The 116,945-nt window shown below is 50.8% G+C and overlaps 2 protein-coding genes across 12 annotated transcripts; one reads left to right on the forward strand and one right to left on the reverse strand.

Moving 5' to 3' along the window:
• The first annotated feature begins 10,810 nt into the window (after nucleotides 1–10,810).
• On the forward strand, nucleotides 10,811–14,302 carry DBX1 (developing brain homeobox 1). Its single transcript, XM_053449122.1, has 4 exons — nucleotides 10,811–11,335; nucleotides 11,886–11,987; nucleotides 13,362–13,564; nucleotides 13,667–14,302. Exons 1-4 carry the CDS (start codon nucleotides 10,990–10,992, stop codon nucleotides 13,976–13,978), a joined length of 963 nt encoding a protein of 320 aa, XP_053305097.1. The 5' UTR covers nucleotides 10,811–10,989; the 3' UTR covers nucleotides 13,979–14,302.
• A 5,870-nt stretch (nucleotides 14,303–20,172) lies between these two features.
• NAV2 (neuron navigator 2) lies at nucleotides 20,173–113,547 on the reverse strand. Of its 11 annotated transcripts, XM_053448894.1 has the most exons (39): nucleotides 113,280–113,547; nucleotides 112,410–112,874; nucleotides 63,857–63,974; nucleotides 62,222–62,274; nucleotides 59,430–59,502; nucleotides 58,777–59,014; nucleotides 57,019–57,158; nucleotides 49,320–50,307; nucleotides 48,888–49,003; nucleotides 48,262–48,370; nucleotides 47,678–48,067; nucleotides 44,835–44,957; nucleotides 39,410–39,548; nucleotides 38,680–38,971; nucleotides 37,307–37,967; nucleotides 36,720–37,151; nucleotides 36,299–36,364; nucleotides 35,192–35,266; nucleotides 34,329–34,486; nucleotides 33,372–33,560; nucleotides 33,105–33,157; nucleotides 32,227–32,250; nucleotides 31,953–32,027; nucleotides 31,360–31,443; nucleotides 31,113–31,227; nucleotides 30,794–30,939; nucleotides 29,012–29,184; nucleotides 28,496–28,649; nucleotides 28,169–28,313; nucleotides 27,609–27,706; nucleotides 26,394–26,489; nucleotides 26,144–26,312; nucleotides 23,088–23,323; nucleotides 22,807–22,961; nucleotides 22,655–22,726; nucleotides 22,362–22,558; nucleotides 22,107–22,225; nucleotides 21,113–21,316; nucleotides 20,173–20,764 (listed from the first exon to the last, which is right to left on the reverse strand). In XM_053448894.1, the coding sequence occupies exons 2-39, from the start codon at nucleotides 112,476–112,478 to the stop codon at nucleotides 20,639–20,641; spliced, it is 6,870 nt and encodes a 2,289-aa protein (XP_053304869.1). In that variant the 5' UTR covers nucleotides 112,479–112,874; nucleotides 113,280–113,547; the 3' UTR covers nucleotides 20,173–20,638. The 11 variants fall into 11 exon arrangements, with proteins under 11 accessions (XP_053304869.1, XP_053304864.1, XP_053304861.1 ...); XM_053448889.1 differs by lacking the exons at nucleotides 112,410–112,874; nucleotides 113,280–113,547 and adding an exon at nucleotides 79,979–80,233 and having other exon boundaries at nucleotides 35,192–35,236; nucleotides 48,888–49,000; XM_053448886.1 differs by lacking the exons at nucleotides 112,410–112,874; nucleotides 113,280–113,547 and adding an exon at nucleotides 79,979–80,233 and having other exon boundaries at nucleotides 48,888–49,000.
• Nucleotides 113,548–116,945: the final 3,398 nt, after the last annotated feature.

Genomic DNA, 116,945 nt, shown 5'->3' on the forward strand with positions numbered 1-116,945 from the left:
TTACCTTTCTCACCTTCCATCCTCCATCCAATTTTGGGAGCGCTGGGTCTGTCACTCCAGGCCTCTGCTTTACTGCTCCCTCATCACTACGCGCCGGCTATTGATGCAGAGCGCAGGGATGATGTCATATCTCGCGGTCTCCATCATCATTTGCCGGCGCGTAGTGATTAGGGAGCTCGGAAGCCGGGGTCTGAAGTCCTGGAGGCTGCAGCTACTGATTGGACGCCCACCCTGGGCTGGGCTCCGAGCCTTTTGGGTTTAGGGACTGCTGATGGACCTGCTTGAACTGAGGCCCGGATTGGCCTTTGGGCAGAGGGGTAAATAACCGGTGGACGTCTGCCACATCCCGGCCCCGGTTGGACCCCAATGGCTGCCGGAAACACCGACGTTACGTTATCCCCCGGCAGCAGAGTGGGAGAGAACGTCTAAACCCCGCGGCCAACGAGCTGATTCGCTGAGCGAGACGCCCATCTTTAAACGACGAATCGCTGAGAGATCCCAAAAAACTGACGGCAAGAATCACAATGCTAGAAATCCCAATGTGTTTGGGGATCCCCGCTGGGGACCAGAGCACTGTACGGACTACACTCTCTTCTGTAATCTGTACTGGTTGTTGTGGGCAGGCATTTGCTGCTCTGTAACTAGTTACCCCCTTTAACCGAGCTGCAGGGAGGGGGCAGATTGAGGGCCGCTACATTCTATCCTTTGCTTTTGTTATCAGGAATGACCCCGGGGCCTCGGGGCAGAGGGGAAGCTTAACCAAATCTCACATCAAGGAAGGATTTTCAATTTATTCCGAGGATTTGTGCCGCGCAGGCTGCCGGCGCCGAGTGAGACGAAACAAAGCCTCGGCTATCTCCCTACAATAATTATCTCCAGCCTCCGCGTGCCGGTGAGGCAAATACACCCCTACTGCCCCGTTACCCCAAAACTCACAGGAGTATTAAAGAGATAATTATCTCCAAACTTGTGAATATACGAGATGCTGATAATTATCTCCAAATCAATAAATATACGAGATCCTGATAATTATCTCCAAACTTATAAATATATGAGATCCAGATAATTATCTCCAAATCTATAAATATACGAGATCCTGATAATTATCTCCAAATCTATAAATATATGAGATCCTGATAATTATCTCCAAACGTATAAATATATGAGATCCTGATAATTATCTCCAAACTTATAAATATATGAGATCCAGATAATTATCTCCAAATCTATAAATATATGAGATCCAGATAATTAAATCCAAATCTATAAATATATGAGATCCTGATAATTATCTCCAAATCTATAAATATATGAGATCCAGATAATTATCTCCAAATCTATAAATATATGAGATCCAGATAATTATCTCCAAATCTATAAATATATGAGATCCTGATAATTATCTCCAAACTTATAAATATATGAGATCCAGATAATTATCTCCAAATCTATAAATATATGAGATCCAGATAATTATCTCCAAATCTATAAATATATGAGATCCTGATAATTATCTCCAAATCTATAAATATATGAGATCCTGATAATTATCTCCAAATCTATAAATATATGAGATCCTGATAATTATCTCCAAATCTATAAATATATGAGATCCTGATAATTATCTCCAAACTTATAAATATATGAGATCCTGATAATTATCTCCAAATCAATAAATATACGAGATCCTGATAATTATCTCCAAACGTATAAATATATGAGATCCAGATAATTATCTCCAAATCTATAAATATATGAGATCCAGATAATTATCTCCAAATCTATAAATATATGAGATCCAGATAATTATCTCCAAATCTATAAATATATGAGATCCTGATAATTATCTCCAAATCTATAAATATATGAGATCCAGATAATTATCTCCAAATCTATAAATATATGAGATCCTGATAATTATCTCCAAATCTATAAATATATGAGATCCTGATAATTATCTCCAAATCTATAAATATATGAGATCCTGATAATTATCTCCAAATCTATAAATATATGAGATCCTGATAATTATCTCCAAATCTATAAATATATGAGATCCTGATAATTATCTCCAAATCTATAAAAATATGAGATCCTGATAATTATCTCCAAATCTATAAATATATGAGATCCAGATAATTATCTCCAAATCTATAAATATATGAGATCCTGATAATTATCTCCAAAGTTATAAATATATGAGAGCCTGATAATTATCTCCAAACTTGTGAATATACGAGATGCTGATAATTATCTCCAAATCTATAAATATATGAGATCCTGATAATTATCTCCAAACTTATAAATATATGAGATCCTGATAATTATCTCCAAATCAATAAATATACGAGATCCTGATAATTATCTCCAAACGTATAAATATATGAGATCCAGATAATTATCTCCAAATCTATAAATATACGAGATCCTGATAATTATCTCCAAACGTATAAATATATGAGATCCAGATAATTATCTCCAAATCTATAAATATATGAGATCCTGATAATTATCTCCAAATCTATAAATATATGAGATCCAGATAATTATCTCCAAATCTATAAATATATGAGATCCTGATAATTATCTCCAAATCTATAAATATATGAGATCCTGATAATTATCTCCAAACTTATAAATATATGAGATCCTGATAATTATCTCCAAATCTATAAATATATGAGATCCTGATAATTATCTCCAAATCTATAAATATATGAGATCCTGATAATTATCTCCAAATCTATAAATATATGAGATCCTGATAATTATCTCCAAATCTATAAAAATATGAGATCCTGATAATTATCTCCAAATCTATAAATATATGAGATCCAGATAATTATCTCCAAATCTATAAATATATGAGATCCTGATAATTATCTCCAAAGTTATAAATATATGAGAGCCTGATAATTATCTCCAAACTTGTGAATATACGAGATGCTGATAATCTCCAAATCTATAAATATATGAGATCCTGATAATTATCTCCAAATCTATAAATATATGAGATCCTGATAATTATCTCCAAAGTTATAAATGTATGAGATCCTGATAATTATCTCCAAACGTATAAATATATGAGAGACCCTAATAATTATATAAAGTTTTTATAGGAAAGAAATGGGTGGGGCATAGACAAAGGGTGGGTGGAGCCAATATTGGGAGGGACACCCATGCCCTTACAATAATACATCAAACCCGCTCCGCCCCGCAGTCATTATTTACTAAATGCCGGGGGGCCATCGCACTGGGACCCGGGACCCCCCCACACGACTTCGGGGTTAATGAGCGGGGGGCGCGGAGGCGAATGTCGTCTGTCAGGAGCCCACGTTCCCCGTTTTCAAGTGCAAAGCAACCTGCGTATGAATATTTGAGAGACAATAAAAGGACGCGCAGCACCGCAGCGACCCCCCCGGCCCCCGCCGGCCCCCACTCACAGCCTCGCAGCCATGAATACCTCCAAATCCCAAACGAAACTTTTAATCTGCTCCCTGCATTCAGCACAAAGCGGGGGGGGGGGGGGTTGGCGCTCGGGGGGCTCTCCTTCCACCCCCCCAAAGCCTTTGTGGGGTTTGTGGTGCGGAGACCGGGGGTCTCGCTCTGTGAAAAGCAGCACTGGGGGTCCTCACTCCCGGAGCCGCTGATGGCGCCCGATTTATCTGCTTTTCAGGTTTTTCCCTATTTCTAGCTTTTCCGTTAGTTCTCGGAATCCAACCGGTTAGTAGACGCGTCACCAGTACCGCTGGGTTTTTAGTCCAGTACCGCTGGGTTTTTAGTCCAGTACCGCTGGGTTTTTGTCCCAGTACCGCTGGGTTTTTAGTCCAGTACCGCTGGGTTTTTTAGGCCAGTACCGCTGGGTTTTTAGCCCAGTACCGCTGGGTTTTTGTCCCAGTACCGCTGGGTTTTTGTCCCAGTACCGCTGGGTTTTTGGTCCAGTACCGCTGGGTTTTTTAGGCCAGTACCGCTGGGTTTTTAGCCCAGTACCGCTGGGTTTTTGTCCCAGTACCGCTGGGTTTTTGTCCCAGTACCGCTGGGTTTTTAGTCCAGTACCGCTGGGTTTTTAGTCCAGTACCGCTGGGTTTTTAGTCCAGTACCGCTGGGTTTTTAGTCCAGTACCGCTGGGTTTTTTAGGCCAGTACCGCTGGGTTTTTAGCCCAGTACCGCTGGGTTTTTGTCCCAGTACCGCTGGGTTTTTGTCCCAGTACCGCTGGGTTTTTGGTCCAGTACCGCTGGGTTTTTTAGGCCAGTACCGCTGGGTTTTTAGCCCAGTACCGCTGGGTTTTTGTCCCAGTACCGCTGGGTTTTTGTCCCAGTACCGCTGGGTTTTTAGTCCAGTACCGCTGGGTTTTTAGTCCAGTACCGCTGGGTTTTTAGTCCAGTACCGCTGGGTTTTTAGTCCAGTACCGCTGGGTTTTTGTCCCAGTACCGCTGGGTTTTTAGTCCAGTACCGCTGGGTTTTTTAGGCCAGTACCGCTGGGTTTTTAGCCCAGTACCGCTGGGTTTTTGTCCCAGTACCGCTGGGTTTTTGTCCCAGTACCGCTGGGTTTTTGGTCCAGTACCGCTGGGTTTTTTAGGCCAGTACCGCTGGGTTTTTAGCCCAGTACCGCTGGGTTTTTGTCCCAGTACCGCTGGGTTTTTGTCCCAGTACCGCTGGGTTTTTGGTCCAGTACCGCTGGGTTTTTGTCCCAGTACCACTGGGTTTTTAGTCCAGTACCGCTGGGTTTTTAGTCCAGTACCGCTGGGTTTTTGTCCCAGTACCGCTGGGTTTTTAGTCCAGTACCGCTGGGTTTTTTAGGCCAGTACCGCTGGGTTTTTAGCCCAGTACCGCTGGGTTTTTGTCCCAGTACCGCTGGGTTTTTGTCCCAGTACCGCTGGGTTTTTGGTCCAGTACCGCTGGGTTTTTAGTCCAGTACCGCTGGGTTTTTGTCCCAGTACAGCTGGGTTTTAAGTCCAGTACCGCTGGGTTTTTAGTCCAGTACCACTGGGTTTTTGTCCCAGTACCACTGGGTTTTTGTCCCAGTACCGCTGGGTTTTTGTCCCAGTACCGCTGGGTTTTTAGTCCAGTACCGCTGGGTTTTTGTCCCAGTACTGCTGGGTTTTTGGTCCAGTACCGCTGGGTTTCTAGTCCAGTACCGCTGGGTTTCTAGTCCAGTACCGCTGGGTTTTTGTCCCAGTACCGCTGGGTTTTTGGTCCAGTACCGCTGGGTTTTTAGTCCAGTACCGCTGGGTTTTTAGTCCAGTACCGCTGGGTTTTTAGTCCAGTACCGCTGGGTTTTTGTCCCAGTACCGCTGGGTTTTTGTCCCAGTACCGCTGGGTTTTTGGTCCAGTACCGCTGGGTTTTTGTCCCAGTACCACTGGGTTTTTAGTCCAGTACCGCTGGGTTTTTAGTCCAGTACCGCTGGGTTTTTGTCCCAGTACCGCTGGGTTTTTAGTCCAGTACCGCTGGGTTTTTTAGGCCAGTACCGCTGGGTTTTTAGCCCAGTACCGCTGGGTTTTTGTCCCAGTACCGCTGGGTTTTTGTCCCAGTACCGCTGGGTTTTTGGTCCAGTACCGCTGGGTTTTTAGTCCAGTACCGCTGGGTTTTTGTCCCAGTACAGCTGGGTTTTAAGTCCAGTACCGCTGGGTTTTTAGTCCAGTACCACTGGGTTTTTGTCCCAGTACCACTGGGTTTTTGTCCCAGTACCGCTGGGTTTTTGTCCCAGTACCGCTGGGTTTTTGTCCCAGTACTGCTGGGTTTTTGGTCCAGTACCGCTGGGTTTCTAGTCCAGTACCGCTGGGTTTCTAGTCCAGTACCGCTGGGTTTTTGTCCCAGTACCGCTGGGTTTTTGGTCCAGTACCGCTGGGTTTTTAGTCCAGTACCGCTGGGTTTTTAGTCCAGTACCGCTGGGTTTTTGTCCCAGTACCGCTGGGTTTTTGGCCGAGTCGTGACGTTTCTGTTGCGGGGAAGGACGGGGTTCTGAGTCTCCGTCTCTCTGTTATTTGCCCGGGATGGTGGCTGAGAAGTCCTTCTGTCTGAGATACGCGACGATCCCAACAGAGACAGCGGAGCGGTACAAGCTTCCCGGGCCGGGACTCCTGTCTTATTTTCACAAACCATGGGGCAGGGCCGCCACTTCATTCTGCAGGGGCCCCAGCATCCGGCTTCATTGCTCTAGGTCACTTCCAGTGATAAATGTGGCCCCCAAAGGGTATCCCACCAGAGCTGCCCACCACAAGGAATTCCCTGATGGAGCATAGAACAGATCCACCAGTGGAGTAAAAGATCCCTGCGAGCCTGGCGTTGCCGCCGAGTGGCTTTTATCCAACAGCACAGCTGCCCCCCAGCGTGTATTTTACCCCCACCGTGTATTTTACCCCCAGCGTGTATTTTACCCCCCGGCAGGTTTTTGGAACTTTCCTTGTAAGCGGGGGCTGGAGTTCGTTCTGCGGGGTCTCTCTCTTTTTCGGGGTTCCGTTGGGGTTTCTCGTCTTGGCCGCCACCCGGTTTCTGGTTCTTGTTGCCCCTGTGCGGGGCTTTCTCAGTGAGGGGAAGCGCGGTTGCCCCCACACAGCCCGTCCGGCTCTCTCTGTCATGCAAATGGCTCCTCGGCTGAGAGAGAAAATAGATTTCGGTGAGAATTAAATGTGAATCGAATGAGGCGAAGACGCCGTCCGGATCCGGCCCGCCTGACGAGATCCGAGGTGACATAAATACCGTGACTAAGTTCCAATCCAATTAGTCCGTCCCGTCACATGAATACGAGCCGAAGCCCAGCGGTCCGCGGCGTCCCTCCCGACAGACACAAGCCGGCCCCTCGCGGCCCACGCTTCGCCCAGCAGCCCGGCTCAAAGGGCCATTCGATGAGGTGATTTTCCTCTTTGTTTCCGGGGATTCAGGTCCCACAGATGAAAACCAAGCTTTTCTGCCTGCGATCCAAATCCTTCTATTTCCTCCCCAAATTTGGGCGGCTTAAGTCCATCGCACGACAATTAAAGAATATTAAACGCTGCGATTTATATGGAAATGGGGAGGGTTTGGGTGTTTTTTGGTTAACAGACCCCATATTGTTTGTTAAACGCGGCGTTTCTCTGCAAAGCCTTTCTTTGGGTCAGGATTTTGTAATTCGATTAACCAGCGCGAGCTCAACAAGCACAGATGAAGCCGCGGTTGCCGGATCGGTCGCCGGATCGCTCACGGCGCTGACGCCGCGTTCTCGCTGTAATTAGCCGCATTCCCGCAAATAAACTTTTCATTGTTAAAATAAGTGTTTTTGGTTATAGCGAAAAAAATGTCAACTTTAAAAACCAGCTTTTCCGGGCCCGATCCTCACGCTCCGGCCCCGGCCGCATATCCACGCCTTCCAAGCTGAAACTGAAGGGGTTAACGGGCGAGCGAAGTGACGGAGGGTTTCCGGCTGCCGCCATTGGCCGTGGCTTCACTTCTTGTTGAAGAAGCTCTTGGCCCCCAAATTGCTGAAGGGTCTCACTGTCTGAGCATCTCGGCCCGCGGTGGCCGGACCCCCGGAGATCCCCCCAGGAGAAGGGATGAACCGCGTCTCACGGACGGGAAACTTATTTTATCCCAAAAACCCAGAGCCGCCCGTAAATAAATAAAAAAAACATAAAAGTAGACTTTTTTTATAATTTTTTCTGATCATTTCTCAATAAGTGGAATTTCACAAATTACTTTACAGGAAAAATCGGAAGTTTCATAAATTCACTATTTGGTCGAATGAAATATGAGCCGCCGAAAAGGATGAAAATGACAATTCCGGAGATTTTCCGTTTCTTGTCTGTTTTTGGGAAAGTTCCTGATGTCCCTCGGCTTGGATTTATACCCGGAGTCTCCGCCGCCATCTTGTCTCTATAAGAGCCGCCCCCTCGCTCTCCCTCACAAGCTCCCCACGTGTAGATCCTGATTGGTTCAGTTGATTATATAGGAAATAGCTCTATTTATCGTGTATGTTTACTGCTGCCTGAGAGTGATGGGGTTTTATCAGGTGGAAACCGTCAGACTAAACGGCGAGTCCCGTCCGAGCCGCGGCTTCATGGAGCGCAGCCAGGGGGCCGTTACGGACCTAACTGAGGACGAGAGACCCCTCTGCCCCGGGGGGGGGGATTTACCTTAAAAGCCACTTCAGCGCAGAGCGGATCATAGACAGTAAATCAATGAGATGTCCCGGCGGACAAAGAGCCGCAATGTCCTCCTCGGCAAATCAAAGAGCAACATGAATGACGAGGGGGCCGCTCCGGTGGGCGTCATCGCTTTATATTCTCCACAAGCTCATTGATTTCTTGACTCAGAGACAAAGAAAAGGTTCATTTAACCAAAAAGCCCTGAAAACAATAAACATTCCTGCCCCCAAAACCAATTTGCTGGATTTAGCGGCTCTTTTCTACGGGCAGAAAACGCTCGATTTGCAATCCCCCCCCAGAAAGTCGGGGCGAGCGTCGCGAAACGTTCCGGAATATTGGGAACCGGATTCTTTGGGAACCGGATTCTGCTGTAAAGCGTCAGCTTGCGCGCCGGGTCGGCCGTCAGACACGGGGGAGATTATGGCCGCCGGCGGCGCTCCGTAAATGGCTTCTTCATGCTCGGGGGGATAATAGCGTTTGAATGAGGAGCGAATACGGGGGTCGCCGTGTAAAAAACGCCACTTGGTCGGCGGCCGGTGAGCGCCTCGTCCTTTCTCTGCGGAAAACCAGTTAACCACCTGTCAGACCGGGGCACAAAGAGGCAGCCCCAGAAAGGGCCTTTTCATGCGCGCCTAATATATTTGTTCAGCCATTCACTTAATGAAGCAGATAAATGTGAGCCGAGACAATGGGCAAGTTAATCTATTTAGTAAAATGTGGGGGGACTCGGAGGGGACGTTAAAAAGCTACATTTTCATCTCAATGGCTGCGCTCCTCTGTTGGACTCACAAGCCCCGTGAATATCATTTGGGGTAAATGTGGCTTTAATGGCTTTAATTCACCCGCCAGCTGTTTTAGGAATTTCCTGAGAGCAAAACAAATGTGCCCGGCTCGGAAAACTGGTAATAATTCGTCTCAGTCACCCGGGCCAATCCGGCTCCCCGGCACGCCATCTGCGAGACTGGCACAAAAGAGGGATTTTCCACAAAAACACACCCGCAGTCCCAATGGCCGGGAGCCCCGGTAGCCCCGGTAGCCCTGGTAGCCCCAGTAGCCCCGGTAGCCCCGGTAGCCCCAGTAGCCCCAGTAGCCCCGGTAGCCCTGGTAGCCCCAGTAGCCCCGGTAGCCCCGGTAGCCCCAGTAGCCCCGGTAGCCCTGGTAGCCCCAGTAGCCCCGGTAGCCCCGGTAGCCCCAGTAGCCCCGGTAGCCCTGGTAGCCCCAGTAGCCCCGGTAGCCCCGGTAGCCCCAGTAGCCCCGGTAGTCCCAGTAGCCCCGGTAGCCCCAGTAGCCCCGGGGTAACAAGCTCTGCCTCTCCTCGCGTTTGTGGTCGTTGAAAATGAGTTTGTAATCAGTTCTTTTCAGGATCATCGTTTTAATGACAAAGAAGGAAATCATTCAGTAAAGTTTATTTACACAGAGGTGTCGGACCCAGTGACATGCTGGAGAGTTACTGAGAGGGTAGTGGATAAGTGGAACAGCCTCCCAGCAGAAGTGGTAGAGGGTAATACAGTGAGGGTATTAAACATGCAAGGGATAGACCGACGACTGATTAAATGCAACCTGCCTATTATTTAAACAGAGTATTAATACGAGTTGTCGGGGGCCGATCTGCCGGAGGGTTCCGGGTTGGTGGGGGGATGGGACGCACCCTTTACACTCCCTAAAACTCTGGAAGGGGATCAGGTCGCTGATGTTTTGGGATTTGCCCTTTTTTTTACAGATTGTCCTCATTTCTCTCTCTCTATAGAGGGACCCCCAGGAAATAGGGCCACGAATGTCACAGCGGGAGCCAAAGGAGGCATGCGGCGTCCCAACAACTGCCCCCAACACACATCAGGCGGGAAGCTGCCTGGCACGTCCACTCACACTCGGCGTGCATCTGGCAGACCATTACATCCACTCACACTCAGCATGCATCTCACAGACCCTGTTACATCCACTCACACTCAGCGTGCATCTCACAGCCTGTTACGTTCACTCACACTCAGCGTGCATCTCACAGCCTGTTACATCCACTCACACTCAGCGTGCATCTCACAGCCTGTTACGTTCACTCACATTGGGTATAAAATCTCTCACTTTTCGTGATTTTCTCCCAGATCCATAACTTTATAACAATTACGTTCAAAATAATTTCCTGATTAACTCTTTAATCCCTGAAGCCAGGATATTGGGACAAAAATCCAGACAAACTTCCCAAATCCCCCGAGCCAATCAAATCCAGCCTAGAAACTGCCCTTTGATGTAATTAGATGGAAAGGGTTAACTGCCTAATGTTATGATGGGCAATTTGTACAATTACCCCCGACTATTGCCGGCCGTCGTGGAATTGTATGAATATTTATTGATTTCTTTTCTGACCCCATAGCGGGGGGGGGGGGAGTTGGTGTGTGTGGCTGGGGGGGTATTGGTTTGGGGGGGGTAGTTATTACATCCCAAGCTCTCATTGCATTAATTCCCTTTCTTCGCTGGAAACTTTTAAATGGGCATTTAATGAGCCCGTGTGCTGCGTGTGAAGCGGCCCCGCGGGGACCCTCGGCAGGGACCCTCGGCAGGGACGTGTTCAGGAAGGCGGTCGGGATGCACAATTGATGAGCCTTTTGTGTATTGTCCGGAGTGCATAGAGCGCTGCCTCTCTATAAAGTCTAATCCCAGCCAGCCAATCACAGGGGCCGGAGGGCCATCAATGAACTCCACTGAAGAACTTTGCCGGGGCTCATTGTCTGAGCTGTCAGCGCTGAAAGGCCTTTGGGGAGCGTTTGCTATAAAACCCCAGCTCCGGGGTCCGGGGCAGACACAGCTCAGCCTGGATCCGGCAGGAGAGACCCCTTTCCTGCACTCTAGGGTAGTGACCGCAGCCGCTAAAGATGATGTTCCCGAGCCTCATAGCCCCCCCGGCCGTGTACCCCAACCTCCTGCGACCTACCCCCACCCTGAGTCTGCCGCAGTCCCTGCGCTCCGCGCTCACCAACCACTCCAGCTTTTTGGTGGAAGATCTCATCAGGATCAGCCGCCCGGCAGCATTCGTACCTCGGGCTGTGCCGCCGCCGAGCATGTCGCCGCCAACACCGGACAGCCCCAGCAACATCGCAGACGGCGTCCCCCCGGAGCTGGCGTCCTCCGGCAGGGGGGGAGCGGCCGCCAACTCTTCCAACAGCCCAACTTACCTAAAGTTTGGAGTCAACGCCATCCTCTCGTCGAACCCGAGGACAGGTGAGAGGGAAGCTTTAGGTCCGTTTCCCCCCCAAGCGATGGGGGAGACATCTCACCAAAAGTCCGGCACAGGACACCCCGGCGGGGGGGGGGTTAATGCGTAATTAGAGATATTTAATGATTTAAATATTATATTCCATAGATAGCTTTATACAGCCCTGGGGTCACTAAATCCCCCGCAGCTCACCCCCGGGGCAGTTTTCTAGATTCGATTTCTAAAGGTGGGTAGAAGCCAATGAGAGTCTAAAAGCTCTGAATTATAACCCAATTATCTCTTTTGTTATCGTCTATTAACTCGGCTATTGGGGGGGCTTTAAGTTAATGGTGGAATTGACTTAATTTAATTAGCAAGGAAATGGTGCGCTGATGAAAATGGGACCTCACAGTTTGGGTAAAATGATGCCGCTTTTTAATAAACATTTGGGAAAGTGCGGTGGCCGGGGTTTTGGGTTGTTTCGAGCCGTTTTTGTTAAATGACAGTGTTTTGGGCTGATTTGCAGAGTTTTGGGTCCGCAGACTCACGCGCTTCTTTCTGTTTTCTGGTTTTCAGAGTCGTCGCCGTTGCTGATTTCCAACGTCCCCCCGAAGACGTTCCCCTTCCCGTACTTTGAAGGATCCCTGCAGCCGTTCCTGCGCTCCTCCTATTACCCAGGTAGGTGTCCCCGCCGGTCGCCGCGCTCCCGGGGGTCTCCTTTGCGGGATCCATCTCGCCGATTGGTCGCACCGTTTAGTTCGGGCTCTGGCTGCTGGCACCGCATCGAGTCCCTGATCGGCTAATTAGCAGGAATTGTCCTCCTGAACACTCGAGGCGTTCCCCTCTCAGAGGAAATCTCGCCGGCTCTTCATGGCTGTTTCGTTCCCACAGAGTCCGTGAATTCTGCCACTGATTGCCAACAAAGCTTTCAGCGCCGTGACCAATTGTTTCAGCCACACACAGCCAGCGACCAGCAGCCGCTAATTCCCCATTAAGGGTCACATTCACAGGACCACATGGCCAGTTCCCTTTGGGCAGCACCGTAGAAATCGCCGCTTTCACAGCAAACGCCACATTTTTAACCAATTACAAGGAAACGTTTTAAAAACCCTTAGAGAAACGCCCCGATTCCGGGTCTGATTCCGGGTCTGATTCCGGGTCTGATTCCGGGTCTGATTCCGGGTCCGATTCCGGGTCTGATTCCCGGTCCAATTCCGGGTCCGATACCGGGTCTGATTCTGCGTCCGATACCGGGTCTGATTCCGGGTCTGATTCCGGGTCTGATTCCGGGTCTGATTCCGGGTCTGATTCTGCGTCCGATACCGGGTCTGATTCCCGGTCTGATTCCAGGTCCGATTCCCGGTCCGATTCCGGGTCCAATTCCGGGTCTGATACCGGGTCTGATTCCAGGTCCGATACCGGGTCTGATTCCGGGTCTGATTCCAGGTCCAGAGTGAAACTTTCACAAACCCAAAAGATCACAAATAAAAAAAAAAAGAAAAAATAGGAAAAGCGAAGTAAAAGCAGCCGTTCCCTTCCTGCTAACGGAATCCGATTCTATTCCAAATCCTATGAATTCCCCCCAAAGCCGAGCGAAGCGTCAGTGAATTTGTTTCGGTGTCCTTTTAGTGGGATGATTGAAGGGAAGGGTCCGCGGGCTGTGTCGGGGGTCTCCCACTGCCTGCCCCGCACTACTCTTGTGTTTAGTTTCAAAGTGTAAGCTCCTTTGTCCCCGTAACGTATGGCTTTAGCTGTCATGCCGGCCTTTTTCTGCTAGTTCATTACTAGACAATTACCGCTCGCGCTTCATTAGCCGCTCTGTTTCCTTCGGCTTTCGCTTTTCCTTTTCATCCTGCGAATGGCGTTGAGCGCTGGATGTGCTAATTAGCTGCAAACAGCATTCCTCGGGGGAGCGAAGAGACCCCCGGCGTCACACGAGATCCCCGCCGGCGCTCTTCGGGAATAAACCGGTTAAGACGGCGGATGAGCCGCGGGGGCCGAGGGCCGCACGCTTGCTTCTTTTTCTAAATGCTCATAACTTGTTTTTTGCAGCTTCCTCGTCGGTGGTCCCCATCCCCGGCACCTTCTCGTGGCCGCTGGCCGCCCGAGGAAAGCCGCGCAGGGGCATGCTGCGCCGGGCCGTGTTTTCCGACGTTCAGCGCAAGGCCCTGGAAAAGATGTTTCAGAAGCAGAAATACATCAGCAAACCCGACCGCAAGAAACTGGCCGGGAAACTGGGGCTCAAGGACTCTCAGGTGAGTCTCGAGACACACGGCGGCTTTACTATCAGATTAGGGGGTATCAGGGGCTGCGCACTGGACGCGGTTTTGCTTGATTTTGGTGGATTTTGGTTTCAGGTGAAGATCTGGTTCCAGAACCGGAGAATGAAGTGGAGGAACTGCAAGGAGCGCGAGCTGCTGTCCTCCGGGGGCTGCCGGGAACAGACTCTGCCCAACAAGTTTAACCCTCACCCGGATCTCAGCGACGTCGGAAAGGGGGGGGAAGATGCCCCGAGTCGGGGTAACAGCCCTGGACACAGAGCGTCCTACCGGTGCCCCGATCTCCACCTGCCCCCCTCTCCATGCGCGTCCAGCAGCCCCAGCAAACCCTCAGACTTCTCCGACTCCGAGGATGAGGACGGGGCCGGCGAGGAGATCACCGTGTCGTAGCCTCCCCACTCACACTCACAAGAACTCTGCAAACGTGTAAAAAACACTGACTTTAACCTGGAGAGATGTCTCCTCGGGGAGCCCGGGCTGTCCGGCGCGGCCCCCCACCTACCCGCCTGTCTGCTTTCTATACGACGGACACGCTTGCACGGATCTGCCAGGCGGGGACGGACGGACCGGCCTCTGATATTTCTTTTGTGAATTATAACTTATAAAGAAGCATTTATTTTGTATTGTATAAATGTACAGATTTTTAAATATGTATATAAATCGGGCAATTGGGGGCCAAATAAAGAGTAGAGATTTTCATTTTTTATCACTACATTTCGTGGTCTAATCGGTCATTTAACTAATTACACGTAAATCGTACTTTATGTTAAAGAGATTTTGTATCAATGATACATTTCCAGATATAAAGAGGATCATGGGAAAAATAAAAAGTAAAAAATATTTACATTGATGGAAAATTCCGTAAATTGCTGAAATCTTTACATTTTTTCTGTTTCGCCTGCTGTATAAATTCCCGGCCGGAGACAGCGGGCAGATTTAGAAAAGACTTTGGGATCCCCGACCCACGTACATAGAAACCCAGACCCCGCCGGCAGAACGGCCCCCGACGGCCCTCGTCTAGTCGCCCGTTTCTCCTGCTGTAAAAACCTTAATCAGTCGTTGGTCTCGTCTTAGATTCAGGAGCCGTATGTCTATCGCATGCATGTTTAATCCCCTCACTGTATTACCCTCTACCACTTCTGCTGGGAAGCTGTTCCACTTATCTACCACCCTCTCAGTATGGTAAAACCTCCTCATATTACACGTGAGCCCCTGGTTTTAGATTAAGTGCTTTTGTTCCGACGTCTCTCACAGGCGCCGGGCCGTAGCTCTCCTTCATTCGATTTATATACGTTCCCTCATTCAGAGAGGAGTGCGACTGGACGATGGTCGGTGGCCGCGGTTCTCCGTGGCCAGCTGGGCCAGTAAGTGGCCGTCTTTACTGTATAGATTATTCGCTGAGATCAGATTTAAGTTTCCCGGCCCGGGAAAAAAAAGCGGAAACAATTTACAGATTTTAACGCAACAAGAAGACAAACAAATCCAAGCAAACAAAGAACCGGATACACTCCGCATACACTCCGCATACACTCCGGATACACTCCCCATACACTCCGCATACACTCTGCAAACACTCCGGATACACTCCGCATACACTCCGGATACACTCCCCATACACTCCGCATCCACTCCACATACACTCCCCATACACTCCACATACACTCCCGATACACTCCGCATACACTCCCGATACACTCCGGATACACTCCCCATACACTCCACATACACTCCCGATACACTCCGCATACACTCCCGATACACTCCGGATACACTCCCCATACACTCCCCATACATTCCCGATACACTCCGCATACACTTCGCATACACTCCGCAAACACTCCCCATACACTCCGCATACACTCTGCAAACACTCCGGATACACTCCGCATACACTCCACATACACTCCCGATACACTCCGCATACACTCCCCATACATTCCCGATACACTCCGCATACACTTCGCATACACTTCGCATACACTCCGCAAACACTCCCCATACACTCCGCATACACTCTGCAAACACTCCGGATACACTCCGCATACACTCCCCAAACACTCCCCATACATTCCCGATACACTCCGCATCCACTCCCCATACACTCCGCATACACTCCGCATCTACTCCCCATACACTCCGCATCCACTCCCCATACACTCCGCATACACTCCGCATACACTCCGCATCCACTCCCCATACACTCCGCATCCACTCCACATACACTCCCGATACACTCCGGATACACTCCCCATACACTCCCGATACACTCCGCATACACTCCCCATACACTCCGCATACACTCCCCATACACTCCCCATACACTCCGCATACACTCCGCATACACTCCCCATACACTCCCGATACACTCCGCATACACTCCACATACACTCCCGATACACTCCGGATACACTCCCCATACACTCCACATACACTCCGCAAACACTCCCGATACACTCCCGATACACTCCCCATACACTCCCGATACACTCCCCATACACTCCCGATACACTCCCGATACACTCCGCATACACTCCGCATACACTCCGCATACACTCCCGATACACTCCGCATACACTCCGGATACACTCCCCATACACTCCACATACACTCCGGATACACTCCGCATACACTCCCCATACACTCTGCATACACTCCGGATACACTCCCCATTCACTCCGCAAACACTCCCCATACACTCCCCATACACTCCCGATACACTCCGCATACACTCCGCATACACTCCCCATACACTCCGCATACACTCCCGATACACTCCGCATACACTCCGCAAACACTCCCCATACACTCCGCATACACTCCCCATACACTCCGCATACACTCCCGATACACTCCGCATACACTCCCGATACACTCCCCATACATTCCCGATACACTCCGCATACACTTCGGATATACTCCGCATACACTCCACATACACTCCGGGTACATTAAGCATACACTCGGGATACATTCTGGATACACTCCGCATACACTCCGCATACACTCTGGATACATTCCGCATACACTCCGGATATATTGTGGATACGTTCCGGATACATTATGGATACACTCCGGCTATATTGTGGATACGTTCCGGATACATTATGGATACATTCCGCATACACTCCGGATATATTGTGGATACGTTCCGGATACATTGTGGATACGTTCCGGATACATTATGGATACTTTCCGGATACATTGTGTATAATCTCTCCAGAAGCTGCGGTTTAAGCCAATTGTTCCTTTCCCATTTGTTTTTGCGACCATTAAAAGCAGTTCCGCCCCTAACCCTTTAACAATGTGTCTTTAGGTGATAAATAAAATTAATATGATGTCATAATGATTTGTATTTACCTGGGCAGAGGTAAACAGGACCCCATTTAACGAGGACTGTGCTGCCCCCTGGTGGTCGCATTAATAATGACTCCAGCAGGAACGCTCAGTGTTTCTCATCACGTTGGTCTGTGTTTTACAGAGCAGTTTATTGGTTTCCATGGTAACTGCCCCACATTTCACACTAGGTCTCAGGATGACTCTGCAAGTCACTCTCATTTTTATCGTGCTCACAGATTATGGATGTGAAGACCCTTTTAGAATCATTACAGGGACCGGTGTGGGAAATAAACCAAATTCCTCTTCTTTACACCATTTCCCATCCATGAATTAAAATCCCCGATTCTCTGCCTCGTACCGTCCCATCTCCAAAACACGGGGAAAACCTCTGAAAAAGATATGTTGGATGCGACCTGCTGCAGATCCTCGCCCAGATGCGTTCTGCTGCAGATCCTCGCCCAGATACGTTGGATGCGACCTCCTTAAGATCCTCACCCAGATGCGTTCTGCTGCAGATCCTCACCCAGATACGTTGGATGCGACCTGCTGCAAAACCTCGCCAAGATACGTTGGATGCGACCTGCAGCAGATCCTCGCCCAGATACTTTGGATGCGACCTGCTGCAAAACCTCACCCAGATACGTTGGATGCGACCTGCAACAGATCCTCGCCCAGATACTTTGGATGCGACCTGCTGCAGATCCTCACCCAGATGCGTTGGATGCGACCTGCTGCAGATCCTCACCCAGATGCGTTGGATGCGACCTGCTGCAGATCCTCACCCAGATACGTTAGATGCGACCTGCTGCAGATCCTCACCCAGATACTTTGGATGCGACCTGCAGCAGATCCTCGCCGAGATACTTTGGATGCGACCTGCTGCAAAACCTCACCCAGATACGTTGGATGCAACCTGCAACAGATCCTCGCCCAGATACTTTGGATGCGACCTGCTGCAGATCCTCACCCAGATGCGTTGGATGCGACCTGCTGCAGATCCTCACCCAGATGCGTTGGATGCGACCTGCTGCAGATCCTCGCCCAGATACTTTGGATGCAACCTGCTGCAGATCCTCGCCCAGATACTTTGGATGCGTTCTGCTGCAGATCCTCGCCCAGATACTTTGGATGCGACCTGCTGCAGATCCTCGCCCAGATACTTTGGATGCGTTCTGCAGCAGATCCTCGCCCAGATACGTTGGATGCGTTCTGCTGCAGATCCTCGCCCAGATGCGTTGGATGCGACCTGCTGCAGATCCTCGCCCAGATACGTTGGATGCGACCTGCTGCAGATACTCAGTTTACTGAAACCATCCGTTGCCGCGCCGACCTCCTGACATGACTATGCAGATTATTATTATGATTATTAGTCCATAAACGCCCCATTACATCCATTCCCCCATCCTGTCTCCCGTCTCGCTTCCTCCAGGAGGACACCGGCCGTGGCCCCGGGTCACCCCGCATCAAACGCTTCCTCTCTCCTTACCTTTCAGCGGATGCAGTCTAATCTACCCGCGTGTGGGGTCTCGGAGAGAGCGTTAGGAGACGCCCCGGCACCAGACCCTGAGATCTGCTTCTCGGCCACGAGCGTTACTCGTCCAGATCTATCAGCCGGCGGCGACCGGACGGAAACTTCGGTTTCACAAAACGCAATTATCGGATTTCCCAAGAATTTAATTCCTTGATTAACGGCAACGTAGCGGCTTACGGCGCTTGGAGGCGATAAAACGAGAGGCGGCGGCGTGTGAATAAATAAGAGGCGATTTTATTGGTAATAATTTAAGACGATACAATCATCCGTTCTTTGTGACACGCGACATGATCTGATGCGACCACGCCAGAAATCAGAGCAACAAAATAATCATCAGGAATAACCCGGGTGAAAAACACACCGTTACACAAAATACCCCCAATTCTTTCTTAAAAAAAGACTAGAAAATGTCATCAAAAATGCAGCAGTATAACCAAATATTTACACTTTTATGTTACAGAGAAAAATGTACATCCGGTGATAAACCCGACGCGGCCGCACCAAGCACCCGCGGGACGCCGCCGGCAGATCGGGCGCCACGAACCCCACAGAACCGGCTGACGGCCGGCGCTTGCTTTCTGGAATAACCACCCGGAGGTTGCATAGAATGTGGCTGAATTCCAGTGCGACGGATCCAGGACCGGTGGAAAGATTCGTCGCTCTGTTCCCGATCGTCACCGTCCGGGTTTCACTTTACCGTGATAATCTAATATTACGCACCAAAACATGACACGCGTGTTCCCAGCACGGAACATATTGCGGGAAATGGCTGTTTTATAGCAATTATCTGCGCTCGGCTCATTAAACATTCAGCTGAACGCAATAAGCTCCATCCCGGGAGTGGCGCCAGCGCTGGCCGCTACCGTCTGAGCTCAATAACCAGATCAAGCCCTTCCGTGTTTTTTAACCCAAATAGCCAGAAAAGGCGAATGTTGGCGAGTGCCGGCAGACATCCCCCCCCCCCCGACCGCCGCCGTCCCAGCGAGTCCTAAAAAAGTCATTTGAATAAGAACATGAGGTATCTGTGAAACGGGGGATCCCAGCGGCCGGCACCAGCGGGGGATTCCGGGGCATCACGCGAGTCGCGGTACGGATCCAGCGACATAAGCTGCGGCCGGCCAGAACCGCGATCCACTTTCCCCGGGTCGGGGATCTCACTCAGGCAGTGCTTCCGAAACCGGATTTCTAGCCCTCGACGGAAATGAAGAGCCGTTACGCAGCGGTAACAGAACCAGGCGGCGGTAACGGAACCAGTCGCCGGTAACGGAACCAGGCGGCGGTAACGGAACCAGGCGGCGGTAACAGAACCAGTCGCCGGTAACGGAACCAGTCGGCGGTAACGGAACCAGTCGGCGGTAACGGAACCAGTCGGCGGTAACGGAACCAGTCGGCGGTAAGGCATGGCTTGGAGAATCAGCACCATAGGATGGGTCACGGAACGCGTGACGGACGGGGGCTCTCGAGCTTTTACCTGAGGGGCGGCTGCACGTAGAACCTTAATATTAAAGCGGTCAGCGCTGCGCAAAGAGCAACGCAACGAGGAGAGGAGAGCGCGGATCGGAGCCCCGAAACCCGCCGTCCGCACGCGGTGATATTCCGCCCCGACTCTCTGTTCAGCAGTTCATAAAACGATGACGACGACGAGTGACGAGTTCAGTGCAGATCGCAGACAAAACTTTCTTTAACTGGAAAAGTCAACCCGTCATGCGAGGAGAAATTTTTGGTATTTAGATGATATTTTTTATCGTTCGCTGTGATGTAAGAAGTTACAGAAATGGTTAAATCTCGGGGAGGAGAATGTCACATTAGACGAGGTCAGTAGTATCGTTGGCGCCGTTAGCAGCCAGTGCCCAGCATGCCGCTCCAAGCAACGTGGCACCTCCGTCCCGGGTGAGCGTGGCCGTCCCGATTAGATCCCTCACCCCTCGGAGTGCCCGTCTCTGCCGGACCCCTCACCCCATTTCAGATTCTTTCTGTTCCTTTTTTTTTCATCTACAGAACTAAAGTCTTCAGTGTTTGCGACAAAGTCTGACGGCGAATAAACCTTGCAGTGCATAATGTGACGTGGCATAAAACCCAGAATGCTTCACGCGGCGCCTGCGCCTGCTTTAAATAGACTCAAAGTGTCTTATGGTGGAGGTCCCGCTCCGGCCTCTCGGTACGGGGGGCTTCGCTCCTCCGGCTCACAGCGTGGACTCCAGCGACGAGTCCAAGATGTCGTCTTGGTGGCTGTTGCTGTTCGAGTCGCTGTCGTAACTCTGAGGGCTGGAATAGTTGGCAGCTTCCTGAAGCCTCATCAGCATATTCATCTGCAAGAAACAGCGAGATCCGCCAGCTTGAACACGGAAACGCAATCTGCCTGGACGCCCTGCAAGGCGATGCCGGGACGCCCCCAGCAAGGCGATGCCGGGACGCCCCCAGCAAGGCGATGCCGGGACGCCCAGCAAGGCTATGCCGGGACGCCCCCAGCAAGGCGATGCCGGGACGCCCAGCAAGGCGATGTCGGGACGCCCCCAGCAAGGCGATGCCGGGACAACCCCAGCAAGACGATGCCGGGACAACCCCAGCAAGGCGATGCCAGGACGCGTTCCCTCCACCATCCCCTTCATGCGGGAGAAACAAAGTAACCGAGGGGAAGGGAAACGCGTTGCACTCACCAGCGGATCGCCCTCCGCACTCCCGGATGGAACGTGTTTACTGGACGCTCCCTCCCTCTGTACCGAATACCCGTCGAAGCCCACGTCTTCGGGTCGCAGCTGCAGTAAGGTGGGCCACTCGTGCTGCTGTGGGACCGCCGTCCACGGATATGTGTCCATTACCCACCTGGCAGGGTCTTCCCACGGGGCTCGTCTTCCATACAGCTGGTGAGAAGAAACAGTAAGACGGGCGCATCGGGGGCAAAGCATTCTCTGAATCATTCTGAAATAATTGCTCTGAAGCAAAGATGGAGATCTCGCATCCATGAGATGAAGAACTACTAGAGTGCAATAAATGTAACCGCCATGTGTGATCTTATATCGGAAACAATTAAGTGGCCACCATCAGTTCCCACACAACTAAATATTCATATTATTATATATAACTATATTACATATATTTTATACATTAATTATATTATATTTTATACTTATTACATTATATAAAATATAATTACATATAATATACTATAATATATAAAATATATTATAATATATAAAATATAATAATGTATAAAGTATAATATATCATATATAAAATATATCTTATATAAAATAAATAATATATATTATACATTATATATTTTATATTATTGTATTTTGTATATTATACATTATTTTATTATACATTATTATATTCTGTATATTATACATTATTATATTTTATATATTAGATATTATACTTTATACATTATTATATTTTATATATTATACATGATATATTATTGTATTTTGTATATTATACATTATATTTTATATATTATTATATTATTAGATATTATACTTTATACATTATTATATTTTATATATTATACATGATATATTATTGTATTTTGTATATTATACATTATATTTTATATATTATTATATTATTAGATATTATACTTTATACATTATTATATTTTATATATTATACATTATACAGTATTGTATTTTAGCTTGTGGGGGATCTCACCTGCAGACCCTCCCTGACCGCCTCCAGCAGGTACGGAATAATGGAATAGTTCCACAGGTCTGTAAACCAAACTCGTGAGCCGTCCACATCTATCGGGCAGGAGAGGAACAGCCGAGGCCCTGAAGGGAAGATTAAGAGATCGTCATAAATCACGCTGTGGTAGTAGTTGCACCAACTACAGGTGGGGTCGGTTCTGGAAACCAGGTCTATTAGCGAAGCACACGCTGCAAGATACGGAAGGGAATGAAATCTCACCGATGGTCACGTCCGAGGAGCTGTGCGCTTCCAGGAACTTGTTGAGATGTTGCCAAACCTTGGGGATCCAGTCTATGATTTTAACCAATTCAGGGTTTCTCGTTCTGGAGCTGATTTCTGTCTCGATGAGTTTTCTCCGAAGGAATCGTCCAAGGAAGCCCTTTATCGGCTCGGTGTGATTAGCACACAGAACCCACCTGTGCAGCAAACAGACAACTCGCGTTATATTCCTGTTTAGCCCATTGCACCAGCGGCCCCCGAATATCTGGGCAGCAGTTCTTCTCCCGGCCTACCTGAAATTGTGGTGGAGCTGGAGGTTGGGTGTGGATGACGTGGCCTGATTCATGGTGCCGATGATATACGGACTGAGAACAAAAACACAACGTTACTTTCTAGTCCGACAGAGCCGCTCCGGCGCAGCCGACCGAGGAGACGCTTTACGCACCATCTGTGGTATTTGCAGTTTAAGAGGCCGTTGAAGATCTCGGCCAGGGAGCTGACGTGATGCAGATTGTCCAGGATGACCACCAGAGGTAAGTCGGCCGCGTTGTTCTTGCTGTTACACTGATCGGCCAGGTTGGACAGGTACTGCCGCAGCTCCTGCGCGTACAAAGCACGTCACACATTATATATATATATAGATATATATATATATATAATATATAGAAAATCGCCGGGTTCTAGATCCCCGGTTATTAGATCGCAATATATTCTAGATTTCTTTACCTTGCTGGATTTGTGGTCTACGTTGAACGTAGCGATTGCCCCGTCGCCGAGCTCTCTGCCCTCTCGCAGGACCATGTACTCGGACAGACGGCTGGCCAGGTAGGTTTTTCCAGTCCCGCTCGGCCCGGACAGGATAATTCTCCTGTGTTCCGCTAACAGCGAGACATATCTCTGAAGGATCGGTCTCGGGATCAGAGTCTCGAACACCAAGGCGTCCAAACTGTTCTCCGAGAGGCCTGGAAAATCAGGAACATTAATCATTAGAAACCAGTTCAAACCGCTGCTATTCCGTAACAGGTCTACATGTCTACTTAAATGTATATACACACAGTATACCCACACAGTATACCCTATATACACACACAATATACCCTATATACACACACACACCTTCACACAGTATATATACAGTATACCTTATATACCCACACAGTACACCCTATATACACACACAATATACCCTATATACACACAGTATACCTATATACACACACACAATATACCCTATACACACACACACACACCTTCACACAGTATATATACAGTATACCTTATATACCCACACAGTATACCCTATATACACACACAATATACCCTATACACACACACAATATACCCTATACACACACACCTTCACACAGTATACCTTATATACCCACACAGTATACCCTATATACACACACAATATACCCTATATACACACAGTATACCCACACAGTATACCTGTATACACACACAATATACCCTATATACACACAGTATACCCACACGATATACCCTATATACACAGACACACCTTCACACAGTATATATACAGTATACCCTATATACACACACACAGTATACCCTATATACACACACACACACCTTCACACAGTATATATACAGTATACCTTATATACACACACACAGTATACCCTATATACACACACACACCTTCACACAGTATATATATATACAGTATACCTTATATACACACACACAGTATACCCTATATGCACACACACACACACACCTTCACACAGTATATATACAGTATACCTTATATACACACACAGTATACCCTATATACACACAGTATACCCACACAATATACCCTATATACACACACAATATACCCTATATACATACAGTATACCCACACAATATACCCTATATACACACACACCTTCACATAGTATATACACAGTATACCCTATATACACACACAACATACCCTATATGCACACACACACACCTTCACACAGTATATATACAGTATACCTTATATACACACACAGTATACCCTATATACACACAGTATACCCACACAATATACACACACACACACACACACACCTTCACACAGTACATATACAGTATACCTTATATACACACACAGTATACCCTATATACACACACAGTATACCCTATCTACGGTATATACACACAGTATACCCTATGTACATACAGTATACCCACACAATATACCCTATATACACACACACACCTTCACACAGTATATATACAGTATACCCTATATACACACAGTATACCCACACAATACACCCTATATATACACACACACACCTTCACACAGTATATATACAGTATACCTTATATACACACACAGAGTATACCCTATATACACACACAATATACCCTATATACACACAGTATACCCTATGTACATACAGTATACCCACACAATATACCCTATATACACACACACACACCTTCACACAGTATATATACAGTATACCCTATATACACACAGTATACACACACAATATACCCTATATACATACAGTATACCCACACAATATACCCTATATACACACACACAACCTTCACACAGTATATATACAGTATACCTTATATACCCACACAGTATACCCTATATACACACACAATATACCCTATATACACACACACAGAATATACCCTATACACACACACACCTTCACACAGTATACCTTATATACCCACACAGTATACCCTATATACACACACAATATACCCTATATACACACAGTATACCCACACAGTATACCCTATATACACACACAATATACCCTATATACACACAGTATACCCACACAATATACCCTATATACACAGACACACCTTCACACAGTATATATACAGTATACCTTATATACACACACACAGTATACCCTATATGCACACACACACACCTTCACACAGTATATATACAGTATACCTTATATACACACACAGTATACCCTATATACACACAGTATACCCACACAATATACCCTATATACACACACAATATACCCTATATACATACAGTATACCCACACAATATACCCTATATACACACACACACCTTCACATAGTATATATACAGTATACCCTATATACACACACAATATACCCTATATACACACACACCTTCACACAGTATATATACAGTATACCTTATATACACACACAGTATACCCTATATACACACAGTATACCCACACAATATACCCTCTATATACACACACACACACACCTTCACACAGTACATATACAGTATACCTTATATACACACACAGTATACCCTATATACACACACAGTATACCCTATATACACACACAGTATACCCTATGTACATACAGTATACCCACACAATATACCCTATATACACACACACACCTTCACACAGTATATATACAGTATACCCTATATACATACAGTATACCCACACAATATACCCTATATACACACACACAACCTTCACACAGTATATATACAGTATACCTTATATACCCACACAGTACACCCTATATACACACACAATATACCCTATATACACACACACACACAGTATACACACACACAGTATATGCACACACAGTATATACAGACGCGAGTGCTGCCCCCTGCAGTATACGGGATGCACGGCTGACTAAGTGACTCCCTTTTATGAGTTCATACATATCACATACTGCAGGGGCCACTACCTCTCCTGGTCAGCAATATAATAAAATTAAATGCGTCATGAAGACACGCGACACGCGACACGCAACACGCGGCACGCCCCAGGACAATAACCCCGACACACCTTTCAGCGAGACGGAGATCGTGTTATTCTCTCCCACAAGATACCCGCAGGGAAGCAGCTCCGGCGCCCCCGCGCTCCCGGACCGCTTTATTTCACCGATGCTGTAAGCAGTAACGCTGTCGGAGTTCAAACCCAACTGACTCACGGGGTCAACGTGAACGACGTATTCCTGCAAGACAGCCCGGAAAACTTAAGCATTTACCCGCGATGCATGAAATGCACATGAAACGTGCCACATGCGACACCTCACCTTAAACAATCTCTTTATAACGCCGTCCAGCACATCCCACTTTGTCTTTCCTCCAACGCCAATACATCCAATAAGGAACATGCGCGGCCGGCAATCCTACAAAAAAAGAGAACCGATGGTGGCTTATTCCATTCAAACGATTCGCGCAATACACTGACCGCTGGCCTATCGAGAAGCCTGTACCCCTGTACCCCGTCTCCCGATCCCCGTAAAGCCCCGTCTGCCGCTCTGCTCCCCCGTAAAGCCCCGTCTCCCGCTCTACTCCCCCGTAAAGCCCCGTCTCCCGCTCTGCTCCCCCGTAAAGCCCCGTCTCCCGCTCTGCTCCCCCGTAAAGCCCCGTCTCCCGCTCTACTCCCCCGTAAAGCCCCGTCTCCCGCTCTGCTCCCCCGTAAAGCCCCGTCTCCCACTCTGCTCCTCCATCTCCCGCTCTGCTCCCCCGTAAAGCCCCGTCTCCCGCTCTGCTCCCCCGTAAAGCCCTGTCTCCCGCTCCCCGTAAAGCCCCGTCTGCCGCTCTGCTCCCCCGTAAAGCCCCGTCTCCCACTCTGCTCCTCCATCTCCCGCTCTGCTCCCCCGTAAAGCCCCGTCTCCCGCTCTGCTCCCCCGTAAAGCCCTGTCTCCCGCTCCCCGTAAAGCCCCGTCTCCCGCTCTGCTCCCCCGTAAAGCCCCGTCTCCCGCTCTGCTCCCCCGTAAAGCCCCGTCTCCCGCTCTGCTCCCCCGTAAAGCCCCGTCTCCCGCTATGCTCCTCCGTAAAGCCCTGTCTCCCGCTCTGCTCCCCCGTAAAGCCCCGTCTCCCGCTCTGCTCCCCGTAAAGCCCCGTCTCCCGCTCTGCTCCCCCGTAAAGCCCCGTCTCCCGCTCTGCTCCCCGTAAAGCCCCGTCTCCCGCTCTGCTCCCCGTAAAGCCCCGTCTCCCGCTCTGCTCCCCGTAAAGCTCCGTCTCCCGCTCTGCTCCTCCGTCTCCCGCTCTGCTCCCCCGTAAAGCCCCGTCTCCCGCCCTGCTCCTCCGTAAAAGCCCCGTCTCCCGCTCTGCTCCCCCGTAAAGCCCCGTCTCCCGCCCTGCTCCCCCGTAAAGCCCCGTCTCCCGCTCTGCTCCTCCGTCTCCCGCTCTGCTCCCCCGTAAAGCCCCGTCTCCCGCTCTCCTCTAGCTCTGTGTACCTCAGACCCCATAATCTCGCCCCGCACACCCCTCGTGCCGCTCAATAAATGACAGACATTCACCTCTCTCCATTTAACTTCCTCTTGAAAGCTGACGACAATCTTCACGCGTCGGGCTTCCTTCCTCAGGGTCCCGTCGGCTGCATCTTCCAGGAGCATATCTGCAAAAGGAGAGCGAATCAGGAACCGAAGCTCAGACAGAAAGCAGAGGCTCTAGAACATTCCGCCTCCTCTGGACCGGTTTTAAGATTTCGGTAATTCTGCGTAATTAGTAACGAGTTAAATCACTGAACGTCCGCGGCTCTCGGGGTTCCGGAGATCAAACAGAAAGCTCTTCCCAGAAATGAACGACTAGAACTTTCTCTCATAAACAATAAAAAGTAACCCGTTTAATGTAACAGCTGATAATGTGCTGCTCGTTATTACCCAGAATCCCTCTGGACCAGGACCGGTTTCTGACCCGAGAAGGGTCGTTCTGCTGCATTTAGACCCCAGGAAGCCGCTGATAGATTCCATGTAGCGCGGGAAGAGCGTCGGCCGTCAGACGAGGAGTAAATCCTTAATAACCCCAATCTATTAACGAGGAACCCCCCCACCCCCACGCGCTCTCTCCGGGGACTCACCCAGACTGGAGGACTCGGTCAGGCCCACGCTGGGCTGCGCAGGGACCACCGACTGCCTTGGAGACGATGAAATAGGAATCTGAGATCGGCCTGAATTTTCTGCCTTTAAACGGTCGTTTTCAGCTTTGAGTTTTTCGACCTCACTCTGAAAAAAGCAATGAAAAGGATTAAAGACGCCGGCGAGGCTTCCTCGGTTTGTAACGCCGGGGAGCGACCGTCGGCGATCGGGACCAGCGTGCTGCGCAGATCTCACGGTCCTGAGACGTCTATACGACCCCCGGGCACCGAGCCAGCAATCCGCCCCCCCCACAGCCATCGGCGGGGTACCTGCATCCGGTTCATGGCCTCCCTGAGCTGGTCCAGCTGATGAGCGGAGCTCAGAGCCTCCAGCCGGATGTCCGTCAGCTTCATCTCCTTGTCCCGGAGCTCGTTGCGGAGCTGGAGGACGCTCTCCGCCTCGTTCTCCACGCAGTCCGGAACGCTAGAGGAAAAGTCACATCGATTAAAAACCAGCAGCGCTCGGCGTCACCGGCGAAGAGAACACCCCGGGCTCTTAGTAGGACCTCCCGGCAGGAGAGGCTGCACGCTTCCTCCTCGCACACGGATCTAACACGTCGATTTATCACGTGGCGCTAGACACACGGTACGAGGACAGACAATAAAAGAGATGACACGGCAGCCGGCACAGAAAACACTAAAAACCACTAAAACCATTAAAACCAATAAACACAAAAACGCTTCCCGGGAACCCAGGAACCCAGGAACGAGTCCACCTGGAGACATCTCTCCATCCAGAAAACACGGAACGTTCCCGCATCACACGCCGGTAAATAACGCACTCACAGGGAGGTGGAGAGCGAGCCACGCATGAGCGGCGTGGAAAGGGCCGACCCGTTGTGGGGTAACTTCGGGGAAGACGGGAGGGACGAGTCGGTCATCTCCTCGATGTCGGAATGAGAAGAAGCCGATTTGGGAGATTTCTTTTTGCCGAACGCTTGTTTGAAGGAACTTCTCAGCTGAAAGAGAAGCGAAAAAAATACAACAACCGCTGGAAAACCCAAAACGACAGCAAACTGCAACGACACGAATGGATGGAAACGTGTGTGGCCCCCATAGGTGGGGCCCGAGGATGCGCATGCACACAGACAATCAGGGACGGATGGAGGGGCAGCGGTGACTTTGGGTGGGAATGGTGGCGCTTGGAATCGGCAGTAATTGGCTGGCTTACCTCGTTAACCTGTCAGAGGCCACGCAAGCGAAACAAACGGGGAGAAAAACAGAAAACAAGCATTTTAGCAAACAGATCCGTGGACACACAACGCGCAGGTTCAAACACACAGAGACACGGGTCCTGGCCACGGACGGACACTTATTAACGGGACACACAGAGCAAACGACCCCCCCCCGTACTAACACCATCGCGTGAGCAGCCGGCCGGTACTAACAGCATCACACGAGCCCCGGCCGGTACTAACAGCATCACACGAGCCCCGGCCGGTACTAACAGCATCACAAGAGCCCCGGCCGGTACTAATAGCATCACACGAGCCCCGGCCGGTACTAACAGCATCACACGAGCCCCGGCCGGTACTAGCAGCATCACACGAGCCACGGCCGACCGGTACTAACAGCATCACACGAGCCACGGCCCACCGGTACTAAAAGCATCACACGAGCCCCGGCCGGTACTAGCAGCATCACACGAGCCCCGGCCGGTACTAACAGCATCACACGAGCCCTGGCCGGTACTAGCAGCATCACACGAGCCACGGCCGGCCGGTACTAACAGTATCACACGAGCCACGGCCGGTACTAGCAGCATCACACGAGCCACGGCCGACCGGTACTAACATCCTCACACGAGCCACGGCCGACCGGTACTAACAGCATCACATGAGCCACGGCCAACCGGTACTAACAGCATCACACGAGCCCCGGCCGGTACTAACAGCATCACACGAGCCCCGGCCGGTACTAACAGCATCACACGAGCCCCGGCCGGTACTAACAGCATCACACGAGCCATGGCCGACCGGTACTAACATCCTCACACGAGCCACGGCCGACCGGTACTAACACCATCACACGAGCCATGGCTGACCAGTACTAAAAGCATCACACGAGCCACGGCCGGCCGGTACTAACAGCATCACACGAGCCCCGGCCGGTACTAACAGCATCACACGAGCCATGGCCGACCGGTACTAACATCCTCACACGAGCCACGGCCGACCGGTACTAACATCCTCACACGAGCCACGGCCGACCGGTACTAACAGCATCACATGAGCCACGGCTGACCAGTACTAAAAGCATCACACGAGCCACGGCCGGCCGGTACTAACAGCATCACACGAGCCACGGCCGGCCGGTACTAACAGCATCACACGAGCCACGGCCGGCCGGTACTAACAGCATCACACGAGCCACGGCCGACCGGTACTAACAGCATCACACGAGCCACGGCCGACCGGTACTAACACCATCACATGAGCCACGGCCGGCCGGTAATAACATCCTCACACGAGCCACGGCCGGCCGGTACTAACACCATCACATGAGCCACGGCCGGTGTTCGTTCGGTTGCCCCCCAGCGGACCTGGATTAACCCCCTGTCTTCCGTACCCAGTTTTTGCGTTTCTTCCTCTTGCAGTCGCTGTCCACGTTGCTGCCGACGCTCGAGTGGCTGGTTCCGCTGTTGATGCTGGAGACGCTGTCTGACGAATGCTGTCTCCGGATCCGCAGGTCAGCAGACTGGGGCGTCCCGTTCCCTGCAACATTCACTGTAATTACCCCCCGCGCGTGGACTGCCCCGTGGCAACACCTGGGGTAACGCCGCTGTATCAGGAACGCTGCGTTCACACTGATTATTATTGATTGATCTGTACAGCGGCGTCATATTCCGTGGCGCACTCCGGAGGGCCCCCTGAGGCTGGTTACTCACCTTTGCAGCTCAGTTCCGGGGGGGCGTTGATGACGCCGTTGATGGCCGCCTGCGCCGCCGCGTTCTGCTTCTTCAGCAGCTCGATGGTTTTCCGGAGCTCGTTCAGCTCTGAATCCTGCAGAAAACGGGAAACGTTCAACGCGACAAAGAGGGCCATTTAAAAAGTTAGGGGCCGTGGTCAAGGTTACAGTTTAGGGCCCACGTCCCGGCACTGCTGATCTGCCCAGGGGCGGAATAACGTTCTCACCTTCTGCTCCGCAGACATGGTCAGACTCTGCAGCCGGATGGTCATGTTACTCAGACTCTGTTCGAAAGCGGCCACAAGATGAGCCTGAAACGAGAAGCCCGTTAACCTGCGATCGCCCGAAGCAGCGGACAGTGGCCCCGGGGGGGGGGGGGGTGGCGGCGATGGGTGTTAGCCGGGGGCCCCGTCTTCATGCCGGACCGAAGTGGATTTGAGTTCTTTCAGCGGTTTGTGAGCCTGAGTATCGTTACCGTTAATCAGACGGATACTCGGGGTTTCTGGATTAACCCCGTCCGTCGGGGGCCACCATCTCTGCGTTTGTGGAGAGGCTTCGGCGAGCTCCCCGGCATTACGGATTATCTTTCCACGGAACGCGAGCCGCCGAATGTTTGCTTAACCAGACAAAGCGCTGAGCGGGGCGGACGAGGCACGGATCTGCGATCAAACGTTCACAGAGGAGCTAAAAAACCCAAACCGAACCCCAAAAAAATCCCACTAAAGCAGGACGGCCAGAAATACTCTGCGTGAAATAAAACGGCACAGGAACACATGTATGACGTGACACACGCGTGTGCGTGTATATATATATGACTTACATTAGCGCTGAGCTGGGTGGTCAGCGCAGACACTTTCTCCTGAGACGCGTCCAGCTCCCGGCGTAACTTCCGGATCTAAACATTCAGAAAGGGGAAAAAGGCTTAAAATCCCCCGAAGGGTCTGTGGAGCTGAATGTGCCCCCCCTGCGCATGCAACACTGCCCCCCCACGCATGCGACACTGTCCCCGCCCCCTGCGCATGCGACAATGCCCCCCCCACGTGCGCATGCGACATCCCCATCACCCCCCCCCCCCGCGTGCATGCGATACGTACCTCCGAGTGACATTTCTCCTCGGGCTAAAAAACACAAAACAAGAGGGTTACTAAGAAACACCAAATCCGCGGGTAACGCTTAACCCCCGAGATCCCACACACTGCACAGCGGGAGACCCCGGTAACCGGCGTACCCCACAATCCCACGGCCACGCACATTGGGACCCATACGTCTCTGGTTCCGCTAGTCTCTACTGTATTGTATAAAAAGAGACAGACGGACAGACAGACAGACGGATAGACAGACGGATAGACAGACAGACAGACAGACAGACAGACAGACGGATAGACAGACAGACAGACAGACAGACAGACGGACAAACAGACGGATAGACAGATGGATAGACAGACAGACGGACAAACAGACGGATAGACAGATGGATAGACAGACAGACGGACAGACAGACGGACAGATGGATAGACAGACAGATGGATAGACAGACGAATAGACGGACAGATGGATAGACAGACAGATGGATAGACAGACGAATAGACAGACAGACGGATAGACAGACAGACGGACAGATGGATAGACAGACAGATGGATAGACAGACGAATAGACGGAAAGATGGATAGACAGACAGATGGATAGACAGACGAATAGACAGACAGACGGATAGACAGACGGATAGACAGACGGATAGACAGACGGATAGACAGACGGATAGACAGACGGACAGATGGATAGACAGACGGATAGACAGACGGATAGACAGACGGATAGACAGACAGACAGACGGATAGACAGACAGACAGACGGACAGACAGACGGATAGACCGACATAAGCATCTGCTGGACAGAGAGGGCTCTCATCCCGAGAGGCTGGCGGCCGTCTCCCCCGACCCAGCGAAGCGCCTCGTGCCTGTCGGTACGTACCGTGGAATATACCGAGGACGTGCTGGACACCAAAGACAAGGATGATCCATGAACTGGAAGGAGGACAAAACACATGCATGTTACCTGCAGAACACGGTCAGCTCCACGAGTCGTTACTATAAACACGCGTGTGCTGCGCACGGAATGTATGGCAGCAGCTGCCGTGGAGACTTTTAAGGGTCACGCCAGGACTCATCCGGACCCGAATGCTGACGACAGCCGCGCAGTCCCTGCTTCCGAACATCAACCGTAACTCTCGGCACTCACCCTCCTCGAAGCCGTCACGGAACGAGCCCGAGCGGCTCATGGTCCGCGTCTTCTCGTCCAATGACATGGAGCTGTTCCGGAAGCGCGCGTCGCCGTAGGCGTCACATGATCCGTCCGTGTTGGACATGCTGTGAGTTCGCAGGATGGTCGGGTTCGACAAACTCATCTGCGACGACGTCGTGGGACTTGCTGGAAGACAGGAGTAATCCGTTAACCCTTCGCGTTACACGCTGACCCAACAGCAGGAGGAATCCGTTAACCCTTCGCGTTACATCGCTAGAGCGCTGACCCAACAGCAGGAGGAATCCGTTAACCCTTCGCGTTACATCGCTAGAGTGCTGACCCAACAGCAGGAGGAATCCGTTAACCCTTCGCGTTACATCGCTAGAGCGCTGACCCAACAGCAGGAGGAATCCGTTAACCCTTCGCGTTACATCGCTAGAGCGCTGACCCAACAGCAGGAGGAATCCGTTAACCCTTCGCGTTACATCGCTAGAGCGCTGACCCAACAGCAGGAGGAATCCGTTAACCCTTCGCGTTACATCGCTAGAGCGCTGACCCAACAGCAGGAGGAATCCGTTAACCCTTCGCGTTACATCGCTAGAGCGCTGACCCAACAGCAGGTGTAATCCGTTAACCCTTCGCGTTACATCGCTAGAGTGCTGACCCAACAGCAGGAGGAATCCGTTAACCCTTCGCGTTACATCGCTAGAGCGCTGACCCAACAGCAGGAGTAATCCGTTAACCCTTCGTGTTACATCGCTAGAGCGCTGACCCAACAGCAGGAGGAATCCGTTAACCCTTCGCGTTACATCGCTAGAGCGCTGACCCAACAGCAGGAGGAATCCGTTAACCCTTCGCGTTACATCGCTAGAGCGCTGACCCAACAAAGAAAATCTTTAATCAGAGCCGTTGACCAGACGGTGGGAATAATCCTGGGAAGACGCGATTCCTCACCCAGCTGGGAGAAGTTGAATCTCGTCCCGGAGGGCGACGTTACGCTGGATCCCGGTGAGAACGGAGAGTTACCGGCAGAGTCCTGCAGCCCGCTGGTGGAATGAGACCGGAGCCACTCCTTGGCTTCTTCCTGACTGCGGAGCTGAGACGGAGCGCACCTGCGGCAAAGAGAGAACACGAGACACTACGTCAGAGAGACAGCGCGTTACAGCGGCAACCATGCGTATTCCTTACCAGAAAGCCACGGGCCAATAACACTGCAAGCCGCGGGCCGACGGCACCGAAAGCCACCGGCCAATAACACCGCAAGCCATGGGCCAATAACTCTTCAAGCCGCGGGCCAACATCGCAATACACAGCTTTGTTTTCAGGATTATAGGAAAGCCGATTATCGTTTCACTGAATGTGATTTTCAACCACAAAAGCGAACTGCGTTTCCACAAATGAATCACCGTCAGTCCGATTTTATTATTACAGAACGATTATTATGGATTAATAAGAAGGTGGAAACATTTTTGCCGGCCCATCCAGACGCCTCTTCTGCTGGAAGGCTGTTCCACTTATGTACCACCCCCTCAGTAAAGAGAATTTTATTCACATTTAGCTGTAAATGTAGCAGGCGGGATCCTCAGAGGTTAAGCAGCTCTTACCACGAAAAAAATGTCCCAAACTACTAACAACCCCCATGTGCTCCATTTCTCCGCATGCGCAGCAGAGAGGGCCACGGATCATCCACATGCAGCAAACGACAGCAAAAGGGGGGCCGACGGCAGCCGAGCGTCCACCGTATCGACAAACAACAACCACAACAAAAGCAACGCTCAAAACCACAACACAGTCCACGTGCCGCGGAGCGCCGGTACCTGAGGCCTTTTCTAGGCAAAGTGTTCCTATCTACGTGGGGGTCGCTGAGGCAGCGGTGGGAGAGAAGACAAGAACTTCAGAGGACGGTCGAGAAGAAGCGAATGAAAAAAGGAGACGAGGTGAAAACGGGTGCAGGGCGGTGAGAGCGGGCGCATGGCGGTGAGAGTGGGCGCATGTCGGTGAGAGTGGGCGCAGGGCGGTGAGAGCGGGCGGCGAGAGAGGACACAGAGCGGTGAGAGTGGGCGCCGGGCGGTGAGAGTGGGCGCCGGGCGGTGAGAGTGGGCACAGGGCGGTGAGAGCGGGCGCATGGCGGTAAGAGCGGGCGGCGAGAGAGGACACAGAGCGGTGAGAGTGGGCGCCGGGCGGTGAGAGTGATGAAAGCGGGCGCAGGGCGGTGAGAGTGGGCGCCGGGCGGTGAGAGTGGGCACAGGGCGGTGAGAGCGGGCGCATGGCGGTAAGAGCGGGCGGCGAGAGAGGACACAGAGCGGTGAGAGTGGGCGCCGGGCGGTGAGAGCGGGCGCAGGGTGGTGAGCGAGGACACAGGACCAGGTAGACGCGGACAACAGACACACAAAAGCCCACGTTCTGGGAACAACATGTGACCCCCCCCCGCACAAGTTTCGCTGAATGACATCACGGCTTCCCACACGTGGCTTCATGAGAACGTCTGCATGAGGATGTGACACGGGACCACACGGGACCAATGACAACGACGGGAACGGCCCCCACCTGGGCTCATTTCAGCAAGCAAAGCTCAATTGCCACAAGAGGACCGGTACAAGTATGGGCAGGGAGTGAGAGGGCAGAGTGTGAGCAGGGAGTGGGAGGGCAGAGTGTGAGCAGGGAGTGAGAGCGCAGAGTGTGAGCAGGGAGTGAGAGGGCAGAGTGTGAGCAGGGAGTGGGAGGGCACAGTGTGAGCAGGGAGTAATAGGGCAGCATGTGAGCGCAGGGAGTGTGAGTACAGAGTGAGCGCAGGGAGTGATAGGGCAGGGAGTGTGAGCGCAGGGAGTGATAGGGCAGGGAGTGATAGGGCAGCGTGTGAGCGCGTGGAGTGTGAGTACAGACTGTGCGCAGGGAGTGTGAGTACGGCTGACAGACTGTATTACCTGTCCTGCTTCCGTGGTAAAGTGTTCCTGCTGAATTTGGGGCTAGGAGCGGGAGAAGACAGGGGGCTGGAGGGACAGGTGAACAAAACAGTCAGTGTGTAAGAATAAACCGGAAGGGGTTAAATCAAAGACATCACCTCTAAGGGGAACAAATTCATTAACCCTTTATAGCCGGGGGTGTTAACATCATGGAGGATGAGATTAATGGCAGCCTGTGGCAGAGCCAGCATCATCTGATCGAATTCCAGTTCTCACCACCTCGTGAAAATTAACACAAAAAGGGATTCTGTGCAAAGTTTGCAAAGCAGACTCATCGCCACGGCGACCGACGGGTGGTGGCCATAAGACCATTTTTTCAAACTTTGCACCAGAATCACTGTTTGTGTGTAACGCCCCCCAAAGACGAGACCCCCCCGCTCACCTCTCAGATGCCGCGGTCTTGATACTGTTCGTCCTCACGAAGGGGGCGCCGGCTTCGTCCCGGGCGGACGCGGTGAGCGCGCCGGGGGAGTTGTTGCTGCTCAGCGAGATATCGATGGACTCGCAGCTGGTCTGCAGGCTGCCGACCGACTGAAATCCCCAGCCGTCCTTGCTGACGGCCGACGAGCTGCTGGCGTTGGTTCCCCAGAGGGCCGAATGAGCCGAGCCGGGGCTGGAGGCCAGAGGAGAGGCGTTCGGATCCAGGCTTCTCCCGTAAAGGGGGCTGCTGCCTCCGCTGCTCAGAGCCGCGCTACCGGAGGGGGACTCGGGCTGCGCCGTCATGGTGGCGTGAGGGTTGGAGATAATCACAGAGTTCTTCATATTTTCGGCGGTGGTTAGAGGGACCTGTTTATTTGGTTTTCCTCCAAACAGCCTGCGGCACAGAAATCAGACAGATTGGTCACTTTTAGCCAATTATTATTATAATTAATTCATATTATTTGCATTTCTAGAATAGCTTATTTGCAGTTTATTTTGTGGCCACGGCCCCCCAGCCTGGCACTGGTCTACATGCCATGCAGTCCTTACCTGCGCAGGGTCGGCGAGGACACGTCCGGGTACTTGTTGGCCTGCTGACGAGCCCCTCCGCCGCCGGACTGCGATGCCGGCTTCATTTTCACGGAGCCGCAGGAGGCGGCGCTCTCGTTGTCGGACGAGATTCCCTTCTCCCTGTCAGTCTGGTTGATTAGCCGGCAGGGCTCTCGGAGTGCCGGGATGGACAGCCCCGCCGACTTGCTGCTGATGTTGGAGTCTATGCTGCTGGTGCTGGAGCGGTTTCCGGTTCCGCTGCGGGATTTGCTGGGTCGGGGTAGGCTGCGGTACTGCAGGTTGCTCCTGGCGCTCAGATGCAAGTAGCCATCATCCTGGTTTTGCGGGGCCTCGGCACTGGGCTTGCGGTTGGCAGACCGGCCCATCAGGCCAGACGATTTGGGCATTTTGCCCAAGGTAGCCGAGCCGCTGGTTATTGTGGCCCCGCTGGCCGTGATGATCGGCATTCCCAGCGCCGCCCCTCCGTGCTTCTTAAAACCGAAGGTGTTGGTGTTGGCTGGTATAGTCCTAGAGGTATTAGACGGAGGCTTCTTGGCTTCATCTCCACTGCTGCGGCCGGCATCTGATGGGGAGCGATTCACCTGCGTGGATTTGGGTGCCAGGCCGCCTTTCTCCGACACCTTCGCATCGTCCGTTTTCCCTAAAAGCACAAAAATAAAAAAATTAAATCTCCTCCACCCCGGATATTTCCTGCCCCCGACCCTCGTTAACGACAGCGCACCCCCGATCCTCGTTAACGACAGCACACCCCCGATCCTTGTTAACGACAGCGCACCCCCGATCCTCGTTAACGACAGCGCACCCCCGATTCTCGTTAACGACAGCGCACCCCCGATTCTCGTTAACGACAGCGCACCCCCGATTCTCGTTAACGACAGCGCACCCCCGATTCTCATTAACGACAGCGCACCCCCGATTCTCGTTAACGACAGCGCACCCCCGATTCTCGTTAACGACAGCGCACCCCCGATTCTCGTTAACGACAGCGCACCCCCGATGCTCGTTAACGACAGCGCACCCCCGACCATTATTAACGACAGCGCACCCCCGACCCTCGTTAACGACAGCGCACCCCCGACCCTCGTTAACAACAGCGCACCCCCGACCCTCGTTAACGAAAGCACACCCCCGATCCTCGTTAACGAAAGCGCACCCCCGATCCTCGTTAACGAAAGCGCAGCCCCGATCCTCGTTAACGAAAGCGCACCCCAACCCTCGTTAACTACGCAGTGTACCCCAGATTCCCATGTTCAATGCACCTCACGGCCCCCCTTCTAACCCCCCCACACCCTGCCTATCTCATCATCGGTGATGCGCGACTTATCCCAACGCCGCCGTCGGTAAATCATTACCTGTCCCGGGTGTCTTCGTCGCGCCCGCCGCAGTCGATGACTTGGTCCGCGGGTTTGAGATGCCGACCTGAGCCGTCATGCCCCGTCTCCACGAGCCGGTCTGCGAGATGACGGTGTTCTTCCTCCCCGACGTGCTTTTATCGGACTCATCGGACACGTCGGAGGCATTTTTCCTCCACTTGCAGGCGGGATCCATCTTTACGCCGCCGTCTGATCCACCATCCGCTCTTCTCACTTCGTCTCCAGACCACAGAGACGTGCGGTCGGCGGCTCGTTGCCTCTCCCCATCAGCCTGCGCCATGGATTATAGCGGTTATAATCTCAGAACTGCCCCACGTGGGGTATCGGACAAACAAGCTACTAATTTTATGTATCCTACGCTGGTCACCCCCCGCCCCATATCCCACGCCAGTCACCCCCCCATATCCCACGCCAGTCACCCCCCATATCCTACGCCGGTCACACACACCCCGTATCCTACGCCGGTCACACACACCCCGTATCCTACGCCGGTCACACACACCCCGTATCCTACGCCGGTCACACACACCCCGTATCCCACGCCAGTCACCCCCCATATCCTACGCCGGTCACACACACCCCGTATCCTACGCCGGTCACACACAACTGTAAATGATGTTTAGATATATGGATCCACATTCAGTACATGCGCAGGATGCAGCTGTCACTGGGACAACGTCACGCAGAGAGCCTGTGATGTGCGTGTTACCTGCGTGTCCAGGTTTTTGCGTGATGAGGCCGGCGTGTTGGCGTAGGAGCTGATGGACGAGCTTGTGTTTATATCATCGGTGCTGAGGTTATCGATGGTGTCGCTGATCCCGCTGCTCACCGAGCTGCTGTCATCCCAGCTACAAGGGGAGGAAAAACACGTGAGCCCAAGAGCTAGATGAGCGCGCATGCACTGCATACATAGAGCAGCCGGTGAGAGAAAGCGAAGCAGTTTGAATGAACGGCTGCTTTCAGCCAATCAGAACACAGAGCCGAAATCTTGGTGAGTGACAGAAAAACATACAGATGAAAACCGTCCAATGGCGGCTCGCCGCGAGATTTCAAACAGTACGTTTCCGTGGAAATGACAATAATAAAAAGCTATTTCTGCCACGTTTACACCGCAACTCGTCTGCATACGCAACCATCTGACGCAGGGTTAAAAAAGGTCAGATGGTCGCTCTGCTAGAGGTAGAGCCGCACCACAGAACCCGGCCCCCTCCGTGGAACCCCGCCCCCCCGCTGGTGGAACCCCGCCCCCTCCCGCCGCGCAACCCTGACCCCCCGCCGCAAAACTAGCCCTGCCACATTAATATTATTATTTTAATAAAATGTTAAACCCAGTGTCGGGGGGGGGTTAAACCCAGTGTCAGGGGGGGGAATGGGTTAAACCCAGTGTCAGGGTGCGGGGAGGGGAATGGGGTCTAAACATTATTATTCTGACTGACCAGTAAACCCAGTGTCAGAAGGCGGGGGGGAAATGGGGCCGTGTCAGGCTGTGGGGGTAAACCCCGTGTCAGGGTGCGCGGGGGGGGTAAACCCCGTGTCAGGGTGCGGGGGGTAAACCCCGTGTCAGGCTGTGGGGGTAAACCCCGTGTCAGGGTGCGGGGGCTAAACCCCGTGTCAGGCTGTGGGGGTAAACCCCGTGTCAGGGTGCGGGGGGTAAACCCTGTGTCAGGGTACGGGGGGTAAACTCCGTGTCAGGGTGCGGTAAACCCCGTGTCAGGGTGCGGGGGGGGTAAACCCCGTGTCAGGGTGTGGGGGTAAACCCCGTGTCAGGGTGTGGGGGTAAACCCCGTGTCAGGGTGCGGGGGGTAAACCCCGTGTCAGGCTGTGGGGGTAAACCCCATGTCAGGGTGCGGGGGGTAAACCCCGTGTCAGGGTGCGGGGGGGTAAACCCCGTGTCAGGGTGCGGGGGGTAAACCCCATGTCAGGGTGCGGGGGGTAAACCCCGTGTCAGGGTGCGGGGGGTAAACCCCGTGTCAGGGTGCGGGGGGTAAACTCCGTGTCAGGGTGCGGTAAACCCCGTGTCAGGGTGCGGGGGGTAAACCCCGTGTCAGGGTGCGGGGGGTAAACCCCGTGTCAGGGTGCGGGGGGTAAACCCCGTGTCAGGGTGCGGGGGGGGTAAACTCCGTGTCAGGGTGCGGTAAACCCCGTGTCAGGGTGCGGGGGGTAAACCCCGTGTCAGGGTGCGGGGGGTAAACCCCGTGTCAGGGTGCGGGGGCTTAACCCCATGTGTGACGCGCTGCGGGAGGACGCGACTAACCCGTTTCGCTTCACTAGAAGGAGCCGGGACTCGGTAAGAGTCAGTAAGGGGGCCTTGCGCCCGAGACGGCAGCCGGGACGGTCACCCCAGAGACGGGCCAAGGTCGCAGGGAATGCGTGAACGGCGGCGGCGCAGGCTGGCGGAGGGTCCTGCGGGGAGCCGACTAGAACCTGGTACGAGCCGCACGATAATTAGAGCCCCAGGCGGGTCACAAACTGGTAGAACTGGTTTTTGGCAGACAATGGTGAGACAGCAGCCGTGGAATGTGATAAGGTGGGCGGCGGGGGAAGGGGGTCTCTAACCCACAGAAAGGCAGGCTGGCCGCCGGGGCCGGGAGACAGCGGGGGCTATAATATAATAATAATCCACGTTACTCCGGAGCGAGGGATCCCACTTTATAAAGTGACTTTTACCCCCGTTCTGCACCAGGAGGGGCATTTAATCGCCGCTCCTTCCGGCTCCCGTTCAGATAAAGGAAATATTTTCCATGGAGCCAAATTCCATTAAACGAGATTACAAATCGCTCAGAAGGTCACTAAAACTGGCTTACGAAATCCACGCGGAACGCGGGGGGCGCGACGGGCGAGACTACGGGTCACCCCGCTTCATAATCTGTCCAGAAGCAGAAACCTCGAGGTGATTCCGGCTCAGACGTTCCCACAAACTCACCTTGTCCACTTGTGTCCCGGCGCGCGTCCCTCTGTCTGTCCGTGGGAGACCCCCGACGAAGGCTCGGCGCCCACCCCATACAGCGGCAGCGTCACCCACGGCCAAGCCCCCGAAAGCCCATCTATTTTGGGTGAAAAGCGCCGGTTTAGGAGCACATGGAGGAGCCGCGGGATCACACAAAGTACTGATCTTCACAAGATTCCCCGGCAGGAAACCTGATCCCGGCCGCGTTAACCCACGAGCTGCTGGCGGCCCCGGGCTCACTCGGCAGGGTCATTAGTACAGATACAGTAAACACAAGATGGGTGTGTGCGTGTAACACGCAATACATGCGTGTTATACGGAATTAAAAGATGGTATTTAAACACGGACCTGCCACAGGTTTATATTTATGGCTGTGAGAGAGCAAGACGCATATAATGCACTGATACTTATTCACTAATAATAATGCACTAATACTAATGCACTAATCACAAGGGAGTAATAATAACGCATGGATACTAATGCACTAATAATAATGCACTAATACTAATGCACTAATCACAAGGGAGTAATAATAATGCACTGATACTTATTCACTAATAATAATGCACTAATCACAAGGGAGTAATAATGCATGGATACTTAGTCACTAATAAACTAATAATAATGCACTGATACTTATTCACTAATACTAATGCACTAATACTAATGCACTAATACTAATGCACTAATCACAAGGGAGTAATAATGCATGGATACTAAGTCACTAATACTAATACACTAATATTAATGCACTAATACTAATACACTAATACTAATACTCTAATAATAATGCACTAATACTAATGCACTAATAATAATGCACTGATACTTATTCACTAATAATAATGCACTAATACATTAATACTAATGCACTAATACTAATACTCTAATAATAATACACTAATACTGATGCACTAATAATAATGCACTGATCACAGGGAAGTAATAATAATGCACTGATACTTATTCACTAATAATAATGCACTAATACACTAATACTAATGCACTAATCACAAGGGAGTAATAATACTGTAGTAATAGCGTAATATTAAGGCACTAGTGATAATGGTGCAGCCGTTTCTAACGGGAAGGTGAATGCTGGCCCCGCGGGGCCCTCGGTTCCTCCGTTTAGAAAGTTACTCCGTATGGGTATATCTGCGGGGAGATTGCGGCCTCGTTTACCCGATAAAAGCTTGAAATAAAGAGCTGTGGGGGCTGCGGGGGCCGCTTGCGGGGCAGTTATTAGCCCAGAGATAGGGAGGGTATTTCCTGCACTTAATTATTGTTAGGAATTTGCTGAGGCAAACGGCCATAACCTCCCAGCCTCCCTCGCTGACCCTCGCCTCTCCGAAACGCGCTCTATAACTCCATGTCCAGATATTCCTTTTCATCTGAAGAAGAGACCTCAGAGGTCCCGAAAGCTCTCGCGGCACTACATGTTCTTCTGTGCATCACTAGAGATCTCCTCATTAAAGGGACAGATTTTGGAACGCGGTCGGTATACCCCACGCCGCACAACTGCCCAAAGCCCTTGGAACGGGACGTGCTGTCGCTGCACAGAATCTGTGCTGCCGGAGACTCGCGTGTCTCTCGCACACGTGTACACGCGCCATACAACTTACTTGTATGTAAGGTTTGGCTGTTTGCTGCTCCGTTAAGTGATAAGGTTATAAGACCTGAGGCAGACTGGCCATGAGACTCGCGTGTCCTGCAGCAGCCAACATGTTTCTTGCCCTCATTAAGGTGGAGCCTTGGGGATCATGGGGGGGGGGGGGGTACGACCGTTTCCTTGGGAATCCCGTCATCTATGAAATGCCCCGTCCCGGGGTCTCCTGCCCTCAGACAAATCACTGCAGTGAATGCCCCTCAGCCCGTGGAGAATCACCCCCACCCTTCAGGCCGGCCGGCGCGGTCACTTTCCGGTGAGGCCGGTTACTGACGGACACGTCTCTGGCCCGCCGGATCCAGCGCCCGGACGTGTTCTGCTGACCCGTCTGTGTTGAGTCGGACCACAAGACGTCGAGCTCTCCGCTGCGCTCTCACAACTCAATCCAAAGACTCAACACCCGGCAGTCCCAACTCCCATCACTTTTATACCCAAAGGATACGCCGTTCCGCAGATTTCTGTATATTTACGGCTGATTACATCGCTGAGCGCCTCCTCATCACAGCCTCGGAATAACCCGAGCCGCATATTAAGATAATCGCCCCCCGTCATTAGCGGTGTTACCACCTCTCCCCGGAGCTCTGCTTCCCTCTCTGCGGACAGACTGAACGTGGCGCCTCCAATCCTTTCCACTGCTCAGACTCTGTGTGTTCCCCGCTCCAGCCTGGACCGGACGCCCGGCCGAGGTGAACCTTCCGGTTCTTCTTGCAGAGGCTGTTTAACCCTCTACATGCCACAGAGGCACTGCTGGGATTTCAGCTTGGGTCCTTCGCAGCCGATAGACCGAGGCTAACAGGGGCCGAGGGGGTCCCGGACGGCCTTGTAGGGACAGGGTTTTGCGGAGTCGGGACGGCTGACGCTCTGCTGGTGGGAATAGATCGGTAGCCTTGGAGAGACGCCTGCAGCGTTCTGTACATTATCAGGAGAACTGGCCCTCAGGAGCCATGAGGATCTATTTTAACCCTCTGAACCCCATTCCTGGTTAAGGGGCCATACCTCGCCCCATCCCGATGTCGTGATGTTACAGAAGGTTGTTAAATACCCACACCGGGGGTAACACTGAACGGAACTACATGAAATACTCGGCTCTCGCACCGGCCCGCGGGGCAGGTATGAGAAGCCTCCTTAAGGCATTTCCCACGAAGGTTCAGATACAATTCGAACCCCTCCTTATCCGTGTGAAAATGCAGAAGCCCCACGGACCCAGCCTGCGGGGGAACGGAGATAAAATCAAGTGAAACGCTCCACTACTGCGTGCGCAGGTCACGCATCACGCGCAGGACACGCATCACGCGCAGGACACGCATCACGCGCTGGACACGCAAAGGTCTCGCCTCACGCGCTCGTGCGCAGGTCACCGTTAATGCTGAGTAATCAGAAGTTTGTCCTTCAGCTTCACCCCAAACAAACACGGTGAAGCCCGGTTCCAGGAACCGGATTACGGCCTCTGAGTCACAAGGCCGCTGCTGTGTCTACAGTAAATATCACACAGAGCCGCCCGAGAGACCGAAGAGTCCTCACCTGTCAGCGTCTCCTTGGCCGCCGGTTTCAGTGCGTTGTGGGGTTTCTCGTACGGCAGCCATTCCCTCCGGCAATCGGTTCAGTCTTCGCGTGTAAAGGCTCAGCCCTCCATCTGTCATATAACTGACATAAAAGCACAAGCATATCAATCCCTGATAGAAAATATATATCAATCCATCATATAAATATATATATATATATATATATATATATATATATATATATACAGCAATCCCTGATATAAATATATATATATCAATCCCTCATATAAATATAGCAATCCCTCATAAAAATATATATATAACTCCCTCATATAAATATATATTTCAATCCCTCATATAAATATAGCAATCCCTGATATAAATATATATATAACTCCCTCATATAAATATATATATAACTCCCTCATATAAATATATATTTCAATCCCTCATATAAATATATATATCAATCCATCATATATATATATATATCAATCCATCATATATATATATATATATATATATATATATATATATATATATAGCAATCCCTGATATAAATATATATCAATCCCTGATAGAAAATATATATCAATCCATCATATAAATATATATATATACACATATATATATATATATATATATATACAGCAATCCCTGATATAAATATATATATATATCAATCCCTCATATAAATATAGCAATCCCTCATAAAAATATATATATAACTCCCTCATATAAATATATATATAACTCCCTCATATAAATATAGCAATCCCTGATATAAATATATATATAACTCCCTCATATAAATATATATATAACTCCCTCATATAAATATATATTTCAATCCCTCATATAAATATATATATCAATCCCTCATATAAATATATATATCAATCCCTCATATAAATATATATATCAATCCCTGATATAATATAATATATATCCCTTTTTAAATGTATATATATCAATACCTAATATAATACATATCAATATCTTACATAAAGTTATATCTGATACATAATCTAATCTAAAATAAAACATATTAATACATAATAAAATACATATTAATACATAATATAACATAAAATATATATTAATACATTTATATAAAATAGCACATTCAGTACGTATATTATTACTTTATTAATACATGATATTACTATATGCGCTGCCTGGATAAGGGCCTGGAGACGAGAGAGAGAGAGAGAGTGAGACAGGGGAGTCGAGAGAGAGAGACGGGGGAGACGAGAGAGAGAGACGTGGGGAGACGAGAGAGAGAGAGAGACGAGAGAGAGAGACGGGGAGATGAGAGAGAGAGAGAGACGGGGGAGACGAAAGAGAGACGGGGGAGACGAGAGAGAGAGACGGGGAGATGAGAGAGAGAGAGACGGGGGAGACGAGAGAGACGGGGAGACGAGAGAGAGAGAGAGAGAGACGGGGAGACGAGAGAGAGAGAGACGGGGAGACGAGAGAGAGAGAGACGGAGAGACGAGAGAGAGAGAGACGGGGAGACGAGAGAGAGACGGGGGAGACGAGAGAGAGAGACGGGGGAGACGAGAGAGGAAATAAATTTAAATACATAAAAGGACAGGAGGACACATAACTTACCCGAGATTAGATGGATAAACGCAGGAAAGCGATTTGTTTTTATGTTAAACTGTTCAGCCAACACCTTCCAGACGCACCTGATCACCTACCGAAAACGCCTGAGACCCTACATCAGCCCCCGTGTCACCACCCCCCGTGTCACCACCCCCGTGTCACCAGCCCCCGTGTCACCAGCCCCGTGTCACCAGCCCCCGTGTCACCAGCCCCATGCCACCAGATACAGAGCCCAGACGGGATTATTCGCTTCACATGCGAACGGAAGGAGAAGAAAAAGCTCTCTGAGCGCTCTCGCTGGATTTGCTGCGATCCCGACAAAGATCAACAGAGAGATGCCCCCGGGAGGCTTTCAGAGAGTTGCTAAGCAAGGAGCGACCTAATTTGAGTGCAGCAGATGCCCTCGGGTGAGCGAGACAAGCCCTTTCCTCTACATACACCAGGCTGGCCGATTAGGTGTGCGGCGATACTTCGTGATATGCCGTCAGAACCCAACATTTAAAAATTGCACAAATAAATCCCCAGATCCGATCAAACTGAAGTTAGCAGCGCAGAGGTTTATATATTATATCATATACACACACACATTATATATACATATATATATAGACACACACATTATATATATATATAGACACACACATTATATATCCATATATATATAGACACACACACACACACACACATGTACATATATACGTATGTGGAGGGGAACATCAGTTGGCAAATACACATGCTGAGCACGTGTAAAACTGGCTTCTGACTATCCACTACGGGTAAAAGAAATCCCAGCGTAATGACATCATCACATTGACTTCATCACAGCTGAAATGAAACTGACGCAGAGTGACATCCACCGATGTCATCACAGCTAAAGACATGCAGCATGAAAATCCCTGGAATTCATGATTACTTTTAGGCGCCGATGTCAGAAGTGTGCAATGGGTTAATATAATAATATATTATATAATAACATATAATATTATTAATTCCATCCCATGTGATTATGGGGTTAATTAATAAAGGGCTGGATGGTAAGTTGGTGCTGCCACCCAGTGGCCATTCTGCTAACTGCATCTGCCTCCCCGCGGAGTTATTTCTTCCTGCAGATCTCGGTTCCTCCTCCCTCAAGAAGAAGCATTTGATCTATACACTCTCCACACGGGTCGCAAACCAGTCTTACCCCACTTTATTTCTCTCTCGTTTGGTTAAATTATTATTTTTAGCTTTTTGCAGTTTATTCCAGTTCCTTACCCGCTGGTGATGTCATCAGTCCTGATATTCTTGCTCAGAACGTCTCCATCGCTCATGTAACCGGTAGCATCGATACTAATGTTCTCCATACCGATTTCATCTCTGCCCCTGTCCGAGGGGTCCGTGTGGGTGCCGGTGCCCCCGCGTGACGCTAGCTGCCTCCTCAGGGGCGCGGAGTACATGTACCGTCCTGGCTCGCAGTTGATGAAGCGGCTGGCGTTGGCTCGTGGAGGGTATCCGTTGCCCATGGAGGGGGCATCACCTGCCTGCAGGCGCGGGCTGGACTGTCCAAGTCTCCACGGTAACGGCGTCTGCCTGGCCGATAAACCCAGGATATTGCGTCCGCTCACTTCAGTAGTAACGTTACCGTCAAACGTGGTTTCCAGCGTGCTACGCAGGGGACAAAAGGCATAAAGTGAGGGCTTCTCCGCGATCTCCCGTCCCCGCCGTTTAGAAGGCGCGCGATGCGTGAGTTTTGTTCGTATCGCTTGGAATTCGCACAGTTTAATTTTCAATGAAATTAACGAAACCAAAACATTTTCTACCAAAACTTTGCAATGCGAGTCCCCGATCAGAAGCGCTACCTGTGAGTGATCTGCGTCCCCCGAAGGCACGACATGGTTTCTTCCAAGTTCTGGCGCAGATCCGCTATGTTTTTAACGGTGCGTAATCGCCGGGTTTCGGGATCTTCTCCTAAAATCAGAGAGAAACGTTAAGGGCGCTGACGGCTAAACCCATCTACCTCCAGAAGGGCGACGTCACCGGCAGGTGAATCTCATAGCGGTAAATGTAAAAACACGAGAATTATCCGTCATTTATCGCATCATTTTCATCCGGCAGAAACCCAACTAGAAACCGCCATCTAATCACCGACTCGACCGCAAACCGTCATTCCGATAAACCCTCGGCAGAAGAAGTAAAACCCACAACTGCGACTCAGAAAGGTCAGGCCGCCGAGTGCGGGGTCAGGCCGCCGAGTGCGGGGTCAGGCCCCTGAGGGCCGTTCAGAGTTACTGGAGCTGGAGTTACGGGGTCCCTGAGTAACGCCCTAAATGGCTGGAATATTACTAACCTGAGGACCACGGTCACCGACCGACCAACCCGCTTACCGTCCAACGCTGACAAAATGGTATGCTCACCTACCGACACACCGAGCACCCTGCCTGCCCACCCTCGGAACTGCCCTTTGCCCCCTCCTTTGTTCACTCACCAGCGACGTCTTCCACACAGGGCTGTCCTCCTTTAGTGTAAACAGACGGCTCCACGTGGATTCCTCCTGAGCTGCTTTCCACCGACACATTGCCATCGCAGTCTGCCTGAGACCTGCTCAAAGTGCCAAGACACAGATTTCAGACACACCGGCAGACGTACCGGCAGATGTACCGGCAGACGCACCGGACGTTACTTATTACGCCGGGGAATAGACTATCAGGGCTCTGTACAGGGAACGCTCTCCGCATAATTCATACGCCTTTTAAATACGTCGTGAGGACGTTTTATTTGCTTCACCTATGTGCTGCCGGTCACTCGCTTAAAGACACGAGTCAGGTTCCTGTAACCGTTCTGGCCCCAGCGCAAGTAAGAAATGACACGGCAAGACGCTGGCACTAACGGGGTTAAGCTGCGACGGAGCGTGCCTTACCTGTACATAAAGGGTGCCACGGTGGCCGTGTTCGGGTGGTTGTACTGCTGCTGCGGTTGAGGTAGCTGCACGCTGACTGTATTGCTCCCCGAGGCCTGAGTTACGGCGATCGGCTGCCCCGCGGCCCCCGCGCCACCGACGCCTTTCCCGTCAGACGACGCCAGGCTCGACGACGAGCTGGAATTCCTGTTATCCAGCTGGGACTTGTGAACGGAGAGCCCGGACCCGTGCTTCCCGGTCCGGATCTTCTCCCCCTCCTTGGCAGATGACGGGGCACTTGAGGCTTTCCCTGGGGTGCTTTTGGCTCCTGGTTTTGGTATTCCGCTTTGCGAAGGAGCCGGGGCCTCCTTCTTGGGGTTGTTCTGCTTCCCACCTTTGGGGATGAGGCTCGAGATCTTGGAGGATTTTTTCGGCCCGTCGCCGGCAGCTGCCGCCTGCTCTTCCCTCGGCGACTCGTTGTTGTCGGGCCTTTCGGGGAGGGAGATTCTTTTTGACAAGTCTTTACTTTTCTCTTTGTCCTTCTGCTTGTCTTTGTCCTTCTCGCTGCCCTTAGGAGAAGTCTTTTTGTTGGTCAAGGCGCGGCCGAGCGTGCGCTGCGCGATGCCCTTCAGTGCCGTTTTGGGGCTGTTTGCGCTGCGGAGCGCGTTCTCCATTTCATCCGCTTCCTCGAAGCTTGGAAGAGCGTCGAGTCGGTCGCAGCTGACGTCGCGGGATCCCTCCAGAGAGGATCTGGAGCTCCCTTTGCTGTTAAACAGTTTTAACTTTTCCAGCATGGATTTCTGCGAATTCGGAGCCGGCTTTGGGGGTTCTGCCGGTTGTTTTGGACTTTCTGGCGCCGGCTGCTTGACGGACACCACGGAAGACGCGTGTTTGGCGCTGAGCGACTTGCTGCGCCACGGTTTGTTGGCGGAGTTCGGTTGCGGGATGGAGGAGGACACGGCATTGTCACTCATTCCTGCCGGCTGAGAGCCGCTGCCCTCTACGGGTCCTGCAAGGAAATACAAGTCACGGTGAGAACATGCGCAGACCTCCCCGCCACGGGCACGCCGCACATGGGTAATGCGGACGCCTGCAGAGAGCGTGTTAATGGGGTCCCAGCGCTGAGGTTTCGCTCTGATCCAGGCAGCTGGCATCGGCACTGGGGCTGATCGGGCGCTCTGCGGCCCTTTAGAGATAAACTCCCCAGACAGGGGCCACGGACACGGCGGGCCCACCCAATGGATGCGTTCGGAGCGATTCCCTCAGCAAACGGCACCGCGCGGTAATACTTGCCTCGGAGCCGGTACCAAGCATTACACGTTACACCAGTCCTAGAGTCACAGACAGTTTGGGCAGAAAGTCAGAATTCCGTCTCCGTTTTATGGAAAATGCCCTTTTCTGATATGACGCCCCCCCCCAATCTAGCGATAACCAGAACCATCCACACATCCGTGATCGCCGTGCGTGTCAGGAAACAACGTGTAATGCAGCCATCCGTGCAGAATGCGTGTGAAACGCTTTACTACACGCACCTTACAGACATAAATCACACGCATCGTTCAGTCGCTCGGACCGGTTACATTTACTGCCGTCCACACGTGGAGGAACGTTCCGGAGTATCCAGCCACGTTATAAAACATGTGGAGTGCAGGGGAGGAATTACCGTGCAGTTTGCTTTCATCTTCCAAGCTCTGTTTAATGTCGGCTGAGCCTCCCTTGGCCGGCGACCAGAAACTTTTCACTTTAAATACAACGTTCTGTAATGACTAAAAAAGGAGCGGAAGGAGACGACAGCGACCCGTAAATCCCTCCGCCGCTCGTTAAAACACGAGAATCCCGAAGCCTCGCTTTCCCGGCCGGCACCGGATCGCAGACGCCGGCACCGGATCGCAGACGCCGGCACCGGATCGCAGACGCCGGCACCGGATCGCAGACGCCGGCACCGGATCGCAGACGCCGGCACCGGATCGCAGACGCCGGATCACAGCGAGCAGGCGATGGCGGCATCTCACCGGGGCGATCATCCCGTCCCCCTCGTTACCAACGGCCACGAAGACCGAGGATTATCTGCCCCTAACGGCACGGCCCCCCCGACCCCCCCTGGTTACTGCACCGCAGCTGTAACACATTAACGCAGCCACTCAACACTCACACTCCAAATACCCCTGAGAGCTCCCGCCGCCACACTCAATGCCAGCATGCACTCCCGCCGACACACTCAATGCCAGCATGCACTCCCGCCGACACACTCAATGCCAGCATGCACTCCCGCCGACACACTCAATGCCAGCATGAACTCCCGCCGACACACTCAATGCCAGCATGCACTCCCGCCGACACACTCAATGCCAGCATGAACTCCCGCCGACGCACTCAATGCCAGCATGCACTCCCGCCGACACACTCAATGCCAGCATGAACTCCCGCCGACACACTCAATGCCAGCATGAACTCCCGCCGACACACTCAATGCCAGCATGCACTCCCGCCGACACACTCAATGCCAGCATGAACTCCCGCCGACACACTCAATGCCAGCATGCACTCCCGCCGACACACTCAATGCCAGCATGAACTCCCGCCGACACACTCAATGCCAGCATGAACTCCCGCCGACACACTCAATGCCAGCATGCACTCCCGCCGACACACTCAATGCCAGCATGAACTCCCGCCGACACACTCAATGCCAGCATGCACTCCCGCCGACACACTCAATGCCCGGATGCACTCCCGCCGACACACTCAATGCCAGCATGCACTCCCGCCGACACACTCAATGCCCGCATGCACTCCCGCCGACAAACTCAATGCCAGCATGCACTCCCGCCGACACACTCAATGCCAGCATGCACTCCCGCCGACACACTCAATGCCCGCATGCACTCCCGCCGACACACTCAATGCCCGCATGCACTCCCGCCGACACACTCAATGCCCGCATGCACTCCCGCCGACACACTCAATGCCTGCATGCACTCCCGCTGCCCGAATCATTGCTGGCATGCACTCCCGCCACTACATTCATTTGAAGAATGCCCTTGGATTCCACTGACATAGCTCTAGTGTTCACTCAGATCCCAGGCACTCACCTCCAGTATGCACTCAGATCCCAAGCACCGATCCCCAGTGTGCACTCAGATCCCAGGCACTCACCTCCAGTGTGCACTCAGATCTCATGCATTAACAGGTGCTTACATTGGCTGCACAGATTCACAGCCCTGCAGCACATCGCGGGGGGTCCGCTCCTGCCGCGGGGGGGGGGGGGCTAGGGGGTCCGCTCCTGCCGAGCGGGTTACACTTCACCTCCAGGTTTGTTGAATCTCTTTGGCAGCAGGAGGGAGGCTTTCATCTCCCCTCCCTCCACAGTCCAGCCGCTGCCCTCACTGAGCACAACCCCCCCTCCATTAACCAGACACAGAGCCCCCTCCGGACAGCAACCAATCAGGGAGCCAGCCTGACACCTCCGTACCCCCAATCAAACACTCAAACTGGGGGTCCGGCCGTCACTGAGAATGAAAATCTAACGGTAACTCAGTGACGACGTTTCCGCTTTACACAGAAATTCATGTTTATTGCCATAAAAGTGATATTTGCCAGGACAGCCCGTCCACACATTCTGCCCCCCCCCCCGGCGGGGCAACAGGGGGGTATTTACTCGCTACTGTAACCCCCATCTATAGGCACACTGAGGGGCATATCCGGGGTATATCCCCTCCCCGCCCCCCCCACGGCAGCTGAAAGCATCAGGGCGCGATGTTCAGTGAAGTCCGAATCCGGTCCGTTATATAAATAAACCCGGAGCCGCTCCTTGTAAGGGAGAAGAATTCGCGGAATAAGAAACCCGCTTCCAGGGCTGAGAGGCCCCCGTGGCCCCCGTGGCTCTCTGTTTAGTGGATAGGGGTGAGAGCACGGGCTGCGGGACTGTAAGAGGTCTGGGAGGAGATTTGGGGGCAGGGGGGGGAGATTTGGGGGCAGGGGGGTCGGTTGGGACTTTGGGCTTTCGGTTAATGATTAGAGCCGGTCAAGCAGCTCAAGTTAACGAGCAAACAGAGCGATTCACTTCCCAAGGTTTACAGCCCCGGGTCGGGTTTATCGGTTCCAGTCCGGAGCTTCCCGGCAGCGGCCGGCGCGTTTTACTCCAGTCCTGTACTGTACTGGCTGATTTATCTATACATTATACAGGGGCCGGTCACTGATTTATCTATACATTATACAGGGGCCGGTCACTGATTTATCTATACATTATACAGGGGGCCGGCTCGCTGATTTATCTATACATTATACAGGGGCCGGTCACTGATTTATCTATACATTATACAGGGGCCGGTCACTGATTTATCTATACATTATACAGGGGGCCGGCTCGCTGATTTATCTATACATTATACAGGAGCCCGGCTCGCTGATTTATCTATACATTATACAGGGGCCGGTCACTGATTTATCTATACATTATACAGGGGGCCGGTCACTGATTTATCTATACATTATACAGGGGCCGGTCACTGATTTATCTATACATTATACAGGGGCCGGTCACTGATTTATCTATACATTATACAGGGGCCGGTCACTGATTTATCTATACATTATACAGGGGCCGGTCACTGATTTATCTATACATTATACAGGGGGCCGGTCACTGATTTATCTATACATTATACAGGGGGCCGGTCACTGATTTATCTATACATTATACAGGGGCCGGTCACTGATTTATCTATACATTATACAGGGGGCCGGTCACTGATTTATCTATACATTATACAGGGGCCGGTCACTGATTTATCTATACATTATACAGGGGCCGGTCACTGATTTATCTATACATTATACAGGGGCCGGTCACTGATTTATCTATACATTATACAGGGGCCGGTCACTGATTTATCTATACATTATACAGGGGCCGGTCACTGATTTATCTATACATTATACAGGGGGCCGGTCACTGATTTATCTATACATTATACAGGGGGTCGGTCACTGATTTATCTATACATTATACAGGGGCCGGTCACTGATTTATCTATACATTATACAGGGGGCCGGTCACTGATTTATCTATACATTATACAGGGGGCCGGCTCGCTGATTTATCTATACATTATATAGGGGCCGGTCACTGATTTATCTATACATTATACAGGGGGGCCGGGCACTGATTTATCTATACATTATACAGGGGCCGGTCACTGATTTATCTATACATTATACAGGGGGCCGGTCACTGATTTATCTATACATTATACAGGGGGTCGGTCACTGATTTATCTATACATTATACAGGGGGCCGGTCACTGATTTATCTATACATTATACAGGGGGCGGTCACTGATTTATCTATACATTATACAGGGGCCGGTCACTGATTTATCTATACATGATACAGGGGGCCGGCTCGCTGATTTATCTATACATTATACAGGGGCCGGTCACTGATTTATCTATACATTATACAGGGGGTCGGTCACTGATTTATCTATACATTAAACAGGGGGCCGGTCACTGATTTATCTATACATTATACAGGGGGCCGGTCACTGATTTATCTATACATTATACAGGGGCCGGTCACTGATTTATCTATACATTATACAGGGGCCGGTCACTGATTTATCTATACATTATACAGGGGGCCGGTCACTGATTTATCTATACATTATACAGGGGGCCGGTCACTGATTTATCTATACATTATACAGGGGCCGGTCACTGATTTATCTATACATTATACAGGGGCCGGTCACTGATTTATCTATACATTATACAGGGGCCGGTCACTGATTTATCTATACATTATACAGGGGCCGGTCACTGATTTATCTATACATTATACAGGGGGCCGGTCACTGATTTATCTATACATTATACAGGGGGTCGGTCACTGATTTATCTATACATTATACAGGGGCCGGTCACTGATTTATCTATACATTATACAGGGGGCCGGTCACTGATTTATCTATACATTATACAGGGGGCCGGCTCGCTGATTTATCTATACATTATATAGGGGCCGGTCACTGATTTATCTATACATTATACAGGGGGGCCGGGCACTGATTTATCTATACATTATACAGGGGCCGGTCACTGATTTATCTATACATTATACAGGGGGCCGGTCACTGATTTATCTATACATTATACAGGGGGTCGGTCACTGATTTATCTATACATTATACAGGGGGCCGGTCACTGATTTATCTATACATTATACAGGGGCCGGTCACTGATTTATCTATACATTATACAGGGGGCCGGTCACTGATTTATCTATACATTATACAGGGGGCCGGTCACTGATTTATCTATACATTATACAGGGGGTCGGGCACTGATTTATCTATACATTATACAGGGGGCCGGTCACTGATTTATCTATACATTATACAGGGGGCTGGCTCGCTGATTTATCTATACATTATACAGGGGCCAGTCACTGATTTATCTATACATTATACAAGGGCTGGTCACTGATTTATCTATACATTATACAGGGGGGTGCGGCTCGCTGATTTATCTATACATTATACAGGGGCGGGTCACTGATTTATCTATATATTACACAGGGGGGCGGTCACTGATTTATCTATACATTATACAGGGGGGGCGGCTCGCTGATTTATCTATACATTATACAGGGGGCCGGTCACTGATTTATCTATACATTATACAGGGGGCCGGTCACTGATTTATCTATACATTATACAGGGGGTCGGGCACTGATTTATCTATACATTATACAGGGGGCCGGTCACTGATTTATCTATACATTATACAGGGGGCTGGCTCGCTGATTTATCTATACATTATACAGGGGCCAGTCACTGATTTATCTATACATTATACAAGGGCTGGTCACTGATTTAGCTATACATTATACAGAGGGGTGCGGCTCGCTGATTTATCTATACATTATACAGGGGCGGGTCACTGATTTATCTATATATTACACAGGGGGGCGGTCACTGATTTATCTATACATTATACAGGGGGGGCGGCTCGCTGATTTATCTATACATTATACAGGGGGGGCGGCTCGCTGATTTATCTATACATTATACAGGGGCCGGTCACTGATTTATCTATACATTATACAGGGTGGACGGCTCGCTGATTTAGCTATACATTTTACAGGGTTGACTCGCTGATTTAACTATACATTATACAGGGTTGACTCGCTGATTTAACTATACATTATACAGGGTTGACTCGCTGATTTAACTATACATTATACAGGGCAGGCAAAGCTCTTCCTGCAGCAGAAGCTCCTCATAATGCATAGTGAGGTCTGGGAGCTGAAACGCAGCTCTCCCACAAACTCTCCCATCAGCAAGTAGAGCGGGCTCATATCACTCAACAAAGGACGCTCACTCCACTCACATAACATCCAAACAAAGCACAAGCTCTCCGGCCTAGAGACGGATTCTCCATTAATGATTAAAGGCACAGAGTCCCATTACTGACCGATCGGCACGGACTCTCCGAGCGCGGCGGGTTATTTCTTACACAGACCATTCGATCAGACCTTTCCGGAGAACGTTCCGTACAGCGCTACAGCAGCAGGGGGCGCCATAATACAGCAAACATGTCCCACTACACGCCAGCAACACATGGGGACCATTCATTAAAACACACAGAGAAGAGAACCCCGGGGCCCCCATTCACCATTTAAAAGTCTAAAATAAAAGCCGGACGTATACTCGCGTACCTTTGTCGGCCGCCGGAGGTTGCGCAGGTTTGGCTTTGTCGTGGTTGTTAAAGCTCTGACTGCGCCTGTTGCTGCCGGTCGGACCTCGCAGTTTGGCTTCACCGGCGGCAGCTGCCGGCCTCGAGCTGGGAGCCGGGAGCCTGAGATGGAGAAGAAATCAACATTATTCCAGACGACGAGTGCTTTGTATCATACGGGTTCCATCATACGCATTTCTACAGGCAAAGAACCTACTTCCAGATCATCTGCAGGCTCTCGTACGGGGCGGGTATAGAACGCAGAGCACGCTCGAGTACACGCGGAACTGAAGACACTGACGGTAACGGCTTCATTCATTTTATTTAACGTTTCTCATTCACTGACACAGGAGCGGGGCCCAGGGTTCTCCATTCACTGACACAGGAGCGGGGCCCAGGGTTCTCCATTCACTGACACAGGAGCGGGACCCAAGGTTCTCGATTCACTGACGCAGGAGTTTGGCCCAGGGTTCTCGATTCACTGACGCAGGAGTGGGGCCCAGGGTTCTCCATTCACTGACGCAGGAGTGGGGCCCAGGGTTCTCCATTCACTGACGCAGGAGTGGGGCCCAAGGTTCTCAATTCACTGACGCAGGAGTGGGGCTCAGGGTTCTCCATTCCCCGACACAGGAGTGGGGCCCAGGGTTCTCGATTCACTGATGCAAGAGTGGGGCCCAGGGTTCTGGATTTACTGACGGAGGAGTGGGGCCCAGGGTTCTCGATTTACTGACGGAGGAGTGGGGCCCAGGGCTCTCAGTAGCTGTGACACAAACGCTGACACCAGGCTGGGGTCTCGCTATAACCGGAGCGCCTGGAGCCAGAGCTATAAATCAATGCCGGTTCCAAGTTCAGCTTCCAATGCCTTAAGCCGTCGGGCCGCTTCGGACGGGTCTGAATGGGTTAAAAGGCGCCTGAAGGCAGCAGCTCAAACCTTGTAATTGTGACGGAAAATCTAAAAGCGTCTCGGGGGAAACATCTGCTTTTCAGGATGAGACGCGGGGCCCCAGACAATCTACCCCGTGGAGAAGACATCACACCCGAGTATATAGCGCCAGCAGATTCCATAGCGCAGGCCGTTAACACGCAAACTCATATAAACGTCCTGCTCGGCCCTACACGCCACTCACGTGTTCTGCCGATGGATCCCTTTAAACCCACCGCAGCGCGTCGGCGCAATCGTGCGGCCCCCGGGGAAACCTCGTGATTTTACAGAATAGTAAAAAACCTCCCGCTGGTTATTTATTTTTACCCAAACAGACAAAATCCGGCTTTTTAGCCGATGAGACGCGTTGAGGGGGCTCTTGTTTGATTCTAGATAAGGAGGTATTTGTTTTCCGACCAGAAGTTCATGTTTGCCAAAGATTTTCACTTGAAAGACTTAAAAGAAGCGGTTTTGTGTTACGCTGGGTGCTTCCCTGAGGGTAATTAGCTAATTGCCCCATATTTCATGGATACAAAAGGTTGAAATATCCATGATGTCATGAGAACCTGCAAGGACACACTGTGAGTCGGGGGCCGAGCGGCCCCTCCGGTAACACGATCACTGGAAATATCCGCAGCTCCTTCCCCGTGGCAGATAACTACCCGCTCTTTACTTACCACCCAGCCCCAACACAACAGCCCACGGGCGCCCATGTACCCCCTTTACCCCTTCAGTCGGCTTGTTTATGGACCGAGCCACGTCCGGGGCAAAGGACCGGGAGCACGAGAGCTGCCGCCCGGCAGATGAGGACACGCTTACCTGGAATGCATCTCTGCTTGTGCTTTCGTCTGCAGGCAAGGAGGTTGTTGCGGTTGTTGGCACGGGGCTGCGGCGGGCGCACTCGGCTGGGCATGGGTAAAAGCCGCAGGGTGGTAGATCTGCTGGCACGGCGGGCTGATCCCCGGCGGCTGTCTTTGTGACGACTGCTGCTGCTGTTTGTACCGAGACAGGCTGAAGAACAGACCCAGAATGGCCTTCAGATTCCCATTCCTGATCTCTGTAAGACAACGACGGCGTGAGCAGGACGGCAGGGCTATGGCTTCCGCTCGGAGACGCAGGACAACTGACCATTTCTACAACCCCAGCCCAAACGCTCCGCTTTCTTTGGTAAATCTCAAAAGAACGAGAGGATCAGAAGTCGATGGGGACGATGGATAAAAGGACCGTGTGAAGGCTCCGCTGGGAAGGACGCGGGGGCCGCGCGGCTCCCGCAGAGTTCTGGAGTATAAGTGAGGCTCGGGTAGTCGGGGCAAATAAGATAAAGAGTGCATTTCGTGCTCTTTATGTGGGGTGGGGGGCAGATCTTGCACATATGGTCACAGTTTTCAGGGAATTCTGTCAGGCTGTCACGGGAGCTAACACTCTATGTCAATCCGCAGGCATTAGATCTCCGACGCGCAGACGACACTCACCCTCGGCTGACAGGCCTTGAATACTGATTCCCTTGGCTGCCAAGAAACTTAGGCAGGTGTCGATATTCTCAATCTGTGGGAAGAAAGAAAGGGTTAATGGAGAAAAGACCACCGTGTGCCCCTCACAGAGAGATATCACCCCCTTAATCTGTTTGAGGGGAGCAATGATTACAGACGGATGCCCCCTCCCCCATAGAGCACCATCAGGGGGTTCACCGTACGGCCCTCGTGGAGAATAACGGTGAACGGCTTCTCAAGTGGAGGATACAACCCCGTACACGACGCAATAAACGCGTTATTACACACATTACGCACGTTATTACGCAGTGTAACTGGTTCAAGATCAGGGGTGTCCAACCTGCGGCCCTCCAGCTGCTGCAGGACTACATCTCCCATAATGCTCTTTCAGCCTTGGGCCTGGCAGAGGAGTATGGGAGATGTAGTCCTGCTGCAGCTGGAGGGCCCTGGGTTGGACACCCCTGTTCTAGATGGAAGGAAACTTCTGGAAAAGACACTGTGGGCGCTGCGCTAACCTGGGAAATATTCGAACCCAGAAGGAACGAGCTGCTTGCATTTCAGCGCCCCCGTGAGACCCCCCCCGCGTGACCCCCCCTCTCAAGACTCCCCCGTGTGACCCCCCCCCCTCGCGTGATACTTTACTCTCATTATAACAGAATTCAGTGCCAGTCATGGCTTCTGCGTCAGCCCCGTGTCTGTCTGTCTCAGTCCGTATGTCTTTCTGACTGTCTGTCTCAGTCCGTATGTCTGTCTGACTGTCTGTCTCAGTCTGTATGTCTGACTGTCTCAGTCCGTATGTCTTTCTGACTGTCTGTCTGTCTGTCTCAGTCTGTCCGACTGTCTGTCTGTCTCAGTCTGTATGTCTGACTGTCTCAGCCCGTATGTCTGACTGTCTCAGCCCGTATGTCTGTCTGACTGTCTGTCTGTCTCAGTCCGCAACCCCTCTGTACCCCGGTACCCAGCCCCTAACCTGCTGGGCTACCCAAAGAAACAAGTGCCGGGTTTGGGACTCGAGCCGGGCCCTTCGGTCTGCAGACTCCCAGAGCCTTCCTTGTAAAACAATATGCTGACGGTTCACGAGGGCCGGCCGTTCTCAGATCATGTTTGTGTTTCTAAGCTGTAAAGGCAGAGCCTGGGGCCGGACTCTTATCTGTGCCGCGCAGGTATCCCCGTATCTTTAAAGCCTCTGAACGTCGGACTCACCGCAGCCACACCGTGTCTTAGTTCTCAGTTTAACCCTGCATGTGCCGACAACACCAGGCATGAGGAGACAAAGAATCCAGAGCACATTTAGTGCACTGATGGGGGCCACTGAGGGCCACTGAGTCCTTAAACAATTAACGTAACGTATTACACAGTATCGGTGCCGCGATTCCGGATCAGTAACATCACACAGTATCGGTGCAGCGATTCCGGATCAGTAACACCACACAGTATCGGTGCAGCGATTCCGGATCAGTAACACCACACAGTATCGGTGCAGCGATTCCGGATCAGTAACATCACACAGTATCGGTGCAGCGATTCCGGATCAGTAACGTCACACAGTATCGGTGCAGCGATTCCGGATCAGTAACACCACACAGTATCGGTGCAGCGATTCCGGATCAGTAACATCACACAGTATCGGTGCAGCGATTCCGGATCAGTAACGTCACACAGTATCGGTGCCGTGATTCCGGATCAGTAACATCACACAGTATCGGTGCCGTGATTCCGGATCAGTAACATCACACAGTATCGGTGCCGTGATTCCGGATCAGTAACATCACACAGTATCGGTGCCGTGATTCCGGATCAGTAACATCACACAGTATCGGTGCCGTGATTCCGGATCAGGAACATCACACAGTATCGGTGCCGTGATTCCGGATCAGTAACATCACACAGTATCGGTGCAGCGATTCCGGATCAGTAACATCACACAGTATCGGTGCCGTGATTCCGGATCAGTAACGTCACACAGTATCGGTGCCATGATTCTGGATCAGTAACATCACACAGTATCGGTGCCGTGATTCCGGATCAGTAACATCACACAGTATCCGTGCAGCGATTCCGGATCAGTAACATCACACAGTATCGGTGCCGCGATTCCGGATCAGTAACGTCACACATTATCGGTGCAACGATTCCAGATCAGTAACATCACACAGTATCGGTGCCGTGATTCCGGATCAGTAACATCACACAGTATCGGTGCTGTGATTCCGGATCAGTAACATCACACAGTATCGGTGCTGTGATTCCGGATCAGTAACGTCACACAGTATCGGTGCAGCGATTCCGGATCAGTAACATCACACAGTATCCGTGCAGCGATTCCGGATCAGTAACATCACACAGTATCGGTGCCGTGATTCCGGATCAGTAACATCACACAGTATCGGTGCTGTGATTCCGGATCAGTAACGTCACACAGTATCGGTGCAGCGATTCCGGATCAGTAACATCACACAGTATCCGTGCAGCGATTCCGGGTCAGTAACATCACACGGTATCGGTGCCGCGATTCCGGATCAGTAACATCACACAGTATCGGTGCCGTGGTTCCGGAGTTTTTACCTTTGGGCCGCTGTCTGCGTTTCTAAAGTGTTGGGAATTGTTCTGTATTAATCTGGGGGGTCTGCCGCTGCCGCCGTTATACGGATCGAAGGGGTCTGGTATTTCCGATACATTTAAGTCTAAATCATGTTTAGATTTTTGTTACTTTGTATAAAATTGTTATTTTTGTTACATCGCAGTCACCGCAGCAAAGCGAGGAGGAAACTCACCATTTGGGATCTGTTTTTGGGGCATCCATTGATGTCGTCAATCTTCTCGTTTGCTGCAATAGAGGAAAGGGGTGAGTGAAGGAACAGAGATAATCGAGAGCGGGGTGAGTGAAGGAACACAGATAATCGAGAGCAGGGTGAGTGAAGGAACAGAGATAATCGAGAGCGGGGTGAGTGAAGGAACAGAGATAATCGAGAGCGGGGTGAGTGAAGGAACAGAGATAATCGAGAGCGGGGTGAGTGAAGGAACAGAGATAATCGAGAGCAGGGTGAGTGAAGGAACAGAGATAATCGAGAGCGGGGTGAGTGAAGGAACAGAGATAATCGAGAGCAGGGTGAGTGAAGGAACAGAGATAATCGAGAGCAGGGTGAGTGAAGGAACAGAGATAATCGAGAGCAGGGTGAGTGAAGGAACAGAGATAATCGAGAGCGGGGTGAGTGAAGGAACAGAGATAATCGAGAGCGGGGTGAGTGAAGGAACAGAGATAATCGAGAGCAGGGTGAGTGAAGGAACAGAGATAATAGAGAGCAGGGTGAGTGAAGGAACGGACATAATAGAGAGCGTTCTTCAGAGATCTCCGGCCGCCCCACCCCAGACAGCTGCCGGACGGTCACAGAGGGAGAGACACCTGCCGAGACCGGCCGCCGGCTCCAGGAATAGCTCCTGGCTGCAGGGATTAGGTTTTTAGGGATTTTCTTCTAAATGAAGCGTCCTGGAGGGAGAGGCTCCGCTCTAATGTTACTTAATACGAGATATGAGCGATCTCTCCGCTCCCCTGGGGCCCCCGGCTGGTATACATAGTTATATTCATATAGATATATACATACAGATAGACACACATATATATATATATATATATATATATATATATATATATATATATATAACGTATCCGTCGCTCCGCCCTCCGGCCGGTATATATATATATTTTATATACACACAGATATATATAATATGTACCGTATCCATCGCTCCGTCCCCCCCGGCCTGTATATATATATATTTATATACACACATATATATATAATATGTAATGTATCCGTCGCTCCGCCCCCCGGCCTGTATATATATATATTTTATATACACACATATATAATATGTACCGTATCCATCGCTCCGTCCCCCCCGGGCTGTATATTTATATATTTATATACACACATATATATATATATGTAATGTATCCGTCGCTCCGCCCCCCGGCCGGTATACATATTTATATACACACATATATAATATGTAATGTATCCGTCGCTCCGCCCCCCCGGCCTGTATATATATATATATATATATATATATTTTTATATACACACATATATATATAATATGTAATGTATCCGTCGCTCCGCCCGCAGCCGGTCCCTTTAAACAAATAGAAATGAAGGGAAGTTTGCACTCGCGCATGCACTCGGGTCAGACAGGTTTACTTTTTTCTCTCTCCTGTTTGATTTCAATTCCCGTCCGCGTTGTAAATGGTTGTAAATAATTTCTCGCTGTCCGGGGCTGCGCTTTACGGCCCCCGCGCGCTGTAAAGGGGATAAGGCCTGTCGGCCCGCTGCACGGTGAATACCGCCCGACGATTAGCCGGCTGCTGGTGACGTCATATAAAGTCTGCCGGCCGGCATCGCTTCACTCACCGACGACCTGGATAATCTCCGCCAGCAGAACGCCGTCCGTCACATCTTCCTGCAGGTCCTTGATGAGCCGCTTGTGGCCGGATTTGGACAGGTAGTGGTTGGCCCAGTCCGTGTAGATCTGCAAGAAAGAAAGGCAGAGGATGGCTTCCTGCTTATTATTCGGACAGAGTCCGGGGCCGAGTGTCCGTGTCATTAGGATGCTAGGCATGTTCCAGTGGAAATGTCTTCCCTCCTATTCAGTGTTCGGCCCCAGGGCCAGGCTAAGCCTGCATTGTGATTCCAGCACCGGGAGGATGCGCCGAGACGGGCGCCAAACTCAGCCGGTGTTATTTGGGACTCGTTAAGGGACGTCGGGGGCGACGCTCCAAATGGTTTGTTTTCAAACTCACGAATCAGCACGCTCAGCGCAACACAGACAGACACCGGGGCCGGGCCAGGGCCGGGGGAACTGCACAGATTAACCCTTCGTGCCAACTCCCAGAAATCGGTAGCGATAGTCAGCCCCCCGGGTACGCTGGGGGATTCGGGGCATTTCAGGGATAAGTACAGGAGCCTCGGCCTTTAAGGTAAAAGACGTCAATCCCTCAGATCCGGTCTCCAGGATCGGGGGGGGGATTAAAGGGGATTCTGGGGGGGGGGTGCAGGGATCTGCGAGTTCCTGGAGTTAAAGGACAACGAAGCGTCGCCTGTAAAGTGTCTAAACCCCGCCTAGGGGCTCCTGACAGGTTCCCTCCCAGACATAAAAGTTTATGGCCCGTTTATGGCCCAGGATATAAAAGGATCCACCTCTGGGCTGAGGAGGTATAAAGGGCAAATATTTAAATTACACTTAAAGCTTCTCAATGATTTCCTGCACTCCGGGAAGTAAAGGCTGAGTGTTTCTCGCACATAATCCCAGTAATTTCCAGTAACACAACGGCCACTGCCGGTACCGGCAGCAGCGACGTCAGCCTGATTATACCCCGGGGGCAGAACACGGACTGAAATAACCACCCTGCGAACGAACACAAGATGAGAGAACCGGGAGCTGCCGGTGCCAACGGGGACGAGCTGGGAAATCCGACCGCAAAATCCCAATGTTACTCATCTCCACTCTCCCCACGCCGGTGACTCACCCTCCGCGGAGTAAGACTCACCCCGAGTAACACAATGAGCCCCCCTGAAACCCCCAGTAACATACATGTACAGTTACAGACAGCCGTACACGCGTGTGCAATAAATGCGCGTCTGTGACGTCAGGAGCGCACGAGGCGGTCAAATACCCTAAAATGAGCCGTAAAGCCCTCTAAGATAAAGCCGAGGATTATTGAAGGAGCCCCCGGCGGTCGGTCACCGACCGGCTCCGTATGGAGGTACAGGGGACACGGAGCCGCTTACTCTCTTGTAGAAGTGGACGGAATAAACGCTGCAGTTCCGTGCCGGGACCCAGAAAGCGGCCCCCGCCGGCATAGCGAAGCTGAAGGTCCTCGGTCCTCGGTGTCCTGCAGCAAAATGCCGGCTCATCCACGCGGGGGGGGGGGGGCGTTTGGCGGGGCGGTTGGCCGCGGGGTAATTTTAGCCCTGGGTCCTTGTGATGTTCTCCCTGAATTAGATTTTGTGCGGGCAGCGAGCTCCTCCTCTCAGTCTCGTTACGCTTTAAAGCCGAGTACAGGAATCAGTGACAACCCCAGGCATGCGACAGGCGCTGCACCGCTGCTTACTGCGCATGTGAACATAGTGCCCCTAATGCCCCTCACGCTGTAACTTCCATGGCAGTCAGACTCGAGTTTCATAACAAAATGTGATAAAGGCGACCTTGGACGGGATCCGCTGCAGCTCTCTCCTATAAAACAGATCCCCAGACAAAGAGCTTGAGCAGCAGGGGAACGAGTGGGGGGGGTGTAAGAAGCGAGTGGGGAGCGGATAAGGAATGGGTCGGGAGCAAGTGGGGAGTGGGTGTAAGGAGTGAGTGGGGAGCGGATAGGGAGCGAGTGGGGAGCGGATGGGGAGCGAGTGGGGAGCGGATGGGGAGCGAGTGGGGAGAGGATAGGGAGCGAGTAGGGAGCGGATAAGGAGCGAGTGGGGAGAGGATAGGGAGCGAGTAGGGAGCGGATAGGGAGCGAGTGGGGAGAGGATAGGGAGCGAGTGGGGAGCGAGTGGAGAGCGAGCGAGGGCCGCCGGTTTTTTCACGATAATCGCACGTCACGGATATTTTGCATCTTTTGGGATTTGCAGAGAAGTTTCTCGGGGGGCTCGGATCCGCGCCGCCCCCCGCAGCCTGAGAGCCGACATCGCCGACCGGAGCTCGGGAAAGCTACAGAACCCCGACCCTCGCCAACCCACCGGACACGGAACTACCACGCAGAACACAGACAGAACACGCGCAGAACACGGACGGGGATCAAAGCACTTCAAAAGAAACCCAGTTCATTAAAAGCAGAGCATTAAAGGCGAGCGGGATAAGAACTTAATCCTCCCCGGCACAAAAATGCCGTTTATATCAAAAGTGAAATTATCCCCAGAAAGCCTCTAATTAAAGCAGAATCTGCACCGGCGGCTCGGGGGCAACAAGCGGCTCGGGGGCAACAAGCGGCTCGGGGGCAACAAGCAGCTTTATCTGCAAACGGAAGCACCCAGGCGGCACTTCTGCGGTTATAACCTCCGTGCTACGCGAGAGCCGGCATTACCAACCACGGCAGTCTCTCTATACTTGCCAACTATCCATGTTCAGTCTGGCCAGTCCCTCTCCCAATACCTTTCTTTCCTCCCTCTGATGCCCCTCTTTTCTAGGAGCGCAGAATGTTTGCTGGGTATGGGGGTAAATAAACCCATTATTCTTCTAAATACCCCGCTCTGTCATATATGTACCCCTCGGCCCAGTGGACACTTCTAGTCGCCTGTACTTGAGGACCCCCATTAACCGTTCGCAAACTGCCACCAGTTCATCGCTGTATCCGGTATCTGTCCTCAACCGGGAGGAAAGACGCGTCCCGGGATCGCTTGTAACGGGATTTCTGCTTCTCTGACCGGTAATGCCGGGGATCACATGCAGTCCTCCTCCGCTGCACGCCGCATCCCCGCAACAAACACGGAGACAGCAGAACGCCGCGGGTCACCCGACGCCACCGGAGAGCAGAAACCCAACCAGCAGCCAGCGGCGCACACATTACCGCACACACGTGTAACGGGATACACGGCCAGACAGCGAGGGGGACACGGAGAGCGGCGCGCAATCAGGAACGCATTCAGAGCCAATCAGGAGGCACTTTGGCTCCAATTAGGATCAGATACAGAGAACGGAACTAAATCCCCTCAGCAGGAAGATCGGATCCGGCCAATAAAAGAATCACTTTGTAAAGGGATCTACTCCATTAGCCTGTCCCCATAAGATGCCCTTAGATGCGGGGTGTAAGAGGCGGGGGCACGGGGCGTAACGGGGCGATAATAAGAAATTCCTCCATTTCCACGGCCGCTCCGGTCCCGGGCGAGGACAGCGAAGAAGCGATGGCTTCTCACGTTACTCCGTCATTATTACACAACGACGACTCCGCTCACAAACGCACACAAAAGGATTTACTGCGCACGACACGTTATCAAACCGCGTGATATCCGGCGAAAGCCCAAACCGGTCCGACCGCTTCTCGTGTCACAAACTTCTCACCGGCCGGCGACTGGGATCACGCAGTGCGTGTCAGCGTGTCTGTGCTGTGTGTGCGTGTGTCACAGTGTGTGTGTGTGTGGTGTGTATTAGTGTGTGTGTGGTGTGTGTCTCCCACTCTATTTTTCAGTATCACAATATTACCATTATTAATAATTTCACTTATTACCATTATGAATTATTGCTATAAATATTACTATTATTACCATTAATTGTTGCTATTATTCATAATTACTATTATTACCATTATTAATGATGGCTATAATTAATTATTACTATTATTACCATTATTAATGATGGCTATAATTAATTATTACTATTATTACCATTATTAATGATGGCTATAATTAATTATTACTATTATTACCATTATTAATGATGGCTATAATTAATTATTACTATTATTACCATTATTAATGATGGCTATAATTAATTATTACTATTATTACCATTATTAATTTGGGCTATTATTAATTATTACTATTATTACCATTATTAATTTGGGCTATTATTAATTATTACTATTATTACCGTTATTAATGTGGGCTATTATTGTCCACGTTACAGGATTTATTCACGTGGTAATGAAAGAATTGAGGAGTTTGTGGAGCGTCTGCTTGGCGGATCTCCTCGTCACCGTCTGCTTCACTATTCATTAAGATCTTTCCATGAGGATCCAGTCGATCTTTTGGATTTAAAGCTTTCTGGCCGGCCGTCCCATGTCCTGAGCGCACCCCACAGCAACGCCTGACCCACGGGGGTCTCACGGCTCCCCCTGCCGGTTTATACCGACGGTAACATGATACAGAATAAAGCCCTTTATACCTGAAACAAAGCAAACTGCCCCAAATCCAGTGACTACGTATAAAGCGACACCAACAGACGACACGAGGGACGCGCTCCTTAAACCCAAAAAACAAACTCCGTGCCGTCATCCAACGCGCCATCGGACCCTCGCTGGTCACGGCACCAGCAGGTGACTCAGGGGACACCCGGGCGGACTGTACACCCCACAACCTGCCACGTGATCCACCAAAGCCAACAACCACCTGCCAACCCCCCCCCCCCCGGGACCCCCCAGGTGCCCACCGTGCATTTCCACAGCTCGCTGGAAGTCATCGCCAGGCTGCTGTCCTCCTCCTTATATCTGATCTCCAGGGTCTTCTCCCATCAACTCTCCGCTCCAAACACCGCAGCTCCTCGCTCCAAATCTCCCAGAAGGGAGCTGAAAGGTAGCAGCTGGGCAGAGGGAGTGCACTCCTCCCCTCCCCCGGCACACCGCTCACATTGGGCATTCCTGACTCAATGGGCCGTTCATCCTTACAAGGAAGAAGTGCAATTAACTCCTGAGGGGAGGACGGGGCGGCCCTGGCTGTGTCACGGGGATTATCGGGGGCTCCGGTCCTGGGACGGGTTCCCGGCGGGCTCTGCTTCCCACGTGATAACAAAATGTAAGAGCGCAGTAACCCGGATCCGCCGTCTCGGCGGAGTGACCCGGATCCTCTGCAGAGTAACTCGGATCCGCCGCCTCCGCAGAGTAACCCGGATCCTCAGCGGAGCAACCCGGATCCTCCGCGGAGCAACCCGGATCCTCTGCAGAGCAACCCGGATCCTCCGCGGAGCAACCCGGATCCTCAGCAGAGCAACCCGGATCCTCTGCAGAATAACTCGGATCCTCAGCGGAGCAACCCGGATCCTCTGCAGAGTAACTTGGATCCGCCGCCTCCGCAGAGTAACTCGGATCCTCCGTAGAGTAACCGGCTCCTCCGCGGAGCAACCCAGATCCTCAGCAGAGTAACCGGCTCCTCCGCGGAGCAACCCAGATCCTCAGCAGAGTAAACCGGATCCTCCACAGAGTAACTTGGATCCTCCGTAGAGTAACCGGCTCCTCCGCGGAGCAACCCAGATCCTCAGCAGAGTAACCGGCTCCTCCGCGGAGCAACCCAGATCCTCAGCAGAGTAAACCGGATCCTCCACAGAGTAACTTGGATCCTCAGCGGAGCAACCCGGATCCTCAGCGGAGCAACCCAGATCCTCCGACCGGTACACCAGGCTGCGGCGCAGGAGCTCACACTCTGCGGGGATCCACACACTTTATGGCGAATACAAAGTGTCAGAAAACACATCACACGTTTCTGTAACAAAGTATTCCTCAGCCAATCTGGACGAGGGGGTCCGGCGCTAACATATTATCTCTGCAAAACCCCCACGAGCCCCCGTCTAATATCTGCCCGTTATCAGGGGGGCGTTTGGAAGGTTACCGGGCTAACGCCCCAAACGGCGAGAGAGCGGCGGCCGCGAGGATCTCATTTTCATTCTTCCCCCGGTGACAATAAATGAATGAAGCGCGGAGTCGGGGGTCCCGCAGAGTCCGCCGTCCTTTATTGTCATTGAAATTGTGACAATCCCTCCCGTCACGTCTCACAAAAGACAAGGAGAGAAAACCGCCTCCGATTCCCACTCGCTTCCCCCACCTGACGCTTCGCAGGAGATTAGAAGGAGTTTGCAGAAGTTCTCCCCCTCCGGCTATTGTTTGCGGACCCCCTCGGAGAGTTAGTCAGGTGCAGGGCGGGGGTAAAAGGATCCTGGGGGCAGCTGAGCGCCTCCTTGCCTCGATCACGGGGGCTTTAACATCACGCCGTGCAGCTCGTTTAATAAGCGAATAGATCCGACGCCACGAATATTCCACGGAAACAGGTGGATGACATCATGCACTCCGTGACATCAGCCAGCAGAGCCTCCAATGGCGCGTAGTTCTGCGGAGCCCGTCCTGCGTATGATCGTCATGCGCCGCGGAGGAAGCTATTTAAACGTGAATTATAGCGCAGTTTATTAAGAGTTTGCCTCTCAGAGTCCGCTCTGCAACATGCAAGTTCCGTCAAACACGCCAAAGACACGGAACAAAAGCAGAGCCAACGCTGCGTTAACGGAGCGGCCGCCGGGCTGAGGCTAAGGAGGCTTCGCTAAACGACCGCAAGCTGTCAGGGAATCCGAGAAACACAGGCGGGTGTTATGGAGAAAGGGGGCAGATTGGGGGTAACAGAGGGTGAAATGGTAGTGGTTACCGGTGCTGGGTTTCCAGGGGAGAGGGCTCAGGCTGCATTCTTGGCGTTAGTGACCATGCGCCACCTGAATAAACACACAGCTTTTTATTCAGCGGATTATACCCCCGAGCTGAAGCAGCTGTTTGGGGGACGCTTTGGATAAGTGACGATCAGGATGCCTGGCTGTGATTGGTTGCCGGATACTTGGCACCGTTATACATACTGTGGCTACTGTTATGGGGGCAACTTCTCTTCACAACCACCACAAACTCACTTTTGGCCCCCACAGACATACCCCACGACGAGCACATTGCACAGACTCTGACTGTGCGTATGTCAGAGGCCGGCTGTGCGCTCAGCACTGTGCGAGGGCCCGTTAATCGCACCTGCCGGGAGTGATAAGGGTTGGCCGAGGTCCATCGCCGCCATCTGTTTGCACAAAGCTTTTCGTATTAACGAACTTTATGCAAAGCCGGGCATTGTGCGGCTCGTTACCTCGTTACCCCCGGTTACCTTGTTACCCCATCGCCTCGGTTACCTCGTTACCCCCGTTACCTCATTACCCTGTTACCCCGTCACCTTGTTAACCACGTTACTCCACACAACGGTATGTTTATTGACAGGGCCGGGTAGGGGGTCGCTGGGGAGGGGGTCGCGGGAGAGGGGGTCGCTGGGGAGGGGGTCGCTCATGGTGTTTGTGAGGACAGAGTCTGGACTCATTAACATCCTTATCTGCGCAGCCGGATGGTGCGAGTTCAGCCGCGCATGCATTCACTTCCTCGGAGCTTATCTCCGCGTGGTCCGGGTGACATCATCTCCATTCTCCTCGCTTCAAAGCCCCGGCTTTATCTGGTCCCAGCTCAGATTAGGCAGAAAGCCCTGGGCTAGCAGAGTAGTCTTCACAGTGGGCTTTGTGCAGAGCACAGTCGGGGGTCTCGGACGGTTGAGCCCCCCAGCGAGATGCAAAATTATTAGACATGGAAAGGAATAAAATGAATGCACGAGCGAGAAGAGCCGAGCGCATAGAATGGGCCAGAAAGCCCAGCTGGTACGAGGTGCCGGTACCACGGGCCCTAAAGCCCCGGTATCGTAGCGTTCCCCCTCGTGGCGTGGGAGGTGAGCTCCAACGGGACGGGGATCACGCCGTTTATTACCGCAGCCCCGCGTGACGCAACGCCTTTAACTGACATTTAAATAGTGTTTGTCCAGGCAGCACCCGCAGCGCATGCACGGCGAGCGTTATTCAAAGCGCACTTGGCACGGAGCTCGGCAGGTGGGGTTTGGCAGAGAAGTTCATCCAGATCCTCTTGTTTTAAACTGCAGGGACTTTACATGTTAATTCTAATATATCAGAGCCCCCCCCCCAGTATATACACTGCTGTATCAGAGCCCCCCCTGCAGTCTATACACTGCTGTATCACAGCCCCCCCTACAGTATATACACTGCTGTATCAGAGCCCCCCCTACAGTATATACACTGCTGTATCAGAACCCCCCTACAGTATATACACTGCTGTATCACAGACCCCCCTACAGTATATACACTGCTGTATCAGAGCCCCCCTACAGTATATACACTGCTGTATCACAGACCCCCCTACAGTATATACACTGCTGTATCACAGCCCCCCCTACAGTATATACACTGCTGTATCAGACCCCCCCTACAGTATATACACTGCTGTATCAGAGCCCCCCCTACAGTATATACACTGCTGTATCAGAGCCCCCCCTACAGTATATACACTGCTGTATCACAGCCCCCCTACAGTATATACACTGCTGTATCAGACCCCCCTACAGTATATACACTGCTGTATCAGAGCCCCCCCTACAGTATATACACTGCTGTATCACAGACCCCCCTACAGTATATACACTGCTGTATCACAGCCCCCCCCTACAGTATATACACTGCTGTATCAGAGCCCCCCCTACAGTATATACACTGCTGTATCACAGCCCCCCCTACAGTATATACACTGCTGTATCACAGCCCCCCCTACAGTATATACACTGCTGTATCACAGACCCCCCTACAGTATATACACTGCTGTATCAGAACCCCCCTACAGTATATACACTGCTGTATCAGACCCCCCCCCTACAGTATATACACTGCTGTATCACAGCCCCCCCTACAGTATATACACTGCTGTATCAGAGCCCCCCCTACAGTATATACACTGCTGTATCAGAGCCCCCCCTACAGTATATACACTGCTGTATCAGAGCCCCCCTACACTACAGTATATACACTGCTCTATCAGAGCCCCCCCTTCAGTATATACACTGCTGTATCACAGCCCCCCTACAGTATATACACTGCTGTATCAGAGCCCCCCTACAGTATATACACTGCTGTATCACAGCCCCCCCTACAGTATATACACTGCTGTATCACAGACCCCCCTACAGTATATACACTGCTGTATCACCCCCCCTACAGTATATACACTGCTGTATCAGACCCCCCCTACAGTATATACACTGCTGTATCACAGCCCCCCTACAGTATATACACTGCTGTATCAGAGCCCCCCTACACTACAGTATATACACTGCTGTATCACAGCCCCCCTACAGTATATACACTGCTGTATCAGAGCCCCCCCTACAGTATATACACTGCTGTATCACAGCCCCCCCCTACAGTATATACACTGCTGTATCACAGCGCCCCCTACAGTATATACACTGCGGTATCACCGACCCCCCCTACAGTATATACACTGCTGTATCACAGCCCCCCCTACAGTATATACACTGCTGTATCACAGCCCCCCCTACAGTATATACACTGCTGTATCACAGCCCCCCCTACAGTATATACACTGCTGTATCACCGACCCCCCCTACAGTATATACACTGCTGTATCACAGACCCCCCCCTACAGTATATACACTGCTGTATCAGAGCCCCCCCTACAGTATATACACTGCTGTATCAGAGCCCCCCCTTCAGTATATACACTGCTGTATCAGAGACCCCCTACAGTATATACTCTGCTGTATCAGAGCCCCCCCTACAGTATATACACTGCTGTATCAGAGCCCCCCCTTCAGTATATACACTGCTGTATCAGAGACCCCCTACAGTATATACTCTGCTGTATCAGAGCCCCCCTACAGTATATACACTGCTGTATCAGAGCCCCCCCTACAGTATATACACTGCTGTATCACAGACCCCCCCTGCAGTATATACACTGCTGTATCAGAGGCCCCCCTACAGTATATACACTGCTGTATCACAGACCCCCCTACAGTATACACACTGCTGTATCACAGACCCCCCCTGCAGTATATACACTGCTGTATCACAGCCCCCCCCTACAGTATATACACTGCTGTATCACAGCCCCCCTACAGTATATACACTGCTGTATCAGAACCCCCTACAGTATATACACTGCTGTATCACAGCCCCCCTACAGTATATACACTGCTGTATCAAAGACCCCCCTACAGTATATACACTGCTGTATCACAGCCCCCCCCTACAGTATATACACTGCTGTATCACAGCCCCCCTACAGTATATACACTGCTGTATCACAGAACCCCCTACAGTATATACACTGCTGTATCAGAGCCCCCCTACAGTATATACACTGCTGTATCACAGCCCCCCCTACAGTATATACACTGCTGTATCAGAGCCCCCCTACAGTATATACACTGCTGTATCCGAGCCCCCCTACAGTATATACACTGCTGTATCACAGCCCCCCCTACAGTATATACACTGCTGTATCACAGCCCCCCCTACAGTATATACACTGCTGTATCACAGACCCCCCTACAGTATATACACTGCTGTATCAGAACCCCCCTACAGTATATACACTGCTGTATCAGACCCCCCCCCCTACAGTATATACACTGCTGTATCACAGCCCCCCCCTACAGTATATACACTGCTGTATCAGAGCCCCCCCTACAGTATATACACTGCTGTATCAGAGCCCCCCCTACAGTATATACACTGCTGTATCACAGCCCCCCCTACAGTATATACACTGCTGTATCACAGAACCCCCTACAGTATATACACTGCTGTATCACAGACCCCCCCTACAGTATATACACTGCTGTATCACAGACCCCCCCTACAGTATATACACTGCTGTATCACAGCCCCCCTACAGTATATACACTGCTGTATCACAGCCCCCCCCTACAGTATATACACTGCTGTATCACAGCCCCCCTACAGTATATACACTGCTGTATCAGAACCCCCCCTACAGTATATACACTGCTGTATCAGAACCCCCTACAGTATATACACTGCTGTATCACCCCCCCTACAGTATATACACTGCTGTATCACAGCCCCCCCTACAGTATATACACTGCTGTATCACAGCCCCCCTACAGTATATACACTGCTGTATCACAGCCCCCCTACAGTATATACACTGCTGTATCACAGCCCCCCCCTACAGTATATACACTGCTGTATCAGAGCCCCCCCTACAGTATATACACTGCTGTATCACAGCCCCCCTACAGTATATACACTGCTGTATCACAGACCCCCCCTACAGTATATACACTGCTGTATCACAGACCCCCCTACAGTATATACACTGCTGTATCACAGCCCCCCTACAGTATATACACTGCTGTATCACAGCCCCCCCCTACAGTATATACACTGCTGTATCACAGCCCCCCCTACAGTATATACACTGCTGTATCACAGACCCCCCCTACAGTATATACACTGCTGTATCACAGACCCCCCCTACAGTATATACACTGCTGTATCAGACCCCCCCTACAGTATATACACTGCTGTATCAGACCCCCCCTACAGTATATACACTGCTGTATCACAGACCCCCCCCTACAGTATATACACTGCTGTATCACAGACCCCCCCTACAGTATATACACTGCTGTATCAGACCCCCCCTACAGTATATACACTGCTGTATCAGACCCCCCCTACAGTATATACACTGCTGTATCACAGACCCCCCCCTACAGTATATACACTGCTGTATCACAGCCCCCCCTACAGTATATACACTGCTGTATCACAGCCCCCCCTACAGTATATACACTGCTGTATCACAGACCCCCCCTACAGTATATACACTGCTGTATCACAGCCCCCCCCTACAGTATATACACTGCTGTATCACAGCCCCCCCTACAGTATATACACTGCTGTATCACAGACCCCCCCTACAGTATATACACTGCTGTATCACAGCCCCCCTACAGTATATACACTGCTGTATCACAGCCCCCCTACAGTATATACACTGCTGTATCAGACCCCCCCCCTACAGTATATACACTGCTGTATCACAGCCCCCCCCTACAGTATATACACTGCTGTATCAGAGCCCCCCCTACAGTATATACACTGCTGTATCAGAGCCCCCCCTACAGTATATACACTGCTGTATCAGAGGCCCCCCTACAGTATATACACTGCTGTATCACAGACCCCCCTACAGTATATACACTGCTGTATCAGAACCCCCCTACAGTATATACACTGCTGTATCAGACCCCCTACAGTATATACACTGCTGTATCAGAACCCCCTACAGTATATACACTGCTGTATCACAGACCCCCCCTACAATATATACACTGCTGTATCACAGCCCCCCTACAGTATATACACTGCTGTATCAGAACCCCCTACAGTATATACACTGCTGTATCACAGACCCCCCCTACAATATATACACTGCTGTATCAGAGCCCCCACTACAATATATACACTGCTGTATCACAGACCCCCCCTAAAGTATATACACTGCTGTATCAGTAATCTTACAGGTGGCCACAAGGTGGCGCTTCAACATCATTTTATCCAGAGAGATAAAAGAGCCTTCCATGCTATCTACCGTATTTATATAGCGCCAGCAGAGTAGATAAATGGAACAGCCTCCCAGCAGAAGTGGTAGAGGGTAATACAGTGAGGGGATTAAACATGCTAGACATACGGCTCCTGAATCTAAGACGAGACCGACGACTGATTAAGGTTTTTAAAGAGACGGCGACTAGCCGGGCTGATGGAAGATTTTACGGGCCTGCAATCACTGCAATAACTCCATGGTACTGCTCTGCAGAATATGGCAGCGCTATACACATCAGCAGCTAATAATAACAAGGTGCGGAAGCTTTGTCACGGGGCAGATATGAGCAGGGTAACGGGAGCCGGGAAGCGGTACATTCCACGACGGGTAAGAAATAGAGGCCAGTAAATGATTCCACGGAACGGAAAATCCGCTTCAGATCGTAGCAACAGCCTCGTAACACAGAGAAACTGCCGGTTATATCTCCGGAACACACGCAGAAATAAACATTTTCACCCAAAACCTGACGACCAACCCCGTGCTGGAGAACCCAGAGCCCCCCCTCCGATACCTGCGCAGATAACCGCTCGCAATGATTTACCCTCCCGCTGCGTGTAACACGTGTCTGCGTGTAAATTATCCCCCTGCGCTCAGGTCTCACCCCCCCGTGGCAGCTCATTCACACCCCACCATCACACGCTGGGCACCTAATAGTTAAAAGGGATATTAAACCGATTACTGGTGAACCTGCCAGACGCCGGCTCACACCGGACACGGCAAATCTCAGTGTAACCCGTCAGTTCCTGAGGGATTAGCCGTGTACAAGTAACTGCCCCAGACTCCCCCCAATCCCCAGCAGACTGCCCCAGACTCCCCAGATTCCCGGCAGACTGCCCCAGACTCCCCCCGTTCCCCGACAGACTGCCCCAGATTCCCCCCGATCCCCGGCAGACTGCCCCAGACTCCCTCGATCCCCGGCAGACTGCCCAAGACTCCCCCCGATCCCCAGCAGACTGCCCCAGACTCCCCAGATCCCCGGCAGACTGCCCCAGACTCCCCCCGTTCCCCGACAGACTGTCCCAGATTCCCCCCGATCCCCGGCAGACTGCCCCAGACTCCCCTGATCCCCGGCAGACTGCCCCAGACTCCCCTGATCCCCGGCAGACTGCCCCAGATTCCCCCGATCCCCGGCAGACTGCCCCAGATTCCCCCGATCCCCGGCAGACTGCCCCAGATTCCCCCGATCCCTGGCAGACTGCCCCAGAATCCCCCCGATCCCCGGCAGACTGCCCCAGACTCCCCCGATCCCCGGCAGACTGCCCCAGACTCCCCAGCAGACTGCCCCAGACTCCCCCCGTTCCCCGACAGACTGCCCCAGATTCCCCCCGATCCCCGGCAGACTGCCCCAGACTCCCCTGATCCCCGGCAGACTGCCCCAGACTCCCCTGATCGCCGGCAGACTGCCCCAGACGGGTTTAACCGTCCATCGTTCCCACCCCAGTCTGCAGAGGGTTCTGGCGGGTACAGTTTTGCAATGACAGTAGAGCCGGTGAAGACACCCGGGTTTATAATCCCCGCAGCGCTCCCAGATACCCGGGTTTATAATTCCGGCAGCGCTCCCAGATACCCAGGTTTATAATCCCTGCAGCGCTCCCAGATACCGGGGTTTATAATCCCTGCAGCGCTCCCAGATACCCGGGTTTATAATCCCCGCAGCGCTCCCAGATACCCGGGTTTATAATTCCCGCAGCGCTCCCAGATACCCGGGTTTATAATTCCGGCAGCGCTCCCAGATACCCGGGTTTATAATCCCCGCAGCGCTCCCAGACGCCCGGGTTTATAATTCCCGCAGCGCTCCCAGATACCCGGGTTTATAATCTCCGCAGCGCTCCCAGATACCCGGGTTTATAATCCCCGCAGCGCTCCCAGACGCCCGGGTTTATAATTCCCGCAGCGCTCCCAGATACCCGGGTTTATAATCCCCGCAGCGCTCCCAGATACCCGGGTTTATAATCCCCGCAGCGCTCCCAGATACCCGGGTTTATAATCCCCGCAGCGCTCCCAGATACCCGGGTTTATAATCCCCGCAGCGCTCCCAGATACCCGGGTTTATAATCCCCGCAGCGCTCCCAGATACCCGGGTTTATAATCCCCGCAGCGCTCCCAGATACCCGAGTTTATAATCCCCGCAGCGCTCCCAGATACCCAGGTTTATAATCCCCGCAGCGCTCCCAGATACCCGGGTTTATAATCCCAGCAGCGCTCCCAGATACCCGGGTTTATAATCCCCGCAGCGCTCCCAGATACCCGGGTTTATAATCCCCGCAGCGCTCCCAGATACCCAGGTTTATAATCCGCGCAGCGCTCCCAGATACCCGGGTTTATAATCCCCGCAGCGCTCCCAGATACCCGGGTTTATAATCCCCGCAGCGCTCCCAGATACCCGGGTTTATAATCCCCGCAGCGCTCCCAGATACCCGGGTTTATAATCCCCGCAGCGCTCCCAGATACCCAGGTTTATAATCCGCGCAGCGCTCCCAGATACCCGGGTTTATAATCCCCGCAGCGCTCCCAGATACCCGGGTTTATAATCCCCGCAGCGCTCCCAGATACCCGGGTTTATAATCCCCGCAGCGCTCCCAGATACCCAGGATTATAATCCCCGCAGCGCTCCCAGATACCCGGGTTTATAATCCCCGCAGCGCTCCCAGATACCCGGGTTTATAATCCCCGCAGCGCTCCCAGACACCCGGGTTTATAATCCCCGCAGCGCTCCCAGATACCCGGGTTTATAATCCAGCTCATAAATACCCCTGGTTTTCAATCCCTGGGCAGACCTATCGAGGCTGATCGTTTTGGGTCTGAGAGAAGAGCAGCTCGGTTTAAATCTTGGGGGGTTTCTGAATCGCACAGATTTACACACCGGCTACAATCTCGCACCACAAATCACAACAAGCGGCACTCTGCACCCACGCGGGGCAGGTAACACCAGCCGAGGAGGTAGAAATGGATTTATCTCGATGTCTGAGCCTAGCGGTCCCACAATCCTCAGACGGGGCGGCTGATTCAGGACATTTAAGGAGTCATTTTTGCTGACAGCATTTCAACCTCTTTCTGCCAAAAATGGGTTCCTCGCATGTCTCAGCTCAGCCGGAGCACACTGCAGGCAGCGGATAAAATGCGAGCCGCAGCAGCAGCCTCGCACACTGCCATCCACCCGTAACCATGGCAACACACACTCAAATTCTCATATGCACAAGTTCCAAAGAAAGCCATTTGTAGCATTTGGCAGAAATCACGAGATTCAGAGTAAAGGATTCGGTCTCCGGCTCTCCTGGATGCCGGGCAGCACCTACAAGTGGCCTGCGCTGGTGTCACCCGTGGAGGGGGGGGGGCAGGAGGGATCTCTGCAGAGCCGTCACATGATCAATGATAACGGACCCTGCAAATACCCGGGACTCCACCTGCCACAATAAACATCTCGACCAAATTTCTGCAAATATACCCCAAAAACACCCGAAAAAATGTAACCGCAGCAGCCAGACCACAAACAGCGACAATTCCCAATCACAGCAGAGACCCCAACGAGTCGAGATCGCGGAATAAAACCCACCTGTGTATCGAAGTCGCTTTCCGCGGCGTCCCCCTTATCAGCGGAGCTCCGGTCCTCCGACGAGTCGTAGCCAAGCTGGGGCTTTAGTGGCCCCTGGCTGGGGTACAACGGTTTGGATACATCCAGCTTATTTCCAAGCTTGAGGTAACAGGGCTGGGGGACGCTCCTGGCCGGCACGTGGAGGATGGGAGCCGCGCTGTGTACGGGTTTGGGGAGTCCCGATTTCATCTTGGAGGCCACCAGAATGGATGGCATCTTCTCCTTGGACCTACTGAGCCAGACCCCCCTCCCCCGCGTCAGTGTCCTCCGTCAGACCCGCTCTCAATGAAGTAAGGAGGCAGCGCATGTGCTGCGGAACCTGTTCATCAGACGCCGACGCCGCTAGCGGACTCGAGCCTCCATCTTTCTCACACTCCCAGCCAGTACGACAAGCGCGTTCCGAGTACCTGGAGAAGACATCTTTCCCCCGGTAATGCAGGCTGTCACTCTGTCGCTGCAGCTGCTGCTGCTGCAGCAGCGTGTGCAGCCTGTGTCACCGGCTCCAGGCTGAGCCGCGCAGCAGATGCAGCTTAGTATGTAAATTGCAGCCCCTGAGCGTAGTGAGCGACAATCCTGTGCAGGTATCCGTGACGTAGAGCGGCTGTCTGTCTGTCTGTCTGTCTCGCCCCAACCTGTAGCCTTCAGCCGGACTGTCTCCTCACACTGGAAGCAGCCAGAGCCCCAGCGCAGTCTGCATGTGGACGAGACTCTCGCATTTTGACAGTACAGCGCAGAGCTGGCGCCTGATTGGCCGCCCAGCCACGAATCACACTCCAAATATCTCTGCAAAAAAGGAGTGGCCTCCGCTGCCAGGGGCCGTCACTGAAAAGCAGCCAGACCCCCGACGGTCCAGCAGCTGCCGGGAATACCGGAGCGCCGGTGAATCACGCTGATTAGGGAGCCCGGGAAGGGTGCGCACTTCCTGAGCAGCGTGTGTCACCAGCAGCGACCTCTCAGCAGCCGCAACCAGCTGCTTAGTAGATAAGACACAACAGCACAGGACTGGACTAACATTTCACGAGCCAGCTGGTTACTGTATCGAGGTGTATCGAGTTTGTTGCGAGGTGGATTTCTGTGACTTTGTCGCAGCAGCTGCAGGACACGCAGGTGCCGCTAGGCAATAAAATCAGCACCATTAACACGCTACACGGTGTCCATTTGTGTAACCTGGAGTCAGAATCATGAGTATGAGCAACTTGGTAGCAACAGCAGTAGATTTGTGTGCCAGACTACCAGCAAAGGTGGTAGAGCTGACACAGCAAGAATAATCGGATGTGCCCAGCAGCTGCAACCTGTAGGGGTTGGATGGCATTAAAAGGTTAAAACCCTTTCCCCATAGCGGATGAAGAATGTATGTCTGGGGCATACAAAGGGTTAACATTCCGTGTCGCCTCCGTCCGTGTTCTCGTAGTAACAGCAGACATTGCGATGTAAACGTTCTAGTAACGCGGAACAAGACAATGTGAATTCTACAGCGAGAGAGCAAGTAACACACAATGTGGCCCCTTTCGGCCCGTCCACAGACTCAAAGCGGGGGCCGGGAGTCTATCCTGCGCATGTTTAAGGAGCCGTCAGTGTGGTGCCCGGCCCCAGCTGGACAGCCAAAACCCCGCTCCCTGCTCGGCCCCTCTCTATAAATATATCATATATTTTGTATTAAATATAAATACATCTGCCGCTGGCTCCCAGCTTTTCTGTCTGGCTACTAATTCTTCATGTGATGTTCGTCTGAAATCTGATGACGGGAGGGGAACACGTCAGGAACACGCAGAGAGCGTGCGGGGAACACGCAGAGAACACGCTGGGGGAACCTCCGCTAAACCACCTGTCCGGTGAACCTCGTTCCGGCTCACTCTGGTGTCAGCGTATTCAGGAGAGTTTCCGGGATCGGTTTCCATGGTGATCAGGCAGCCCATTACTAGTTTAGAGTAAAAGCCCCATTTCTACTAAGTGGCGCGTCTCACCCACCCGGCACCCTGCGGCCCCCGGGCAGAACCTCGTTCAGCAAGTGAACAGGCATGGAAGGTTCTAGCCCTGGATGTATGCATTTATGTGTGTGGGTATTATGGAGGCATGTATGTGAGTATGTATATGTGTATGTAAGTAGTATGTATATGTGTATGTAGGTAGTATGTATATGTGTATGTAGGTAGTATGTGTATGTAGGCAGTATGTGTATGTAGTTAGTATTTGTATGTAGGCAGTATGTGTATGTAGTATGTGTATGCATGTGGCGTGTAATGTTCAAGCTGGTTGGCCTCTCTCTTATGTTTCCATTCCCTGGATATACGGGGCAAAGCCTGTGTGGTCTCGGGGGTCACGCACCTAATCTTTACATACAGCCACAGGAACACGCATGATAAGCCACGAGGGTCTTCACGAAGCATCACAGCAACCCCCCCCCCCAATATTCCTCCCTCATTCCACACAAAACACTTTCCCTGAAACACAAACTTTGGGATATTTTCCTCTTCCCTTCAATCAGTAGAGGGTGGGGAGAGCAGTCACTGGCGGGATGGGGATGCACATACCCTCGTGGCACACAAACAGTTAAGGGGGGCCATAGTGAAAGCAGCGGGAACCGTGAGCGTTAGGCCCGCTCGGCCCCTCGTCACGCACCGAGACGCAGAGAGAATGAAATATTTGGCGGCCGTCTCTGGAATAAGAAATAATCTTTTCACTTCCCACGGTGCCCGTAACCAACGCAACCCACTCTGCCACACGCTAACACGCAACAGCAAAAATAACACGCAGCAACGACACGCAACAGCAAAAATAACATGCAACGATAACACGCACACACAACAAAAGATCGTATGCAACAAACACACACACAGCTCTCTGTGGTCACGGAAACCCAAGGAAGCAGTCCGCTGCGGCCCTGAACCTTCTGTCCAGTCTCTGATCTCCAAGGATGCAGCGCCCCCTGGCTCCTGAACCCAGCATGGGTAAGTGTGGCCCCAGGGGCCAACATGTCTCTCTATTCCAGAACGGGGGACACAGGGCCCCAATGACATTTAATGCCTGTGTTTGTACATGTAGGGGGGGGGACACGGCGGAGGGTTCCGGTACGGAGTGATGCGGAGATCGTCAGCCTCGTGGCTCGCTGCTCCCGTCACACGCAGAGAAGGCGATCTGCATTTATTGCGCCTTCATTTGCTGAGCGCAGGACCGCGGGCCGGATGTTCGGGGGCCGGGGCTGGAATCTGCGCAGACCGGTGAGAAGCCGAGAGCAGGGCCAGGGACTCGGCACTTGGCTGCCTTCCTGCTCCTCGCTGGGAGTTTATGGCCATCCAGCCACATACTCAGCACTGTGCCCATAAATGGATGAGCTGTCTGCAACGAAACAGAGCCTGTCCGCACGGGAACACGCAGAGTCTCACCGGGGCCGACAACAACACGCAGAGTCCCCACCCGGGCCGACCGACACACACAGAGTCCGACCGCGACACGCAGAGTCCCCACCGGGGCCGACCCCAACAAGTGTGGCCCCGTTACTGCCTCCTCCAGGCCGAGGGCCAGTTATCTGCAAATGACTAAAGCCTCTAAACCTTCCCAATCCGGCTAATTCTAATCCCAAATCTGGAGCGCGGAGCTTTACATGAAGTCAATTAAACTCTTTAATGGTCTTTTTGTGTTTTCTGGCAGCACTTATTCCCCCTTAATGCCCCCCCCTCCCCCGTGGGGTCAAGGCCCGGACATTGCGGTTAATCACATTTCTGAGGGGGTCCCTGAAGCTGCTAGTGTGGGGAGCAGATTTGGGCTGGAGGTTAATGGGGTCTATTAATGGGGTTAATGGGGAAGACGAGGCTCCTGAAACTCCCGGGACTGGAAGCCCAAAGCCGACGCAGACGGACGGACAGACAGACGGACAGACAGACAGACCCATAGATAGATAGACAGACAGACCGATAGATAGAGAGACAGACAGACAGACAGACAGACCCATAGATAGATAGACAGACAGACAGACCGATAGATAGATAGACAGACAGACCGATAGATAGATAGACAGACAGACCGATAGATAGAGAGACAGACAGACAGACCCATAGATAGATAGATAGATAGATAGACAGACAGACCGACAGATAGAGAGACAGACAGACAGACAGACAGACAGACAGACAGACCCATAGATAGATAGATAGACAGACAGACCGACAGATAGAGAGACAGACGGACGGACAGATAGAGAGACAGACAGACAGACGGACGGACGGACAGATAGAGTGACAGACGGACAGACGGACGGACGGACGGACAGCTCAGGAGATAACGCTGCCAATCACTGCAAAAAATCATCTTACTAAACCGCAGGAAAGAATCTCATTAAAAGATTAAGCAGTTGATGCAGAGCTAACAATCCGAAGCCGCCAATCACTTTAACAGATTACACGTAACCCACCGAGCAGCTGACTCTGCAACAACCACCAGCTAACACGGCAAGGACACGGAACAACCGCCAGCTAACACGGCAAGGACACGGACCAACCACCAGCAAACATGCCAAGGACACGGAACAACTGCCAGCTAACATAGCAAGGACATGGAACAACCACCAGCTAACACGACAAGGGCACGGACCAACCACCAGCTAACACGCCAAGGACATGGAACAACCACCAGCTAACACGACAAGGGCAAGGAACAACTTCCAGCTCACGTGACAAGGGCACAGAACAACCGCCAGCTAACACGACAAGGACACGGAACAACTGCCAGCTAACACAACAAAGACACGAAACAACCACAAGCTAACACGACAAGGCCACGGAACACCCACCAGCTAACACAACAAGGACACGGAACACCCACCAGCTAACAAGACAAGGCCACGGAACAACCGCCAGCTAACACGGCAAGGACACAGAACAACCACCAGCTAACACGATAAGGTCACGGAACACCTTAAACTAACATGACAAGGACACAGAACAACCACCAGCTAACACAGCAAGGACACGGAACAAACTCCAATTAACACGACAAGGACACGTAACAACCTCCAATTAACATGACAAAGACACGTAACAACCTCCAATTAACATGACAAAAACCCGGAAACATCAGTTCTTGGCGCCATGTGACGCTGAGGCCGCGTTCCGTCAGCAGAGGACGTCCCGCCGTGAAGAACACGTAGATACATTCAGCGGCCTCCGATCGCTCGGCAAACATCGCGTTTCCCCGGAACAAATCTCCGGGATCGGAGCGAACGGCATAAGAAAAACCTTCACATAAACAGCTTTTCCAGGAAACGTGTCCTCCATGCGCAGGAATCCCTCCGCCGCGTCTCTGCCGTGTCTCTGCTCACCGTCACGATGTCAACGGGACCGTCTCACGGCAACGGAGGCAAAAAATAAGGATTTCCAGCACAAAGAACTCTCTACACGCTGTCTACGCACCGTCTACACGCCGTCTACACGCCGTCTACATGTTAACATTTCCAAACCGCTCGAAAAGTCTTTTTTTCTTTTTTAAAGATTTGAAATGATTTTGTCATCGTAACACCCGTCAGTCACACGCTCTGCGGTAAGCGCCAGGTCACCACGCTGTACACGTGTTCAGACCTAACCGAAGCCCCCGGGCGTCCCGTCTCTTTAAGGACCGGCGCTAAAAAGCGATTCTAATGAGGAACGGATAATCGAGACGCTCCGGAAACCTGCGATTCACCGCTAACCGAGACAAATGAAGCCTCTGCTTCGGCCATGACAGGAAATCGTGGGACCCGACACGCAAATCAGCGGCCGTGGCACCCTACACGCAGGTCCGGCACACGTCCAGCTCCCACCTGCCGGCTCATACAGGTCACGCGCACGCTGGTTACAGTAAAGCGACCCCGTGATCGGGCGCTGGAATCACATAAACCTCCCCGGCAAGGAATTTGCCCCAGCTGCCAAGACAGAGGGTAAATCTGCCAGACAGGGCCAGGCCTCGCGACTGACGGGGAGCGGACACCGGCAGAAGAGGCCGTCACGGGATCAGATCGGACGGGTCAAAATCAAGAAGCGGAGAAGACTCTCCGCAACCCCGTCCAATAATCCCCCCAGCAGAGCAGCTCCCCCCATAATCACACCTGCTTATACCCTTAACTCTCACCCAATAGCGAGCCTTTCACAGCCCCTCTGACCCCTCAACCATTCAAACTTCACCCCAACCCATTCACAGCCCGCGCTGCACCCCTCTCGCAGGTCATCGGCAGATACCCCGTATATATGATGAGACGGGGGCGTCAGACCCCCGCGTGCGTTGGCTTTACTTGTTTTTGGGGAATGCGTGTATGACGGGGGCTGCACACTTAGCAAAACGTTGGTTCCCTGCGAAGCCTTCACTCCAATAATGTCAAAGTCATTTGTTGCATTATGTCAGCGTGCCCAGGACAGCGCGTTGCCTGCGAGCGGCTGACACAAAAGGTTATCCACGCAGAGTATTGCGAGGAGCTGCGAGGCTCGGCTTCTCAATGAATCAAAGGGATCGGGGTGATTGTGCCGAGCGCAGCCTACCAGCTCTGCGGCTTCTCCTCCGCCGGCTCGCATGGCTTCCTGCGGACATTGATGCGATCCGACGGCCGGCCGGCCGCTTACTCGGGACTTCGTGTCAAAGAACTTTCTTAGAAAGGCTTTTTTAACCTTCAAAGAACGGAAGTGAAGTCCGAAGGAGCCAGGCGGCTATCGCAGTATCCAGGGGCCACGGCTGGGCAATCGCAGTATTCAGGGGGCCACGGCTGGGCAATCGCAGTATCCAGGGGCCACGGCTGGGCAATCGCAGTATTCAGGGGGCCACGGCTGGACAATCACAGGATCCAAGGGGCCACGGCTGGGCAATCGCAGTATTCAGGGGGCCACGGCTGGGCAACCGCAGTATCCAGGGGCCACGGCTGGGCAATCGCAGGATCCAGGGGGCCACGGCTGGGCAATCGCAGTATCCAGGGGGCCACGGCTGGGCAATCGCAGTATCCAGGGGGCCACGGCTGGGCAATCGCAGTATTCAGGGGGCCACGGCTGGGCAATCGCAGTATTCAGGGGGCCACGGCTGGGCAACAGAACGCGTCTCGGCCCCCGATATTCCTACATAAAGCATGAAAATGCTACATTGCCCCAGGATCTGTCGTAATGCCGGCCGGCGGGTCCCCCTTTAATGAAACGTAACACCGGCCATCGCTTTTCCCACGTGCCGGCCCGTCGCTCTCATTGAACCGGGGGCCGCCTCGCTGGGATCCAGGCCGGGTATTTTGTCACAAAATGCAAATCATGTCTGTTTATTTTGACTAAAATTTGCTTCTCATGTGCAGCTGCTGAGCGTGGCCACCATTCCAAACACCATAGAGAGGTCACGCGAACATGTCTCGCACACACACAAGCCACGCGAACATGTCTCGCACACAGAGGTCACGCGAACATGTCTCGCACACACACAAGCCACGCGACCACGGCTCGCACACAGAGTTCACGCGACCACGGCTCGCACACAGAGGTCACGCGACCACGGCTCGCACACAGAGGTCACGCGACCACGGCTCGCACACAGAGGTCACGCGACCACGTCTCGCACACAGAGGCCACGCGACCACGGCTCGCACACAGAAGCCACGCGACCACGGCTCGCACACAGAAGCCACGCGACCATGGCTCGCACACAGAAGCCACGCGACCACGGCTCGCACACAGAAGCCACGCGACCACGGCTCGCACACAGAAGCCACGCGACCACGGCTCGCACACAGAAGCCACGCGACCACGGCTCGCACACAGAGTCCGGGACACCTGGGTTTAACCTCCTATCAGAATCCATTAATTGTTGTTATCTCTGTTTTTTTCTGTCTCTCACGTCACACATTAGGATTTTTCGGAAAAAAGTATATATTTGTCACAGATTTGCTCCAAAACAGGAAGGGAGCTGCAGGCCGGGGGGGGGGGGGCAGATCCCCTGCGGCTACGAACTGATAAACTACTATCACCCAAAGCCGGGGGGGGGGGCTCTGCTTCCAATTCACTACAGAGTTCAAAGCGGTGACCCCCACGTTAAATTCATTACTGGGTTCAAAGCCGTCAATGAACGAGCCGCATTTTGTCGATAATGTTCTAGAAGCCACGCTGGCCACGCAGAGAAGAGAATTTTACCAAATCGCACAATTCTTTTAGAGCCCCAAAAATTGCTGCAAAGAATGCTGCGGTGAACGGAATATAAATACGTATAATTACTGAAGACGCGGGAAATCATCATCCTGATGGAGGGGGTTCTACTCCATGTACCCCAAGTTATTTTATATTGCCCCAGCATACTGCCTTTACCCCAAGGTATTCTATATGCCCCTATCATACTGCCCTTTACCCCCAGGGTATCCGTTATACCGCTAGCAATCTACCAATAGCCTTAAGGTATTATACATGCCCCTACCATGCTGCTGATACCTCTGGCTTATTACGCGGTTGCCCCCTCCCCCCGGGGCATATCTCCAGTGCCAGGAAAGTTTTTGCTGGGCGAACTGCCTGCGATACGGTGCTAAAAATAGCCGCGAGCGAGCGGAGACGCATGCGCTGAAAGGAGAGGAAAAGAACGGATGAAGCTACAGGAGAACCGGGAATCCAGCGGGGGCCGCGACACCAAACCGGGGGACCACAACACCAAACCGGGGGGCCGTGACACCAAACCGGGGGACCGCGACACCAAACCGGGGGGGCGCGACACCAAACCGGGGGGCCGCGACACCAAACCGGGGGGCCGTGACACCAAACCGGGGGACCGCGACACCAAACCGGGGGGGCGCGACACCAAACCGGGGGGCCGCGACACCAAACTAGGGGGCCACGACACCAAATTAGGGGGCCATGACACCAAACCGGTGGGTCAGATTAACCCTTCCCCTATTAGGATGCAAGTAATTGGTGATGATGTTAGATGAGATTTATCCTCAAGTGACCTGCAACCTTGTGGCACACGGGGAAGAATCAGCCCCCGGCAGACCCCAGAACCACAAAAACAAACAGTCCCCTAACAGACTCATTCGCTGCGGAAAACACACACATCCCCCTGCAGAGGGCGCTCCACACCGACCCCTCCACTCCGAGCCAAATGCATTCAAACTCCCCATATATACAGATAAGGGGAACTCAGTCACAAATCACACACACAATCTCCAACACAACACACAGAGCGCGCACACACAATATCTTAACACAACACACGGATCGCGCGCACACAATCTCCAACACAACACACAGAGCGCGCGCACACAATATCTTAACACAACACACGGAGCGCACACACACAATATCTTAACACAACACACAGAGCGCGCACACAATCTCCAACACAACACACAGAGCGCGCACACACAATATCTTAACACAACACACGGAGCGCACGCACACAATATCTTAACACAACACACGGAGCACGCACACACAATATCTTAACACAACACACGGAGCGCACACACAGCCTCACTCTATGAAATGTTATGTGACGCTGCCCCCTGCTGGCGGGATTCGGTTCTGCCTGCAATAGTCGGCCAAGTCCCAGCACTGATCACAGCTAATTATTGCTGATTTGGTATTAAAATCACACAAAGCCTCAGCACAAAACAAATCAAATCCTGGAAATTAACCGTTTTAGACAGGAGTTTTACAAGATGGCGAGTTAAAATTTTTTTTTAAAAAGATATGATTGACAGATATTCCTCAACAAAAGATATAATAAAACGGCAAAATAGGGGTCTCCTTTATACAAAGCGCGTAAATACAGAAGGAATTGTTCTCTTCATTTTGAGGTAATTTGTGTTTATTTTGTAACTTAACTTAGAAGCTTGTTTATGGGAAAGCGAACGCAGATTCCCAGGGCAGTAACTTCCCAGCCCAGTAACCGGGACGTGTACCTACTGCACCCTCAAATACGTTGAGCCGGAGTGGTGCTGAGTGTGGGGGGGTAGATGAAGAAGACAATGAGCAAACACTGGGATAACCAAGCTGAAGTTTTAGGCAAAAAGCATTGAACGTTTTTCTGGAAGCGAGCCGAAGGCATCAGGAACGTTACAATTCATTACAGAAACGCGGCCAAATTACAGCAATTTCACAACTCATCAAACCCCCATTCAGCAGCAGGTGAAATGTCACCGGCATGAATACATACATGTTAGGAACACGTGTTGTTTGCAGCGTATAATTACACTATGGAAACCTGGAGGGTTAATCACCTCTAGTGGCTCGAGCTCGGCTGTACGCGGTCCTCAGACGTCACGATGACCCCGGCACAGCGTTCACGCTACCAACGGCGCCTATCAAGCCCCCAAAACCTGGAAACAACGCAGTATTTCTCTCCCACGTCCGCATTACACGTACAGGATCCCGGCTATAGCATCCAAGGTATACGATCCATACCCCAGATACAGCACATGATTATTATTATTATTATTTATTGCTTTATATAGCACCATCAAATTCCATAGCGCTGTACAATGATCCCCATATCACACAGAGCATATGATCCCCATATCACGCATACAGCATATGATCCCCATATCACACATACAGCATATAATCCCCATATCACACAGAGCATATGATCCCCATATCACGCATACAGCATATGATCCCCATATCACCCATACAGCATACGATCCACATATCACGCATACAGCATATGATCCGCATATCACGCATACAGCATACGATCCACATATCACGCATACAGCATATGATCCGCATATCACACAGAGCATATGATCCCCATATCAGGCATACAGCATATGATCCCCATATCACGCATACAGCATATGATCCCCATATCACACAGAGCATATGATCCCCATATCACACATACAGCATATGATCCCCATATCAGGCATACAGCATATGATCCCCATATCACGCATACAGCATATGATCCCCATATCACGCATACAGCATATGATCCCCATATCAGGCATACAGCATATGATCCCCATATCACGCATACAGCATATGATCCCCATATCACACAGAGCATATGATCCCCATATCAGGCATACAGCATATGATCCGCATATCACGCATACAGCATATGATCCCCATATCACGCATACAGCATATGATCCCCATATCACGCATACAGCATATGATCCCCATATCACGCATACAGCATATGATCCCCATATCACGCATACAGCATATGATCCCCATATCACACAGAGCATATGATCCGCATATCACGCATACAGCATATGATCCGCATATCACGCATACAGCATATGATCCCCATATCACACAGAGCATATGATCCCCATATCACGCATACAGCATATGATCCGCATATCACGCATACAGCATATGATCCCCATATCACACAGAGCATATGATCCCCATATCACGCATACAGCATATGATCCCCATATCACACAGAGCATATGATCCCCATATCACGCATACAGCATATGATCCCCATATCACGCATACAGCATATGATCCTCATATCACGCATACAGCATATGATCCGCATATCACGCATACAGCATATGATCCCCATATCACGCATACAGCATATGATCCCCATATCACGCATACAGCATATGATCCCCATATCACACAGAGCATATGATCCCCATATCACGCATACAGCATATGATCCCCATATCACACAGAGCATATGATCCCCATATCACGCATACAGCATATGATCCGCATATCACGCATACAGCATATGATCCCCATATCACACAGAGCATATGATCCCCATATCACGCATAAAGCATATGATCCGCATATCACACAGAGCATATGATCCCCATATCACGCATACAGCATATGATCCGCATATCACGCATACAGCATATGATCCCCATATCACGCATACAGCATATGATCCCCATATCACGCATACAGCATATGATCCCCATATCACGCATACAGCATATGATCCCCATATCACGCATACAGCATATGATCCCCATATCACGCATACAGCATATGATCCCCATATCACGCATACAGCATATGATCCCCATATCACACAGAGCATATGATCCGCATATCACGCATACAGCATATGATCCGCATATCACGCATACAGCATATGATCCCCATATCACACAGAGCATATGATCCCCATATCACGCATACAGCATATGATCCCCATATCACGCATACAGCATATGATCCGCATATCACGCATACAGCATATGATCCCCATATCACGCATACAGCATATGATCCCCATATCGCGCATACAGCATATGATCCGCATATCGCGCATACAGCATATGATCCGCATATCGCGCATACAGCATATGATCCGCATATCACGCATACAGCATATGATCCGCATATCACGCATACAGCATATGATCCGCATATCACGCATACAGCATATGATCCGCATATCACGCATACAGCATATGATCCGCATATCACGCATACAGCATATGATCCGCATATCACTCATACAGCATATGAACCCCATATCACGCATAAAGCATATGATCCCCATATCACGCATACAGCATATGATCCGCATATCACGCATACAGCATATGATCCGCATATCACGCATACAGCATATGATCCGCATATCACGCATACAGCATATGATCCCCATATCAGAGATATAAGAGGAATGGAGGGCCCTGTTCCCGCAGGAACTTACAATCTAGGTAGATCCATGATACGGAATGTACAGTATATGACCCCCGGATCCTGGTCCCTGTATAGTATGTCCTCCATTTCACAGATATAGTATGTAGAGTATATGATTCCTGCCTGGAGGATATAGTGTGTACCGTATATGATTCTTGTATCCCGGATCATAGTATGTACCGTATATGATTCTTGTATCCCGGATCATAGTATGTACCGTATATGATTCTTGTATCCCGGATCATAGTATGTACCGTATATGATTCTTGTATCCCGGATCACAGTATGTACCGTATATGATTCTTGTATCCCGGATCATAGTATGTACCGTATATGATTCTTGTATCCCGGATCACAGTATGTACCGTATATGATTCTTGTATCCCGGATCACAGTATGTACCGTATATGATTCTTGTATCCCGGATCATAGTATGTACCGTATATGATTCTTGTATCCCGGATCACAGTATGTACCGTATATGATTCTTGTATCCCGGATCATAGAATGTACCGTATATGATTCTTGTATCCCCGGATCATAGAATGTACCGTATATGATTCTTGTATCCCCGGATCATAGTATGTACCGTATATGATTCTTGTATCCCCGGATCATAGTATGTACCGTATATGATTCTTGTATCCTGGATCATAGTATGTACCGTATATGATTCTTGTATCAGAGCATGCATATGATCACAGCTCAGTAACCCAGGCTAGGAGCTGTGAGGTTTGGCAGGCATACAGCCGCTCTCTCTGTCCATCTGTCCTCCGCTGCTGGTAGAGACTTTCTTTATTCTGCCTCCAGGCCAAATCGTGATGTCAGTGACTTTGCGGGACGGCCATCTGCACCCCCTGCGCCGACGGCCCCCGCGTGATTACTGTACTAGCGAGGGGCTCCAGCTTCCCGTCTGACCCTTGGCTAGCACTTAGAAGCAGCATCAATAATTTATCACCTAAACACAGGAGGCCTTCTCCCCAACTCACTGTCCTCCCTAACAAAGGGAGTCTATTAATTCCGCACCAACACAAAGGGGGGCCGCGAACCGTAGACAGACCGGAAAACAAACATGCAAATGGGGGTCTATGCCTTTCACATCGGCGGAGCCCATGAAAGAAAGGCTGGGTCCATTCAATTATTCATTAGACTCCAGCAGATCCCGAGCTCGCCGGCCATATGCTTGGGAAGCGCTCTCACTGCACACAATGAAGCGCATCGTCCCTTCCCGTGGACAACGTGCCAGACGAGCCCCCCGACCCCGAGCAGAGCCCACCCGGCGGACCTACAATCCCTCGTTAAAGGGAACAGGCAGGACAATCTCACCGAATGTCCGGTTTATTCCCAACGAGTCCCCCCAACCATAAATTCAGCCGCGTTTCTACCCGGTCCGTAGCAGGGGGGGCCCCGGCGATTGGGGTTAAATGATACTCATAATTTCCGGGTGACGCTCATACAAAGCGGTTGTGAATGACGGCATCGGGTGGGATCCTCGTGGCGGCCGGTACAGCACCGATACATGCATGAAGCCGGCTGCGTACCGCGGGGGCCGGACTGGCCCCTGCTGACAGGCTCCCGGTAGCACAATTTGCTTCCATGTTATTGCTGGAACCTCCACGGGGGGCTCAGATCTAGAAACGTGACTTTTGGCTCCATATCAGTTTTGATGAAATTATTATTAAGCATCCTCCTGCTGGACGGAGACGGCTTTCATAAACCTCTCGCAGATCCCCCGGGGGTGCAGCTACTGACGCTCCGGCACTCACCTTAACATCCACAACGCGGGGGGCCACGGAAAACGGACGTAATAACTCTAAAGGCGCTGGAATTAACTCTTTCATTGTTAGTACTGCTGAAAATTGGATTTACCGAGGAATCACCAGCAGTCTACGAAACCGCTTTCCAATCTGCCCCCCCCCGGCACCAGTACTACATATTCAGCACTTCTACTGCCCCGTCTGCCCTCTGCGCTCCACGTGATCCGGCCCTGTGAGAGCTGTTCATTTTTGGGGTAAAACATAATATAATTGAGTCATGTTATAATATAGTAAATGATTGCGTCACATGCGTGTGACTCGGTACAGTAAATCACGCAGGCGTAACGTGCCTAAACTTACTGACTCATGGAACTCCAATCAACAACAATTAGCAATTTAACAATAAGAGAGAGGTAATTTGGTGGGGAGGAATAATCCCGCAGGTGCTGGGAACAGAATGTTAATATAGGGGCTCCCTCGGTAAACACAGAAGGGGGTTCTAATGCATACATGTTGCTTGATTTACACGGGTATATTTGGTGTACTGGGACCTGTAACACGGGTGTCAGATCCAGTTTAATTATCAAAACTAGATTTGTTGTGAATGCGATCATATTCTGCGACACTCTAAGGGTTAAACAAGCAGTCGGGCCGTAGCTGGTATCACGCGGGTAACCTATATTTAGGGTGTCAAAAAGTGTTCCCGCGGCAGCGTTTCATGGAAATAACGAGGCGTTTATGAATCATCAAGCGAAACGATCAAAGAGGGAAGCGCTGCGCGGGTGATGAATAATGGAGAAAGAAAATGCAAATATCCCTCTAATTATTCGCTCGCCGCGCGCCGCATTAATTCCCAAAGTAAGATTTTGTGCAACACGGAGATGCTTTTATTTTTAATTAAGCAGGCGTAGCACGAGTTTAAATGCATTTCCACCCACAGACTTTTTGGCGGAATCACCAATAATGGACTTTTCTCTGAAACCCCCGTTTGATTTGTAAAGTGCAGGAAGATGTTGGCCGCGCATCTCACTCCGGAGCTTTACGTGGAGTTTAATCACCAAATACTTGTATTCACCGCGACTGCGTGATAAAGGAGATAAAATCCGGCCTCAGATCAAATTATCCCAGCGGGCACCAGGGTGATCCCATAGGCTCCCACAGGCACCAGGGTGATCCCATAGGCCCCCAGCTCGCACCAGGCAGATCCCGCTGGCACCAGGCAGATCCCATGAGCTCCCAGCGGGCACCAGGGTGATCCCATAGGCTCCCACAGGCACCAGGCTGATCCCATAGACCTCCAAGCTGGCACCAGGATGATCCCATAGGCCCCCCGCTGGCACCAGGCAGATCTTGTGGGCTCCCAGCAGGCACCAGGCACATCCCGCGGGCACCAGGCTGATCCCGTGGGCTCCCAGTGGGCACCAGGCACATCCAGCTCCGGTTTGCAGAGCCTCATATCCACACTAAAGCACATTGCTGGGGTAATTGCCCCTTACCACCTCTAACCATTCCCCAAGCTGTGGGTAGGTCACCAGGGCAGTTACGCAGAAAAAGTGGTTTCTATGCAAACTATAAAATGTGGTCTTATCCCCATAGCAACCAGGGGAATGGTTCAATAATAGAAACATCCCAGTGGTTGCTATGGAAATAAGATCATTTTACAAACTTTCCCTCCTGATCGCTCTGTGACCCGACCCACAATATTAAAAAATAAAATATGATTTTCCACCGAGTCTGAAAATGAGTGGCGGAGCCCGGGAACCTCCGCTCCGTGCTGAGTGAGTGGACACGATTTGTCTGCACATTTACGCCAGCTGCGTGAGTGGCCTCTCCGCTCTGAAACCTTATTCCCCCCCGGGAGGGGAGCATCTTGCACCCCCAAACAGTTTCACTCTCAGCAGCACTTAGAGGTGAATTACTGCCGTCAATGTGCCGCATCCTCAGTGATTTACAGGACGAGAGGCTCATCAAACACCTGCCACAAATGATTCTCCCCGTCAGCTCCTACGTGATACTCGGCACTGATATGGAACGGAAGCCTCAAGGGAAGCGAGGAAACTCATTCCCAGGGAGGAAGGGGCTAAGGCTCCAGTCAGGGGTAATGAGACTTATTATATATACCGGGATCATAGACTGTACTCATGTAATATGATTTTATATCACACACCGGGATCATAGACTGTGCTCATATAATATGATTTTATATTATACACCGGGATCATAGACTGTGCTCATATAATATGATTTTATATCACACACCGGGATCATAGACTGTGCTCATATAATATGATTTTATATTACACACCGGGATCATAGACTGTGCTCATATAATATGATTTTATATTATACACCGGGATCATAGACTGTGCTCATATAATATGATTTTATATTATACACCGGGGTCATAGACTGTGCTCATATAATATGATTTTATATTATATACCGGGATCATAGACTGTGCTCATATAATATGATTTTATATTACACACCGGGATCATAGACTGTGCTCATATAATATGATTTTATATTATACACCGGGATCATAGACTGTGCTCATATAATATGATTTTATATTATACACCGGGATCATAGACTGTGCTCATATAATATGATTTTATATTATACACCGGGGTCATAGACTGTGCTCATATAATATGATTTTATATTACACACCGGGATCATAGACTGTGCTCATATAATATGATTTTATATTACACACCGGGATCATAGACTGTGCTCATATAATATGATTTTATATTATACACCGGGATCATAGACTGTGCTCATATAATATGATTTTATATTATACACCGGGGTCATAGACTGTGCTCATATAATATGATTTTATATTACACACCGGGATCATAGACTGTGCTCATATAATATGATTTTATATTACACACCGGGATCATAGACTGTGCTCATATAATATGATTTTATATTACACACCGGGGTCATAGACTGTGCTCATATAATATGATTTTATATTACACACCGGGATCATAGACTGTGCTCATATAATATGATTTTATATTACACACCGGGATCATAGACTGTGCTCATATAATATGATTTTATATTATACACCGGGATCATAGACTCTGCTCATATAATATGATTTTATATCACACACCGGGATCATAGACTGTGCTCATATAATATGATTTTATATTACACACCGGGATCATAGACTGTGCTCATATAATATGATTTTATATTACACACCGGGATCATAGACTGTGCTCATATAATATGATTTTATATTATACACCGGGATCATAGACTGTGCTCATATAATATGATTTTATATTACACACCGGGATCATAGACTGTGCTCATATAATATGATTTTATATTATACACCGGGATCATAGACTGTGCTCATATAATATGATTTTATATTATATGCCAGGATCATAGACTGTGCTCATTTAATATGATTTTATATTATACACCGGGATCATAGACTGTGCTCATATAATATGATTTTATATTATACACCGGGATCATAGACTGTGCTCATATAATATGATTTTATATTATACACCGGGGTCATAGACTGTGCTCATATAATATGATTTTATATTACACACCGGGATCATAGACTCTGCTCATATAATATGATTTTATATTACACACCGGGGTCATAGACTGTGCTCATATAATATGATTTTATATTACACACCGGGATCATAGACTGTGCTCATATAATATGATTTTATATTACACACCGGGATCATAGACTGTGCTCATATAATATGATTTATATTTATAATATATTATATACCCGGGGGCATATACTGTGCTTATATAACATGATTTCATATTATATATCGGGATCATACATTGTGCTTATATGATTTCATATCATATATCGGGGTCATATACTATGCGTATATAATATAATTTTATATTATATACCAGAATCATATACTGTGCTTTTATAATGGGATTTTACATTATATACAGGGATGCCGTATTATAGGCATACTCCTCCCTCCATATACCTAAAGACAGCGAGTCTCAGGAGCCATATCCACAGACATCAAAAGAAAGCAGAGAGCTGAGTTCCAGGGCAAAACATTTTACCCGCCACGGCCACCTGCCCTTTGCACGATACACATACACAAAAAACGCCACTAACATTTACCAGCCGATGGAAACGTGACACTAGAAGGAAGCGTGAATTATATATGTCTTTACTCAGCGGGTATATGCTGTTTAATGCCACGTATGTTTTATCCAGCACAGTCACAGGTGTACCCAGGAAAGACTACCTCCCATTCAAAATGGGGGAATTAAACTCAAAGAACAATCTGGCGGTTACGGCCCCTCGTACACTCTAGATGTTTTTGTCCAGGTGTCTGTCCGTCGCCTATACCTTTTGACCCCGTGAAGACAAACCCAATAATATAATTCTAGAATTCATTTTTTCACCCCGCCAAATCTCTTTTCCCTCCTTCTGTTGACATACAATGTTTTTAACTTTTTTATCCCATTACAACATAATCCTCCTGTAATCCAATCGGCCGCGTAGGGTCAGCGCCGTAAACGGTCTCCATTCTGCTGCTTGGAAGCCCCAGGGAGGCTCGCCTGTTCAGGCCCGTCTCTGTACAGAGCGCTCTCCGTTATCTAGATCTACGTGTAAGCATTTCCAGCAGCAGCCCACCCCGTAGCTATATGACGTCACACTTACTCCTTCTCCTAAACATTAGACTCGGCGGGATGCGGCCCACCAAACCACATCGCAAACTGGTGGGACACACGGCAGGTCAATTCTACTGTCACAAATTTACACTTTACACGTATAATTTATACCTTACACGTATAACCGTAAACTAATAACACCGTAAAACATACACTTTACATGTATAACCGTAAACTAACACTGTAAAACATACACTTTACACGTATAACCGTAAACTAATAACACCGTAAAACATACACTTTACATGTATAACCGTAAACTAATAACACCGTAAAACATACACTTTACACGTATAACCGTAAACTAATATCTAACACCGTAAAACATACACGTTACACGTATAACTGTAAACTAATCTCTAACACCCTAAAACATACACTTTACACGTATAACTGTAAACTAATAACACCGTAAAACATACACTTTACACGTATAACCGTAAACTAATATCTAACACCGTAAAACATACACGTTACACGTATAACCGTAAACTAATAACACCGTAAAACATACACTTTACACGTATAACCGTAAACTAATATCTAACACCGTAAAACATACACGTTACACGTATAACTGTAAACTAATCTCTAACACCCTAAAACATACACTTTACACGTATAACCGTAAACTAATAACACCGTAAAACATACACGTTACACGTATAACTGTAAACTAATATCTAACACCGTAAAACATACACGTTACACGTATAACTGTAAACTAATATCTAACACCCTAAAACATACACTTTACACGTATAACCGTAAACTAATAACACCGTTAAACATACACGTTACACGTATAACTGTAAACTAATATCTAACACCGTAAAACATACACGTTACACGTATAACTGTAAACTAATCTCTAACACCCTAAAACATACACTTTACACGTATAACCGTAAACTAATAACACCGTAAAACATACACGTTATACGTATAACCGTAAACTAATAACACCGTAAAACATCCACTTTACACGTATAACCGTAAACTAATAACACCGTAAAACATACACGTTATACGTATAACCGTAAACTAATAACACCGTAAAACATACACGTTACACGTATAACCGTAAACTAATAACACCGTAAAACATACACGTTACACGTATAACCGTAAACTAATATCTAACACCGTAAAACATACACGTTACACGTATAACTGTAAACTAATATCTAACACCCTAAAACATACACGTTACACGTATAACTGTAAACTAATAACACCGTAAAACATACACTTTACACGTATAACCGTAAACTAATATCTAACACCGTAAAACATACACTTTACACGTATAACCGTAAACTAATAACACCGTAAAACATACACTTTACACGTATAACCGTAAACTAATAACACCGTAAAACATACACTTTACACGTATAACTGTAAACTAATATCTAACACCCTAAAACATACACGTTACACGTATAACTGTAAACTAATATCTAACACCCTAAAACATACACTTTACACGCATGGTTCACATGCTGACAAGTGAGATTGAGCTCTTACAGCTGCTACAAAAAATAAATAGATTAGACGGGTCTGACAGCTCATATCTATGGGGAATTGTGGGTTTCCATGTTTTTGGGCTTGTTAAGCAGGTCCGGGGGTTCTTTTGGATGAGGGGCATTCACGGAACGGTATTGTTTATTGGAGTGGATCCGGTAATTGTGGCATCACTTGGATTCCATACTTCTGATCATTCTTTGCTTAGAATTGGACAAATATCAGCTAATTGACAATCCACATCGGAGAGAGAGGGTCCTCTGCCTGGTCAATGTGAACGACAATGACTCTATCCACAGATAAACGCACATCGGCATAATGAAGGCAGAACATGCGCAATGTGGCTGTCGTACAACGTGTATCAATATTAAAAATGTCTCTTCCTCCAGTCTCCATCAGTAGATACCCATCTGTTGCCATGGAAACCATGGGTTTCTTGATGATTTATTTCTATTAAAAAAAAGAAATTACGCAAAAATGCAGTGCAGAATATCGGCACTCTGGGCAGTCACGCGGCGTTCTCACTCCCTGCGCAGCATGTTAATAACGCCAATTAATTGTCCCAAACCGGGCATTCCTCTACATATACCCCATAGTGCGGCACGGGAACAAAGGGGTTGCTGTAAACGGCCTGAGCGTTAGCAGCAGAACCAAGGAAACAATCGGCTTTACAGAAATATTTCTATACCCAAGATCTATTTGAAAAACGATTTATACGCCGGGTTTTCTGAGCGGGCGCCTTCAACGTACAGCAACTTTTTTTGCGGTAGATTATGGTTCATTTTTAATGTCCAGATTTGCCGTTTCTTTATTCGTTCGCTGGTTCTGTTAACAGAACATTCTGTGTGAAGAGGGCTGACGTGCGAGACAGAGCCGTCTCCTTCCGTTCCAGAGGAGGAATTTGGTGTGACAGCCAGGAGTGTCGCTCGGCACGGTACACGCCGGGTGCAGAACACGCATGTGACGCGCCGGAGCAGATTCACGCCATCACACGCCGCTAATCGCCAGGTAAATCAGGAGCCAAAATGTCACCCTAAGACATCACAGTTTAAAGGCTTGAGATTTTATTTAAATGTCAGTGATTTGCATCAAACGTAACCTTTATCAGCAGCCGCTTCTAGTTACTAACTGTCATTTCTCAACATGAAATACATCGGCCAAAACACGCGTTTATTCTGCTGCTTCATCGAAGGGCCACAGAAGAATAAATCCGCTGTTTGCCAGACCATGCTGGGCATCCTTATAACGTACCACAAATACTACAAGCATGTCTTAGTGTCTGTGTGTGCATGTATGTGGGTGTATGTGCATGTGTGTGTGTGTGTGGGCGGGCATGTATGTGTGCCTGCCACTCACTGTGCATGTGTTGTAGTCTCTCTCTCTCTTTTCTTCTCCTGCGTTCCTCCGCTGCTCTTGCTTTCTCTCACACGCAGGGCTGTCCTGTATATTTTCCATATGTAGATGTGAACTCCGCGGCGGCTTCTATATAAAGCGATGAAAAATGCCGGCCGAACGCACGGCGGGATCCTGTACGCGACATGGACCAGAGGAACCCCAATACCTGAAGCGCCGTGTCTCAGAGTCTCCTGTCTGTGATGGCCCAGCGTACAGCGCCGTGTCTCAGAGTCCCCTGTCTGCAATGTGCCAGCGTACAGCGCCGTGTCTCAGAGTCCCCTGTCTGCAATGTGCCAGCGTGCAGTACCATGTCTCAGAGTCTCCTGTCTGCAATGTGCCAGCGTGCAGTACCATGTCTCAGAGTCCCCTGTCTGCAATGTGCCAGCGTGCAGTACCATGTCTCAGAGTCTCCTGTCTGCAACGTGCCAGAGTACAGCACCGTGTCTCAGAGTCTCCTGTCTGCAATGTGCCAGCGTGCAGTACCATGTCTCAGAGTCCCCTGTCTGCAATGTGCCAGCGTGCAGTACCATGTCTCAGAGTCTCCTGTCTGCAACGTGCCAGAGTACAGCACCGTGTCTCAGAGTCTCCTGTCTGCGATGTCACAGCGTACAGCACCGTGTCTCAGAGTCTCCTGTCTGCGATGTCCCAGCGTACAGCACCATGTCTCAGACTCTCCTGTCTGCAACGTGCCAGCGTACAGCACTGTGTCTCAGAGTCTCCTGTCTGCGATGTCCAAGCGTACAGCACCGTGTGTCTGTGATGTCCCAGCGTACAGCACCGTGCCATACGATGGAGCTACATAAATCAATAACTGATAACATTACGTGGCTTTCCGAGTTACCAAACCAGTTTAGGAAGATCACTTGATCACAGAAAGTGGCCAGATCCGAGATCCAGCAGCCCAGTAGATGATGCTAATCCCAGGATTAACCCCTCGGCGTGTGTTATAAGCCCCATTTCAGACTGCAGCGCCAACAATCTCTGCCAAGTATACACAGGAGCAGAGTGCAGGGTCTGTAGAGATCGGCCGGCGCGTTTCACAGAGCACAGTGAATACAGACAGACTATATATTCGATGATACTATTATATATATTATTCAGACCTTCTGCCCCCGCGGACGCCATATATATATATTCGATTATACTATATATATATATATATTATTCAGACCTTCTGCCCCCGCGGACGCCATATATATATATATATATATATATATATTACACACACACATATATATATATACACATATATATTATTCAGACCTCCTGCCCCCGCGGACGGCCTATATATATTCAATTATACTATATATATATATTATTCAGACCTTCTGCCCCCGCGGACGCCCTATATATATATATTTGATTATACTATATATATATATTATTCAGACCTCCTGCCCCCGCGGACGGTCTATATATATTGTATTATATATATTATTCAGCCCTCCTGCCCCCGCGGGCACCCTATATATATATATATATATTACACACACACATATATATATATATATATATATATACATATATACACACATATTTATATATAATTCAGACGTCCTGCCCCCACGGACAGCCTATATGTATTCTATTTATATATATATATTATTCAGAACTCCTGCCCCCGCGGACGGCCTATATATATTCTATTATTTATATATATATATTATTCAGACCTCCTGCCCCCGCGGACAGTCTATATATATTGTATTATATATATTATTCAGCCCTCCTGCCCCCGCAGACGGCCTATATATATATTCTACTATTTATATATATATATATTATTCAGCCCTCCTGCCCCCGCGGGCGGTCTATATATTGTATTATATATATTATTCAGCCCTCCTGCCCCCGCGGAGAGCCGGGGGTCTAGTGATTTTCAGCAGTCTGTATGACGCTGTTAGTGCGTTTCCAATATCACAGAGACAAAGAACATGAGAGACCCCCATCAGCAAACCTATTCCACGTACTCCGCGGAGCTTTACGGGGGCTCGGGGAGAACTTTCCAAAAAGGCAGCCAAGATCTCGCCGCACACCAGATTTCCGCCGACAGGCAGAGGCCGTCTGGAACGGATCTATTTTCTTAGCTTTAATAAAACTGCAATGCAGCAAAAGGCATTAAAATAATCTGAACACATCTGACCCTCACAGGCATCCTGAAATCCCTCAGACCTCTCCTGCGTTGGCCACAGATGGTCAGATCTAGGGCTGGGGTTAGAACCAGCAAGGTCCGTATACAGAACCCGCGCCGTCAGGTGGGACACAGGGGCAGCGATGGCCTGGCACCGGGGTCTCACCAAAGGACTAGGAGTCCCCAACCTGCTTTTCTGACCCATGGCGGTGCGGGGATATCCGCATGACTGCACGGAGCCCGCGCATGAACCCACGCGGGGATTAAAGGCATCACTTCTGGTCTGGTGAAGAGGTTTATTATGCAGATGAAGTTTGGGATGCAGCCGGTTACGTAGCGTTCGTCGCAGGAAATGCGAACGCTCTGCATTTTTAACTCGCTGATATGTTCATTTTTTTGTCGGTGGATTCCTGATGTTACCGGCACGGGGCCCACGTACATCATATACGAATATATACGTATATAAACTCTGACAATGCATTCACCCCCCAGACCTGATCCGTTGAGTATAAGGGGCAAATGAATATCTGAAGAGCCTCACAGAGGTTCTTTTAACCCCTAGGCTACTGGGCAGCCAGCACCTTCTTATCACCCGGCGGTCACACTCCTTTCCGCACGATGTCACCCTCACAGACAGAGCTGAGTTCGGTGCCGGAATCGGAGAGAACCTTGGGAATAAATCCAGCCCCGGCCTCCCATTAGACAAACGGCCCCTACCTCGGGGTAGTAAAATGGTCTTGGTTGCCTGGATACCAAGCTCTTGGATCTTCGAAGGGTCTATGTGCGCCGTGTCCAGAAATCCGCACTCATGAAAGGGCTCGGGTCTCTCTTGGGACCCCGAGTCACGTTTGCCCCCCGTGAAAGCGCAGGCGACCCCTTTCCTTATCCCGCACGAGCCCTAATCGCACACGAGCAGCCACCAGCAGCTGATCTCCGGGGTCTCAGCGGGAAATGCAGGATTTACATAACAAAAGAAGCGAGCATCTGCACAGAGGGTCCGCGTTTACTGAGAGACGGGGGGCCTTTACATCAGGTGATCTTATCAGAGTTCATACATCTGCCCAATCACCAGGGAGACGCTGGGCGTCTAACCCTCCCTACGCCGCTCCAAATACACGTGGAGCCCCAGAGAAGGGCGTAGAGGAGAAGCCAGTCCTGTCATCAACCGCATAATAAATGCTCCAAACATTAATATCCAGAGCACACGGTCTCAAAGGCTAGGGGTCCGAGGGTCCCAACACCTACACAATGATGCAGCCGGAGCGTCCCTGTGCGGAGCGCGGACGCTGGACCGATGCGCGTGCTAAACATGATTCACTGCACATGATTTAAGTGCACACGCCTCATATAATGCGAGACGCAGGAGACGTGTAATGGAGGACGTTATTCCTGCCCTCGCTTGGGGCAATTGGTGGTTTCTGAACGGTCCAAATACAGTGCGTTCAGCCAGTCCTTCTTTGATCCAATTTTACATTTAAACAGAGACACGCGTCTCGTGACATTGGCGTGACTTTCCGTTTCCACTGTCTGTGTTGGGTTTGTATGTAGGCATCGCTTGCGTGTTTTATCTGATGTTAATCGCATGCACGCCGAGACATGTATTTAGAGTCATTTCACGGTCCCAACGGCCGGGGGACATCTCCGGGTACACGGAGTCTACACGTCCAGTGAAACCAGTTCAGACCGTGAAAAGCCCATTAACCCCTCAAACCCCTAGACGCCGGCAGTAGATGTCCCTGGAGAAGTCGGCCTTTGACCTCAGATGTGTGTTGCTGTTACCGGATCCCGAGAGGCGAGTGTAATTGGAGGTAATTCCTGTATCGATGGCATCTAATGGTATCAAATGATACTATTATAACCTGAAAGTCGCCCGATCCTCTCCGCACCATCTGTCTGCACACAAATCATTCCCATCTGAGCCGCTTTCTGTCGACGTGCAACATATCCGCAAATTAAATTAGTGTGTATTATCGCTTCATGCGGGAGCGCCGCTAAATGCACCGCAAAAACGAATGTGTAACGATATCCACCGAAGCCGTCCAACAACTGGCCGCGCGGCGAAAGATTTCCGGAACTCCAATGATTGTAATCCAGGATTAAATCAAATATAAAAATTCAAGCATTTAAATATCACACTCCTGAACGTAAAGGTCCGAGAGGTTGATTTTTCTGCGTTGGCCCAATAACTTGTTTTGTACTCTGATCAAACTGATTAGATTGTAAGCTCCATCGGTCAGGGCTCTCCACACTTTTTTTTTTACGTTTGTAATTTTATAGATGAATAATAAACTTCCTGATAATATTAATGAGGGTCTGAACTACGGGATCATACGAACAGTAATGTGATCCCCACCGCGGGACACGCCGCTCAGCCGCTACCACGAGGGCTCCGCACTTCACACTCAGGGGCCGTACAGTTACATTCACGACACCAACGACATTTCCACTAATCTGAAGGCCCATCAACAGCAACGATCACCCACTGGAAACGACTCTGTTTGTGGACAACATCACACACAAAAAACAGCAAGACAAACAGCGCTGGCAGGCAACAGCCAATGGCGCTTTTCCATACGGGAAGGGTTCAAAACCACCGAACTTTCATTCATCCGAGTAACGCGGCTTAAACACTTTATCTGCAGATTCCACCAAAAACAATTTCCACGTTCCATTTAACATTTTCAAAGCAATTCTCATGGTAAATGTTACTGCCTCAAACTCCCCTTCATCGTGGTGGTGGGTTTAAAATATAATAATAATAATAATAATAATAATAATAATAATAAACGTCACATCTTCATGACTATGGAAAAGCAAAAATGGGGTTAGCGTCTGCAGTATATTCTACGAATATTTGTCAATCACTGTCAGGTCACCAACAAACTCCATCAGCCGCGCTATCGGTGCACAAACAACCAGCAACCAGGGGATAAACCCCACATTTCTGGGAGGAAGGGTCTTATTCTGATAAAAGCAGGTAACGGAGATGAAAGTGGGTGCGAGCGTCCGCCGGTTCCAATACAGCGCGGTAAACGGCGGATTTCCATACAACGCCTTCTGAATTATTTGGGATAAACACCTGTGACTTATGGCTGTGTGTCTGACGGGGGTCCTCGGCACGCGTGTTATCCTCCACCTGACAGATGAGCGAGAATTTAAGCCGTGTACCAGGGGGACACGAGCCGGCAGAATTTTCTTACACGTGAAGTGGCAACCAAATCGGGGCTCTGAAACATCTCCATTAAATGCTTGTAGATGTGCAGGATTAAGGAAGCAGACGTGAAATATTAACAAATGAATTGCCTGAGGGTGCCGGCTCTCTCCATATCTGCAAGTATTTATGCAAGATGGTATGTTCAGCTAATGCGGTTTTGCACGCTCAGCCTATGTGGGGAGATAATATGGTGGTGAAACATACATGGAGAATTAAAAGCCAGATAAAAGCATTTACAGCGCTTTGTGATAAAATTAAAGCGCTTACCGGACATTACTACACAAAAGTTAATTAAAAGCTGAGTAGCATAAGAGACAAATCTCTCCGTGTAATGAGGCCAGAAATCCGGCGTGTAGAATGAGTCCCAGTCAGGCAGTTGGCGACACGTTGGCTCCAATACACGAGAGGACGGGCCCTCGAGGTCTGTACTTTTAGGAAAACTTTAAAGATGGTGGCGTGTAATTCATATCTTCCTCGGCTCATCGGGTTATCCTCAGTCTATATGGAGTAACGCAAAGATTTTACATAAAACGCAAAGGCGCAGCGGGGGGACCGCATGAGGCAAACCCATCCTGAAATTCTCTCCTCTCACCCAAAGGGTTAATGAAGCTGTGTCACCAGGACACGCGTGTTACATAGAAATTCGCTTCGTCAGTCTGTGTAAGATGTGGGCTGGATCACAAGCAGGTATTTAATCGTCGCTTTCAGTTTTGTATCAGCCATTCACAATTTCACAATTCTGTGAAAAGCATCACAAGCCACGAAAGACTTTCACGGGTTAATGAGAAAATGATCTGGAACACACAGCAACGTCACAGCAACTACTACACACAACACACAATAGACTTTGTACTAGGAATCCACAGCCCTCTCAAGTGCCACTCTCAGCCAATCCTCACCTGCCCGAGTACACTGCAGAGCGGTGACAGTGCCACTCTCAGCCGGCGACACTCACCCAGGACGCTACAGAGCGGTAACAGTGCCACTCTCAGCCGGTGACACTCACCCAGGACGCTGCAGAGCGGTGACAGTGCCACTCTCTGCCGGCGACGCTTACCCAGGAGAGTGCCACTCTCCGCCGGCGACGCTCACCCAGGACGCTGCAGAGCGGTGACAGTGCCACTCTCTGCCGGCGACGCTTACCCAGGAGAGTGCCACTCTCCGCCGGCGACGCTCACCCAGGACGCTGCAGAGCGGTAACAGTGCCACTCTCAGCCGGTGACACTCACCCAGGACGCTACAGAGCGGTAACAGTGCCACTCTCAGCCGGTGACACTCACCCAGGACGCTGCAGAGCGGTGACAGTGCCACTCTCTGCCGGCGACGCTCACCCAGGAGAGTGCCACTCTCCGCCGGCGACGCTCACCCAGGACGCTGCAGAGCGGTAACAGTGCCACTCTCAGCCTGCGACACTCACCCACAACGCCACAGAGCAGTGACGGTGCCCCTCTCAGCCGGCGACGCTCACCCACAACGCCACAGAGCGGTGACAGTGCCACTCTCAGCCGGCGACGCTCACCCACAACGCCACAGAGCGGTTAAAGTGCCACTCTCAGCCGGCGACGCTCACCCACAACGCCACAGAGCGGTGACAGTGCTACTCTCAGCCGGCGACACTCACCCACAACGCCACAGAGCGGTGACAGTGCCACTCTCAGCCGGCGACGCTCACCCACAACGCCACAGAGCGGTGACAGTGCCACTCTCAGCCGGCGACACTCACCCAGGACGCTACAGAGCGGTAACAGTGCCACTCTCAGCCGGTGACACTCACCCAGGACGCTGCAGAGCGGTGACAGTGCCACTCTCTGCCGGCGACGCTCACCCAGGAGAGTGCCACTCTCCGCCGGCGACGCTCACCCAGGACGCTGCAGAGCAGTAACAGTGCCACTCTCAGCCAATCCTCACCTGCCCGAGTACACTGCAGAGCGGTGACAGTGCCACTCTCAGCCGGCGACACTCACCCAGGACGCTACAGAGCGGTAACAGTGCCACTCTCAGCCGGTGACACTCACCCAGGACGCTACAGAGCGGTAACAGTGCCACTCTCAGCCGGCGACGCTCACCCACAACGCCACAGAGCGGTGACAGTGCCACTCTCAGCCGGTGACACTCACCCAGGACGCTGCAGAGCGGTGACAGTGCCACTCTCTGCCGGCGACGCTCACCCAGGAGAGTGCCACTCTCCGTCGGCGACGCTCACCCAGGACGCTGCAGAGCGGTAACAGTGCCACTCTCAGCCGGCGACGCTCACCCACAACGCCACAGAGCGGTGACAGTGCCACTCTCAGCCGGCGACGCTCACCCACAACGCCACAGAGCGGTGACAGTGCCACTCTCAGCCGGCGACACTCACCCAGGACGCTACAGAGCGGTAACAGTGCCACTCTCAGCCGGTGACACTCACCCAGGACGCTACAGAGCGGTAACAGTGCCACTCTCAGCCGGCGACGCTCACCCACAACGCCACAGAGCGGTGACAGTGCCACTCTCAGCCGGTGACACTCACCCAGGACGCTGCAGAGCGGTGACAGTGCCACTCTCTGCCGGCGACGCTCACCCAGGAGAGTGCCACTCTCCGTCGGCGACGCTCACCCAGGACGCTGCAGAGCGGTAACAGTGCCACTCTCAGCCGGCGACGCTCACCCACAACGCCACAGAGCGGTAACAGTGCCACTCTCAGCCGGCGACGCTCACCCACAACGCCACAGAGCGGTGACAGTGCCACTCTCAGCCGGCGACGCTCACCCACAACGCCACAGAGCGGTGACAGTGCCACTCTCAGCCGGCGACACTCACCCACAACGCCACAGAGCGGTTAAAGTGCCACTCTCAGCCGGCGACGCTTACCCAGGATGCTGCAGAGCGGTGACAGTGCCACTCTCAGCCGGCGACGCTCACCCACAACGCCACAGAGCGGTGACAGTGCCACTCTCAGCCGGCGACGCTTACCCAGGACATTGCAGAGCGGTGACAGTGCCACTCTCAGCCGGCGACGCTCACCCAGGACACTGCAGAGCGGTAACAGTGGCCTTACCTGACCCCAGATGTTCTTACAGACAAGATTAATATTTTATGGGGGATGTATCCTTCGAAGTATTGATTCCTTCTTAATCCATTAGCAGATGACCTGAACAAGCTGGAGCCAGCCTTCTGTTAGTTTAATGGCGGTAGCTTTAAAAAACACATGCTAGAGGTCCGATAAACCGTTCCGATGGACAGAGGTCAAACGACTGCATGGAGCGTAAAATAATTTCTAGTAACAGAGCCTGAAAACCAGACAACCAAAGAAAATTCAGCTTCACAACTCAACACAACGCAGGCGCCTCGACACGAGTGAACGCGGTCTAATGCGTGTTTACAATTTCTTCACTGGATTAACCTTTACCACTTCTACTGGAAGGCTATTCCACTCCTCCATCACCCTCTCAGTTTCAGCTTCTTTGTGTCATATTTAAATTTTAGTGTCACAGGAGTTATAAAAATAATGTAAACTATCACTGAGTCCCAGACTTTTATTTCCATTATTAAAAGATGCATCAAGGTGCTTTCTCTATCGGTCATTAACATGAGGATCACACATCGAGGAGTTCATGTTAACATGCGTGTCAGCTGAGTGTGACCACCCGCCACATGCAGCCAGAATGATGTCACCGGAGCGCGGAGCAGATGGGAAGCGGCAGAACAGACATTCATTACAATGCAGCTTGTGCTGAGATTCCAAAATGATTTAAAACAAAGCCCTCCCGACCTCGGTCCACAGCCTGCAAGACGCTGTCAACCCTGGAAAGGGCAGGAAGGCAAAAGTAACCGCTTTCCATTCAATAAACCAGGGAGACCTGGAAGAGGCAGGATCCGGCTGGTACAGACCCCGGCTCACAGAACCTTCTGATCCCAAATCCTAACCTCTTTCAGCTGAGTTTTATTACGAGTTTATCATCGCTAGGTTTTCCGTATAAAATGAATGAATGCACTGATTGGGCATATACTGACCCGTTGTACAGCACTACGGAATTTGATGGCGCTATAAAAAACAATAAATAAATGATAATAATAATATGGGGCTATGCATGCATTCGATTCTCCACAGCAGGTTACACAATGCACTCGGTATCAGCTGCAAGAAGCCGCAGGCGACCTCCACGCATCATAAACTTTGCCAGATGGGAAAATGATATTCCCCGTCCGGCCAAAGCAGGAACCCGCAGCCCTGATCAATACTATAAGCCTCGCACTGATAAGGGAGATGGTTGCTCTTTTTAATTACTGCTAATCTCAGGCATCTGTCACTGGCCGTGATTAGTCACATTGTCATTGTTTTAAGGACAAGCACAAATTCAATAGAGAGCTTTGCCTTTACCAGCAGCATGCGCCGACTCCCAGCGGAGGAAGCTCTCGCCGTGATGGAGAGCGATGTCTCTGTGTATTATCAGCATATTAACTACACAAAGAGTCAGAAAGCCAGCAGGGAAGCCCACACATCCCTGCACCCACTACTCCACTTTACTGCCCTCATTTACTGCTGAAAACCCATTTCCAATCTGCCTCCATCAAACACTTCCGCTCATCAATGGCAACGCGTTCGGTAATCGGTCACATTTCAACTAGGATATCGGAGCATCTTCAGCACAAACTAGACCCTTCAACCTACAACGAGGCTGTCCCGCCGGGTCCAAGAACCAGATGTGGCCCTGAGGACCTCAGAACTTAGAGTTTTAAAAGTATCTTTGAGCCATCGTGCCATGTAAATCATGAACCTCTACACACCGTCACAGCCCTGATCTCTAGTAAGCAGACCTTAAAACAAGCAAACTCCGGCACGTGTTAGAAAGCCGGCAGTGAAAGCTTCGGGATTCCTTTTGAGCACCTGAGGACAATCTCCTCTATGTGCAGTTACTATGGTTACAGTTCAAACAGCAACAATTGCAATGAATGGCATACTAGGCATGAAGGACACAATGGGTTAATGCCCTTTGCATGCAAACGGCTATCTGCCATGTGTGGCACCAAGTTTACACAATACAATACACAGACACACGACACAGCTGTGACATACCCTCTTCTGGTCCTCCAGTCCGTGTGCCACGGCTCTCTTTCTGGAATAATGCTTAGCCTCGGATTCCATTTCCAGATGATTGGGATTCCCCTGTTTTCCTCAGGAAATCCACGAAGTAAAGGCATATATTCCCTCTGATCTCCGGGGTCTTGGCCTCCCAGCAGCGCTCGGTTACATGCCATTGGGATGATCGTGAATCGTATCCCCAGTACAAATCCACCACGCGTGTGCCTTCCAGAGACCCCCTAACACACCTGCAGCCATCGGTCTGTTCAGCTCCGAGCCACCAATCACATTGTGGGATCCACGGCAGCTCAACCGGGAAGCCGCAAGCGTGTACCTTCTCCAAGGCTTCCGTTATCTGCGAACTGCCTGCAATCTATTCAAACGTGTCTCATGAGATGCTAACCCTGCACAGCGGGGGGAAGCGACGGCTTTCCTCTGTTCCATACGGTGCGAAGGTACCTGAAAAAGCAGATTTTTACAGAAAGAAAGCATTAGCAGGAAAATCTCCGCTCACCGACGGAAAATGAGCATTAACCGCATTTAAATAACGCAACCAATATAAAAGTATAAAAGAAATAAAGGAGAACCCAAAATCTGTACGAAGGGAACGGATATAAAAGGATATATATATATATATATATATATTATAAAAGTATAAATAAAATACGATCCCTGAATCTGTATGAAAGGGACGGATATAAAAGTATAAATCAAATGAGAATCTCGGGAGCTTCCCCTTCCCAGGAAGGTGAATTAACATCCATTTAAAGGAATTTTCTTACACTAAAGTATGGTTTTATAGGGACCTCTGCACATCACGTGGGTAACTGTCATTACCTAAAGACAAAGGAAAAATCAGAGTACCTGCTTCCCCGTAGCTCACATACAGCTTAACCCATTAAAGTCCTTGTATGAGAAAGGTTACAATCGCCGAGCCCGCTCCTCGTGATCTGTCCATGCGCTTCCCATTTGATGCCAGCGACCAGCACAGATGCAAACTTCCCAGGCGAACAGGGGGTAGGGGCTTCAGCGGCTGAGCGAGTGAATCAATGAATGGGCTTCTGCCTCAGCCCAGCAGGACCTGCCTCTCTGCATACAAATCGCTCAGACATTTAACTCCTGGCTGTCTGGACCCGGCGATGCCCCACTGAACTCCCAGGCAGCTTACTGGGCTTCTGGGGGCCTCGAAAGCTTCTCCTTCTGTCAGCGTAACCCTAAAAGAAACCAACAATTGCCAGTAAGTGTGATACAAGAACGCATTAACCCCGCTCCCTGCGCGGAGACATCCCGCGAGTTTACAAACATGGCAAACATAATACAGAAATATGTCAATTACAGTAATTAGCAAATAAATACCCGGTAATTACCGCCAATTATCTCCATTCTACTGAATGTTTTCAAATATGCAGACAGCGGCGAGGGAAGAAACCGAATGAACCTGAACGGTCCAGGAAACCCCCTGAAGCTGCCCCTGAACTCAGCAGAGACTGGGAATTACCCCCAAATATACAGAGCATGATGTATGACACCTCCCAAAGGCACTCATGGTGTTATTTTGGGGTTCCCCTGGGTGCAGAGGTGTTACACCCCTGTGCTGGGTACTGATGGATAGAGTTATTTTAGGGTTCCCTTGGGTACAGAGGTGTTACACCCTGTGCTTGGCACTGATGGATAGTGTTATCTTGGGGTTCCCTGGGTACAAAGGAGTTACACCCCTGTGTTGGGTACTGATGGATAGGGTTATTTTGGGGTTCCCTGGATACGGAGGTGTAACACCCCTGTGCTGGGTACTGATGGATAGGGTTATTTTGGGGTTCATTTGGGTACGGAGGTGTTACACCCCTGTGCAGAGTACTAATGGATAGCATTATTTTGGGGCTCCCCTGGGTGCGGAGGTGTTACACCCCTGTGCTGGGTAATTATGGATTGGGTTATTTTGGGGTTCCCCTGGGTACGGAGGTGTTATACCCCTGTGCTGGGTACTGATGGATAGCATTATTTTGGGGTTCCCCTGGGTACGGCAGTGTTATACCCTGTGCTGGGTAATTATGGATAGGGTTATTTTGGGGTTCCCTGGGTACGGAGGTGTTATACCCCTGTGCTGGGTACTGATGGATAGCATTATTTTGGGGTTCCCCTGGGTACGGCAGTGTTATACCCTGTGCTGGGTAATTATGGATAGGGTTATTTTGGGGTTCCCTGGGTACGGAGGTGTTACACCCCTGTGCTGGGTACTGATGGATAGCATTATTTTGGGTTCCCTGGGTACGGAGGTGTTATACCCTGTGCTGGGTAATTATGGATAGGGTTATTTTGGGGTTCCCCTGGGTACGGAGGTGTTGGGTACTGATGGATAGCATTATTTTGGGTTCCCTGGGTGCGGCAGTGTTATACCCCAGTGCTGGGTAATTATGGATAGGGTTATTTTGGGGTTCCCTGGATACGGAGGTGTTATACCCCAGTGCTGGGTAATTATGGATAGGGTTACTTTGTGTTTCCCTGGGTGCGGAAGTGTTATACCCCTGTGCAGGGTAATTATGGATTGGGTTATTTTGTGGTTCCCCTGGGTACGGAGGTGAGGGGGGTAATTGAGCGAGGGGAATGTGAGTGAGGGGAGAGGGGTATGAGGGGACGGTGAGTGAGGGGAGGTAATTGAGTGAGGGGTATATGAGGGGACAGTGACTGAAAGGAGGGGGACTGAGGGAAGGTAATTGAGTGAGGGGGATATGAGGGGAGGGGCAGTGAGGGAATGTAACAGAGTAAGAGGGAGGGGAATGTGAGTGAGGGGAGAGGGGTATGAGGGGACGGTGAGTGAGGGGAGGTAATTGAGTGAGGGGTATATGAGGGGACAGTGACTGAAAGGAGGGGGACTGAGGGAAGGTAATTGAGTGAGGGGGATATGAGGGGAGGGGGATATGAGGGGATGGGCAGTGAGGGAATGTAACAGAGTAAGAGGGAGGGGAATGTGAGTGAGGGGGTTGTAAGAGTACGGTGAGTGAGAGTGAGGGGAATGTGAGGGAAAGTAATTGAGGCGGATATGAGGAGACGATGAGGGGAGGTAATTGAGTGAGGAGTATATAAGGGGACGGGGAGTGAGGGAATGTGAGTGAAGGGGATATGTGGGGACGGTGAGTAAGGGAAGGGAATGGAATTTAAGGCTGCACCCCGGGGCCCCTTTGGCTCCCACGGTCCCACCGATCTTGGGCCTCAGCCTCGAGCTCCTCTTCCTCTGAATCCGGTACCTCAGACACTGAAGTTTCGCCCGCTTTCCCGCGGCAGCGAATCCGAGCGCGCGTGTTCAGTCACGTGACAATTCCTTGACCAATAGGAACGCTGTATACATTACTAAATGGATGACAGAAACTTGGAATAAGTAAGTAATAGAGAAGCAGAAACTGGGTGAGTGACCGAGTGATAGACGAGTGAGTGACAAGTCCTGAGTGAGTGACGGCCACTGAGTGACAAGTAGCAAGTGAGTGACAGCCACTGAGTGACAGACTATGAGTGAGTTACAGGCTCTGAGTGAGTGACATAGTATGGGTGAGTGACAGGCTATGAGTGAGTGACAGGCACTGGGTGAGTGACAGACTATGAGTGAGTGACAGGCACTGGGTGAGTGACAGACTATGAGTGAATGACAAGTGCTGGGTGAGTGACAGACTATGAGTGAGTGACAGGCACTGGGTGAGTGACAGACTATGAGTGAATGACAAGTGCTGGGTGAGTGACAGACTATGAGTGAGTGACAGGCACTGGGTGAGTGACAGACTATGAGTGAATGACAAGTGCTGGGTGAGTGACAGACTATGAGTGAGTGACAGGTGCTGGGTGAGAAACAGTATGAGGGGGTGAAAGACTATGAGTGAGAGACAGGCTCTGGGTCAGTGACAGACTATGAGTGAGTGACAGGTGCTGGGTGAGAAACAGACTATGAGTGGGTGACAGGTGCTGGGTGAGTGACAGACTATGAGTGAGGGACAGACTATGAGTGGGTGACAGGTGCTGGGTGAGTGACAGACGCTGGGTGCAGTTCTCTCCAGGTCAGAGTGCTTTGCCAGAACCTGGCGCTCTATCGCCCCCTAGTAAGCAGCAGAGAATGCCGCAGGCAGAGGGATAACCCGGTGAGGACAGCTCTCCCAGACGCGGTTACTCCATAGATACAGGTAGATCTCCCAGATAGAGAGGAATCTGATTGGCTGGTGCCAGCCGCGGCAGAGCGATGACACCACGTGGAGTTTATTGCCGTCTTCTAACTGCCTCCTCTCTCTGCCCATCACTTGTGTCTCTCTTCAGGCGCAAGCACCTCTTCCCTCCCCCATGTCTCCGGGATGTTACCCGCGCTGCTCCAATACCCCAGAATACCCTCCTAATACCTTCAGCCAGCATCCTGAAGAAACCGTCCGTCTGTCCAACCTATAAGGCTATAGGATAGGGGTAATTATATCAAATAATAGTTTTCTGCCCCAAAACATTTAGAGACCTCCAGCTAATAATGAGGGACCAGCCGGCCCCTGCGGACGGCTTATTATT

The sequence above is a fragment of the Spea bombifrons genome, chromosome 10 (genome assembly GCF_027358695.1).
Source record: "Spea bombifrons isolate aSpeBom1 chromosome 10, aSpeBom1.2.pri, whole genome shotgun sequence".
Lineage (NCBI taxonomy): Eukaryota > Metazoa > Chordata > Amphibia > Anura > Pelobatidae > Spea > Spea bombifrons.

Excerpts from the sequence above, each read along its gene's own strand:
- DBX1 (XM_053449122.1), top strand. The coding sequence starts at position 10,990 with ATGATGTTCCCGAGCCTCATAGCCCCCCCGGCCGTGTACCCCAACCTC. Across the intron at positions 11,988-13,361 it reads GCGCTCCTCCTATTACCCAG|CTTCCTCGTCGGTGGTCCCC; the intron begins GTAGGTGTCCCC and ends TGTTTTTTGCAG. Across the intron at positions 13,565-13,666 it reads TGGGGCTCAAGGACTCTCAG|GTGAAGATCTGGTTCCAGAA; the intron begins GTGAGTCTCGAG and ends TTTTGGTTTCAG.
- NAV2 (XM_053448885.1), bottom strand. The coding sequence starts at position 80,233 with ATGCCATCCATTCTGGTGGCCTCCAAGATGAAATCGGGACTCCCCAAA. Across the intron at positions 59,503-62,221 it reads CCAAAAACAGATCCCAAATG|ATTGAGAATATCGACACCTG; the intron begins GTGAGTTTCCTC and ends TTCTTCCCACAG. Across the intron at positions 59,015-59,429 it reads TCAAGGCCTGTCAGCCGAGG|AGATCAGGAATGGGAATCTG; the intron begins GTGAGTGTCGTC and ends GTTGTCTTACAG.